Here is a 144,179-nt window from a genome sequence, read left to right as displayed (position 1 = left end):
TGTCAAAAGGGGACCTCTGTATAGCTGATTTATCATCAGAAGCAGTCTATAATTTTATATAGTTTGAAAAATTTTGAGGACACTTTGACCAGAAAAAAGTTCAAAAGGTCAGCTATGGACATCTATATGGCTTATGAAGCATCAGAAGGAGTCTATGAGTATGTATAGAAAGCCCAAAATCGAGGACTCTTTGGCCAGAAATATGTTCAGTAGGCCAAAAGGGGACCTCTGAATAGCTGATTTATCATCAGAAGCAGTCTATAATTTTATATAGTTTGAAAAATTTTGAGGACACTTTGACCAGAAAAAAGTTCAAAAGGTCAGCTATGGACATGAAGCATCAGAAGGAGTCTATGAGTATGTATAGAAAGCCCAAAATCAAGGACTCTTTGGCCAGAAATATGTTCAGTAGGCCAAAAGGGGACCTCTGAATAGCTGATTTATCATCAGAAAGAGTCAATAACTTTATATTGTTTAAAAATTTTGAGGACCCTTTGATCAGAAATAAGTTCAAAAGGTCAGATATGGACATCTATATGGCTTAAGAAGCATCAGAAGGAGTCTATGAGTATGTATAGAAAGCCCAAAATCGAGGATTCTTTGGCCAGAAAGATGTTCCTTGGGTCAAATATGGACTTCTGTATGGCTGACGTAACATCAGAAAGAGTCAACGAGTATATATGGAAAGGTCAAGTTTTGATTTCTCCTTGGCCAGAAAAAAATTCAGTATGTCAATTATGGACTTTTGTCAGGATGATAAAACATCGGAAGATATCAATCTGAATGTATAGCGTTAATCTTTGTGGACTCTTTGGCCAGAAATATGTTCAGGAGGTCAAAAGGGGACCTCTGAATAGCTGATTTATCATCAGAAGCAGTCTATAATTTTATATAGTTTGAAAATTTTTGAGGACCCTTTGGCCAGAAAAAAGTTCAAAAGGTCAGATATGGACATCTATATGGCTTATGAAGCATCAGAAGGAGTCTATGAGTATGTATAGAAAGTCCAAAATCGAGGACTCTTTGACCATAAATATATTCAGGATGTCAAAAGGGGACCTCTGTATAGCTGATTTATCATCAGAAGCAGTCTATAATTTTATATAGTTTGAAAAATTTTGAGGACACTTTGGCCAGAAAAAAGTTCAAAAGGTCAGATATGGACATCTATATGGCTTATGAAGCATCAGAAGGAGTCTATGAGTATGTATAGAAAGTCCAAAATCGAGGACTCAGTGGCCAGAAAAATGTTCAGTAGGCCAAAAGGGGACCTCTGAATAGCTGATATATCATCAGAAAGAATCAATAACTTTATATTGTTTAAAAATGTTGAGGACCCTTTGATCAGAAATAAGTTCAAAAGGTCAGATATGGACATCTATATGGCTTATGAAGCATCAGAAGGAGTCTATAAGAATGTATAGAAAGCCCAAAATCGAGGATTCTTTGGCCAGAAAGATGTTCCTTGGGTCAAATATGGACTTCTGTATGGCTGACGTAACATCAGAAAGAGTCAACGAGAATACATGGAAAGGTCAAGTTTTGATTTCTCCTTGGCCAGAAAAAAATTCAGTATGTCAAATATGGACTTTTGTCAGGATGATAAAACATCGGAAGATATCAATCTGAATGTATATAGCGTTAATCTTTGTGGACTCTTTGGCCAGAAATATGTTCAGGAGGTCAAAAGGGGACCTCTGAATAGCTGATTTATCATCAGAAGCAGTCTATAATTTTATATAGTTTGAAAAATTTGAGGACCCTTTGATCAGAAATAAGTTCAAAAGGTTAGATGTGGATATCTATATGGCATATGTATCATTTAGAAGGAGTCTATGAGTATGTATAGAAAGTCCAAGATCGAGGACTCTTTGACCATAAATATATTCAAGATGTCAAAAGGGGACCTCTGTATAACTGAGTTATCATCAGAAGCAGTCTATAATTTTATATAGTTTGAAAAATTTTGAGGACCCTTTGATCAGAAATAAGTTCAAAAGGTCAGATGTGGATATCTATATGGCTTATGAAGCATCAGAAGGAGTCTATGAGTATGTATAGAAGGTCCAAGATCGAGGACTCTTTGACCATAAATATGTTCAGGATGTCAAAAGGGGACCTCTGTATAGCTGATTTATCATCAGAAGCAGTCTATAATTTTATATAGTTTGAAAAATTTTGAGGACACTTTGACCAGAAAAAAGTTCAAAAGGTCAGCTATGGACATCTATATGGCTTATGAAGCATCAGAAGGAGTCTATGAGTATGTATAGAAAGCCCAAAATCGAGGACTCTTTGGCCAGAAATATGTTCAGTAGGCCAAAAGGGGACCTCTGAATAGCTGATTTATCATCAGAAAGAGTCAATAACTTTATATTGTTTAAAAATTTTGAGGACCCTTTGATCAGAAATAAGTTCAAAAGGTCAGATATGGACATCTATATGGCTTAAGAAGCATCAGAAGGAGTCTATGAGTATGTATAGAAAGCCCAAAATCGAGGATTCTTTGGCCAGAAAGATGTTCCTTGGGTCAAATATGGACTTCTGTATGGCTGACGTAACATCAGAAAGAGTCAACGAGTATATATGGAAAGGTCAAGTTTTGATTTCTCCTTGGCCAGAAAAAAATTCAGTATGTCAAATATGGACTTTTGTCAGGATGATAAAACATCGGAAGATATCAATCTGAATGTATAGCGTTAATCTTTGTGGACTCTTTGGCCAGAAATATGTTCAGGAGGTCAAAAGGGGACCTCTGAATAGCTGATTTATCATCAGAAGCAGTCTATAATTTTATATAGTTTGAAAAATTTTGAGGACCCTTTGATCCGAAATAAGTTCAAAAGGTCAGATATGTATATCTATATGGCTAATGTAGCATTAGAAGGAGTTTATGAGTATGTATAGAAAACATAGCAATGCTATGTATTGCAATGCAAAGCAACATGTTATATCTCTTTAATGAACATTTGAAGGAGATAATTGGTGTGCAATGCAATGCAAAAAGTGCATAGCTTATATGTTATTCTTCAATGCACAATGTTAGATCGTTTGTGCAATGCAATGCAACATGTTATCTCTTTAATGAAAATGGGAAGGAGTTAAATATTATGTGCAATGCAATGCAATGCAAAAAGTGCATGGTCTATGTTACTCTTCAATACACAACGTTCGATCGTTTGTGAAATGCAATGCAAAATGTTATCTCTTTAATCAAAATGGGAATGAGGTAGTTCTGGTGTGCAATGTTATTCTTCAGTGCACAACGTTAGATCGTTTGTGCAATGCAACAACACACAATACCATCTCTTTAATGAACATGGGAATGGTTAAGTTCTTAGTGTGCAATGTAATGCAATGCAATGCAAAAATGCTGTGTCATTATTCATTAATAAAGGAACAGTATTCTAAAGTGTTACCTGGGAATGAGTTACTACTGGTGTGTAATGCAATGCAAGAAGTGCATAGCCTATATGTTATTCTGCAATGCACAACGTTAGATCGTTAGTGCAATGCAATGCAACAGCACACGTTATATCTTTAATGAACATGGGATTGAGTTAGTTCTGGTGTGAAATGCAATGCAATGCGAAAAGTGCATAACCCATGTTATTCTTCATTGCACAACGTTAGATCGTTTGTGCAATGCAATGCAACAACACATATGTTATATCTTTAATGAACAGGGGAATGGTTAAGTTCTAGTGTGCAATGCAAAAAGTGCATAACATATATGTTATTCTTCAGTGCACAACGTTACATCGCTGGTGCAATGCAATGCAACAACACACATATCATCTCTTTAAAGAACATGGGAATGATTTAGTTCTGGTGTGCAATGCAATGCAATGCAAAAAGTGCATAACCTATATGTTATTCTTCAGTGCACAACGTTAGAGCGTTAGTGCAAAGCAATGCAATGCAGTTGCAAAGCAATGCAACAACACACGTTATGTCTTTAATCAACATGGGAATGAGGTAGTTCTGGTGTGCAATGCAATGCAATGCAAAAAGTGAATAACATATGTTATTCTTCAGTGCACAACGTTAGATCGTTAGTGCAATGCAATGCAATGCAATGAACCAACGCAAATCAATGCAATGCAATGCAATGCAACAACACACGTTATGTCTTTAATGAACATGGGAATGATTTTGTTCTGGTGTGCAATGCAATGCAATACGTGCACAACGTTAGATCGTTAGTGCAATGCAATGCAGTGCAAAGCAATGCAAATCAATGCAATGCAATACAATGCAATGCAACAACACACGTTTTGTCTTTAATGGACATGGGGATGATTTAGTTCTGGTTATGCAATGCAATGCAAAAAGTGCATAACCTATATATTATTCTTCAATGCACAACGTTAGAGCGTTAGTGTAATGCAATGCAATGCAATAAAATGCAATGCAATGCAGTGCAAAGCAATGCAGTGCAATGCAATGCAATGCAATGCAATGCAATGCAATGCAGTGCAAAGCAATGCAAATCAATATAGTGCAATACACTGCAATGCAAAAACACTTGTTATGTCCTTAATGAACATGGGAATGATTTAGTTCTGGTGTGCAATGCAATGCAATACGTGCACAATGTTAGATTGTTAGTGCAATGCAATGCAGTGCAAAGCAATGCAAATCAATGCAATGCAATACAAAGCAATGCAACAACACACGTTTTGTCTTTAATGAACACGGGAATGATTTTGTTCTAGTGTGCAATGCAGTGCGAAAAGAGCATAACCTATATGTTATTCTTCAGTGCACAACATTAGATCGTTAGTGCAATGCAATGCAATGCAATAAAATGCAATACAATCCAATGTAATGCAATGCAATGCAATGAACCAACGCAAATCAATGCAATGCAATGCAATGCAACAACACACGTTATGTCTTTAATGAACATGGGAATGATTTTGTTCTGGTGTGCAATGCAATGCAATACGTGCACAACGTTAGATCGTTAGTGCAATGCAATGCAGTGCAAAGCAATGCAAATCAATGCAATGCAATACAATGCAATGCAACAACACACGTTTTGTCTTTAATGGACATGGGGATGATTTAGTTCTGGTTGTGCAATGCAATGCAAAAAGTGCATAACCTATATATTATTCTTCAATGCACAACGTTAGAGCGTTAGTGTAATGCAATGCAATGCAATAAAATGCAATGCAATGCAATGCAGTGCAAAGCAATGCAGTGCAATGCAATGCAATGCAATGCAAATGCAATGCAATGCAATGCAATGCAATGCAATGCAATGCAATGCAATGCAATGCAATGCAATGCAATGAAATGCAATGCAATGCAATGCAATGCAATGCAATGCAGTGCAAAGCAATGCAAATCAATATAGTGCAATACACTGCAATGCAAAAACACTTGTTATGTCTTTAATGAACATGGGAATGATTTAGTTCTGGTGTGCAATGCAATGCAATACGTGCACAATGTTAGATTGTTAGTGCAATGCAATGCAGTGCAAAGCAATGCAAATCAATGCAATGCAATACAATGCAATGCAACAACACACGTTTTGTCTTTAATGAACACGGGAATGATTTTGTTCTAGTGTGCAATGCAGTGCGAAAAGAGCATAACCTATATGTTATTCTTCAGTGCACAACATTAGATCGTTAGTGCAATGCAATGCAATGCAAAAAGTGCATAACATATGTTATTCTTCAGTAAATCGTTAGTGCAATGCAATGCAAATTGAATGCAATGCAATGCAATGCAATGCAACAACACACATATCATCTCTATAATGAACTTGGGAATGATTTTGTTCTGGTGTGCAATGCAATGCGAAAAGAGCATAACTTATATGTTATTCTTCAGCGTTCGATCGTTAGTGCAATGCAATGCAGTGCAAAGCAAAGCAAAGCAAAGCAAAGCAAAGCAAAGCAATGCAATGCAATGCAATGCAATGCAATGCAATGCAATACAATGCAATGCAATGCAATGCAACAACGTACGTTATGTCTTTAATGAACATGGGAATGATTTAGTTCTGGTGTGCAATGCAATGCAATACGTGCACAACGTTAGATCGTTAGTGCAATGTAATGCAGTGCAAAGAAATGCAAATCAATAAATTGTGGTATGCAATGCAATGCAATGCAAAAGTTATTCTTCAGTGCACAACGTTAGATCGTTAGTGCAATGCAATGCAATGCAATGCAGTGCAAAGAAATGCAAAGCAATGCAAAGCAATGCAATGCAAAGCAATGTAAATGCAATACAATGCAATGCAATGCAACAACACACGTTAATGAACATGGGAATTATTTCGTTCTGGTGTGCAATGCAATGCAATGCAATGCAAAAAGTGCATAACCTATATGTTATTCTTCAGTGCACAACGTTAGATCGTTTGTGCAATGCAATGAAATGCAATGCACCAACAAACGTTATCTCTTTTAAGAACATGGGAAGGATTTAGTTTTGGTGTGCAATGCAATGCAGTGCAAAAAGTGCATAACCTATATGTTATTCTTCAGTGCACAACGTTAGATCGTTAGTGCAATGCAATTCAATGCAATGCAATGCAACGCATCAACACACATATCATCTCTATAATGAACATGCGAATGATTTAGTTCTGGTGTGCAATGCAATGCGAAATATGCATAACCTATAAGTTATTCTTCAGTTTACAACGTTAGATCGTTTGTGCAATGCAATTGCAACAACACATATGTTATCTCTTTAATAAACATGGGATCGAGTTAGTTCTGTTGTGCAATGCAATGCAAGTAGTGCACAGGCTGTATGTTATTCTTCAATGCACAACGATAGACAGTTTGTGCAAAGCAACAAAACATATTTTATCTCTCTAATGAACATTGAGTTAGTTTTGGTGTGCAATGCAATGCAATGCAATGCAATGCAATGCACGAAGTGCACGAAGGTTATGTTTGTTTAATGATGCTCAACGTTATATCGTTTGTGCAAAGCACATAATGTTATAACAATGAGCTTTACATAGGTACGCTTTTGACCTACTGAACATATTTCTGGCATAGAGTCCTTAAAGATGTTATATCATCCTGACAAAGGTACAAATTTGACATACAGAATTTTTTTCTGGCCAAGGAGTACTCGAAACTTGACTTTTCCATTTATAGTCGTTGACTTTTTCTGATGTTACGTCAGCCATACAGAAGTCCATATTTGACCCAAGGAACATATTTGGCCAAAGAGTCCTCGATCTTGGGCTTTCTATAAATACTCATAGACTCCTTCTGATGATTCATAAGCCATATAGATATGGACATTTTTCAAATTATGTAAAATTATAGACTGCTTCTGATGATAAATCAGCTATACAGAGATCCCCTTTTGACATCCTGAATATATTTATGGTCAAAGAGTCCTCAATCTTGGACTTTCTATACATATTCATAGACTCCTTCTGATACTTCATAAGCTATATCCATATCTGATCTTTTGAACTTATTTCTGATCAAAGGGTCCTCAAAAGATTTTAAACTATATAAAGTAATTGACTCTTTTTGATGATAATTCAGCTATTCAGAGGTCCCCTTTTGACATCCTGAATATATTTATGGTCAAAGAGTCCACAATCTTGTTTTTTCTATACATACTCATAGACTCCTTCTAATGCTACATAGCTGACCTTTTGAACTTATTTCTGGTCAAAGGGTCCTCAAAAGTTTTTAAACTATATAAAGTTATTGACTCTTTCTGATGATAAATCAGCTATACAGAGGTCCCCTTTTGGCCTACTGAACATATTTATGGCCAAAGAGTCCTCGATTTTGGGCTTTCTATACATACTCATAGACTCCTTCTGATGCTTCATTACCCTTATAGATATCCATTTCTGACCTTTTGAACTAATTTCTGGTCAAAGTGTCCTCAAAATTTTTCAAATTATGTAAAATTATAGACTGCTTCTGATGATAACTCAGTTATACAGAGGTCCCCTTTTGACATCCTGAATATATTTATGGTCAAAGAGTCCTCGATCTTGGACTTTCTATATATACTCATAGACTCCTTCTGATGCTTCATTAGCCATATAGATGTCCATATCTGACCTTTTGTACTTATTTCTGATCAAAGGGTCCTCAAAAGTTTTTAAACTATATAAAGCTATTGACTCTTTCTGATGATAAAATTCAGAGGTCCCCTTTTGACATCCTGAATATATTTATGGTCAAAGAGTCCTCGATCTTGGACTTTCTATACATACTCATAAACTCCTTCTAATGCTTCTTAAGCCATATAGTTATCCATAGCAGACCTTTTGAACTTATTTCTGATCAAAGGGTCCTCAAAATTGTTCAAACTATATAAAATTATAGACTGCTTCTGATGATAAATCAGCTATACAGAGGTCCCCTTTTGACATCCTGAATATATTTATGGTCAAAGAGTCCACAATCTTGTTTTTTCTATACATACTCATAGACTCCTTCTAATGCTACATAGCTGACCTTTTGAACTTATTTCTGATCAAAGGGTCCTCAAAAGTTTTTAAACTATATAAAGTTTTTGACTCTTTCTGATGATAAATCAGCTATTCAGAGGTCCCCTTTTGACCTACTGAACATATTTATGGCCAAAGAGTCCACAAAGATTAACACTATACATTCAGATTGATATCTTCGGATGTTTTATCATCCTGACAAAAGTCCATATTTGACATACTGAATTTTTTTCTGGCCAAGGAGTACTCAAAACTTGACCTTTCCATATATACTCGTTGACTCTTTCTGATGTTACGTCAGCCATACAGAAGTCCATATTTGACCCAAGGAACATCTTTCTGGCCAAAGAGTCCTCAATTTTGGGCGTTCTATACATACTCATAGACTCCTTCTGATGCTTCATAAGCTATATCCATATCTGATCTTTTGAACTTATTTCTGGTCAAAGGGTCCTCAAAAGTTTTTAAACTATATAAAGTTATTGACACTTTCTGATGATAAACAGAGGTCCCCTTTTGGCCTACTGAACATATTTATCGCCAAAGAGTCCTCGATTTTGGGCTTTCTATACATACTCATAGACTCCTTCTGATGCTTCATAACCCTTATAGATATCCATTTCTGACCTTTTGAACTAATTTCTGGTCAAAGTGTCCTCAAAATTTTTCTAATTATGTAAAATTATAGACTGCTTCTGATGATAAATCAGCTATACAGAGGTCCCCTTTTGACTTCCTGAATATATTTATGGTCAAAGAGTCCTCGATCTTTGACTTTCTATACATACTCATGCATACTCCTTCATATGCATACTCCTTCTACTGCTACATAAGCCATATAGATTTCTGATCAAAGGGTCACTTATTTCTGATCAAAGGGTCCTCAAAAGTTTTTAAACTATTTAAAGTTTTTGACTCTTTCTGATGATAAATCAGCTATTCAGAGGTCCCCTTTTGATCTACTGAACATATTTTTTTTTTGCCAAAGAGTATGTATAGAAAGCCCAAGATCGAGGACTCTTTGGCCAGAAATATGTTCAGTAGGTCAAAAGGGGACTTCTGAATAGCTGATTTATCATCAGAAGCAGTCTATAATTTTATATAGTTTGAAAAATTTTGAGGACACTTTGACCAGAAATCAGTTCAAAAGGTCAGATATGGATAACTATATGGCTTAAGAAGCATCAGAAGTAATCTATGAGTATGTATAGAAAGGCCAAAATCGAGGACTCTTTGGCCAGAAATTTGTTCAGTAGGCCAAAAGGGGACCTCTGAATAGCTGATTTATCATCAGAAAGAGTCAATAACTTTATGTAGTTTAAAAACTTTTGAGGACCCTTTGATCAGAAATAAGTTCAAAAGGTCAGATATGAATATCTATAGGGCTTATGAAGCATCAGAAGGAGTCTATGAGTATGTATAGAAAGTCCAAGATCGAGGACTCTTTGGCCAGAAATATGTTCCTTGGGTCAAATATGGACTTCTGTATGGCTGACGTATAAAAGAGTCAACGAGTATATATGGAAAGGTCAAGTTTTGAGTACTCCTTGGCTAGAAACATTTTTCAGTATGTCAAATATGGACTTTTGTCAGGATGAAAAAACATCGGAAGATGTATATCTGAATGTATAGCGTTAATCTTTGTGGACTCTTTGGCCAGAAATATGTTCAGGAGGTCAAAAGGGGACCTCTGAATAGCTGATTTATCATCAGAAGCAGTCTATAATTTTATATAGTTTGAAAAATTTTGAGGACACTTTGACCAGAAAAAAGTTCAAAAGGTCAGATATGGACATCTATATGGCTTATGAAGCATCAGAAGGAGTCTATAAGAATGTATAGAAAGCCCAAAATCGAGGATTCTTTGGCCAGAAAGATGTTCCTTGGGTCAAATATGGACTTCTGTATGGCTGACGTAACATCAGAAAGAGTCAACGAGTATACATGGAAAGGTCAAGTTTTGATTTCTCCTTGGCCAGAAAAAAATTCAGTATGTCAAATATGGACTTCTGTCAGGATGATAAAACATCGGAAGATATCAATCTGAATGTATAGCGTTAATCTTTGAGGACTCTTTGGCCAGAAATATGTTCAGGAGGTCAAAAGGGTACCTCTGAATAGCTGATTTATCATCAGAAAGAATCAATAACTTTATATTGTTTAAAAATGTTGAGGACCCTTTGATCAGAAATAAGTTCAAAAGGTCAGATGTGAATATCTATATGGCATATGTAGCATTAGAAGGAGTCTATGAGTATGTATAGAAAGTCCAAGATCGAGGACTCTTTGACCATAAATATATTCAGGATGTCAAAAGGGGACCTCTGAATAGCTGATTTATCATCAGAAGCAGTCTATAATTTTATATAGTTTGAAAAATTTTGATGACACTTTGACCAGAAAAAAGTTCAAAAGGTCAGATATGGACATCTATATGGCTTATGAAGCATCAGAAGGAGTCTATAAGAATGTATAGAAAGCCCAAAATCGAGGATTCTTTGGCCAGAAAGATGTTCCTTGGGTCAAATATGGACTTCTGTATGGCTGACGTAACATCAGAAAGAGTCAACGAGTATACATGGAAAGGTCAAGTTTTGATTTCTCCTTGGCCAGAAAAAAATTCAGTATGTCAAATATGGACTTCTGTCAGGATGATAAAACATCGGAAGATATCAATCTGAATGTATAGCGTTAATCTTTGTGGACTCTTTGGCCAGAAATATGTTCAGGAGGTCAAAAGGGGACCTCTGAATAGCTGATTTATCATCAGAAGCAGTCTATAATTTTATATAGTTTGAAAAATTTGAGGACCCTTTGATCAGAAATAAGTTCAAAAGGTCAGATGTGGATATCTACATGGCTTATGAAGCATCAGAAGGAGTCTATGAGTATGTATAGAAAGTCCAAGATCGAGGACTCTTTGGCCAGAAATATGTTCAGGATGTCAAAAGGGGACCTCTGAATAGCTGATTTATCATAAGAAGCAGTCTATAATTTTATATAGTTTGAAAAATTTTGAGGACCCTTTGATCAGAAATAAGTTCAAAAGGTCAGATGTGGATATCTATATAGCTTATGTAGCATTAGAAGGAGTCTATGAGTATGTATAGAAAGTCCAAGATCGAGGACTCTTTGACCATAAATATATTCAGGATGTCAAAAGGGGACCTCTGAATAGCTGATTTATCATCAGAAGCAGTCTATAATTTTATATAGTTTGAAAAATTTTGATGACACTTTGACCAGAAAAAAGTTCAAAAGGTCAGATATGGACATCTATATGGCTTATGAAGCATCAGAAGGAGTCTATAAGAATGTATAGAAAGCCCAAAATCGAGGATTCTTTGGCCAGAAAGATGTTCCTTGGGTCAAATATGGACTTCTGTATGGCTGACGTAACATCAGAAAGAGTCAACGAGTATACATGGAAAGGTCAAGTTTTGATTTCTCCTTGGCCAGAAAAAAATTCAGTATGTCAAATATGGACTTCTGTCAGGATGATAAAACATCGGAAGATATCAATCTGAATGTATAGCGTTAATCTTTGTGGACTCTTTGGCCAGAAATATGTTCAGGATGTCAAAAGGGGACCTCTGAATAGCTGATTTATCATCAGAAGCAGTCTATAATTTTATATAGTTTGAAAAATTTTGAGGACACTTTGACCAGAAAAAAGTTCAAAAGGTCAGCTATGGACATCTATATGGCTTATGAAGCATCAGAAGGAGTCTATGAGTATGTATAGAAAGCCCAAAATCGAGGACTCTTTGGCCAGAAATATGTTCAGTAGGCCAAAAGGGGACCTCTGAATAGCTGATTTATCATCAGAAGCAGTCTATAATTTTATATAGTTTGAAAAATTTTGAGGACACTTTGACCAGAAAAAAGTTCAAAAGGTCAGCTATGGACATCTATATGGCTTATGAAGCATCAGAAGGAGTCTATGAGTATGTATAGAAAGCCCAAAATCAAGGACTCTTTGGCCAGAAATATGTTCAGTAGGCCAAAAGGGGACCTCTGAATAGCTGATTTATCATCAGAAAGAGTCAATAACTTTATATTGTTTAAAAATTTTGAGGACCCTTTGATCAGAAATAAGTTCAAAAGGTCAGATATGGACATCTATATGGCTTAAGAAGCATCAGAAGGAGTCTATGAGTATGTATAGAAAGCCCAAAATCGAGGATTCTTTGGCCAGAAAGATGTTCCTTGGGTCAAATATGGACTTCTGTATGGCTGACGTAACATCAGAAAGAGTCAACGAGTATACATGGAAAGGTCAAGTTTTGATTTCTCCTTGGCCAGAAAAAAATTCAGTATGTCAAATATGGACTTTTGTCAGGATGATAAAACATCGGAAGATATCAATCTGAATGTATATAGCGTTAACCTTTGTGGACTCTTTGGCCAGAAATATGTTCAGGAGGTCAAAAGGGGACCTCTGAATAGCTGATTTATCATCAGAAGCAGTCTATAATTTTATATAGTTTGAAAAATTTGAGGACCCTTTGATCAGAAATAAGTTCAAAAGGTTAGATGTGGATATCTATATGGCATATGTATCATTTAGAAGGAGTCTATGAGTATGAATAGAAAGTCCAAGATCGAGGACTCTTTGACCATAAATATATTCAAGATGTCAAAAGGGGACCTCTGTATAGCTGATTTATCATCAGAAGCAGTCTATAATTTTATATAGTTTGAAAAATTTTGAGGACACTTTGACCAGAAAATAGTTCAAAAGGTCAGCTATGGACATCTATATGGCTTATGAAGCATCAGAAGGAGTCTATGAGTATGTATAGAAAGCCCAAAATCGAGGACTCTTTGGCCAGAAATATGTTCAGTAGGCCAAAAGGGGACCTCTGAATAGCTGATTTATCATCAGAAGCAGTCTATAATTTTATATAGTTTGAAAAATTTTGAGGACACTTTGACCAGAAAAAAGTTCAAAAGGTCAGCTATGGACATGAAGCATCAGAAGGAGTCTATGAGTATGTATAGAAAGCCCAAAATCAAGGACTCTTTGGCCAGAAATATGTTCAGTAGGCCAAAAGGGGACCTCTGAATAGCTGATTTATCATCAGAAAGAGTCAATAACTTTATATTGTTTAAAAATTTTGAGGACCCTTTGATCAGAAATAAGTTCAAAAGGTCAGATATGGACATCTATATGGCTTAAGAAGCATCAGAAGGAGTCTATGAGTATGTATAGAAAGCCCAAAATCGAGGATTCTTTGGCCAGAAAGATGTTCCTTGGGTCAAATATGGACTTCTGTATGGCTGACGTAACATCAGAAAGAGTCAACGAGTATATATGGAAAGGTCAAGTTTTGATTTCTCCTTGGCCAGAAAAAAATTCAGTATGTCAATTATGGACTTTTGTCAGGATGATAAAACATCGGAAGATATCAATCTGAATGTATAGCGTTAATCTTTGTGGACTCTTTGGCCAGAAATATGTTCAGGAGGTCAAAAGGGGACCTCTGAATAGCTGATTTATCATCAGAAGCAGTCTATAATTTTATATAGTTTGAAAATTTTTGAGGACCCTTTGGCCAGAAAAAAGTTCAAAAGGTCAGATATGGACATCTATATGGCTTATGAAGCATCAGAAGGAGTCTATGAGTATGTATAGAAAGTCCAAAATCGAGGACTCTTTGACCATAAATATATTCAGGATGTCAAAAGGGGACCTCTGTATAGCTGATTTATCATCAGAAGCAGTCTATAATTTTATATAGTTTGAAAAATTTTGAGGACACTTTGGCCAGAAAAAAGTTCAAAAGGTCAGATATGGACATCTATATGGCTTATGAAGCATCAGAAGGAGTCTATGAGTATGTATAGAAAGTCCAAAATCGAGGACTCATTGGCCAGAAAAATGTTCAGTAGGCCAAAAGGGGACCTCTGAATAGCTGATTTATCATCAGAAAGAATCAATAACTTTATATTGTTTAAAAATGTTGAGGACCCTTTGATCAGAAATAAGTTCAAAAGGTCAGATATGGACATCTATATGGCTTATGAAGCATCAGAAGGAGTCTATAAGAATGTATAGAAAGCCCAAAATCGAGGATTCTTTGGCCAGAAAGATGTTCCTTGGGTCAAATATGGACTTCTGTATGGCTGACGTAACATCAGAAAGAGTCAACGAGTATACATGGAAAGGTCAAGTTTTGATTTCTCCTTGGCCAGAAAAAAATTCAGTATGTCAAATATGGACTTTTGTCAGGATGATAAAACATCGGAAGATATCAATCTGAATGTATATAGCGTTAACCTTTGTGGACTCTTTGGCCAGAAATATGTTCAGGAGGTCAAAAGGGGACCTCTGAATAGCTGATTTATCATCAGAAGCAGTCTATAATTTTATATAGTTTGAAAAATTTGAGGACCCTTTGATCAGAAATAAGTTCAAAAGGTTAGATGTGGATATCTATATGGCATATGTATCATTTAGAAGGAGTCTATGAGTATGTATAGAAAGTCCAAGATCGAGGACTCTTTGACCATAAATATATTCAAGATGTCAAAAGGGGACCTCTGTATAGCTGATTTATCATCAGAAGCAGTCTATAATTTTATATAGTTTGAAAAATTTTGAGGACACTTTGACCAGAAAATAGTTCAAAAGGTCAGCTATGGACATCTATATGGCTTATGAAGCATCAGAAGGAGTCTATGAGTATGTATAGAAAGCCCAAAATCGAGGACTCTTTGGCCAGAAATATGTTCAGTAGGCCAAAAGGGGACCTCTGAATAGCTGATTTATCATCAGAAGCAGTCTATAATTTTATATAGTTTGAAAAATTTTGAGGACACTTTGACCAGAAAAAAGTTCAAAAGGTCAGCTATGGACATGAAGCATCAGAAGGAGTCTATGAGTATGTATAGAAAGCCCAAAATCAAGGACTCTTTGGCCAGAAATATGTTCAGTAGGCCAAAAGGGGACCTCTGAATAGCTGATTTATCATCAGAAAGAGTCAATAACTTTATATTGTTTAAAAATTTTGAGGACCCTTTGATCAGAAATAAGTTCAAAAGGTCAGATATGGACATCTATATGGCTTAAGAAGCATCAGAAGGAGTCTATGAGTATGTATAGAAAGCCCAAAATCGAGGATTCTTTGGCCAGAAAGATGTTCCTTGGGTCAAATATGGACTTCTGTATGGCTGACGTAACATCAGAAAGAGTCAACGAGTATATATGGAAAGGTCAAGTTTTGATTTCTCCTTGGCCAGAAAAAAATTCAGTATGTCAATTATGGACTTTTGTCAGGATGATAAAACATCGGAAGATATCAATCTGAATGTATAGCGTTAATCTTTGTGGACTCTTTGGCCAGAAATATGTTCAGGAGGTCAAAAGGGGACCTCTGAATAGCTGATTTATCATCAGAAGCAGTCTATAATTTTATATAGTTTGAAAATTTTTGAGGACCCTTTGGCCAGAAAAAAGTTCAAAAGGTCAGATATGGACATCTATATGGCTTATGAAGCATCAGAAGGAGTCTATGAGTATGTATAGAAAGTCCAAAATCGAGGACTCTTTGACCATAAATATATTCAGGATGTCAAAAGGGGACCTCTGTATAGCTGATTTATCATCAGAAGCAGTCTATAATTTTATATAGTTTGAAAAATTTTGAGGACACTTTGGCCAGAAAAAAGTTCAAAAGGTCAGATATGGACATCTATATGGCTTATGAAGCATCAGAAGGAGTCTATGAGTATGTATAGAAAGTCCAAAATCGAGGACTCATTGGCCAGAAAAATGTTCAGTAGGCCAAAAGGGGACCTCTGAATAGCTGATTTATCATCAGAAAGAATCAATAACTTTATATTGTTTAAAAATGTTGAGGACCCTTTGATCAGAAATAAGTTCAAAAGGTCAGATATGGACATCTATATGGCTTATGAAGCATCAGAAGGAGTCTATAAGAATGTATAGAAAGCCCAAAATCGAGGATTCTTTGGCCAGAAAGATGTTCCTTGGGTCAAATATGGACTTCTGTATGGCTGACGTAACATCAGAAAGAGTCAACGAGTATACATGGAAAGGTCAAGTTTTGATTTCTCCTTGGCCAGAAAAAAATTCAGTATGTCAAATATGGACTTTTGTCAGGATGATAAAACATCGGAAGATATCAATCTGAATGTATATAGCGTTAATCTTTGTGGACTCTTTGGCCAGAAATATGTTCAGGAGGTCAAAAGGGGACCTCTGAATAGCTGATTTATCATCAGAAGCAGTCTATAATTTTATATAGTTTGAAAAATTTTGAGGACCCTTTGATCAGAAATAAGTTCAAAAGGTCAGATGTGGATATCTATATGGCTTATGAAGCATCAGAAGGAGTCTATGAGTATGTATAGAAGGTCCAAGATCGAGGACTCTTTGACCATAAATATGTTCAGGATGTCAAAAGGGGACCTCTGTATAGCTGATTTATCATCAGAAGCAGTCTATAATTTTATATAGTTTGAAAAATTTTGAGGACACTTTGATCAGAAATAAGTTCAAAAGGTCAGATGTGGATATCTATATGGCTTATGAAGCATCAGAAGGAGTCTATGAGTATGTATAGAAGGTCCAAGATCGAGGACTCTTTGACCATAAATATGTTCAGGATGTCAAAAGGGGACCTCTGTATAGCTGATTTATCATCAGAAGCAGTCTATAATTTTATATAGTTTGAAAAATTTTGAGGACACTTTGACCAGAAAAAAGTTCAAAAGGTCAGCTATGGACATCTATATGGCTTATGAAGCATCAGAAGGAGTCTATGAGTATGTATAGAAAGCCCAAAATCGAGGACTCTTTGGCCAGAAATATGTTCAGTAGGCCAAAAGGGGACCTCTGAATAGCTGATTTATCATCAGAAAGAATCAATAACTTTATATTGTTTAAAAATGTTGAGGACCCTTTGATCAGAAATAAGTTCAAAAGGTCAGATATGGACATCTATATGGCTTATGAAGCATCAGAAGGAGTCTATAAGAATGTATAGAAAGCCCAAAATCGAGGATTCTTTGGCCAGAAAGATGTTCCTTGGGTCAAATATGGACTTCTGTATGGCTGACGTAACATCAGAAAGAGTCAACGAGTATACATGGAAAGGTCAAGTTTTGATTTCTCCTTGGCCAGAAAAAAATTCAATATGTCAAATATGGACTTTTGTCAGGATGATAAAACATCGGAAGATATCAATCTGAATGTATATAGCGTTAATCTTTGTGGACTCTTTGGCCAGAAATATGTTCAGGAGGTCAAAAGGGGACCTCTGAATAGCTGATTTATCATCAGAAGCAGTCTATAATTTTATATAGTTTGAAAAATTTGAGGACCCTTTGATCAGAAATAAGTTCAAAAGGTTAGATGTGGATATCTATATGGCATATGTATCATTTAGAAGGAGTCTATGAGTATGTATAGAAAGTCCAAGATCGAGGACTCTTTGACCATAAATATATTCAAGATGTCAAAAGGGGACCTCTGTATAACTGAGTTATCATCAGAAGCAGTCTATAATTTTATATAGTTTGAAAAATTTTGAGGACCCTTTGACCAGAAAAAAGTTCAAAAGGTCAGCTATGGACATCTATATGGCTTATGAAGCATCAGAAGGAGTCTATGAGTATGTATAGAAAGCCCAAAATCGAGGACTCTTTGGCCAGAAATATGTTCAGTAGGCCAAAAGGGGACCTCTGAATAGCTGATTTATCATCAGAAAGAGTCAATAACTTTATATTGTTTAAAAATTTTGAGGACCCTTTGATCAGAAATAAGTTCAAAAGGTCAGATGTGGATATCTATATGGCTTATGAAGCATCAGAAGGAGTCTATGAGTATGTATAGAAGGTCCAAGATCGAGGACTCTTTGACCATAAATATGTTCAGGATGTCAAAAGGGGACCTCTGTATAGCTGATTTATCATCAGAAGCAGTCTATAATTTTATATAGTTTGAAAAATTTTGAGGACACTTTGACCAGAAAAAAGTTCAAAAGGTCAGCTATGGACATCTATATGGCTTATGAAGCATCAGAAGGAGTCTATGAGTATGTATAGAAAGCCCAAAATCGAGGACTCTTTGGCCAGAAATATGTTCAGTAGGCCAAAAGGGGACCTCTGAATAGCTGATTTATCATCAGAAAGAGTCAATAACTTTATATTGTTTAAAAATTTTGAGGACCCTTTGATCAGAAATAAGTTCAAAAGGTCAGATATGGACATCTATATGGCTTAAGAAGCATCAGAAGGAGTCTATGAGTATGTATAGAAAGCCCAAAATCGAGGATTCTTTGGCCAGAAAGATGTTCCTTGGGTCAAATATGGACTTCTGTATGGCTGACGTAACATCAGAAAGAGTCAACGAGTATATATGGAAAGGTCAAGTTTTGATTTCTCCTTGGCCAGAAAAAAATTCAGTATGTCAATTATGGACTTTTGTCAGGATGATAAAACATCGGAAGATATCAATCTGAATGTATAGCGTTAATCTTTGTGGACTCTTTGGCCAGAAATATGTTCAGGAGGTCAAAAGGGGACCTCTGAATAGCTGATTTATCATCAGAAGCAGTCTATAATTTTATATAGTTTGAAAATTTTTGAGGACCCTTTGGCCAGAAAAAAGTTCAAAAGGTCAGATATGGACATCTATATGGCTTATGAAGCATCAGAAGGAGTCTATGAGTATGTATAGAAAGTCCAAAATCGAGGACTCTTTGACCATAAATATATTCAGGATGTCAAAAGGGGACCTCTGTATAGCTGATTTATCATCAGAAGCAGTCTATAATTTTATATAGTTTGAAAAATTTTGAGGACACTTTGGCCAGAAAAAAGTTCAAAAGGTCAGATATGGACATCTATATGGCTTATGAAGCATCAGAAGGAGTCTATGAGTATGTATAGAAAGTCCAAAATCGAGGACTCATTGGCCAGAAAAATGTTCAGTAGGCCAAAAGGGGACCTCTGAATAGCTGATTTATCATCAGAAAGAATCAATAACTTTATATTGTTTAAAAATGTTGAGGACCCTTTGATCAGAAATAAGTTCAAAAGGTCAGATATGGACATCTATATGGCTTATGAAGCATCAGAAGGAGTCTATAAGAATGTATAGAAAGCCCAAAATCGAGGATTCTTTGGCCAGAAAGATGTTCCTTGGGTCAAATATGGACTTCTGTATGGCTGACGTAACATCAGAAAGAGTCAACGAGTGTACATGGAAAGGTCAAGTTTTGATTTCTCCTTGGCCAGAAAAAAATTCAGTATGTCAAATATGGACTTTTGTCAGGATGATAAAACATCGGAAGATATCAATCTGAATGTATATAGCGTTAATCTTTGTGGACTCTTTGGCCAGAAATATGTTCAGGAGGTCAAAAGGGGACCTCTGAATAGCTGATTTATCATCAGAAGCAGTCTATAATTTTATATAGTTTGAAAAATTTTGAGGACCCTTTGATCAGAAATAAGTTCAAAAGGTCAGATGTGGATATCTATATGGCTTATGAAGCATCAGAAGGAGTCTATGAGTATGTATAGAAGGTCCAAGATCGAGGACTCTTTGACCATAAATATGTTCAGGATGTCAAAAGGGGACCTCTGTATAGCTGATTTATCATCAGAAGCAGTCTATAATTTTATATAGTTTGAAAAATTTTGAGGACACTTTGATCAGAAATAAGTTCAAAAGGTCAGATGTGGATATCTATATGGCTTATGAAGCATCAGAAGGAGTCTATGAGTATGTATAGAAGGTCCAAGATCGAGGACTCTTTGACCATAAATATGTTCAGGATGTCAAAAGGGGACCTCTGTATAGCTGATTTATCATCAGAAGCAGTCTATAATTTTATATAGTTTGAAAAATTTTGAGGACACTTTGACCAGAAAAAAGTTCAAAAGGTCAGCTATGGACATCTATATGGCTTATGAAGCATCAGAAGGAGTCTATGAGTATGTATAGAAAGCCCAAAATCGAGGACTCTTTGGCCAGAAATATGTTCAGTAGGCCAAAAGGGGACCTCTGAATAGCTGATTTATCATCAGAAAGAATCAATAACTTTATATTGTTTAAAAATGTTGAGGACCCTTTGATCAGAAATAAGTTCAAAAGGTCAGATATGGACATCTATATGGCTTATGAAGCATCAGAAGGAGTCTATAAGAATGTATAGAAAGCCCAAAATCGAGGATTCTTTGGCCAGAAAGATGTTCCTTGGGTCAAATATGGACTTCTGTATGGCTGACGTAACATCAGAAAGAGTCAACGAGTATACATGGAAAGGTCAAGTTTTGATTTCTCCTTGGCCAGAAAAAAATTCAATATGTCAAATATGGACTTTTGTCAGGATGATAAAACATCGGAAGATATCAATCTGAATGTATATAGCGTTAATCTTTGTGGACTCTTTGGCCAGAAATATGTTCAGGAGGTCAAAAGGGGACCTCTGAATAGCTGATTTATCATCAGAAAGAATCAATAACTTTATATTGTTTAAAAATGTTGAGGACCCTTTGATCAGAAATAAGTTCAAAAGGTCAGATATGGACATCTATATGGCTTATGAAGCATCAGAAGGAGTCTATAAGAATGTATAGAAAGCCCAAAATCGAGGATTCTTTGGCCAGAAAGATGTTCCTTGGGTCAAATATGGACTTCTGTATGGCTGACGTAACATCAGAAAGAGTCAACGAGTATACATGGAAAGGTCAAGTTTTGATTTCTCCTTGGCCAGAAAAAAATTCAGTATGTCAAATATGGACTTTTGTCAGGATGATAAAACATCGGAAGATATCAATCTGAATGTATATAGCGTTAATCTTTGTGGACTCTTTGGCCAGAAATATGTTCAGGAGGTCAAAAGGGGACCTCTGAATAGCTGATTTATCATCAGAAGCAGTCTATAATTTTATATAGTTTGAAAAATTTTGAGGACACTTTGACCAGAAAAAAGTTCAAAAGGTCAGCTATGGACATCTATATGGCTTATGAAGCATCAGAAGGAGTCTATGAGTATGTATAGAAAGCCCAAAATCGAGGACTCTTTGGTCAGAAATATGTTCAGTAGGCCAAAAGGTGACCTCTGAATAGCTGATTTATCATCAGAAGCAGTCTATAATTTTATATAGTTTGAAAAATTTTGAGGACACTTTGACCAGAAAAAAGTTCAAAAGGTCAGCTATGGACATCTATATGGCTTATGAAGCATCAGAAGGAGTCTATGAGTATGTATAGAAAGCCCAAAATCGAGGACTCTTTGGCCAGAAATATGTTCAGTAGGCCAAAAGGGGACCTCTGAATAGCTGATTTATCATCAGAAAGAGTCAATAACTTTATATTGTTTAAAAATTTTGAGGACCCTTTGATCAGAAATAAGTTCAAAAGGTCAGATATGGACATCTATATGGCTTAAGAAGCATCAGAAGGAGTCTATGAGTATGTATAGAAAGTCCAAAATCGAGGACTCATTGGCCAGAAAAATGTTCAGTAGGCCAAAAGGGGACCTCTGAATAGCTGATTTATCATCAGAAAGAATCAATAACTTTATATTGTTTAAAAATGTTGAGGACCCTTTGATCAGAAATAAGTTCAAAAGGTCAGATATGGACAGATATGGAATATGGCTTATGAAGCATCAGAAGGAGTCTATAAGAATGTATAGAAAGCCCAAAATCGAGGATTCTTTGGCCAGAAAGATGTTCCTTGGGTCAAATATGGACTTCTGTATGGCTGACGTAACATCAGAAAGAGTCAACGAGTATACATGGAAAGGTCAAGTTTTGATTTCTCCTTGGCCAGAAAAAAATTCAGTATGTCAAATATGGACTTTTGTCAGGATGATAAAACATCGGAAGATATCAATCTGAATGTATATAGCGTTAATCTTTGTGGACTCTTTGGCCAGAAATATGTTCAGGAGGTCAAAAGGGGACCTCTGAATAGCTGATTTATCATCAGAAGCAGTCTATAATTTTATATAGTTTGAAAAATTTTGAGGACCCTTTGATCAGAAATAAGTTCAAAAGGTCAGATGTGGATATCTATATGGCTTATGAAGCATCAGAAGGAGTCTATGAGTATGTATAGAAGGTCCAAGATCGAGGACTCTTTGACCATAAATATGTTCAGGATGTCAAAAGGGGACCTCTGTATAGCTGATTTATCATCAGAAGCAGTCTATAATTTTATATAGTTTGAAAAATTTTGAGGACACTTTGATCAGAAATAAGTTCAAAAGGTCAGATGTGGATATCTATATGGCTTATGAAGCATCAGAAGGAGTCTATGAGTATGTATAGAAGGTCCAAGATCGAGGACTCTTTGACCATAAATATGTTCAGGATGTCAAAAGGGGACCTCTGTATAGCTGATTTATCATCAGAAGCAGTCTATAATTTTATATAGTTTGAAAAATTTTGAGGACACTTTGACCAGAAAAAAGTTCAAAAGGTCAGCTATGGACATCTATATGGCTTATGAAGCATCAGAAGGAGTCTATGAGTATGTATAGAAAGCCCAAAATCGAGGACTCTTTGGCCAGAAATATGTTCAGTAGGCCAAAAGGGGACCTCTGAATAGCTGATTTATCATCAGAAAGAATCAATAACTTTATATTGTTTAAAAATGTTGAGGACCCTTTGATCAGAAATAAGTTCAAAAGGTCAGATATGGACATCTATATGGCTTATGAAGCATCAGAAGGAGTCTATAAGAATGTATAGAAAGCCCAAAATCGAGGATTCTTTGGCCAGAAAGATGTTCCTTGGGTCAAATATGGACTTCTGTATGGCTGACGTAACATCAGAAAGAGTCAACGAGTATACATGGAAAGGTCAAGTTTTGATTTCTCCTTGGCCAGAAAAAAATTCAATATGTCAAATATGGACTTTTGTCAGGATGATAAAACATCGGAAGATATCAATCTGAATGTATATAGCGTTAATCTTTGTGGACTCTTTGGCCAGAAATATGTTCAGGAGGTCAAAAGGGGACCTCTGAATAGCTGATTTATCATCAGAAAGAATCAATAACTTTATATTGTTTAAAAATGTTGAGGACCCTTTGATCAGAAATAAGTTCAAAAGGTCAGATATGGACATCTATATGGCTTATGAAGCATCAGAAGGAGTCTATAAGAATGTATAGAAAGCCCAAAATCGAGGATTCTTTGGCCAGAAAGATGTTCCTTGGGTCAAATATGGACTTCTGTATGGCTGACGTAACATCAGAAAGAGTCAACGAGTATACATGGAAAGGTCAAGTTTTGATTTCTCCTTGGCCAGAAAAAAATTCAGTATGTCAAATATGGACTTTTGTCAGGATGATAAAACATCGGAAGATATCAATCTGAATGTATATAGCGTTAATCTTTGTGGACTCTTTGGCCAGAAATATGTTCAGGAGGTCAAAAGGGGACCTCTGAATAGCTGATTTATCATCAGAAGCAGTCTATAATTTTATATAGTTTGAAAAATTTTGAGGACACTTTGACCAGAAAAAAGTTCAAAAGGTCAGCTATGGACATCTATATGGCTTATGAAGCATCAGAAGGAGTCTATGAGTATGTATAGAAAGCCCAAAATCGAGGACTCTTTGGTCAGAAATATGTTCAGTAGGCCAAAAGGTGACCTCTGAATAGCTGATTTATCATCAGAAGCAGTCTATAATTTTATATAGTTTGAAAAATTTTGAGGACACTTTGACCAGAAAAAAGTTCAAAAGGTCAGCTATGGACATCTATATGGCTTATGAAGCATCAGAAGGAGTCTATGAGTATGTATAGAAAGCCCAAAATCGAGGACTCTTTGGCCAGAAATATGTTCAGTAGGCCAAAAGGGGACCTCTGAATAGCTGATTTATCATCAGAAAGAGTCAATAACTTTATATTGTTTAAAAATTTTGAGGACCCTTTGATCAGAAATAAGTTCAAAAGGTCAGATATGGACATCTATATGGCTTAAGAAGCATCAGAAGGAGTCTATGAGTATGTATAGAAAGCCCAAAATCGAGGATTCTTTGGCCAGAAAGATGTTCCTTGGGTCAAATATGGACTTCTGTATGGCTGACGTAACATCAGAAAGAGTCAACGAGTATATATGGAAAGGTCAAGTTTTGATTTCTCCTTGGCCAGAAAAAAATTCAGTATGTCAAATATGGACTTTTGTCAGGATGATAAAACATCGGAAGATATCAATCTGAATGTATAGCGTTAATCTTTGTGGACTCTTTGGCCAGAAATATGTTCAGGAGGTCAAAAGGGGACCTCTGAATAGCTGATTTATCATCAGAAGCAGTCTATAATTTTACATAGTTTGAAAAATTTTGAGGACCCTTTGATCCGAAATAAGTTCAAAAGGTCAGATATGTATATCTATATGGCTAATGTAGCATTAGAAGGAGTCTATGAGTATGTATAGAAAACATAGCAATGCTATGTATTGCAATGCAAAGCAACATGTTATATCTCTTTAATGAACATTTGAAGGAGATAATTGGTGTGCAATGCAATGCAATGCAAAAAGTGCATAGCTTATATGTTATTCTTCAATGCACAATGTTAGATCGTTTGTGCAATGCAATGCAACATGTTATCTCTTTAATGAAAATGGGAAGGAGTTAAATATTATGTGCAATGCAATGCAATGCAAAAAGTGCATGGTCTATGTTACTCTTCAATACACAACGTTCGATCGTTTGTGAAATGCAATGCAAAATGTTATCTCTTTAATCAAAATGGGAATGAGGTAGTTCTGGTGTGCAATGTTATTCTTCAGTGCACAACGTTAGATCGTTTGTGCAATGCAACAACACACAATACCATCTCTTTAATGAACATGGGAATGGTTAAGTTCTTAGTGTGCAATGTAATGCAATGCAATGCAAAAATGCTGTGTCATTATTCATTAATAAAGGAACAGTATTCTAAAGTGTTACCTGGGAATGAGTTACTACTGGTGTGTAATGCAATGCAAGAAGTGCATAGCCTATATGTTATTCTGCAATGCACAACGTTAGATCGTTAGTGCAATGCAATGCAACAGCACACATGTTATATCTTTAATGAACATGGGATTGAGTTAGTTCTGGTGTGAAATGCAATGCAATGCAATGCGAAAAGTGCATAACCCATGTTATTCTTCATTGCACAACGTTAGATCGTTTGTGCAATGCAATGCAACAACACATATGTTATATCTTTAATGAACAGGGGAATGGTTAAGTTCTAGTGTGCAATGCAAAAAGTGCATAACATATATGTTATTCTTCAGTGCACAACGTTACATCGCTAGTGCAATGCAATGCAACAACACACATATCATCTCTTTAAAGAACATGGGAATGATTTAGTTCTGGTGTGCAATGCAATGCAATGCAAAAAGTGCATAACCTATATGTTATTCTTCAGTGCACAACGTTAGAGCGTCAGTGCAAAGCAATGCAATGCAGTTGCAAAGCAATGCAACAACACACGTTATGTCTTTAATCAACATGGGAATGAGGTAGTTCTGGTGTGCAATGCAATGCAATGCAAAAAGTGAATAACATATGTTATTCTTCAGTGCACAACGTTAGATCGTTAGTGCAATGCAATGCAATGCAATGCAATGCAATGCAATGCAATGAACCAACGCAAATCAATGCAATGCAATGCAATGCAACAACACACGTTATGTCTTTAATGAACATGGGAATGATTTTGTTCTGGTGTGCAATGCAATGCAATACGTGCACAACGTTAGATCGTTAGTGCAATGCAATGCAGTGCAAAGCAGTGCAAATCAATGCAATGCAATACAATGCAATGCAACAACACACGTTTTGTCTTTAATGGACATGGGGATGATTTAGTTCTGGTTGTGCAATGCAATGCAAAAAGTGCATAACCTATATATTATTCTTCAATGCACAACGTTAGAGCGTTAGTGTAATGCAATGCAATGCAATGCAATGCAATGCAGTGCAAAGCAATGCAGTGCAAAGCAGTGCAATGCAAATGCAATGCAATGCAATGCAATGCAATGCAATGCAATGCAATGCAGTGCAAAGCAATGCAAATCAATATAGTGCAATACACTGCAATTCAAAAACACTTGTTATGTCTTTAATGAACATAGGAATGATTTAGTTCTGGTGTGCAATGCAATGCAATACGTGCACAATGTTAGATTGTTAGTGCAATGCAATGCAGTGCAAAGCAATGCAAATCAATGCAATGCAATACAATGCAATGCAACAACACACGTTTTGTCTTTAATGAACACGGGAATGATTTTGTTCTAGTGTGCAATGCAGTGCGAAAAGAGCATAACCTATATGTTATTCTTCAGTGCACAACGTTAGATCGTTAGTGCAATGCAATGCAATGCAATAAAATGCAATACAATCCAATGCAATGCAATGCAATGCAATGCAATGCAATGCAATGCAATGCAATGCAATGCAATGCAATGCAACAACACACGTTATGTCTTTAATCAACATTTGAATGAGGTAGTTCTGGTGTGCAATGCAATGCAATGCAAAAAGTGCATAACATGTTATTCTTCAGTAAATCGTTAGTGCAATGCAATGCAAATTGAATGCAATGCAATGCAATGCAACAACACACATATCATCTCTATAATGAACTTGGGAATGATTTTGTTCTGGTGTGCAATGCAATGCGAAAAGAGCATAACTTATATGTTATTCTTCAGCGTTCGATCGTTAGTGCAATGCAATGCAGTGCAAAGCAAAGCAAAGCAAAGCAATGCAATACAATGCAATGCAATGCAATGCAATGCAACAACGTACGTTATGTCTTTAATGAACATGGGAATGATTTAGTTCTGGTGTGCAATGCAATGCAATACGTGCACAACGTTAGATCGTTAGTGCAATGTAATGCAGTGCAAAGAAATGCAAATCAATAAATTGTGGTATGCAATGCAATGCAATGCAAAAGTTATTCTTCAGTGCACAACGTTAGATCGTTAGTGCAATGCAATGCAATGCAGTGCAAAGCAATGCAAAGCAATGCAAAGCAATGCAAAGCAATGCAAAGCAATGCAAAGCAATGCAAAGCAATGCAAAGCAATGCAAAGCAATGCAAAGCAATGCAATGCAAAGCAATGTAAATGCAATACAATGCAATGCAATGCAACAACACGTTAATGAACATGGGAATTATTTCGTTCTGGTGTGCAATGCAATGCAATGCAATGCAAAAAGTGCATAACCTATATGTTATTCTTCAGTGCACAACGTTAGATCGTTTGTGCAATGCAATGCAATGCAATGCACCAACAAACGTTATCTCTTTTAAGAACATGGGAAGGATTTAGTTTTGGTGTGCAATGCAATGCAGTGCAAAAAGTGCATAACCTATATGTTATTCTTCAGTGCACAACGTTAGATCGTTAGTGCAATGCAATTCAATGCAATGCAATGCAACGCATCAACACACATATCATCTCTATAATGAACATGCGAATGATTTAGTTCTGGTGTGCAATGCAATGCGAAATATGCATAACCTATAAGTTATTCTTCAGTTTACAACGTTAGATCGTTTGTGCAATGCAATTGCAACAACACATATGTTATCTCTTTAATAAACATGGGATCGAGTTAGTTCTGTTGTGCAATGCAATGCAAGTAGTGCACAGGCTATATGTTATTCTTCAATGCACAACGATAGACAGTTTGTGCAAAGCAACAAAACATATTTTATCTCTCTAATGAACATTGAGTTAGTTTTGGTGTGCAATGCAATGCAATGCAATGCACGAAGTGCACGAAGTGCATAACCTATGTTTGTTTAATGATGCTCAACGTTATATCGTTTGTGCAAAGCACATAATGTTATAACAATGAGCTTTACATAGGTACGCTTTTGACCTACTGAACATATTTCTGGCATAGAGTCCTTAAAGATGTTATATCATCCTGACAAAGGTACAAATTTGACATACAGAATTTTTTTCTGGCCAAGGAGTACTCGAAACTTGACCTTTCCATTTATAGTCGTTGACTTTTTCTGATGCTACGTCAGCCATACAGAAGTCCATATTTGACCCAAGGAACATATTTGGCCAAAGAGTCCTCGATCTTGGGCTTTCTATAAATACTCATAGACTCCTTCTGATGATTCATAAGCCATATAGATATGGACATTTTTCAAATTATGTAAAATTATAGACTGCTTCTGATGATAAATCAGCAATACAGAGATCCCCTTTTGACATCCTGAATATATTTATGGTCAAAGAGTCCTCGATCTTAGACTTTCTATACATACTCATAGACTCCTTCTAATGCTACATAAGCCATATAGATATCCATAGCTGACCTTTTGAACTTATTTGTGGTCAAAGTGTCCTCAAAATTTTTAAACAATATAAAGTTATTGACTCTTTCTGATGATAAATCAGCTATTCAGAGGTCCCCTTTTGACATCCTGAATATATTTATGGTCAAAGAGTCCTCGATCTTGGACTTTCTATACATACTCATAGACTCCTTCTGATACTTCATAAGCTATATCCATATCTGATCTTTTGAACTTATTTCTGATCAAAGGGTCCTCAAAAGATTTTAAACTATATAAAGTAATTGACTCTTTTTGATGATAATTCAGCTATTCAGAGGTCCCCTTTTGACATCCTGAATATTTTTATGGTCAAAGAGTCCACAATCTTGTTTTTTCTATACATACTCATAGACTCCTTCTAATGCTACATAGCTGACCTTTTGAACTTATTTCTGGTCAAAGGGTCCTCAAAAGTTTTTAAACTATATAAAGTTATTGACTCTTTCTGAAGATAAATCAGCTATACAGAGGTCCCCTTTTGGCCTACTGAACATATTTATGGCCAAAGAGTCCTCGATTTTGGGCTTTCTATACATACTCATAGACTCCTTCTGATGCTTCATTACCCTTATAGATATCCATTTCTGACCTTTTGAACTAATTTCTGGTCAAAGTGTCCTCAAAATTTTTCAAATTATGTAAAATTATAGACTGCTTCTGATGATAACTCAGTTATACAGAGGTCCCCTTTTGACATCCTGAATATATTTATGGTCAAAGAGTCCTCGATCTTGGACTTTCTATATATACTCATAGACTCCTTCTAATGCTACATAAGCCACATAGATATCCATAGCTGACCTTTTGAGCTTATTTCTGATCAAAGGGTCCTCAAAAGTTTTTAAACTATATAAAGTTTTTGACTCTTTCTGATGATAAATCAGCTATTCAGAGGTCCCCTTTTGATCTACTGAACATATTTCTGGCCAAAGAGTCCTAAAAGATTAACGCTATACATTCAAATATATATCTTCCGATGTTTTATTATCCTGACAAAAGTCCATATTTTTTTCTGGACAAAAAGTACTCAAAACCTGACCTTTCCATATATACTCGTTGACTCTTTCTGATGTTACGTCAGCCATATAGAAGTCCATATTTGACCCAAGGAACATATTTCTGGCCAAAGAGTCCTCGATTTTGGGCTTTCTTTACATACTCATAGACTCCTTCTGATGCTTCATAAGCCATATAGATGTCCATATCTGACCTTTTGTACTTATTTCTGATCAAAGGGTCCTCAAAAGTTTTTAAACTATATAAAGCTATTGACTCTTTCTGATGATAAAATTCAGAGGTCCCCTTTTGACATCCTGAATATATTTATGGTCAAAGAGTCCTCGATCTTGGACTTTCTATACATACTCATAAACTCCTTCTAATGCTTCTTAAGCCATATAGTTATCCATAGCAGACCTTTTGAACTTATTTCTGATCAAAGGGTCCTCAAAAGTTTTTAAACTATATAAAGTTATTGACTCTTTCTGATGATAAATCAGCTATTCAGAGGTCCCCTTTTGGCCTACTGAACATATTTATGGCCAAAGAGTCCTCGATTTTTTTGTTCTTTCTATGCATACTCCTTCTGATGCTTCATAAGCCATATAGATGTCCACATCTGACCTTTTGAACTTATTTCTGGTCAAAGTGTCCTCAAAATTTTTCAAACTATATAGAAATTATAGACTGCTTCTGATGATAAATCAGCTATACAGAGGTCCCCTTTTGACATTCTGAATATATTTATGGCCAAAGAGTCCTAAAAGATTAACACTATACATTCAGATATACATCTTCCGATGTTTTATCATTATGACAAAAGTCCACATTTGACAAACTGAATTTTTTTCTGGCCAAGTATTCAAAACGTGACCTTTCCATATAGACTCGTTGACTCTTTCTGATGTTACGTCAGCCATACAGAAGTCCATATTTGACCCAAGGAACATATTTCTGGCCAAAGAGTCCACGATATTGGACTTTCTATACATACTCATAGACTCCTTCTAATGCTACATAAGCCATATAGATATCCATATCTGACCTTTTGAACTTATTTCTGATCAAAGGGTCCTCAAAATTTTTCAAACTATATAAAATTATAGACTGCTTCTGATGATAAATCAGCTATACAGAGGTCCCCTTTTGACAACCTGAATGTATTTATGGTCAAAGAGTCCTCGATCTTGGACTTTATATAGCCTACCAGTGGCGATTTCTTTAAGACTGCAAGGGAAGCTCGGCTTCCCCTATGTCAAAAAATGAATGGTCAAATATGTACTATTGTATTAACATTTTATTGACTAAAATGCGTTAGAAAACGTTCATCTCAAAGACGAGTTCGTTCAGAATCAGTTACAGGTCGGCTGACTCGATTTCCTTCTCATACATTCCCGTAGCGTCACAGTGCATTTCCCTGTTGAAGCCCAGCGTCCGTTGACTTCTATGGGGCTGCTTCGAACAGTTTTTTTCAGCGCTTCGAAACTAGACGTTCATTGGATAAATGCTGCGATTATGTCCCGCCCACGGACGCTCAGCGTCTCTGGGAGTGAATGGGGAGTGGGCTGGCCCGGACTCCGGGCTTCCGCGTGATGATTGGAGGGTCTGTCGAAAGGCTGCGTATCCTTTTGATTGACAGCGATTTCATACAATAAAAAGTCGCTGATATTGAAGCTGTTCGAGCTCAGTCCCATCGCGTATTTTTAAAAAGACAAACTGCTGCAACCTATTTCTTGGTATTTGCTTGTCGAAATTGCTAGCCAATTTTTATAATGCATTTCACACAATTATACATTTATACCTTTATTATATTATTACTTATTATATTTTTTATATTATTATTATTAGTAATAATTCAAAAATAATTATTAAAATAATTAAAAATATACATTATTAGTAGCATTATTATTATACTTTATTATATTATTATTTATACCTTTATTATATTATTACATACATTTTTCACAGAGCATTTTCTTGAAAAGGAATGTAGAATTTACGTATAAATAAATGAATTATTTTTATGATGTAGGCCAAAAATGAGCTTCCCCTCTTTGAAAGACCAGCAGCCGCCACTGTTATATACATACTCATAGACTCCTTCTGATGCTTCATAAGCTATATCCATATCTGATCTTTTGAACTTATTTCTGATCAAAGGGTCCTCAAAAGATTTTAAACTATAATTGACTCTTTCTAATGATAGATCAGCTATACAGAGGTCCCCTTTTGGCCTACTGAACATATTTATGGTCAAAGAGTCCTCGATCTTGAACTTTCTATACATACTCATAGACTCCTTCTAATGCTAAATAAGCCATATAGATATCCATAGCTGACCTTTTGAACTTATTTCTGATCAAAGGGTCCTCAAAAGTTTTTAAACTATATAAAGTTTTTGACTCTTTCTGATGATAAATCAGCTATTCAGAGGTCCCCTTTTGACCTACTGAACATATTTATGGCCAAAGAGTCCACAAAGATTAACACTATACATTCAGATTGATATCTTCGGATGTTTTATCATCCTGACAAAAGTCCATATTTGACATACTGAATTTTTTTCTGGCCAAGGAGTACTCAAAACTTGACCTTTCCATATATACTCGTTGACTCTTTCTGATGTTACGTCAGCCATACAGAAGTCCATATTTGACCCAAGGAACATCTTTCTGGCCAAAGAGTCCTCAATTTTGGGCGTTCTATACATACTCATAGACTCCTTCTGATGCTTCATAAGCTATATCCATATCTGATCTTTTGAACTTATTTCTGGTCAAAGGGTCCTCAAAAGTTTTTAAACTATATAAAGTTATTGACACTTTCTGATGATAAACAGAGGTCCCCTTTTGGCCTACTGAACATATTTATCGCCAAAGAGTCCTCGATTTTGGGCTTTCTATACATACTCATAGACTCCTTCTGATGCTTCATAACCCTTATAGATATCCATTTCTGACCTTTTGAACTAATTTCTGGTCAAAGTGTCCTCAAAATTTTTCTAATTATGTAAAATTATAGACTGCTTCTGATGATAAATCAGCTATACAGAGGTCCCCTTTTGACTTCCTGAATATATTTATGGTCAAAGAGTCCTCGATCTTTGACTTTCTATACATACTCATGCATACTCCTTCATATGCATACTCCTTCTACTGCTACATAAGCCATATAGATTTCTGATCAAAGGGTCACTTATTTCTGATCAAAGGGTCCTCAAAAGTTTTTAAACTATTTAAAGTTTTTGACTCTTTCTGATGATAAATCAGCTATTCAGAGGTCCCCTTTTGATCTACTAAACATATTTTTTTTTGCCAAGAGTATGTATAGAAAGCCCAAGATCGAGGACTCTTTGGCCAGAAATATGTTCAGTAGGTCAAAAGGGGACTTCTGAATAGCTGATTTATCATCAGAAGCAGTCTATAATTTTATATAGTTTGAAAAATTTTGAGGACACTTTGACCAGAAATCAGTTCAAAAGGTCAGATATGGATAACTATATGGCTTAAGAAGCATCAGAAGTAATCTATGAGTATGTATAGAAAGGCCAAAATCGAGGACTCTTTGGCCAGAAATTTGTTCAGTAGGCCAAAAGGGGACCTCTGAATAGCTGATTTATCATCAGAAAGAGTCAATAACTTTATGTAGTTTAAAAACTTTTGAGGACCCTTTGATCAGAAATAAGTTCAAAAGGTCAGATATGGATATCTATAGGGCTTATGAAGCATCAGAAGGAGTCTATGAGTATGTATAGAAAGTCCAAGATCGAGGACTCTTTGGCCAGAAATATGTTCCTTGGGTCAAATATGGACTTCTGTATGGCTGACGTATAAAAGAGTCAACGAGTATATATGGAAAGGTCAAGTTTTGAGTACTCCTTGGCTAGAAACATTTTTCAGTATGTCAAATATGGACTTTTGTCAGGATGAAAAAACATCGGAAGATGTATATCTGAATGTATAGCGTTAATCTTTGTGGACTCTTTGGCCAGAAATATGTTCAGGAGGTCAAAAGGGGACCTCTGAATAGCTGATTTATCATCAGAAGCAGTGTATAATTTTATATAGTTTGAAAAAATTTTTGAGGACACTTTGACCAGAAAAAAGTTCAAAAGGTCAGATATGGACATCTATATGGCTTATGAAGCATCAGAAGGAGTCTATGAGTATGTATAGAAAGCCCAAAATCGATGACTCTTTGGCCAGAAATTTGTTCAGTAGGCCAAAAGGGGACCTCTGAATAGCTGATTTGTCATCAGAAAGAGTCAATAACTTTATTTTGTTTAAAAATTTTGAGGACCCTTTGATCAGAAAAAAATTCAGTATGTCAAATATGGACTTTTGTCAGGATGATAAAACATCGGAAGATATCAATCTGAATGTATAGCGTTAATCTTTGTGGACTCTTTGGCCAGAAATATGTTCAGGAGGTCAAAAGGGGACCTCTGTATAGCTGAGTTATCATCAGAAGCAGTCTATAATTTTATATAGTTTGAAAAATTTTGTGGACCCTTTGATCAGAAATAAGTTCAAAAGGTCAGATGTGGATATCTATATGGCATATGTAGCATTAGAAGGAGTCTATGAGTATGTATAGAAAGTCCAAGATTGAGGACTCTTTGACCATAAATATATTCAGGATGTCAAAAGGGGACCTCTGAATAGCTGATTTATCATCAGAAGCAGTCTATAATTTTATATAGTTTGAAAAATTTTGAGGACACTTTGGCCAGAAAAAAGTTCAAAAGGTCAGATATGGACATCTATATGGCTTATGAAGCATCAGAAGGAGTCTATGAGTATGTATAGAAAGTCCAAGATCGAGGACTCATTGGCCAGAAATGTGTTCAGAAGGCCAAAAGGGGACCTCTGAATAGCTGATTTATCATCAGAAAGAATCAATAACTTTATATTGTTTAAAAATGTTGAGGACCCTTTGATCAGAAATAAGTTCAAAAGGTCAGATGTGAATATCTATATGGCATATGTAGCATTAGAAGGAGTCTATGAGTATGTATAGAAAGTCCAAGATCGAGGACTCTTTGACCATAAATATATTCAGGATGTCAAAAGGGGACCTCTGTATAGCTGAGTTATCATCAGAAGCATTCTATAATTTTATATAGTTTGAAGAATTTTGAGGACACTTTGACCAGAAAAAAGTTCAAAAGGTCAGATATGGACATCTATATGGCTTATGAAGCATCAGAAGGAGTCTATGAGTATGTATAGAAAGTCCAAGATCGAGGACTCTTTGGCCAGAAATATGTTCAGGAGGTCAAAAGGGGACCTCTGAATAGCTGATTTATCATAAGAAGCAGTCTATAATTTTATATAGTTTGAAAAATTTTGAGGACCCTTTGATCAGAAATAAGTTCAAAAGGTCAGATGTGGATATCTATATAGCTTATGTAGCATTAGAAGGAGTCTATGAGTATGTATAGAAAGTCCAAGATCGAGGACTCTTTGACCATAAATATATTCAGGATGTCAAAAGGGGACCTCTGAATAGCTGATTTATCATCAGAAGCAGTCTATAATTTTATATAGTTTGAAAAATTTTGAGGACACTTTGACCAGAAAAAAGTTCAAAAGGTCAGATATGGACATCTATATGGCTTATGAAGCATCAGAAGGAGTCTATAAGAATGTATAGAAAGCCCAAAATCGAGGATTCTTTGGCCAGAAAGATGTTCCTTGGGTCAAATATGGACTTCTGTATGGCTGACGTAACATCAGAAAGAGTCAACGAGTATACATGGAAAGGTCAAGTTTTGATTTCTCCTTGGCCAGAAAAAAATTCAATATGTCAAATATGGACTTTTGTCAGGATGATAAAACATCGGAAGATATCAATCTGAATGTATATAGCGTTAATCTTTGTGGACTCTTTGGCCAGAAATATGTTCAGGAGGTCAAAAGGGGACCTCTGAATAGCTGATTTATCATCAGAAGCAGTCTATAATTTTATATAGTTTGAAAAATTTGAGGACCCTTTGATCAGAAATAAGTTCAAAAGGTTAGATGTGGATATCTATATGGCATATGTATCATTTAGAAGGAGTCTATGAGTATGTATAGAAAGTCCAAGATCGAGGACTCTTTGACCATAAATATATTCAAGATGTCAAAAGGGGACCTCTGTATAACTGAGTTATCATCAGAAGCAGTCTATAATTTTATATAGTTTGAAAAATTTTGAGGACCCTTTGATCAGAAATAAGTTCAAAAGGTCAGATGTGGATATCTATATGGCTTATGAAGCATCAGAAGGAGTCTATGAGTATGTATAGAAGGTCCAAGATCGAGGACTCTTTGACCATAAATATGTTCAGGATGTCAAAAGGGGACCTCTGTATAGCTGATTTATCATCAGAAGCAGTCTATAATTTTATATAGTTTGAAAAATTTTGAGGACACTTTGACCAGAAAAAAGTTCAAAAGGTCAGCTATGGACATCTATATGGCTTATGAAGCATCAGAAGGAGTCTATGAGTATGTATAGAAAGCCCAAAATCGAGGACTCTTTGGTCAGAAATATGTTCAGTAGGCCAAAAGGGGACCTCTGAATAGCTGATTTATCATCAGAAGCAGTCTATAATTTTATATAGTTTGAAAAATTTTGAGGACACTTTGACCAGAAAAAAGTTCAAAAGGTCAGCTATGGACATCTATATGGCTTATGAAGCATCAGAAGGAGTCTATGAGTATGTATAGAAAGCCCAAAATCGAGGACTCTTTGGCCAGAAATATGTTCAGTAGGCCAAAAGGGGACCTCTGAATAGCTGATTTATCATCAGAAAGAGTCAATAACTTTATATTGTTTAAAAATTTTGAGGACCCTTTGATCAGAAATAAGTTCAAAAGGTCAGATATGGACATCTATATGGCTTAAGAAGCATCAGAAGGAGTCTATGAGTATGTATAGAAAGCCCAAAATCGAGGATTCTTTGGCCAGAAAGATGTTCCTTGGGTCAAATATGGACTTCTGTATGGCTGACGTAACATCAGAAAGAGTCAACGAGTATATATGGAAAGGTCAAGTTTTGATTTCTCCTTGGCCAGAAAAAAATTCAGTATGTCAAATATGGACTTTTGTCAGGATGATAAAACATCGGAAGATATCAATCTGAATGTATAGCGTTAATCTTTGTGGACTCTTTGGCCAGAAATATGTTCAGGAGGTCAAAAGGGGACCTCTGAATAGCTGATTTATCATCAGAAGCAGTCTATAATTTTACATAGTTTGAAAAATTTTGAGGACCCTTTGATCCGAAATAAGTTCAAAAGGTCAGATATATGATATCTATATGGCTAATGTAGCATTAGAAGGAGTCTATGAGTATGTATAGAAAACATAGCAATGCTATGTATTGCAATGCAAAGCAACATGTTATATCTCTTTAATGAACATTTGAAGGAGATAATTGGTGTGCAATATAATGCAATGCAATGCAAAAAGTGCATAGCTTATATGTTATTCTTCAATGCACAATGTTAGATCGTTTGTGCAATGCAATGCAACATGTTATCTCTTTAATGAAAATGGGAAGGAGTTAAATATTATGTGCAATGCAATGCAATGCAAAAAGTGCATGGTCTATGTTACTCTTCAATACACAACGTTCGATCGTTTGTGAAATGCAATGCAAAATGTTATCTCTTTAATCAAAATGGGAATGAGGTAGGTCTGGTGTGCAATGTTATTCTTCAGTGCACAACGTTAGATCGTTTGTGCAATGCAACAACACACAATACCATCTCTTTAATGAACATGGGAATGGTTAAGTTCTTAGTGTGCAATGTAATGCAATGCAATGCAAAAATGCTGTGTCATTATTCATTAATAAAGGAACAGTATTCTAAAGTGTTACCTGGGGATGAGTTACTACTGGTGTGTAATGCAATGCAAGAAGTGCATAGCCTATATGTTATTCTGCAATGCACAACGTTAGATCGTTAGTGCAATGCAATGCAACAGCACACATGTTATATCTTTAATGAACATGGGATTGAGTTAGTTCTGGTGTGAAATGCAATGCAATGCAATGCGAAAAGTGCATAACCCATGTTATTCTTCATTGCACAACGTTAGATCGTTTGTGCAATGCAATGCAACAACACATATGTTATATCTTTAATGAACAGGGGAATGGTTAAGTTCTAGTGTGCAATGCAAAAAGTGCATAACATATATGTTATTCTTCAGTGCACAACGTTACATCGCTAGTGCAATGCAATGCAACAACACACATATCATCTCTTTAAAGAACATGGAAATGATTTAGTTCTGGTGTGCAATGCAATGCAATGCAAAAAGTGCATAACCTATATGTTATTCTTCAGTGCACAACGTTAGAGCGTTAGTGCAAAGCAATGCAATGCAGTTGCAAAGCAATGCAACAACACACGTTATGTCTTTAATCAACATGGGAATGAGGTAGTTCTGGTGTGCAATGCAATGCAATGCAAAAAGTGAATAACATGTTATTCTTCAGTGCACAACGTTAGATCGTTAGTGCAATGCAATGCAATGCAATGCAATGCAATGCAATGAACCAACGCAAATCAATGCAATGCAATGCAATGCAACAACACACGTTATGTCTTTAATGAACATGGGAATGATTTTGTTCTGGTGTGCAATGCAATGCAATACGTGCACAACGTTAGATCGTTAGTGCAATGCAATGCAGTGCAAAGCAGTGCAAATCAATGCAATGCAATACAATGCAATGCAACAACACACGTTTTGTCTTTAATGGACATGGGGATGATTTAGTTCTGGTTGTGCAATGCAATGCAAAAAGTGCATAACCTATATATTATTCTTCAATGCACAACGTTAGAGCGTTAGTGTAATGCAATGCAATGCAATAAAATGCAATGCAATGCAGTGCAAAGCAATGCAGTGCAAAGCAATGCAGTGCAAAGCAATGCAATGCAAATGCAATGCAATGCAATGCAATGCAATGCAATGCAATGCAATGCAATGCAATGCAATGCAATGCAGTGCAAAGCAATGCAAATCAATATAGTGCAATACACTGCAATTCAAAAACACTTGTTATGCCTTTAATGAACATAGGAATGATTTAGTTCTGGTGTGCAATGCAATGCAATACGTGCACAATGTTAGATTGTTAGTGCAATGCAATGCAGTGCAAAGCAATGCAAATCAATGCAATGCAATACAATGCAATGCAACAACACACGTTTTGTCTTTAATGAACACGGGAATGATTTTGTTCTAGTGTGCAATGCAGTGCGAAAAGAGCATAACCTATATGTTATTCTTCAGTGCACAACGTTAGATCGTTAGTGCAATGCAATGCAATGCAATAAAATGCAATACAATCCAATGTAATGCAATGCAATGCAATGCAATGCAATGCAACAACACACGTTATGTCTTTAATCAACATTTGAATGAGGTAGTTCTGGTGTGCAATGCAATGCAATGCAAAAAGTGCATAACATGTTATTCTTCAGTAAATCGTTAGTGCAATGCAATGCAAATTGAATGCAATGCAATGCAATGCAACAACACACATATCATCTCTATAATGAACTTGGGAATGATTTTGTTCTGGTGTGCAATGCAATGCGAAAAGAGCATAACTTATATGTTATTCTTCAGCGTTCGATCGTTAGTGCAATGCAATGCAGTGCAAAGCAAAGCAAAGCAAAGCAATGCAATGCAATGCAATGCAATGCAATACAATGCAATGCAATGCAATGCAATGCAACAACGTACGTTATGTCTTTAATGAACATGGGAATGATTTAGTTCTGGTGTGCAATGCAATGCAATACGTGCACAACGTTAGATCGTTAGTGCAATGTAATGCAGTGCAAAGAAATGCAAATCAATAAATTGTGGTATGCAATGCAATGCAATGCAAAAGTTATTCTTCAGTGCACAACGTTAGATCGTTAGTGCAATGCAATGCAATGCAATGCAGTGCAAAGCAATGAAAAGCAATGCAAAGCAATGCAAAGCAATGCAAAGCAATGCAAAGCAATGCAATGCAAAGCAATGTAAATGCAATACAATGCAATGCAATGCAACAACACACGTTAATAAACATGGGAATTATTTCGTTCTGGTGTGCAATGCAATGCAATGCAATGCAAAAAGTGCATAACCTATATGTTATTCTTCAGTGCACAACGTTAGATCGTTTGTGCAATGCAATGCAATGCAATGCACCAACAAACGTTATCTCTTTTAAGAACATGGGAAGGATTTAGTTTTGGTGTGCAATGCAATGCAGTGCAAAAAGTGCATAACCTATATGTTATTCTTCAGTGCACAACGTTAGATCGTTAGTGCAATGCAATTCAATGCAATGCAATGCAACGCATCAACACACATATCATCTCTATAATGAACATGCGAATGATTTAGTTCTGGTGTGCAATGCAATGCGAAATATGCATAACCTATAAGTTATTCTTCAGTTTACAACGTTAGATCGTTTGTGCAATGCAATTGCAACAACACATATGTTATCTCTTTAATAAACATGGGATCGAGTTAGTTCTGTTGTGCAATGCAATGCAAGTAGTGCACAGGCTATATGTTATTCTTCAATGCACAACGATAGACAGTTTGTGCAAAGCAACAAAACATATTTTATCTCTCTAATGAACATTGAGTTAGTTTTGGTGTGCAATGCAATGCAATGCAATGCACGAAGTGCACGAAGTGCATAACCTATGTTTGTTTAATGATGCTCAACGTTATATCGTTTGTGCAAAGCACATAATGTTATAACAATGAGCTTTACATAGGTACGCTTTTGACCTACTGAACATATTTCTGGCATAGAGTCCTTAAAGATGTTATATCATCCTGACAAAGGTACAAATTTGACATACAGAATTTTTTTCTGGCCAAGGAGTACTCGAAACTTGACCTTTCCATTTATAGTCGTTGACTTTTTCTGATGTTACGTCAGCCATACAGAAGTCCATATTTGACCCAAGGAACATATTTGGCCAAAGAGTCCTCGATCTTGGGCTTTCTATAAATACTCATAGACTCCTTCTGATGATTCATAAGCCATATAGATATGGACATTTTTCAAATTATGTAAAATTATAGACTGCTTCTGATGATAAATCAGCTATACAGAGATCCCCTTTTGACATCCTGAATATATTTATGGTCAAAGAGTCCTCGATCTTAGACTTTCTATACATACTCATAGACTCCTTCTAATGCTACATAAGCCATATAGATATCCATAGCTGACCTTTTGAACTTATTTGTGGTCAAAGTGTCCTCAAAATTTTTAAACAATATAAAGTTATTGACTCTTTCTGATGATAAATCAGCTATTCAGAGGTCCCCTTTTGACATCCTGAATATATTTATGGTCAAAGAGTCCTCGATCTTGGACTTTCTATACATACTCATAGACTCCTTCTGATACTTCATAAGCTATATCCATATCTGATCTTTTGAACTTATTTCTGATCAAAGGGTCCTCAAAAGATTTTAAACTATATAAAGTAATTGACTCTTTTTGATGATAATTCAGCTATTCAGAGGTCCCCTTTTGACATCCTGAATATATTTATGGTCAAAGAGTCCACAATCTTGTTTTTTCTATACATACTCATAGACTCCTTCTAATGCTACATAGCTGACCTTTTGAACTTATTTCTGGTCAAAGGGTCCTCAAAAGTTTTTAAACTATATAAAGTTATTGACTCTTTCTGATGATAAATCAGCTATACAGAGGTCCCCTTTTGGCCTACTGAACATATTTATGGCCAAAGAGTCCTCGATTTTGGGCTTTCTATACATACTCATAGACTCCTTCTGATGCTTCATTACCCTTATAGATATCCATTTCTGACCTTTTGAACTAATTTCTGGTCAAAGTGTCCTCAAAATTTTTCAAATTATGTAAAATTATAGACTGCTTCTGATGATAACTCAGTTATACAGAGGTCCCCTTTTGACATCCTGAATATATTTATGGTCAAAGAGTCCTCGATCTTGGACTTTCTATATATACTCATAGACTCCTTCTAATGCTACATAAGCCACATAGATATCCATAGCTGACCTTTTGAGCTTATTTCTGATCAAAGGGTCCTCAAAAGTTTTTAAACTATATAAAGTTTTTGACTCTTTCTGATGATAAATCAGCTATTCAGAGGTCCCCTTTTGATCTACTGAACATATTTCTGGCCAAAGAGTCCTAAAAGATTAAGGCTATACATTCAAATATATATCTTCCGATGTTTTATTATCCTGACAAAAGTCCATATTTTTCTCTGGACAAAAAGTACTCAAAACCTGACCTTTCCATATATACTCGTTGACTCTTTCTGATGTTACGTCAGCCATATAGAAGTCCATATTTGACCCAAGGAACATATTTCTGGCCAAAGAGTCCTCGATTTTGGGCTTTCTTTACATACTCATAGACTCCTTCTGATGCTTCATAAGCCATATAGATGTCCATATCTGACCTTTTGTACTTATTTCTGATCAAAGGGTCCTCAAAAGTTTTTAAACTATATAAAGCTATTGACTCTTTCTGATGATAAAATTCAGAGGTCCCCTTTTGACATCCTGAATATATTTATGGTCAAAGAGTCCTCGATCTTGGACTTTCTATACATACTCATAAACTCCTTCTAATGCTTCTTAAGCCATATAGTTATCCATAGCAGACCTTTTGAACTTATTTCTGATCAAAGGGTCCTCAAAAGTTTTTAAACTATATAAAGTTATTGACTCTTTCTGATGATAAATCAGCTATTCAGAGGTCCCCTTTTGGCCTACTGAACATATTTATGGCCAAAGAGTCCTCGATTTTTTTGTTCTTTCTATGCATACTCCTTCTGATGCTTCATAAGCCATATAGATGTCCACATCTGACCTTTTGAACTTATTTCTGGTCAAAGTGTCCTCAAAATTTTTCAAACTATATAGAAATTATAGACTGCTTCTGATGATAAATCAGCTATACAGAGGTCCCCTTTTGATATTCTAAATATATATTTATGGCCAAAGAGTCCTAAAAGATTAACACTATACATTCAGATATACATCTTCCGATGTTTTATCATTATGACAAAAGTCCACATTTGACAAACTGAATTTTTTTCTGGCCAAGTATTCAAAACGTGACCTTTCCATATAGACTCGTTGACTCTTTCTGATGTTACGTCAGCCATACAGAAGTCCATATTTGACCCAAGGAACATATTTCTGGCCAAAGAGTCCACGATATTGGACTTTCTATACATACTCATAGACTCCTTCTAATGCTACATAAGCCATATAGATATCCATATCTGACCTTTTGAACTTATTTCTGATCAAAGGGTCCTCAAAATTTTTCAAACTATATAAAATTATAGACTGCTTCTGATGATAAATCAGCTATACAGAGGTCCCCTTTTGACAACCTGAATGTATTTATGGTCAAAGAGTCCTCGATCTTGGACTTTATATAGCCTACCAGTGGCGATTTCTTTAAGACTGCAAGGGAAGCTCGGCTTCCCCTATGTCAAAAAATGAATGGTCAAATATGTACTATTGTATTAACATTTTATTGACTAAAATGAGTTAGAAAACGTTCATCTCAAAGACGAGTTCGTTCAGAATCAGTTACAGGTCGGCTGACTCGATTTCCTTCTCATACATTCCCGTAGCGTCACAGTGCATTTCCCTGTTGAAGCCCAGCGTCCGTTGACTTCTATGGGGCTGCTTCGAACAGTTTTTTTCAGCGCTTCGAAACTAGACGTTCATTGGATAAATGCTGCGATTATGTCCCGCCCACGGACGCTCAGCGTCTCTGGGAGTGAATGGGGAGTGGGCTGGCCCGGACTCCGGGCTTCCGCGTGATGATTGGAGGGTCTGTCGAAAGGCTGCGTATCCTTTTGATTGACAGCGATTTCATACAATAAAAAGTCGCTGATATTGAAGCTGTTCGAGCTCAGTCCCATCGCGTATTTTTAAAAAGACAAACTGCTGCAACCTATTTCTTGGTATTTGCTTGTCGAAATTGCTAGCCAATTTTTATAATGCATTTCACACAATTATACATTTATACCTTTATTATATTATTACTTATTATATTTTTTATATTATTATTATTAGTAATAATTCAAAAATAATTATTAAAATAATTAAAAATATACATTATTAGTAGCATTATTATTATACTTTATTATATTATTATTTATACCTTTATTATATTATTACATACATTTTTCAAAGAGCATTTTCTTGAAAAGGAATGTAGAATTTACATATAAATAAATGAATTATTTTTATGATGTAGGCCAAAAATGAGCTTCCCCTCTTTGAAAGACCAGCAGCCGCCACTGTTATATACATACTCATAGACTCCTTCTGATGCTTCATAAGCTATATCCATATCTGATCTTTTGAACTTATTTCTGATCAAAGGGTCCTCAAAAGATTTTAAACTATAAAAAGTAATTGACTCTTTCTAATGATAGATCAGCTATTCAGAGGTCCCCTTTTGGCCTACTGAACATATTTATGGTCAAAGAGTCCTCGATCTTGAACTTTCTATACATACTCATAGACTCCTTCTAATGCTAAATAAGCCATATAGATATCCATAGCTGACCTTTTGAACTTATTTCTGATCAAAGGGTCCTCAAAAGTTTTTAAACTATATAAAGTTTTTGACTCTTTCTGATGATAAATCAGCTATTCAGAGGTCCCCTTTTGACCTACTGAACATATTTATGGCCAAAGAGTCCACAAAGATTAACACTATACATTCAGATTGATATCTTCGGATGTTTTATCATCCTGACAAAAGTCCATATTTGACATACTGAATTTTTTTCTGGCCAAGGAGTACTCAAAACTTGACCTTTCCATATATACTCGTTGACTCTTTCTGATGTTACGTCAGCCATACAGAAGTCCATATTTGACCCAAGGAACATCTTTCTGGCCAAAGAGTCCTCAATTTTGGGCGTTCTATACATACTCATAGACTCCTTCTGATGCTTCATAAGCTATATCCATATCTGATCTTTTGAACTTATTTCTGGTCAAAGGGTCCTCAAAAGTTTTTAAACTATATAAAGTTATTGACACTTTCTGATGATAAACAGAGGTCCCCTTTTGGCCTACTGAACATATTTATCGCCAAAGAGTCCTCGATTTTGGGCTTTCTATACATACTCATAGACTCCTTCTGATGCTTCATAACCCTTATAGATATCCATTTCTGACCTTTTGAACTAATTTCTGGTCAAAGTGTCCTCAAAATTTTTCTAATTATGTAAAATTATAGACTGCTTCTGATGATAAATCAGCTATACAGAGGTCCCCTTTTGACTTCCTGAATATATTTATGGTCAAAGAGTCCTCGATCTTTGACTTTCTATACATACTCATGCATACTCCTTCATATGCATACTCCTTCTACTGCTACATAAGCCATATAGATTTCTGATCAAAGGGTCACTTATTTCTGATCAAAGGGTCCTCAAAAGTTTTTAAACTATTTAAAGTTTTTGACTCTTTCTGATGATAAATCAGCTATTCAGAGGTCCCCTTTTGATCTACTGAACATATTTTTTTTTGCCAAAGAGTATATGGCCAGAAATATGTTCAGTAGGTCAAAAGGGGACTTCTGAATAGCTGATTTATCATCAGAAGCAGTCTATAATTTTATATAGTTTGAAAAATTTTGAGGACACTTTGACCAGAAATCAGTTCAAAAGGTCAGATATGGATAACTATATGGCTTAAGAAGCATCAGAAGTAATCTATGAGTATGTATAGAAAGGCCAAAATCGAGGACTCTTTGGCCAGAAATTTGTTCAGTAGGCCAAAAGGGGACCTCTGAATAGCTGATTTATCATCAGAAAGAGTCAATAACTTTATGTAGTTTAAAAACTTTTGAGGACCCTTTGATCAGAAATAAGTTCAAAAGGTCAGATATGGATATCTATAGGGCTTATGAAGCATCAGAAGGAGTCTATGAGTATGTATAGAAAGTCCAAGATCGAGGACTCTTTGGCCAGAAATATGTTCCTTGGGTCAAATATGGACTTCTGTATGGCTGACGTATAAAAGAGTCAACGAGTATATATGGAAAGGTCAAGTTTTGAGTACTCCTTGGCTAGAAACATTTTTCAGTATGTCAAATATGGACTTTTGTCAGGATGAAAAAACATCGGAAGATGTATATCTGAATGTATAGCGTTAATCTTTGTGGACTCTTTGGCCAGAAATATGTTCAGGAGGTCAAAAGGGGACCTCTGAATAGCTGATTTATCATCAGAAGCAGTCTATAATTTTACATAGTTTGAAAAATTTTGAGGACCCTTTGATCAGAAATAAGTTCAAAAGGTCAGATGTGGATATCTATATAGCTTATGTAGCATTAGAAGGAGTCTATGAGTATGTATAGAAAGTCCAAGATCGAGGACTCTTTGACCATAAATATATTCTGGATGTCAAAAGGGGACCTCTGAATAGCTGATTTATCATCAGAAGCAGTGTATAATTTTATATAGTTTGAAAAATTTTGAGGACACTTTGACCAGAAAAAAGTTCAAAAGGTCAGATATGGACATCTATATGGCTTATGAAGCATCATAAGGAGTCTATGAGTATGTATAGAAAGCCCAAAATCGATGACTCTTTGGCCAGAAATTTGTTCAGTAGGCCAAAAGGGGACCTCTGAATAGCTGATTTGTCATCAGAAAGAGTCAATAACTTTATTTTGTTTAAAAATTTTGAGGACCCGTTGATCAGAAAAAAATTCAGTATGTCAAATATGGACTTTTGTCAGGATGATAAAACATCGGAAGATATCAATCTGAATGTATAGCGTTAATCTTTGTGGACTCTTTGGCCAGAAATATGTTCAGGAGGTCAAAAGGGGACCTCTGTATAGCTGAGTTATCATCAGAAGCAGTCTATAATTTTATATAGTTTGAAAAATTTTGTGGACCCTTTGATCAGAAATAAGTTCAAAAGGTCAGATGTGGATATCTATATGGCATATGTAGCATTAGAAGGAGTCTATGAGTATGTATAGAAAGTCCAAGACTGAGGACTCTTTGACCATAAATATATTCAGGATGTCAAAAGGGGACCTCTGTATAGCTGATTTATCATCAGAAGCAGTCTATAATTTTATATAGTTTGAAAAATTTTGAGGACACTTTGGCCAGAAAAAAGTTCAAAAGGTCAGATATGGACATCTATATGGCTTATGAAGCATCAGAAGGAGTCTATGAGTATGTATAGAAAGTCCAAGATCGAGGACTCATTGGCCAGAAATGTGTTCAGTAGGCCAAAAGGGGACCTCTGAATAGCTGATTTATCATCAGAAAGAATCAATAACTTTATATTGTTTAAAAATGTTGAGGACCCTTTGATCAGAAATAAGTTCAAAAGGTCAGATGTGAATATCTATATGGCATATGTAGCATTAGAAGGAGTCTATGAGTATGTATAGAAAGTCCAAGATCGAGGACTCTTTGACCATAAATATATTCAGGATGTCAAAAGGGGACCTCTGTATAGCTGAGTTATCATCAGAAGCAGTCTATAATTTTATATAGTTTGAAAAATTTTGAGGACACTTTGACCAGAAAAAAGTTCAAAAGGTCAGATATGGACATCTATATGGCTAATGAAGCCTCAGAAGGAGTCTATGAGTATGTATAGAAAGTCCAAGATCGAGGACTCTTTGACCATAAATATATTCAGGATGTCAAAAGGGGACCTCTGTATAGCTGAGTTATCATCAGAAGCAGTCTATAATTTTATATAGTTTGAAGAATTTTGAGGACACTTTGACCAGAAAAAAGTTCAAAAGGTCAGATATGAACATCTATATGGCTTATGAAGCATCAGAAGGAGTCTATGAGTATGTATAGAAAGTCCAAGATCGAGGACTCTTTGGCCAGAAATATGTTCAGGAGGTCAAAAGGGGACCTCTGAATAGCTGATTTATCATAAGAAGCAGTCTATAATTTTATATAGTTTGAAAAATTTTGAGGACCCTTTGATCAGAAATAAGTTCAAAAGGTCAGATGTGGATATCTATATAGCTTATGAAGCATCAGAAGGAGTCTATAAGAATGTATAGAAAGCCCAAAATCGAGGATTCTTTGGCCAGAAAGATGTTCCTTGGGTCAAATATGGACTTCTGTATGGCTGACGTAACATCAGAAAGAGTCAACGAGTATACATGGAAAGGTCAAGTTTTGATTTCTCCTTGGCCAGAAAAAAATTCAGTATGTCAAATATGGACTTCTGTCAGGATGATAAAACATCGGAAGATATCAATCTGAATGTATAGCGTTAATCTTTGTGGACTCTTTGGCCAGAAATATGTTCAGGAGGTCAAAAGGGGACCTCTGAATAGCTGATTTATCATCAGAAGCAGTCTATAATTTTATATAGTTTGAAAAATTTGAGGACCCTTTGATCAGAAATAAGTTCAAAAGGTCAGATGTGGATATCTATATGGCTTATGAAGCATCAGAAGGAGTCTATGAGTATGTATAGAAGGTCCAAGATCGAGGACTCTTTGACCATAAATATGTTCAGGATGTCAAAAGGGGACCTCTGTATAGCTGATTTATCATCAGAAGCAGTCTATAATTTTATATAGTTTGAAAAATTTTGAGGACACTTTGACCAGAAAAAAGTTCAAAAGGTCAGCTATGGACATCTATATGGCTTATGAAGCATCAGAAGGAGTCTATGAGTATGTATAGAAAGCCCAAAATCGAGGACTCTTTGGCCAGAAATATGTTCAGTAGGCCAAAAGGGGACCTCTGAATAGCTGATTTATCATCAGAAGCAGTCTATAATTTTATATAGTTTGAAAAATTTTGAGGACACTTTGACCAGAAAAAAGTTCAAAAGGTCAGCTATGGACATCTATATGGCTTATGAAGCATCAGAAGGAGTCTATGAGTATGTATAGAAAGTCCAAAATCAAGGACTCTTTGGCCAGAAATATGTTCAGTAGGCCAAAAGGGGACCTCTGAATAGCTGATTTATCATCAGAAAGAGTCAATAACTTTATATTGTTTAAAAATTTTGAGGACCCTTTGATCAGAAATAAGTTCAAAAGGTCAGATATGGACATCTATATGGCTTAAGAAGCATCAGAAGGAGTCTATGAGTATGTATAGAAAGCCCAAAATCGAGGATTCTTTGGCCAGAAAGATGTTCCTTGGGTCAAATATGGACTTCTGTATGGCTGACGTAACATCAGAAAGAGTCAACGAGTATATATGGAAAGGTCAAGTTTTGATTTCTCCTTGGCCAGAAAAAAATTCAGTATGTCAATTATGGACTTTTGTCAGGATGATAAAACATCGGAAGATATCAATCTGAATGTATAGCGTTAATCTTTGTGGACTCTTTGGCCAGAAATATGTTCAGGAGGTCAAAAGGGGACCTCTGAATAGCTGATTTATCATCAGAAGCAGTCTATAATTTTATATAGTTTGAAAATTTTTGAGGACCCTTTGGCCAGAAAAAAGTTCAAAAGGTCAGATATGGACATCTATATGGCTTATGAAGCATCAGAAGGAGTCTATGAGTATGTATAGAAAGTCCAAAATCGAGGACTCTTTGACCATAAATATATTCAGGATGTCAAAAGGGGACCTCTGTATAGCTGATTTATCATCAGAAGCAGTCTATAATTTTATATAGTTTGAAAAATTTTGAGGACACTTTGGCCAGAAAAAAGTTCAAAAGGTCAGATATGGACATCTATATGGCTTATGAAGCATCAGGAGTCTATGAGTATGTATAGAAAGTCCAAAATCGAGGACTCATGTGCCAGAAAAATGTTCAGTAGGCCAAAAGGGGACCTCTGAATAGCTGATTTATCATCAGAAAGAATCAATAACTTTATATTGTTTAAAAATGTTGAGGACCCTTTGATCAGAAAAAAGTTCAAAAGGTCAGATATGGACATCTATATGGCTTATGAAGCATCAGGAGTCTATGAGTATGTATAGAAAGCCCAAAATCGAGGATTCTTTGGCCAGAAAGATGTTCCTTGGGTCAAATATGGACTTCTGTATGGCTGACGTAACATCAGAAAGAGTCAACGAGTATACATGGAAAGGTCAAGTTTTGATTTCTCCTTGGCCAGAAAAAAATTCAGTATGTCAAATATGGACTTTTGTCAGGATGATAAAACATCGGAAGATATCAATCTGAATGTATATAGCGTTAATCTTTGTGGACTCTTTGGCCAGAAATATGTTCAGGAGGTCAAAAGGGGACCTCTGAATAGCTGATTTATCATCAGAAGCAGTCTATAATTTTATATAGTTTGAAAAATTTGAGGACCCTTTGATCAGAAATAAGTTCAAAAGGTTAGATGTGGATATCTATATGGCATATGTATCATTTAGAAGGAGTCTATGAGTATGTATAGAAAATCCAAGATCGAGGACTCTTTGACCATAAATATATTCAAGATGTCAAAAGGGGACCTCTGTATAGCTGATTTATCATCAGAAGCAGTCTATAATTTTATATAGTTTGAAAAATTTTGAGGACACTTTGACCAGAAAAAAGTTCAAAAGGTCAGCTATGGACATCTATATGGCTTATGAAGCATCAGAAGGAGTCTATGAGTATGTATAGAAAGCCCAAAATCGAGGACTCTTTGGCCAGAAATATGTTCAGTAGGCCAAAAGGGGACCTCTGAATAGCTGATTTATCATCAGAAGCAGTCTATAATTTTATATAGTTTGAAAAATTTTGAGGACACTTTGACCAGAAAAAAGTTCAAAAGGTCAGCTATGGACATCTATATGGCTTATGAAGCATCAGAAGGAGTCTATGAGTATGTATAGAAAGCCCAAAATCAAGGACTCTTTGGCCAGAAATATGTTCAGTAGGCCAAAAGGGGACCTCTGAATAGCTGATTTATCATCAGAAAGAGTCAATAACTTTATATTGTTTAAAAATTTTGAGGACCCTTTGATCAGAAATAAGTTCAAAAGGTCAGATATGGACATCTATATGGCTTAAGAAGCATCAGAAGGAGTCTATGAGTATGTATAGAAAGCCCAAAATCGAGGATTCTTTGGCCAGAAAGATGTTCCTTGGGTCAAATATGGACTTCTGTATGGCTGACGTAACATCAGAAAGAGTCAACGAGTATATATGGAAAGGTCAAGTTTTGATTTCTCCTTGGCCAGAAAAAAATTCAGTATGTCAATTATGGACTTTTGTCAGGATGATAAAACATCGGAAGATATCAATCTGAATGTATAGCGTTAATCTTTGTGGACTCTTTGGCCAGAAATATGTTCAGGAGGTCAAAAGGGGACCTCTGAATAGCTGATTTATCATCAGAAGCAGTCTATAATTTTATATAGTTTGAAAAATTTGAGGACCCTTTGATCAGAAATAAGTTCAAAAGGTCAGATGTGGATATCTATATGGCTTATGAAGCATCAGAAGGAGTCTATGAGTATGTATAGAAGGTCCAAGATCGAGGACTCTTTGACCATAAATATGTTCAGGATGTCAAAAGGGGACCTCTGTATAGCTGATTTATCATCAGAAGCAGTCTATAATTTTATATAGTTTGAAAAATTTTGAGGACACTTTGACCAGAAAAAAGTTCAAAAGGTCAGCTATGGACATCTATATGGCTTATGAAGCATCAGAAGGAGTCTATGAGTATGTATAGAAAGCCCAAAATCGAGGACTCTTTGGCCAGAAATATGTTCAGTAGGCCAAAAGGGGACCTCTGAATAGCTGATTTATCATCAGAAGCAGTCTATAATTTTATATAGTTTGAAAAATTTTGAGGACACTTTGACCAGAAAAAAGTTCAAAAGGTCAGCTATGGACATCTATATGGCTTATGAAGCATCAGAAGGAGTCTATGAGTATGTATAGAAAGTCCAAAATCAAGGACTCTTTGGCCAGAAATATGTTCAGTAGGCCAAAAGGGGACCTCTGAATAGCTGATTTATCATCAGAAAGAGTCAATAACTTTATATTGTTTAAAAATTTTGAGGACCCTTTGATCAGAAATAAGTTCAAAAGGTCAGATATGGACATCTATATGGCTTAAGAAGCATCAGAAGGAGTCTATGAGTATGTATAGAAAGCCCAAAATCGAGGATTCTTTGGCCAGAAAGATGTTCCTTGGGTCAAATATTGGACTTCTGTATGGCTGACGTAACATCAGAAAGAGTCAACGAGTATATATGGAAAGGTCAAGTTTTGATTTCTCCTTGGCCAGAAAAAAATTCAGTATGTCAATTATGGACTTTTGTCAGGATGATAAAACATCGGAAGATATCAATCTGAATGTATAGCGTTAATCTTTGTGGACTCTTTGGCCAGAAATATGTTCAGGAGGTCAAAAGGGGACCTCTGAATAGCTGATTTATCATCAGAAGCAGTCTATAATTTTATATAGTTTGAAAATTTTTGAGGACCCTTTGGCCAGAAAAAAGTTCAAAAGGTCAGATATGGACATCTATATGGCTTATGAAGCATCAGAAGGAGTCTATGAGTATGTATAGAAAGTCCAAAATCGAGGACTCTTTGACCATAAATATATTCAGGATGTCAAAAGGGGACCTCTGTATAGCTGATTTATCATCAGAAGCAGTCTATAATTTTATATAGTTTGAAAAATTTTGAGGACACTTTGGCCAGAAAAAAGTTCAAAAGGTCAGATATGGACATCTATATGGCTTATGAAGCATCAGGAGTCTATGAGTATGTATAGAAAGTCCAAAATCGAGGACTCATGTGCCAGAAAAATGTTCAGTAGGCCAAAAGGGGACCTCTGAATAGCTGATTTATCATCAGAAAGAATCAATAACTTTATATTGTTTAAAAATGTTGAGGACCCTTTGATCAGAAATAAGTTCAAAAGGTCAGATATGGACATCTATATGGCTTATGAAGCATCAGAAGGAGTCTATAAGAATGTATATAAAGCCCAAAATCGAGGATTCTTTGGCCAGAAAGATGTTCCTTGGGTCAAATATGGACTTCTGTATGGCTGACGTAACATCAGAAAGAGTCAACGAGTATACATGGAAAGGTCAAGTTTTGATTTCTCCTTGGCCAGAAAAAAATTCAGTATGTCAAATATGGACTTTTGTCAGGATGATAAAACATCGGAAGATATCAATCTGAATGTATATAGCGTTAATCTTTGTGGACTCTTTGGCCAGAAATATGTTCAGGAGGTCAAAAGGGGACCTCTGAATAGCTGATTTATCATCAGAAGCAGTCTATAATTTTATATAGTTTGAAAAATTTGAGGACCCTTTGATCAGAAATAAGTTCAAAAGGTTAGATGTGGATATCTATATGGCATATGTATCATTTAGAAGGAGTCTATGAGTATGTATAGAAAATCCAAGATCGAGGACTCTTTGACCATAAATATATTCAAGATGTCAAAAGGGGACCTCTGTATAGCTGATTTATCATCAGAAGCAGTCTATAATTTTATATAGTTTGAAAAATTTTGAGGACACTTTGACCAGAAAAAAGTTCAAAAGGTCAGCTATGGACATCTATATGGCTTATGAAGCATCAGAAGGAGTCTATGAGTATGTATAGAAAGCCCAAAATCGAGGACTCTTTGGCCAGAAATATGTTCAGTAGGCCAAAAGGGGACCTCTGAATAGCTGATTTATCATCAGAAGCAGTCTATAATTTTATATAGTTTGAAAAATTTTGAGGACACTTTGACCAGAAAAAAGTTCAAAAGGTCAGCTATGGACATCTATATGGCTTATGAAGCATCAGAAGGAGTCTATGAGTATGTATAGAAAGCCCAAAATCAAGGACTCTTTGGCCAGAAATATGTTCAGTAGGCCAAAAGGGGACCTCTGAATAGGTGATTTATCATCAGAAAGAGTCAATAACTTTATATTGTTTAAAAATTTTGAGGACCCTTTGATCAGAAATAAGTTCAAAAGGTCAGATATGGACATCTATATGGCTTAAGAAGCATCAGAAGGAGTCTATGAGTATGTATAGAAAGTCCAAAATCGAGGACTCTTTGACCATAAATATATTCAGGATGTCAAAAGGGGACCTCTGTATAGCTGATTTATCATCAGAAGCAGTCTATAATTTTATATAGTTTGAAAAATTTTGAGGACACTTTGGCCAGAAAAAAGTTCAAAAGGTCAGATATGGACATCTATATGGCTTATGAAGCATCAGAAGGAGTCTATGAGTATGTATAGAAAGTCCAAAATCAAAAACTCATTGGCCAGAAAAATGTTCAGTAGGCCAAAAGGGGACCTCTGAATAGCTGATTTATCATCAGAAAGAATCAATAACTTTATATTGTTTAAAAATGTTGAGGACCCTTTGATCAGAAATAAGTTCAAAAGGTCAGATATGGACATCTATATGGCTTATGAAGCATCAGAAGGAGTCTATAAGAATGTATAGAAAGCCCAAAATCGAGGATTCTTTGGCCAGAAAGATGTTCCTTGGGTCAAATATGGACTTCTGTATGGCTGACGTAACATCAGAAAGAGTCAACGAGTATACATGGAAAGGTCAAGTTTTGATTTCTCCTTGGCCAGAAAAAAATTCAGTATGTCAAATATGGACTTTTGTCAGGATGATAAAACATCGGAAGATATCAATCTGAATGTATATAGCGTTAATCTTTGTGGACTCTTTGGCCAGAAATATGTTCAGGAGGTCAAAAGGGGACCTCTGAATAGCTGATTTATCATCAGAAGCAGTCTATAATTTTATATAGTTTGAAAAATTTGAGGACCCTTTGATCAGAAATAAGTTCAAAAGGTTAGATGTGGATATCTATATGGCATATGTATCATTTAGAAGGAGTCTATGAGTATGTATAGAAAGTCCAAGATCGAGGACTCTTTGACCATAAATATATTCAAGATGTCAAAAGGGGACCTCTGTATAACTGAGTTATCATCAGAAGCAGTCTATAATTTTATATAGTTTGAAAAATTTTGAGGACCCTTTGATCAGAAATAAGTTCAAAAGGTCAGATGTGGATATCTATATGGCTTATGAAGCATCAGAAGGAGTCTATGAGTATGTATAGAAGGTCCAAGATCGAGGACTCTTTGACCATAAATATGTTCAGGATGTCAAAAGGGGACCTCTGTATAGCTGATTTATCATCAGAAGCAGTCTATAATTTTATATAGTTTGAAAAATTTTGAGGACACTTTGACCAGAAAAAAGTTCAAAAGGTCAGCTATGGACATCTATATGGCTTATGAAGCATCAGAAGGAGTCTATGAGTATGTATAGAAAGCCCAAAATCGAGGACTCTTTGGTCAGAAATATGTTCAGTAGGCCAAAAGGGGACCTCTGAATAGCTGATTTATCATCAGAAGCAGTCTATAATTTTATATAGTTTGAAAAATTTTGAGGACACTTTGACCAGAAAAAAGTTCAAAAGGTCAGCTATGGACATCTATATGGCTTATGAAGCATCAGAAGGAGTCTATGAGTATGTATAGAAAGCCCAAAATCGAGGACTCTTTGGCCAGAAATATGTTCAGTAGGCCAAAAGGGGACCTCTGAATAGCTGATTTATCATCAGAAAGAGTCAATAACTTTATATTGTTTAAAAATTTTGAGGACCCTTTGATCAGAAATAAGTTCAAAAGGTCAGATATGGACATCTATATGGCTTAAGAAGCATCAGAAGGAGTCTATGAGTATGTATAGAAAGCCCAAAATCGAGGATTCTTTGGCCAGAAAGATGTTCCTTGGGTCAAATATGGACTTCTGTATGGCTGACGTAACATCAGAAAGAGTCAACGAGTATATATGGAAAGGTCAAGTTTTGATTTCTCCTTGGCCAGAAAAAAATTCAGTATGTCAAATATGGACTTTTGTCAGGATGATAAAACATCGGAAGATATCAATCTGAATGTATAGCGTTAATCTTTGTGGACTCTTTGGCCAGAAATATGTTCAGGAGGTCAAAAGGGGACCTCTGAATAGCTGATTTATCATCAGAAGCAGTCTATAATTTTACATAGTTTGAAAAATTTTGAGGACCCTTTGATCCGAAATAAGTTCAAAAGGTCAGATATATGATATCTATATGGCTAATGTAGCATTAGAAGGAGTCTATGAGTATGTATAGAAAACATAGCAATGCTATGTATTGCAATGCAAAGCAACATGTTATATCTCTTTAATGAACATTTGAAGGAGATAATTGGTGTGCAATATAATGCAATGCAATGCAAAAAGTGCATAGCTTATATGTTATTCTTCAATGCACAATGTTAGATCGTTTGTGCAATGCAATGCAACATGTTATCTCTTTAATGAAAATGGGAAGGAGTTAAATATTATGTGCAATGCAATGCAATGCAAAAAGTGCATGGTCTATGTTACTCTTCAATACACAACGTTCGATCGTTTGTGAAATGCAATGCAAAATGTTATCTCTTTAATCAAAATGGGAATGAGGTAGTTCTGGTGTGCAATGTTATTCTTCAGTGCACAACGTTAGATCGTTTGTGCAATGCAACAACACACAATACCATCTCTTTAATGAACATGGGAATGGTTAAGTTCTTAGTGTGCAATGTAATGCAATGCAATGCAAAAATGCTGTGTCATTATTCATTAATAAAGGAACAGTATTCTAAAGTGTTACCTGGGAATGAGTTACTACTGGTGTGTAATGCAATGCAAGAAGTGCATAGCCTATATGTTATTCTGCAATGCACAACGTTAGATCGTTAGTGCAATGCAATGCAACAGCACACATGTTATATCTTTAATGAACATGGGATTGAGTTAGTTCTGGTGTGAAATGCAATGCAATGCAATGCGAAAAGTGCATAACCCATGTTATTCTTCATTGCACAACGTTAGATCGTTTGTGCAATGCAATGCAACAACACATATGTTATATCTTTAATGAACAGGGGAATGGTTAAGTTCTAGTGTGCAATGCAAAAAGTGCATAACATATATGTTATTCTTCAGTGCACAACGTTACATCGCTAGTGCAATGCAATGCAACAACACACATATCATCTCTTTAAAGAACATGGGAATGATTTAGTTCTGGTGTGCAATGCAATGCAATGCAAAAAGTGCATAACCTATATGTTATTCTTCAGTGCACAACGTTAGAGCGTTAGTGCAAAGCAATGCAATGCAGTTGCAAAGCAATGCAACAACACACGTTATGTCTTTAATCAACATGGGAATGAGGTAGTTCTGGTGTGCAATGCAATGCAATGCAAAAAGTGAATAACATATGTTATTCTTCAGTGCACAACGTTAGATCGTTAGTGCAATGCAATGCAATGCAATGCAATGCAATGAACCAACGCAAATCAATGCAATGCAATGCAATGCAACAACACACGTTATGTCTTTAATGAACATGGGAATGATTTTGTTCTGGTGTGCAATGCAATGCAATACGTGCACAACGTTAGATCGTTAGTGCAATGCAATGCAGTGCAAAGCAGTGCAAATCAATGCAATGCAATACAATGCAATGCAACAACACACGTTTTGTCTTTAATGGACATGGGGATGATTTAGTTCTGGTTGTGCAATGCAATGCAAAAAGTGCATAACCTATATATTATTCTTCAATGCACAACGTTAGAGCGTTAGTGTAATGCAATGCAATGCAATAAAATGCAATGCAATGCAGTGCAAAGCAATGCAATGCAAATGCAATGCAATGCAATGCAATGCAATGCAATGCAATGCAATGCAATGAAATGCAATGCAATGCAATGCAATGCAATGCAGTGCAAAGCAATGCAAAGCAATGCAAATCAATATAGTGCAATACACTGCAATTCAAAAACACTTGTTATGTCTTTAATGAACATAGGAATGATTTAGTTCTGGTGTGCAATGCAATGCAATACGTGCACAATGTTAGATTGTTAGTGCAATGCAATGCAGTGCAAAGCAATGCAAATCAATGCAATGCAATACAATGCAATGCAACAACACACGTTTTGTCTTTAATGAACACGGGAATGATTTTGTTCTAGTGTGCAATGCAGTGCGAAAAGAGCATAACCTATATGTTATTCTTCAGTGCACAACGTTAGATCGTTAGTGCAATGTAATGCAATGCAATGCAATAAAATGCAATACAATCCAATGTAATGCAATGCAATGCAATGCAATGCAATGCAATGCAATGCAATGCAACAACACACGTTATGTCTTTAATCAACATTTGAATGAGGTAGTTCTGGTGTGCAATGCAATGCAATGCAAAAAGTGCATAACATGTTATTCTTCAGTAAATCGTTAGTGCAATGCAATGCAAATTGAATGCAATGCAATGCAATGCAACAACACACATATCATCTCTATAATGAACTTGGGAATGATTTTGTTCTGGTGTGCAATGCAATGCGAAAAGAGCATAACCTATATGTTATTCTTCAGCGTTCGATCGTTAGTGCAATGCAATGCAGTGCAAAGCAAAGCAAAGCAATGCAATGCAATGCAATGCAATGCAATGCAATACAATGAACATGTCTTTAATGAACATGGCAATGATTTAGTTCTGGTGTGCAATGCAATGCAATACGTGCACAACGTTAGATCGTTAGTGCAATGTAATGCAGTGCAAAGAAATGCAAATCAATAAATTGTGGTATGCAATGCAATGCAATGCAAAAGTTATTCTTCAGTGCACAACGTTAGATCGTTAGTGCAATGCAATGCAATGCAATGCAATGCAGTGCAAAGCAATGCAAAGCAATGCAAAGCAATGCAAAGCAATGCAAAGCAATGCAAAGCAATGCAAAGCAATGCAAAGCAATGCAAAGCAATGCAAAGCAATGCAAAGCAATGCAATGCAAAGCAATGTAAATGCAATACAATGCAATGCAATGCAACAACACACGTTAATGAACATGGGAATTATTTCGTTCTGGTGTGCAATGCAATGCAATGCAATGCAAAAAGTGCATAACCTATATGTTATTCTTCAGTGCACAACGTTAGATCGTTTGTGCAATGCAATGCCATGCAATGCACCAACAAACGTTATCTCTTTTAAGAACATGGGAAGGATTTAGTTTTGGTGTGCAATGCAATGCAGTGCAAAAAGTGCATAACCTATATGTTATTCTTCAGTGCACAACGTTAGATCGTTAGTGCAATGCAATTCAATGCAATGCAATGCAACGCATCAACACACATATCATCTCTATAATGAACATGCGAATGATTTAGTTCTGGTGTGCAATGCAATGCGAAATATGCATAACCTATAAGTTATTCTTCAGTTTACAACGTTAGATCGTTTGTGCAATGCAATTGCAACAACACATATGTTATCTCTTTAATAAACATGGGATCGAGTTAGTTCTGTTGTGCAATGCAATGCAAGTAGTGCACAGGCTATATGTTATTCTTCAATGCACAACGATAGACAGTTTGTGCAAAGCAACAAAACATATTTTATCTCTCTAATGAACATTGAGTTAGTTTTGGTGTGCAATGCAATGCAATGCAATGCACGAAGTGCACGAAGTGCATAACCTATGTTTGTTTAATGATGCTCAACGTTATATCGTTTGTGCAAAGCACATAATGTTATAACAATGAGCTTTACATAGGTACGCTTTTGACCTACTGAACATATTTCTGGCATAGAGTCCTTAAAGATGTTATATCATCCTGACAAAGGTACAAATTTGACATACAGAATTTTTTTCTGGCCAAGGAGTACTCGAAACTTGACCTTTCCATTTATAGTCGTTGACTTTTTCTGATGTTACGTCAGCCATACAGAAGTCCATATTTGACCCAAGGAACATATTTGGCCAAAGAGTCCTCGATCTTGGGCTTTCTATAAATACTCATAGACTCCTTCTGATGATTCATAAGCCATATAGATATGGACATTTTTCAAATTATGTAAAATTATAGACTGCTTCTGATGATAAATCAGCTATACAGAGATCCCCTTTTGACATCCTGAATATATTTATGGTCAAAGAGTCCTCGATCTTAGACTTTCTATACATACTCATAGACTCCTTCTAATGCTACATAAGCCATATAGATATCCATAGCTGACCTTTTGAACTTATTTGTGGTCAAAGTGTCCTCAAAATTTTTAAACAATATAAAGTTATTGACTCTTTCTGATGATAAATCAGCTATTCAGAGGTCCCCTTTTGACATCCTGAATATATTTATGGTCAAAGAGTCCTCAATCTTGGACTTTCTATACATACTCATAGACTCCTTCTGATACTTCATAAGCTATATCCATATCTGATCTTTTGAACTTATTTCTGATCAAAGGGTCCTCAAAAGATTTTAAACTATATAAAGTAATTGACTCTTTTTGATGATAATTCAGCTATTCAGAGGTCCCCTTTTGACATCCTGAATATATTTATGGTCAAAGAGTCCACAATCTTGTTTTTTCTATACATACTCATAGACTCCTTCTAATGCTACATAGCTGACCTTTTGAACTTATTTCTGGTCAAAGGGTCCTCAAAAGTTTTTAAACTATATAAAGTTATTGACTCTTTCTGATGATAAATCAGCTATACAGAGGTCCCCTTTTGGCCTACTGAACATATTTATGGCCAAAGAGTCCTCGATTTTGGGCTTTCTATACATACTCATAGACTCCTTCTGATGCTTCATTACCCTTATAGATATCCATTTCTGACCTTTTGAACTAATTTCTGGTCAAAGTGTCCTCAAAATTTTTCAAATTATGTAAAATTATAGACTGCTTCTGATGATAACTCAGTTATACAGAGGTCCCCTTTTGACATCCTGAATATATTTATGGTCAAAGAGTCCTCGATCTTGGACTTTCTATATATACTCATAGACTCCTTCTAATGCTACATAAGCCACATAGATATCCATAGCTGACCTTTTGAGCTTATTTCTGATCAAAGGGTCCTCAAAAGTTTTTAAACTATATAAAGTTTTTGACTCTTTCTGATGATAAATCAGCTATTCAGAGGTCCCCTTTTGATCTACTGAACATATTTCTGGCCAAAGAGTCCTAAAAGATTAACGCTATACATTCAAATATATATCTTCCGATGTTTTATTATCCTGACAAAAGTCCATATTTTTTTCTGGACAAAAAGTACTCAAAACCTGACCTTTCCATATATACTCGTTGACTCTTTCTGATGTTACGTCAGCCATATAGAAGTCCATATTTGACCCAAGGAACATATTTCTGGCCAAAGAGTCCTCGATTTTGGGCTTTCTTTACATACTCATAGACTCCTTCTGATGCTTCATAAGCCATATAGATGTCCATATCTGACCTTTTGTACTTATTTCTGATCAAAGGGTCCTCAAAAGTTTTTAAACTATATAAAGCTATTGACTCTTTCTGATGATAAAATTCAGAGGTCCCCTTTTGACATCCTGAATATATTTATGGTCAAAGAGTCCTCGATCTTGGACTTTCTATACATACTCATAAACTCCTTCTAATGCTTCTTAAGCCATATAGTTATCCATAGCAGACCTTTTGAACTTATTTCTGATCAAAGGGTCCTCAAAAGTTTTTAAACTATATAAAGTTATTGACTCTTTCTGATGATAAATCAGCTATTCAGAGGTCCCCTTTTGGCCTACTGAACATATTTATGGCCAAAGAGTCCTCGATTTTTTTGTTCTTTCTATGCATACTCCTTCTGATGCTTCATAAGCCATATAGATGTCCACATCTGACCTTTTGAACTTATTTCCCAGCAAACACAGAACGTTCCCCTAACGTTCCCGTTTGGTTCCCATTTGGTTATTTTTTTGGGAACCAAACAAGAACGTTCTGGGAACGTTCCCTGTAGGTTATTTTTAGGATCTTTGTTTATAACATTAAGGGAACGTTCCCAGAACGTTCCCTGTAGGTTATTTTTAGGTTTAAATTTATAACCTAAAGAGAACGTTCTGGGAACATTCCCTTTAGGTTATTTTTTGGATATATTTTTATAACTTTAAGGGAACGTTCCCAGAACGTTCCCTGTAGGTTAGTTTTAGGTTTAAATTTATAACCTAAAGAGAACGTTCTGGGAACATTCCCTGTAGGTTATTTTTAGGATCTATTTTTATAACTTTAAGGGAACGTTCCCAGAACGTTCCCTGTAGGTTATTTTTAGGTTTAAATTTATAACCTAAAGAGAACGTTCTGGGAACGTTCCCTGCAGGTTGTTATTTAATAACCTAAAGAGAACCTTCCCAGAACGTTCCCTGCAGGTTATTTTTAGGTTTAATTTTTATAACCTAAAGAGAACCTTCCCAGAACGTTTCCTTGCAGGTTTTAGGTTTTATTTGTATAACCTAAAGAGAACGTTCTGGGAACGTTCTCTGCAGGTTATTATTTTAATATCACTTAGCCTACTATTAACAGGCAGATTACCAACTGACAACGTCGTCAGTACGGTCCCCTAAGGTTATAAGATAACCAACAACGTTCAGATCTATTCGCAATAACTTTTTATTAATGATATTTTAAATTATGTTATATTTTAATTCTATATGTTTATTTAAATGCTGCATGACTTTGAAGTGTTTTAATGCGCATGCGCGTGATCAAACACTGGAGCACGTGCGCTGCTCGAGAGCAGATGGAAACGTCATCGACAACTGACAAACAACAAAACTCCCGTCTCTCGCTGTTGGTTTCACTGCTTTCAGGTAAGTTTAGACAACAAAATCTCACAAATAATACACACAAACGCCCCTGACACATTTCTTACGTGTAATTGACACGCTTCTGTTAAATATTTATTTTAAAGAAATGGTTTTATGTCTTTGAAAAAGTCCGTTAGCATCTACGCTAGCTAACCGGTTTCAAAAGACAACGTTAGGCCTAAGTTACGTTAAGTTGAGGTCTTATTTATGAAAGTTTGGGTTTTTAAACACATATTTAGTGTAGATAACAGTTTTTGATAGTTTTGCTGGTAATTTGTCAATGGGAAGTAAGCTAATTTATTTAGGCTAACCAAAAAGAATGCACTGTATTGTTAACTTAATCAGTGACGTTACTTACCAATATTGCTAAAATGTGATTTCAGAATAGCGAGAGAAAAAATAAAACTCTACAACAAGGGGTGAGTTATTGTTTAATCATGATGATAATTCCATATGCATTTATTTCACAATATATTATCTTAAGATTTGTATATATTTATCTTTTCTGCATTTCACCTCTGTTCTAGCTTGGTTCCTTGTAATAAACCTATCACATGTAATATTTTTGGCTCTGTGACAAACAGCATGTTATGTTCCTAGATCATCATGCTGTGATGGCCTGCTGCACTCCCTGTCCAAGAAAATCTCTATGAACCATATGACTAGTAAGCAAAACCACCTCAAACATGCAGTGCACTGCTGTCCAAAGGTTTGGGGTCTGTAAGATTTATGCTTTTGAAATAAGTCTCACATTTTAAAATCATTAACCCCAAGTTTTTTCAGTGAGATTGTCCTTGAGAAGCCTGTAAGCTAAATAATCAGCTAAATAATAGGCGACTAATACAATATTATAATGGTCATAGTTATAATAATTCATTTAACTATTATGATAACATGATATCCTGATGATTACTATATTTTATTTTATTTCTTTAGGTCTGTTTTGAATTATGTTGGCCAATGAGACTGACAACATACTGTCCAACTCAAAGGTATTTATGTATTTTTTTATTTTTTTTTATTGATCAATACTGAAATTCTTTGTACTTTTAAATGCGGTTCAGGGGGTCGACAACTTTAGGCAGTTATTTTTCACAGATTTATTTATTTAATGTTTATTTGACAGGGACAAATGCATAGAACATTGCTTTATAAAAAATACAAAGTAGATGCCATGCATACAGGTTTATAGCCATGACTAATTTGCAACCCCTAGATATCTTGGGCAGCTGTGGCTCATACTCTTAGCCTTTAAAAATGTTTGAATTGATATCCCCAATGCAATATCAGGGGGTAAATATATCATTAGAGTTCTTAAAGTTATGGCTTTGCTCTTGTTACCAGATGAGATAAAATCCCTATTGTTTGGCCCTGTATTCTTCAGGACAAGACCTTGATGCCATCCACAGTCAGTAGATGAAGAAGGTGAGTTTAGCCGAATTCAGTTCTCTTTCACTTTTTTTTTTTAGCTTAAACAGACACGTGCACGCAAAATGAAGTCAAAATGGCGAGTTTCCTCTTGTCTTGTGTTTTAAACAGAAAGAAAACGGATGCGTGTCATTTATATTAGTTCTGCGCATTCGTCTTAAAGGGACAGCAGCCTAACGTACCCGCAGCTGCTTGTGTCGCCAATGGTGATCAAACATCAAAAGAGAGAATGACTTGTAGCTTTAGCAAAGATACATTAATTTTATAGTTATTTTATTTTTACACTGAAGACTTATTTTACATTTTGATAAATCAATTTCTGTACCTGATAAGTTAGATTTAACTGAAAAACATAATGCACTGCTTATTTCAACTGTGTTTTTCTTCTATTGTATTTATCTATGCTTGTTATCTATTGTAATTTTCTATGCAGGTTCACTCTACAAAATCCCCCCAATAGAGGTTATGCGGAGCGCCCAGCGGTTGAACCGGAAAGAGGTCTAAGCATTTCCGCTTTTCACTTCCGTACACATCTGCAGCGGTAGGTGATCTCTGAGTTTACTGTTAATTTTTGCTTATTACACTAAAATTCTTACTTCTGTTTTAATTAAAATGTCACGAAGGCTAAAATATCAGAAAAGGGAACATCCGAACAGCAGTTTTTGTTGTGTGCCGGTCTGCTCTATGTCGGGGAAAATGAGTAGTACAAATAGGTTCTGTACTCATAAAGTGACGTCAACATCAGCAGTAGCATTCGCCGTCAGGCAAGTGTTATTTAAATAAACTCCTGATGTACTTACAAACTTTCCAATGCCTCGTTTAATGAGTACAGAACCTATTTGTACTACTGTAGTAGTTTGGTACCATTCTGGGCATTATTAGTGGGGTAATTTACCAGATACAAACCTGGAGCCGTTAGCGCATGCACTAAACCATACGGCTGATATCTCTAAATAAACTCTAAATTTTTCAATATTGTGCAGCACTAATATTGAGCATATCTTAAAGTGAACCTGGAATGATAATTTGTGATACCAGATGAGATGTATGTATGATAGATTTTGAACTGTACTATTTTTTTATTTCAGGTTTTCTGGGATCCCAGCGGAAGGCATCAAGGCATCAGATGTTGGCCTGGACAGATGCACCTGTAAACTACACCGACCTTTGCTTTTGCATGGATGGCTGATTATTACCATGTTCTGTGAGGGTTTCATTATAGCAAAACTGAGCACCTGTGACAGTGGAATTTGTAGGTGTAAAGTCACAGAGATTAAAAAAAAAAAATTGATAGCAGTTTCAAACTTTTTTTCACTTTCTTTCTCATAAACAACACAGCAGTTACAGGTTTTCAAATTCTTCATTGGAGGTGAGACTTATACATAAAAGGTAGAGCGAATTCGCAGGTCAGAGTTCACTAGACTTAAATATTATTTTCTCTGTTTTTTATTTGACTTCAGAGAGAGAGGCTTAATATGGGTATCCTTACCCCTATATAAAACATTCCTTTTTTGATTTGTAGTCTGAAATAATAAATAGTGCAATATAAATAAATGCAATGTAGTGTTTTGAAATATATAAATTTTTCTATACACATTGATGCTGAAATATCTGAATAAATACATGATACCAGCAGCGCTCGTGCTCATATCTCCTACAGCTTGTGATCCCAATTGTGATCCACAATCCCACCTCACTCTTTTCATTTGCTCCAGATGAATATTAATGCCATTACAGGGCTTGAATTTTGGCATGGGATTGTGTGTCCATGTAACGCGTTGTCTTTTAATTTTCTTGTTAAATTTGCAGATGGTGTTGGGAGTTTAAATGTTTTGAGCGGAGTGAAGATTGGCACATTCATGTATATTGTATATAAATGAATACTTTTTCAACTTTATAGCCAAAGTTATAGGCTACAGTTTGCAAAAAGATCGTTTTAATTAAAATGTTTGTGCAGTTTTATTTGAAATATTTTCATGTTTGAAATATTAAATGTAAATTACTGTTCCTGAATACATTTTGCTAACGCTGTTTTTAATGACTTATTTTAGGTTGATAATTAAACAATGAATAAACAAAAACATGGATTGTGTGCTGATTTATTTATTTAATACAAACTGATTGATTTACTTATTAGTGATAGTTTCTGTAAATTCAATTTATTGTAATAATATATTCATAGGATTCTTAAGTGTTTGAACAATAAACAATGTAGAATATGTTGTTTGTAGACCTACAATTTGTGTACAGGCATATCAGGATGTGTAGACGTTAGGAGAACGTTCCGGGAACGTTCTGGGAACCTTTCGGCAACGTTCCGGGAACGTTCCCCTAACCTTCCGGGAACGTTACGAGAACCTTGCGGGAACCTTTCGGGAACGTTCTGGGAACCTTTCGGGAACGTTCCGGGAACGTTCCCCTAACCTATAGGGAACGTTCTATTAACGTAAAGAAAACTTTCCTGGCTAACCAATAGGGAACGTTCTTGGGAACGTTCTGGGAACGTTCTGGGAACCAAAAACTAACGTTCCCAGAACGTTCCCAGAACGTTAAATTGTTAGCTGGGTTCTGGTCAAAGTGTCCTCAAAATTTTTCAAACTATATAGAAATTATAGACTGCTTCTGATGATAAATCAGCTATACAGAGGTCCCCTTTTGACATTCTGAATATATTTATGGCCAAAGAGTCCTAAAAGATTAACACTATACATTCAGATATACATCTTCCGATGTTTTATCATTATGACAAAAGTCCACATTTGACAAACTGAATTTTTTTCTGGCCAAGTATTCAAAACGTGACCTTTCCATATAGACTCGTTGACTCTTTCTGATGTTACGTCAGCCATACAGAAGTCCATATTTGACCCAAGGAACATATTTCTGGCCAAAGAGTCCACGATATTGGACTTTCTATACATACTCATAGACTCCTTCTAATGCTACATAAGCCATATAGATATCCATATCTGACCTTTTGAACTTATTTCTGATCAAAGGGTCCTCAAAATTTTTCAAACTATATAAAATTATAGACTGCTTCTGATGATAAATCAGCTATACAGAGGTCCCCTTTTGACAACCTGAATGTATTTATGGTCAAAGAGTCCTCGATCTTGGACTTTATATAGCCTATATACATACTCATAGACTCCTTCTGATGCTTCATAAGCTATATCCATATCTGATCTTTTGAACTTATTTCTGATCAAAGGGTCCTCAAAAGATTTTAAACTATAATTGACTCTTTCTAATGATAGATCAGCTATTCAGAGGTCCCCTTTTGGCCTACTGAACATATTTATGGTCAAAGAGTCCTCGATCTTGAACTTTCTATACATACTCATAGACTCCTTCTAATGCTAAATAAGCCATATAGATATCCATAGCTGACCTTTTGAACTTATTTCTGATCAAAGGGTCCTCAAAAGTTTTTAAACTATATAAAGTTTTTGACTCTTTCTGATGATAAATCAGCTATTCAGAGGTCCCCTTTTGACCTACTGAACATATTTATGGCCAAAGAGTCCACAAAGATTAACACTATACATTCAGATTGATATCTTCGGATGTTTTATCATCCTGACAAAAGTCCATATTTGACATACTGAATTTTTTTCTGGCCAAGGAGTACTCAAAACTTGACCTTTCCATATATACTCGTTGACTCTTTCTGATGTTACGTCAGCCATACAGAAGTCCATATTTGACCCAAGGAACATCTTTCTGGCCAAAGAGTCCTCAATTTTGGGCGTTCTATACATACTCATAGACTCCTTCTGATGCTTCATAAGCTATATCCATATCTGATCTTTTGAACTTATTTCTGGTCAAAGGGTCCTCAAAAGTTTTTAAACTATATAAAGTTATTGACACTTTCTGATGATAAACAGAGGTCCCCTTTTGGCCTACTGAACATATTTATCGCCAAAGAGTCCTCGATTTTGGGCTTTCTATACATACTCATAGACTCCTTCTGATGCTTCATAACCCTTATAGATATCCATTTCTGACCTTTTGAACTAATTTCTGGTCAAAGTGTCCTCAAAATTTTTCTAATTATGTAAAATTATAGACTGCTTCTGATGATAAATCAGCTATACAGAGGTCCCCTTTTGACTTCCTGAATATATTTATGGTCAAAGAGTCCTCGATCTTTGACTTTCTATACATACTCATGCATACTCCTTCATATGCATACTCCTTCTACTGCTACATAAGCCATATAGATTTCTGATCAAAGGGTCACTTATTTCTGATCAAAGGGTCCTCAAAAGTTTTTAAACTATTTAAAGTTTTTGACTCTTTCTGATGATAAATCAGCTATTCAGAGGTCCCCTTTTGATCTACTAAACATATTTTTTTTTGCCAAGAGTATGTATAGAAAGCCCAAGATCGAGGACTCTTTGGCCAGAAATATGTTCAGTAGGTCAAAAGGGGACTTCTGAATAGCTGATTTATCATCAGAAGCAGTCTATAATTTTATATAGTTTGAAAAATTTTGAGGACACTTTGACCAGAAATCAGTTCAAAAGGTCAGATATGGATAACTATATGGCTTAAGAAGCATCAGAAGTAATCTATGAGTATGTATAGAAAGGCCAAAATCGAGGACTCTTTGGCCAGAAATTTGTTCAGTAGGCCAAAAGGGGACCTCTGAATAGCTGATTTATCATCAGAAAGAGTCAATAACTTTATGTAGTTTAAAAACTTTTGAGGACCCTTTGATCAGAAATAAGTTCAAAAGGTCAGATATGGATATCTATAGGGCTTATGAAGCATCAGAAGGAGTCTATGAGTATGTATAGAAAGTCCAAGATCGAGGACTCTTTGGCCAGAAATATGTTCCTTGGGTCAAATATGGACTTCTGTATGGCTGACGTATAAAAGAGTCAACGAGTATATATGGAAAGGTCAAGTTTTGAGTACTCCTTGGCTAGAAACATTTTTCAGTATGTCAAATATGGACTTTTGTCAGGATGAAAAAACATCGGAAGATGTATATCTGAATGTATAGCGTTAATCTTTGTGGACTCTTTGGCCAGAAATATGTTCAGGAGGTCAAAAGGGGACCTCTGAATAGCTGATTTATCATCAGAAGCAGTGTATAATTTTATATAGTTTGAAAAATTTTGAGGACACTTTGACCAGAAAAAAGTTCAAAAGGTCAGATATGGACATCTATATGGCTTATGAAGCATCAGAAGGAGTCTATGAGTATGTATAGAAAGCCCAAAATCGATGACTCTTTGGCCAGAAATTTGTTCAGTAGGCCAAAAGGGGACCTCTGAATAGCTGATTTGTCATCAGAAAGAGTCAATAACTTTATTTTGTTTAAAAATTTTGAGGACCCTTTGATCAGAAAAAAATTCAGTATGTCAAATATGGACTTTTGTCAGGATGATAAAACATCGGAAGATATCAATCTGAATGTATAGCGTTAATCTTTGTGGACTCTTTGGCCAGAAATATGTTCAGGAGGTCAAAAGGGGACCTCTGTATAGCTGAGTTATCATCAGAAGCAGTCTATAATTTTATATAGTTTGAAAAATTTTGTGGACCCTTTGATCAGAAATAAGTTCAAAAGGTCAGATGTGGATATCTATATGGCATATGTAGCATTAGAAGGAGTCTATGAGTATGTATAGAAAGTCCAAGATTGAGGACTCTTTGACCATAAATATATTCAGGATGTCAAAAGGGGACCTCTGAATAGCTGATTTATCATCAGAAGCAGTCTATAATTTTATATAGTTTGAAAAATTTTGAGGACACTTTGGCCAGAAAAAAGTTCAAAAGGTCAGATATGGACATCTATATGGCTTATGAAGCATCAGAAGGAGTCTATGAGTATGTATAGAAAGTCCAAGATCGAGGACTCATTGGCCAGAAATGTGTTCAGAAGGCCAAAAGGGGACCTCTGAATAGCTGATTTATCATCAGAAAGAATCAATAACTTTATATTGTTTAAAAATGTTGAGGACCCTTTGATCAGAAATAAGTTCAAAAGGTCAGATGTGAATATCTATATGGCATATGTAGCATTAGAAGGAGTCTATGAGTATGTATAGAAAGTCCAAGATCGAGGACTCTTTGGCCAGAAATATGTTCCTTGGGTCAAATATGGACTTCTGTATGGCTGACGTATAAAAGAGTCAACGAGTATATATGGAAAGGTCAAGTTTTGAGTACTCCTTGGCTAGAAACATTTTTCAGTATGTCAAATATGGACTTTTGTCAGGATGAAAAAACATCGGAAGATGTATATCTGAATGTATAGCGTTAATCTTTGTGGACTCTTTGGCCAGAAATATGTTCAGGAGGTCAAAAGGGGACCTCTGAATAGCTGATTTATCATCAGAAGCAGTCTATAATTTTACATAGTTTGAAAAATTTTGAGGACCCTTTGATCAGAAATAAGTTCAAAAGGTCAGATGTGGATATCTATATAGCTTATGTAGCATTAGAAGGAGTCTATGAGTATGTATAGAAAGTCCAAGATCGAGGACTCTTTGACCATAAATATATTCTGGATGTCAAAAGGGGACCTCTGTATAGCTGATTTATCATCAGAAGCAGTGTATAATTTTATATAGTTTGAAAAATTTTGAGGACACTTTGACCAGAAAAAAGTTCAAAAGGTCAGATATGGACATCTATATGGCTTATGAAGCATCAGAAGGAGTCTATGAGTATGTATAGAAAGCCCAAAATCGATGACTCTTTGGCCAGAAATTTGTTCAGTAGGCCAAAAGGGGACCTCTGAATAGCTGATTTGTCATCAGAAAGAGTCAATAACTTTATTTTGTTTAAAAATTTTGAGGACCCTTTGATCAGAAAAAAATTCAGTATGTCAAATATGGACTTTTGTCAGGATGATAAAACATCGGAAGATATCAATCTGAATGTATAGCGTTAATCTTTGTGGACTCTTTGGCCAGAAATATGTTCAGGAGGTCAAAAGGGGACCTCTGTATAGCTGAGTTATCATCAGAAGCAGTCTATAATTTTATATAGTTTGAAAAATTTTGTGGACCCTTTGATCAGAAATAAGTTCAAAAGGTCAGATGTGGATATCTATATGGCATATGTAGCATTAGAAGGAGTCTATGAGTATGTATAGAAAGTCCAAGATTGAGGACTCTTTGACCATAAATATATTCAGGATGTCAAAAGGGGACCTCTGAATAGCTGATTTATCATCAGAAGCAGTCTATAATTTTATATAGTTTGAAAAATTTTGAGGACACTTTGGCCAGAAAAAAGTTCAAAAGGTCAGATATGGACATCTATATGGCTTATGAAGCATCAGAAGGAGTCTATGAGTATGTATAGAAAGTCCAAGATCGAGGACTCATTGGCCAGAAATGTGTTCAGTAGGCCAAAAGGGGACCTCTGAATAGCTGATTTATCATCAGAAAGAATCAATAACTTTATATTGTTTAAAAATGTTGAGGACCCTTTGATCAGAAATAAGCTCAAAAGGTCAGATGTGAATATCTATATGGCATATGTAGCATTAGAAGGAGTCTATGAGTATGTATAGAAAGTCCAAGATCGAGGACTCTTTGACCATAAATATATTCAGGATGTCAAAAGGGGACCTCTGTATAACTGAGTTATCATCAGAAGCAGTCTATAATTTTACATAATTTGAAAAATTTTGAGGACACTTTGACCAGAAATTAGTTCAAAAGGTCAGAAATGGATATCTATAAGGGTAATGAAGCATCAGAAGGAGTCTATGAGTATGTATAGAAAGTCCAAGATCGAGGACTCTTTGACCATAAATATATTCAGGATGTCAAAAGGGGACCTCTGAATAGCTGATTTATCATCAGAAAGAGTCAATAACTTTATATTGTTTAAAAATTTTGAGGACACTTTGACCACAAATAAGTTCAAAAGGTCAGCTATGGATATCTATATGGCTTATGTAGCATTAGAAGGAGTCTATGAGTATGTATAGAAAGTCTAAGATCGAGGACTCTTTGACCATAAATATATTCAGGATGTCAAAAGGGGATCTCTGTATAGCTGATTTATCATCAGAAGCAGTCTATAATTTTACATAATTTGAAAAATGTCCATATCTATATGGCTTATGAATCATCAGAAGGAGTCTATGAGTATTTATAGAAAGCCCAAGATCGAGGACTCTTTGGCCAAATATGTTCCTTGGGTCAAATATGGACTTCTGTATGGCTGACGTAGCATCAGAAAAAGTCAACGACTATAAATGGAAAGGTCAAGTTTCGAGTACTCCTTGGCCAGAAAAAAATTCTGTATGTCAAATTTGTACCTTTGTCAGGATGATATAACATCTTTAAGGACTCTATGCCAGAAATATGTTCAGTAGGTCAAAAGCGTACCTATGTAAAGCTCATTGTTATAACATTATGTGCTTTGCACAAACGATATAACGTTGAGCATCATTAAACAAACATAGGTTATGCACTTCGTGCACTTCGTGCATTGCATTGCATTGCATTGCACACCAAAACTAACTCAATGTTCATTAGAGAGATAAAATATGTTTTGTTGCTTTGCACAAACTGTCTATCGTTGTGCATTGAAGAATAACATATAGCCTGTGCACTACTTGCATTGCATTGCACAACAGAACTAACTCGATCCCATGTTTATTAAAGAGATAACATATGTGTTGTTGCAATTGCATTGCACAAACGATCTAACGTTGTAAACTGAAGAATAACTTATAGGTTATGCATATTTCGCATTGCATTGCACACCAGAACTAAATCATTCGCATGTTCATTATAGAGATGATATGTGTGTTGATGCGTTGCATTGCATTGCATTGAATTGCATTGCACTAACGATCTAACGTTGTGCACTGAAGAATAACATATAGGTTATGCACTTATTGCACTGCATTGCATTGCACACCAAAACTAAATCCTTCCCATGTTCTTAAAAGAGATAACGTTTGTTGGTGCATTGCATTGCATTGCATTGCACAAACGATCTAACGTTGTGCACTGAAGAATAACATATAGGTTATGCACACCACCAGAACGAAATAATTCCCATGTTCATTAACGTGTGTTGTTGCATTGCATTGCATTGTATTGCATTTACATTGCTTTGCATTGCATTGCTTTGCATTGCTTTGCATTGCTTTGCATTGCTTTGCATTGCTTTGCATTGCTTTGCATTGCTTTGCATTGCTTTGCATTGCTTTGCACTGCATTGCATTGCATTGCACTAACGATCTAACGTTGTGCACTGAAGAATAACTTTTGCATTGCATTGCATTGCATACCACAATTTATTGATTTGCATTTCTTTGCACTGCATTACATTGCACTAACGATCTAACGTTGTGCACGTATTGCATTGCATTGCACACCAGAACTAAATCATTCCCATGTTCATTAAAGACATAACGTACGTTGTTGCATTGCATTGCATTGCATTGCATTGTATTGCATTGCATTGCATTGCATTGCATTGCATTGCTTTGCTTTGCTTTGCACTGCATTGCATTGCACTAACGATCGAACGCTGAAGAATAACATATAAGTTATGCTCTTTTCGCATTGCATTGCACACCAGAACAAAATCATTCCCAAGTTCATTATAGAGATGATATGTGTGTTGTTGCATTGCATTGCATTGCATTCAATTTGCATTGCATTGCACTAACGATTTACTGAAGAATAACATGTTATGCACTTTTTGCATTGCATTGCATTGCACACCAGAACTACCTCATTCAAATGTTGATTAAAGACATAACGTGTGTTGTTGCATTGCATTGCATTGCATTGCATTGCATTGCATTACATTGGATTGTATTGCATTTTATTGCATTGCATTGCATTGCACTAACGATCTAACGTTGTGCACTGAAGAATAACATATAGGTTATGCTCTTTTCGCACTGCATTGCACACTAGAACAAAATCATTCCCGTGTTCATTAAAGACAAAACGTGTGTTGTTGCATTGCATTGTATTGCATTGCATTGATTTGCATTGCTTTGCACTGCATTGCATTGCACTAACAATCTAACATTGTGCACGTATTGCATTGCATTGCACACCAGAACTAAATCATTCCTATGTTCATTAAAGACATAACAAGTGTTTTTGAATTGCAGTGTATTGCACTATATTGATTTGCATTGCTTTGCACTGCATTGCATTGCATTGCATTGCATTGCATTGCATTGCATTTCATTGCATTGCATTGCATTGCATTGCATTGCATTGCATTGCATTGCATTTGCATTGCATTGCTTTGCACTGCATTGCATTGCATTTTATTGCATTGCATTGCATTACACTAACGCTCTAACGTTGTGCATTGAAGAATAATATATAGGTTATGCACTTTTTGCATTGCATTGCACAACCAGAACTAAATCATCCCCATGTCCATTAAAGACAAAACGTGTGTTGTTGCATTGCATTGTATTGCATTGCATTGATTTGCACTGCTTTGCACTGCATTGCATTGCACTAACGATCTAACGTTGTGCACGTATTGCATTGCATTGCACACCAGAACAAAATCATTCCCATGTTCATTAAAGACATAACGTGTGTTGTTGCATTGCATTGCATTGCATTGCATTGATTTGCGTTGGTTCATTGCATTGCATTGCATTGCATTGCATTGCATTGCATTGCACTAACGATCTAACGTTGTGCACTGAAGAATAACATATGTTATTCACTTTTTGCATTGCATTGCATTGCACACCAGAACTACCTCATTCCCATGTTGATTAAAGACATAACGTGTGTTGTTGCATTGCTTTGCAACTGCATTGCATTGCTTTGCACTAACGCTCTAACGTTGTGCACTGAAGAATAACATATAGGTTATGCACTTTTTGCATTGCATTGCATTGCACACCAGAACTAAATCATTCCCATGTTCATTAAAGATATAACATATGTGTTGTTGCATTGCATTGCACTAGCGATGTAACGTTGTGCACTGAAGAATAACATATATGTTATGCACTTTTTGCATTGCACACTAGAACTTAACCATTCCCCTGTTCATTAAAGATATAACATATGTGTTGTTGCATTGCATTGCACAAACGATCTAACGTTGTGCAATGAAGAATAACATGGGTTATGCACTTTTCGCATTGCATTGCATTGCATTTCACACCAGAACTAACTCAATCCCATGTTCATTAAAGATATAACATGTGTGCTGTTGCATTGCATTGCACTAACGATCTAACGTTGTGCATTGCAGAATAACATATAGGCTATGCACTTCTTGCATTGCATTACACACCAGTAGTAACTCATTCCCAGGTAACACTTTAGAATACTGTTCCTTTATTAATGAATAATGACACAGCATTTTTGCATTGCATTGCATTACATTGCACACTAAGAACTTAACCATTCCCATGTTCATTAAAGAGATGGTATTGTGTGTTGTTGCATTGCACAAACGATCTAACGTTGTGCACTGAAGAATAACATTGCACACCAGAACTACCTCATTCCCATTTTGATTAAAGAGATAACATTTTGCATTGCATTTCACAAACGATCGAACGTTGTGTATTGAAGAGTAACATAGACCATGCACTTTTTGCATTGCATTGCATTGCACATAATATTTAACTCCTTCCCATTTTCATTAAAGAGATAACATGTTGCATTGCATTGCACAAACGATCTAACATTGTGCATTGAAGAATAACATAAGCTATGCACTTTTTGCATTGCATTGCATTATATTGCACACCAATTATCTCCTTCAAATGTTCATTAAAGAGATATAACATGTTGCTTTGCATTGCAATACATAGCATTGCTATGTTTTCTATACATACTCATAGACTCCTTCTAATGCTACATTAGCCATATAGATATCATATATCTGACCTTTTGAACTTATTTCGGATCAAAGGGTCCTCAAAAATTTTCAAACTATGTAAAATTATAGACTGCTTCTGATGATAAATCAGCTATTCAGAGGTCCCCTTTTGACCTCCTGAACATATTTCTGGCCAAAGAGTCCACAAAGATTAACGCTATACATTCAGATTGATATCTTCCGATGTTTTATCATCCTGACAAAAGTCCATATTTGACATACTGAATTTTTTTCTGGCCAAGGAGAAATCAAAACTTGACCTTTCCATATATACTCGTTGACTCTTTCTGATGTTACGTCAGCCATACAGAAGTCCATATTTGACCCAAGGAACATCTTTCTGGCCAAAGAATCCTCGATTTTGGGCGTTCTATACATACTCATAGACTCCTTCTGATGCTTCATAAGCTATATCCATATCTGATCTTTTGAACTTATTTCTGGTCAAAGGGTCCTCAAAAGTTTTTAAACTATATAAAGTTATTGACACTTTCTGATGATAAACAGAGGTCCCCTTTTGGCCTACTGAACATATTTATCGCCAAAGAGTCCTCGATTTTGGGCTTTCTATACATACTCATAGACTCCTTCTGATGCTTCATAACCCTTATAGATATCCATTTCTGACCTTTTGAACTAATTTCTGGTCAAAGTGTCCTCAAAATTTTTCTAATTATGTAAAATTATAGACTGCTTCTGATGATAAATCAGCTATACAGAGGTCCCCTTTTGACTTCCTGAATATATTTATGGTCAAAGAGTCCTCGATCTTTGACTTTCTATACATACTCATGCATACTCCTTCATATGCATACTCCTTCTACTGCTACATAAGCCATATAGATTTCTGATCAAAGGGTCACTTATTTCTGATCAAAGGGTCCTCAAAAGTTTTTAAACTATTTAAAGTTTTTGACTCTTTCTGATGATAAATCAGCTATTCAGAGGTCCCCTTTTGATCTACTGAACATATTTTTTTTTGCCAAAGAGTATGTATAGAAAGCCCAAGATCGAGGACTCTTTGGCCAGAAATATGTTCAGTAGGTCAAAAGGGGACTTCTGAATAGCTGATTTATCATCAGAAGCAGTCTATAATTTTATATAGTTTGAAAAATTTTGAGGACACTTTGACCAGAAATCAGTTCAAAAGGTCAGATATGGATAACTATATGGCTTAAGAAGCATCAGAAGTAATCTATGAGTATGTATAGAAAGGCCAAAATCGAGGACTCTTTGGCCAGAAATTTGTTCAGTAGGCCAAAAGGGGACCTCTGAATAGCTGATTTATCATCAGAAAGAGTCAATAACTTTATGTAGTTTAAAAACTTTTGAGGACCCTTTGATCAGAAATAAGTTCAAAAGGTCAGATATGGATATCTATAGGGCTTATGAAGCATCAGAAGGAGTCTATGAGTATGTATAGAAAGTCCAAGATCGAGGACTCTTTGGCCAGAAATATGTTCCTTGGGTCAAATATGGACTTCTGTATGGCTGACGTATAAAAGAGTCAACGAGTATATATGGAAAGGTCAAGTTTTGAGTACTCCTTGGCTAGAAACATTTTTCAGTATGTCAAATATGGACTTTTGTCAGGATGAAAAAACATCGGAAGATGTATATCTGAATGTATAGCGTTAATCTTTGTGGACTCTTTGGCCAGAAATATGTTCAGGAGGTCAAAAGGGGACCTCTGAATAGCTGATTTATCATCAGAAGCAGTCTATAATTTTACATAGTTTGAAAAATTTTGAGGACCCTTTGATCAGAAATAAGTTCAAAAGGTCAGATGTGGATATCTATATAGCTTATGTAGCATTAGAAGGAGTCTATGAGTATGTATAGAAAGTCCAAGATCGAGGACTCTTTGACCATAAATATATTCTGGATGTCAAAAGGGGACCTCTGTATAGCTGATTTATCATCAGAAGCAGTGTATAATTTTATATAGTTTGAAAAATTTTGAGGACACTTTGACCAGAAAAAAGTTCAAAAGGTCAGATATGGACATCTATATGGCTTATGAAGCATCAGAAGGAGTCTATGAGTATGTATAGAAAGCCCAAAATCGATGACTCTTTGGCCAGAAATTTGTTCAGTAGGCCAAAAGGGGACCTCTGAATAGCTGATTTGTCATCAGAAAGAGTCAATAACTTTATTTTGTTTAAAAATTTTGAGGACCCTTTGATCAGAAAAAAATTCAGTATGTCAAATATGGACTTTTGTCAGGATGATAAAACATCGGAAGATATCAATCTGAATGTATAGCGTTAATCTTTGTGGACTCTTTGGCCAGAAATATGTTCAGGAGGTCAAAAGGGGACCTCTGTATAGCTGAGTTATCATCAGAAGAAGTCTATAATTTTATATAGTTTGAAAAATTTTGTGGACCCTTTGATCAGAAATAAGTTCAAAAGGTCAGATGTGGATATCTATATGGCATATGTAGCATTAGAAGGAGTCTATGAGTATGTATAGAAAGTCCAAGATTGAGGACTCTTTGACCATAAATATATTCAGGATGTCAAAAGGGGACCTCTGAATAGCTGATTTATCATCAGAAGCAGTCTATAATTTTATATAGTTTGAAAAATTTTGAGGACACTTTGGCCAGAAAAAAGTTCAAAAGGTCAGATATGGACATCTATATGGCTTATGAAGCATCAGAAGGAGTCTATGAGTATGTATAGAAAGTCCAAGATCGAGGACTCATTGGCCAGAAATGTGTTCAGTAGGCCAAAAGGGGACCTCTGAATAGCTGATTTATCATCAGAAAGAATCAATAACTTTATATTGTTTAAAAATGTTGAGGACCCTTTGATCAGAAATAAGTTCAAAAGGTCAGATGTGAATATCTATATGACATATGTAGCATTAGAAGGAGTCTATGAGTATGTATAGAAAGTCCAAGATCAAGGACTCTTTGACCATAAATATATTCAGGATGTCAAAAGGGGACCTCTGTATAGCTGTGTTATCATCAGAAGCAGTCTATAATTTTATATAGTTTGAAGAATTTTGAGGACACTTTGACCAGAAAAAAGTTCAAAAGGTCAGATATGGACATCTATATGGCTTATGAAGCATCAGAAGGAGTCTATGAGTATGTATAGAAAGTCCAAGATCAAGGACTCTTTGGCCAGAAATATGTTCAGGAGGTCAAAAGGGGACCTCTGAATAGCTGATTTATCATCAGAAGCAGTCTATAATTTTATATAGTTTGAAAAATTTGAGGACCCTTTGATCAGAAATAAGTTCAAAAGGTTAGATGTGGATATCTATATGGCATATGTATCATTTAGAAGGAGTCTATGAGTATGTATAGAAAGTCCAAGATCGAGGACTCTTTGACCATAAATATATTCAAGATGTCAAAAGGGGACCTCTGTATAGCTGATTTATCATCAGAAGCAGTCTATAATTTTATATAGTTTGAAAAATTTTGAGGACACTTTGGCCAGAAAAAAGTTCAAAAGGTCAGATATGGACATCTATATGGCTTATGAAGCATCAGAAGGAGTCTATGAGTATGTATAGAAAGTCCAAGATCGAGGACTCATTGGCCAGAAATGTGTTCAGTAGGCCAAAAGGGGACCTCTGAATAGCTGATTTATCATCAGAAAGAATCAATAACTTTATATTGTTTAAAAATGTTGAGGACCCTTTGATCAGAAATAAGTTCAAAAGGTCAGATGTGAATATCTATATGACATATGTAGCATTAGAAGGAGTCTATGAGTATGTATAGAAAGTCCAAGATCAAGGACTCTTTGACCATAAATATATTCAGGATGTCAAAAGGGGACCTCTGTATAGCTGTGTTATCATCAGAAGCAGTCTATAATTTTATATAGTTTGAAGAATTTTGAGGACACTTTGACCAGAAAAAAGTTCAAAAGGTCAGATATGGACATCTATATGGCTTATGAAGCATCAGAAGGAGTCTATGAGTATGTATAGAAAGTCCAAGATCGAGGACTCTTTGGCCAGAAATATGTTCAGGAGGTCAAAAGGGGACCTCTGAATAGCTGATTTATCATCAGAAGCAGTCTATAATTTTATATAGTTTGAAAAATTTGAGGACCCTTTGATCAGAAATAAGTTCAAAAGGTTAGATGTGGATATCTATATGGCATATGTATCATTTAGAAGGAGTCTATGAGTATGTATAGAAAGTCCAAGATCGAGGACTCTTTGACCATAAATATATTCAAGATGTCAAAAGGGGACCTCTGTATAGCTGATTTATCATCAGAAGCAGTCTATAATTTTATATAGTTTGAAAAATTTTGAGGACACTTTGACCAGAAAAAAGTTCAAAAGGTCAGCTATGGACATCTATATGGCTTATGAAGCATCAGAAGGAGTCTATGAGTATGTATAGAAAGCCCAAAATCGAGGACTCTTTGGCCAGAAATATGTTCAGTAGGCCAAAAGGGGACCTCTGAATAGCTGATTTATCATCAGAAGCAGTCTATAATTTTATATAGTTTGAAAAATTTTAAGGACACTTTGACCAGAAAAAAGTTCAAAAGGTCAGCTATGGACATCTATATGGCTTATGAAGCATCAGAAGGAGTCTATGAGTATGTATAGAAAGTCCAAAATCGAGGACTCATTGGCCAGAAAAATGTTCAGTAGGCCAAAAGGGGACCTCTGAATAGCTGATTTATCATCAGAAAGAATCAATAACTTTATATTGTTTAAAAATGTTGAGGACCCTTTGATCAGAAATAAGTTCAAAAGGTCAGATATGGACATCTATATGGCTTATGAAGCATCAGAAGGAGTCTATAAGAATGTATAGAAAGCCCAAAATCGAGGATTCTTTGGCCAGAAAGATGTTCCTTGGGTCAAATATGGACTTCTGTATGGCTGACGTAACATCAGAAAGAGTCAACGAGTATACATGGAAAGGTCAAGTTTTGATTTCTCCTTGGCCAGAAAAAAATTCAGTATGTCAAATATGGACTTTTGTCAGGATGATAAAACATCGGAAGATATCAATCTGAATGTATATAGCGTTAATCTTTGTGGACTCTTTGGCCAGAAATATGTTCAGGAGGTCAAAAGGGGACCTCTGATTTGTCATCAGAAGCAGTCTATAATTTTATATAGTTTGAAAAATTTGAGGACCCTTTGATCAGAAATAAGTTCAAAAGGTTAGATGTGGATATCTATATGGCATATGTATCATTTAGAAGGAGTCTATGAGTATGTATAGAAAGTCCAAGATCGAGGACTCTTTGACCATAAATATATTCAAGTTGTCAAAAGGTGACCTCTGTATAGCTGATTTATCATCAGAAGCAGTCTATAATTTTATATAGTTTGAAAAATTTTGAGGACACTTTGACCAGAAAAAAGTTCAAAAGGTCAGCTATGGACATCTATATGGCTTATGAAGCATCAGAAGGAGTCTATGAGTATGTATAGAAAGTCCAAGATCGAGGACTCATTGGCCAGAAATGTGTTCAGTAGGCCAAAAGGGGACCTCTGAATAGCTGATTTATCATCAGAAAGAATCAATAACTTTATATTGTTTAAAAATGTTGAGGACCCTTTGATCAGAAATAAGTTCAAAAGGTCAGATGTGAATATCTATATGACATATGTAGCATTAGAAGGAGTCTATGAGTATGTATAGAAAGTCCAAGATCAAGGACTCTTTGACCATAAATATATTCAGGATGTCAAAAGGGGACCTCTGTATAGCTGTGTTATCATCAGAAGCAGTCTATAATTTTATATAGTTTGAAGAATTTTGAGGACACTTTGACCAGAAAAAAGTTCAAAAGGTCAGATATGGACATCTATATGGCTTATGAAGCATCAGAAGGAGTCTATGAGTATGTATAGAAAGTCCAAAATCGAGGACTCTTTGACCATAAATATATTCAGGATGTTAAAAGGGGACCTCTGTATAGCTGATTTATCATCAGAAGCAGTCTATAATTTTATATAGTTTGAAAAATTTTGAGGACACTTTGGCCAGAAAAAAGTTCAAAAGGTCAGATATGGACATCTATATGGCTTATGAAGCATCAGAAGGAGTCTATGAGTATGTATAGAAAGTCCAAGATCGAGGACTCTTTGGCCAGAAATATGTTCAGGAGGTCAAAAGGGGACCTCTGAATAGCTGATTTATCATCAGAAGCAGTCTATAATTTTATATAGTTTGAAAAATTTGAGGACCCTTTGATCAGAAATAAGTTCAAAAGGTTAGATGTGGATATCTATATGGCATATGTATCATTTAGAAGGAGTCTATGAGTATGTATAGAAAGTCCAAGATCGAGGACTCTTTGACCATAAATATATTCAAGATGTCAAAAGGGGACCTCTGTATAGCTGATTTATCATCAGAAGCAGTCTATAATTTTATATAGTTTGAAAAATTTTGAGGACACTTTGACCAGAAAAAAGTTCAAAAGGTCAGCTATGGACATCTATATGGCTTATGAAGCATCAGAAGGAGTCTATGAGTATGTATAGAAAGCCCAAAATCGAGGACTCTTTGGCCAGAAATATGTTCAGTAGGCCAAAAGGGGACCTCTGAATAGCTGATTTATCATCAGAAGCAGTCTATAATTTTATATAGTTTGAAAAATTTTAAGGACACTTTGACCAGAAAAAAGTTCAAAAGGTCAGCTATGGACATCTATATGGCTTATGAAGCATCAGAAGGAGTCTATGAGTATGTATAGAAAGTCCAAAATCGAGGACTCATTGGCCAGAAAAATGTTCAGTAGGCCAAAAGGGGACCTCTGAATAGCTGATTTATCATCAGAAAGAATCAATAACTTTATATTGTTTAAAAATGTTGAGGACCCTTTGATCAGAAATAAGTTCAAAAGGTCAGATATGGACATCTATATGGCTTATGAAGCATCAGAAGGAGTCTATAAGAATGTATAGAAAGCCCAAAATCGAGGATTCTTTGGCCAGAAAGATGTTCCTTGGGTCAAATATGGACTTCTGTATGGCTGACGTAACATCAGAAAGAGTCAACGAGTATACATGGAAAGGTCAAGTTTTGATTTCTCCTTGGCCAGAAAAAAATTCAGTATGTCAAATATGGACTTTTGTCAGGATGATAAAACATCGGAAGATATCAATCTGAATGTATATAGCGTTAATCTTTGTGGACTCTTTGGCCAGAAATATGTTCAGGAGGTCAAAAGGGGACCTCTGATTTGTCATCAGAAGCAGTCTATAATTTTATATAGTTTGAAAAATTTGAGGACCCTTTGATCAGAAATAAGTTCAAAAGGTTAGATGTGGATATCTATATGGCATATGTATCATTTAGAAGGAGTCTATGAGTATGTATAGAAAGTCCAAGATCGAGGACTCTTTGACCATAAATATATTCAAGTTGTCAAAAGGTGACCTCTGTATAGCTGATTTATCATCAGAAGCAGTCTATAATTTTATATAGTTTGAAAAATTTTGAGGACACTTTGACCAGAAAAAAGTTCAAAAGGTCAGCTATGGACATCTATATGGCTTATGAAGCATCAGAAGGAGTCTATGAGTATGTATAGAAAGCCCAAAATCGAGGACTCTTTGGCCAGAAATATGTTCAGTAGGCCAAAAGGGGACCTCTGAATAGCTGATTTATCATCAGAAAGAGTCAATAACTTTATATTGTTTAAAAATTTTGAGGACCCTTTGATCAGAAATAAGTTCAAAAGGTCAGATATGGACATCTATATGGCTTAAGAAGCATCAGAAGGAGTCTATGAGTATGTATAGAAAGCCCCAAATCGAGGATTCTTTGGCCAGAAAGATGTTCCTTGGGTCAAATATGGACTTCTGTATGGCTAACGTAACATCAGAAAGAGTCAACGAGTATATATGGAAAGGTCAAGTTTTGATTTCTCCTTGGCCAGAAAAAAATTCAGTATGTCAATTATGGACTTTTGTCAGGATGATAAAACATCGGAAGATATCAATCTGAATGTATAGCGTTAATCTTTGTGGACTCTTTGGCCAGAAATATGTTCAGGAGGTCAAAAGGGGACCTCTGAATAGCTGATTTATCATCAGAAGCAGTCTATAATTTTATATAGTTTGAAAATTTTTGAGGACCCTTTGGCCAGAAAAAAGTTCAAAAGGTCAGATATGGACATCTATATGGCTTATGAAGCATCAGAAGGAGTCTATAAGTATGTATAGAAAGTCCAAAATCGAGGACTCTTTGACCATAAATATATTCAGGATGTTAAAAGGGGACCTCTGTATAGCTGATTTATCATCAGAAGCAGTCTATAATTTTATATAGTTTGAAAAATTTTGAGGACACTTTGGCCAGAAAAAAGTTCAAAAGGTCAGATATGGACATCTATATGGCTTATGAAGCATCAGAAGGAGTCTATGAGTATGTATAGAAAGTCCAAAATCGAGGACTCATTGGCCAGAAAAATGTTCAGTAGGCCAAAAGGGGACCTCTGAATAGCTGATTTATCATCAGAAAGAATCAATAACTTTATATTGTTTAAAAATGTTGAGGACCCTTTGATCAGAAATAAGTTCAAAAGGTCAGATATGGACATCTATATGGCTTATGAAGCATCAGAAGGAGTCTATAAGAATGTATAGAAAGCCCAAAATCGAGGATTCTTTGGCCAGAAAGATGTTCCTTGGGTCAAATATGGACTTCTGTATGGCTGACGTAACATCAGAAAGAGTCAACGAGTATACATGGAAAGGTCAAGTTTTGATTTCTCCTTGGCCAGAAAAAAATTCAGTATGTCAAATATGGACTTTTGTCAGGATGATAAAACATCGGAAGATATCAATCTGAATGTATATAGCGTTAATCTTTGTGGACTCTTTGGCCAGAAATATGTTCAGGAGGTCAAAAGGGGACCTCTGAATAGCTGATTTATCATCAGAAGCAGTCTATAATTTTATATAGTTTGAAAAATTTGAGGACCCTTTGATCAGAAATAAGTTCAAAAGGTTAGATGTGGATATCTATATGGCATATGTATCATTTAGAAGGAGTCTATGAGTATGTATAGAAAGTCCAAGATCGAGGACTCTTTGACCATAAATATATTCAAGATGTCAAAAGGGGACCTCTGTATAACTGAGTTATCATCAGAAGCAGTCTATAATTTTATATAGTTTGAAAAATTTTGAGGACCCTTTGATCAGAAATAAGTTCAAAAGGTCAGATGTGGATATCTATATGGCTTATGAAGCATCAGAAGGAGTCTATGAGTATGTATAGAAGGTCCAAGATCGAGGACTCTTTGACCATAAATATGTTCAGGATGTCAAAAGGGGACCTCTGTATAGCTGATTTATCATCAGAAGCAGTCTATAATTTTATATAGTTTGAAAAATTTTGAGGACACTTTGGCCAGAAAAAAGTTCAAAAGGTCAGATATGGACATCTATATGGCTTATGAAGCATCAGAAGGAGTCTATGAGTATGTATAGAAAGTCCAAAATCGAGGACTCATTGGCCAGAAAAATGTTCAGTAGGCCAAAAGGGGACCTCTGAATAGTTGATTTATCATCAGAAAGAATCAATAACTTTATATTGTTTAAAAATGTTGAGGACCCTTTGATCAGAAATAAGTTCAAAAGGTCAGATATGGACATCTATATGGCTTATGAAGCATCAGAAGGAGTCTATAAGAATGTATAGAAAGCCCAAAATCGAGGATTCTTTGGCCAGAAAGATGTTCCTTGGGTCAAATATGGACTTCTGTATGGCTGACGTAACATCAGAAAGAGTCAACGAGTATACATGGAAAGGTCAAGTTTTGATTTCTCCTTGGCCAGAAAAAAATTCAGTATGTCAAATATGGACTTTTGTCAGGATGATAAAACATCGGAAGATATCAATCTGAATGTATATAGCGTTAATCTTTGTGGACTCTTTGGCCAGAAATATGTTCAGGAGGTCAAAAGGGGACCTCTGAATAGCTGATTTATCATCAGAAGCAGTCTATAATTTTATATAGTTTGAAAAATTTGAGGACCCTTTGATCAGAAATAAGTTCAAAAGGTTAGATGTGGATATCTATATGGCATATGTATCATTTAGAAGGAGTCTATGAGTATGTATAGAAAGTCCAAGATCGAGGACTCTTTGACCATAAATATATTCAAGATGTCAAAAGGGGACCTCTGTATAACTGAGTTATCATCAGAAGCAGTCTATAATTTTATATAGTTTGAAAAATTTTGAGGACCCTTTGATCAGAAATAAGTTCAAAAGGTCAGATGTGGATATCTATATGGCTTATGAAGCATCAGAAGGAGTCTATGAGTATGTATAGAAGGTCCAAGATCGAGGACTCTTTGACCATAAATATGTTCAGGATGTCAAAAGGGGACCTCTGTATAGCTGATTTATCATCAGAAGCAGTCTATAATTTTATATAGTTTGAAAAATTTTGAGGACACTTTGACCAGAAAAAAGTTCAAAAGGTCAGCTATGGACATCTATATGGCTTATGAAGCATCAGAAGGAGTCTATGAGTATGTATAGAAAGCCCAAAATCGAGGACTCTTTGGCCAGAAATATGTTCAGTAGGCCAAAAGGGGACCTCTGAATAGCTGATTTATCATCAGAAAGAGTCAATAACTTTATATTGTTTAAAAATTTTGAGGACCCTTTGATCAGAAATAAGTTCAAAAGGTCAGATATGGACATCTATATGGCTTAAGAAGCATCAGAAGGAGTCTATGAGTATGTATAGAAAGCCCAAAATCGAGGATTCTTTGGCCAGAAAGATGTTCCTTGGGTCAAATATGGACTTCTGTATGGCTGACGTAACATCAGAAAGAGTCAACGAGTATATATGGAAAGGTCAAGTTTTGATTTCTCCTTGGCCAGAAAAAAATTCAGTATGTCAAATATGGACTTCTGTCAGGATGATAAAACATCGGAAGATATCAATCTGAATGTATAGCGTTAATCTTTGTGGACTCTTTGGCCAGAAATATGTTCAGGAGGTCAAAAGGGGACCTCTGAATAGCTGATTTATCATCAGAAGCAGTCTATAATTTTACATAGTTTGAAAAATTTTGAGGACCCTTTGATCCGAAATAAGTTCAAAAGGTCAGATATGTATATCTATATGGCTAATGTAGCATTAGAAGGAGTCTATGAGTATGTATAGAAAACATAGCAATGCTATGTATTGCAATGCAAAGCAACATGTTATATCTCTTTAATGAACATTTGAAGGAGATAATTGGTGTGCAATGCAATGCAATGCAATGCAATGCAAAAAGTGCATAGCTTATATGTTATTCTTCAATGCACAATGTTAGATCGTTTGTGCAATGCAATGCAACATGTTATCTCTTTAATGAAAATGGGAAGGAGTTAAATATTATGTGCAATGCAATGCAATGCAAAAAGTGCATGGTCTATGTTACTCTTCAATACACAACGTTCGATCGTTTGTGAAATGCAATGCAAAATGTTATCTCTTTAATCAAAATGGGAATGAGGTAGTTCTGGTGTGCAATGTTATTCTTCAGTGCACAACGTTAGATCGTTTGTGCAATGCAACAACACACAATACCATCTCTTTAATGAACATGGGAATGGTTAAGTTCTTAGTGTGCAATGTAATGCAATGCAATGCAAAAATGCTGTGTCATTATTCATTAATAAAGGAACAGTATTCTAAAGTGTTACCTGGGAATGAGTTACTACTGGTGTGTAATGCAATGCAAGAAGTGCATAGCCTATATGTTATTCTGCAATGCACAACGTTAGATCGTTAGTGCAATGCAATGCAACAGCACACATGTTATATCTTTAATGAACATGGGATTGAGTTAGTTCTGGTGTGAAATGCAATGCAATGCAATGCGAAAAGTGCATAACCCATGTTATTCTTCATTGCACAACGTTAGATCGTTTGTGCAATGCAATGCAACAACACATATGTTATATCTTTAATGAACAGGGGAATGGTTAAGTTCTAGTGTGCAATGCAAAAAGTGCATAACATATATGTTATTCTTCAGTGCACAACGTTACATCGCTAGTGCAATGCAATGCAACAACACACATATCATCTCTTTAAAGAACATGGGAATGATTTAGTTCTGGTGTGCAATGCAATGCAATGCAAAAAGTGCATAACCTATATGTTATTCTTCAGTGCACAACGTTAGAGCGTTAGTGCAAAGCAATGCAATGCAGTTGCAAAGCAATGCAACAACACACGTTATGTCTTTAATCAACATGGGAATGAGGTAGTTCTGGTGTGCAATGCAATGCAATGCAAAAAGTGAATAACATATGTTATTCTTCAGTGCACAACGTTAGATCGTTAGTGCAATGCAATGCAATGCAATGCAATGCAATGAACCAACGCAAATCAATGCAATGCAATGCAATGCAACAACACACGTTATGTCTTTAATGAACATGGGAATGATTTTGTTCTGGTGTGCAATGCAATGCAATACGTGCACAACGTTAGATCGTTAGTGCAATGCAATGCAGTGCAAAGCAGTGCAAATCAATGCAATGCAATACAATGCAATGCAACAACACACGTTTTGTCTTTAATGGACATGGGGATGATTTAGTTCTGGTTGTGCAATGCAATGCAAAAAGTGCATAACCTATATATTATTCTTCAATGCACAACGTTAGAGCGTTAGTGTAATGCAATGCAATGCAATAAAATGCAATGCAATGCAGTGCAAAGCAATGCAATGCAAATGCAATGCAATGCAATGCAATGCAATGCAATGCAATGCAATGAAATGAAATGCAATGCAATGCAATGCAATGCAGTGCAAAGCAATGCAAATCAATATAGTGCAATACACTGCAATTCAAAAACACTTGTTATGTCTTTAATGAACATAGGAATGATTTAGTTCTGGTGTGCAATGCAATGCAATACGTGCACAATGTTAGATTGTTAGTGCAATGCAATGCAGTGCAAAGCAATGCAAATCAATGCAATGCAATACAATGCAATGCAACAACACACGTTTTGTCTTTAATGAACACGGGAATGATTTTGTTCTAGTGTGCAATGCAGTGCGAAAAGAGCATAACCTATATGTTATTCTTCAGTGCACAACGTTAGATCGTTAGTGCAATGTAATGCAATGCAATGCAATAAAATGCAATACAATCCAATGTAATGCAATGCAATGCAATGCAATGCAATGCAATGCAATGCAATGCAATGCAATGCAACAACACACGTTATGTCTTTAATCAACATTTGAATGAGGTAGTTCTGGTGTGCAATGCAATGCAATGCAAAAAGTGCATAACATGTTATTCTTCAGTAAATCGTTAGTGCAATGCAATGCAAATTGAATGCAATGCAATGCAATGCAACAACACACATATCATCTCTATAATGAACTTGGGAATGATTTTGTTCTGGTGTGCAATGCAATGCGAAAAGAGCATAACCTATATGTTATTCTTCAGCGTTCGATCGTTAGTGCAATGCAATGCAGTGCAAAGCAAAGCAAAGCAATGCAATGCAATGCAATGCAATGCAATACAATGAACATGTCTTTAATGAACATGGCAATGATTTAGTTCTGGTGTGCAATGCAATGCAATACGTGCACAACGTTAGATCGTTAGTGCAATGTAATGCAGTGCAAAGAAATGCAAATCAATAAATTGTGGTATGCAATGCAATGCAATGCAAAAGTTATTCTTCAGTGCACAACGTTAGATCGTTAGTGCAATGCAATGCAATGCAATGCAATGCAGTGCAAAGCAATGCAAAGCAATGCAAAGCAATGCAAAGCAATGCAAAGCAATGCAAAGCAATGCAAAGCAATGCAAAGCAATGCAAAGCAATGCAAAGCAATGCAAAGCAATGCAAAGCAATGCAAAGCAAAGCAATGTAAATGCAATACAATGCAATGCAATGCAACAACACACGTTAATGAACATGGGAATTATTTCGTTCTGGTGTGCAATGCAATGCAATGCAATGCAAAAAGTGCATAACCTATATGTTATTCTTCAGTGCACAACGTTAGATCGTTTGTGCAATGCAATGCCATGCAATGCACCAACAAACGTTATCTCTTTTAAGAACATGGGAAGGATTTAGTTTTGGTGTGCAATGCAATGCAGTGCAAAAAGTGCATAACCTATATGTTATTCTTCAGTGCACAACGTTAGATCGTTAGTGCAATGCAATTCAATGCAATGCAATGCAACGCATCAACACACATATCATCTCTATAATGAACATGCGAATGATTTAGTTCTGGTGTGCAATGCAATGCGAAATATGCATAACCTATAAGTTATTCTTCAGTTTACAACGTTAGATCGTTTGTGCAATGCAATTGCAACAACACATATGTTATCTCTTTAATAAACATGGGATCGAGTTAGTTCTGTTGTGCAATGCAATGCAAGTAGTGCACAGGCTATATGTTATTCTTCAATGCACAACGATAGACAGTTTGTGCAAAGCAACAAAACATATTTTATCTCTCTAATGAACATTGAGTTAGTTTTGGTGTGCAATGCAATGCAATGCAATGCAATGCACGAAGTGCACGAAGTGCATAACCTATGTTTGTTTAATGATGCTCAACGTTATATCGTTTGTGCAAAGCACATAATGTTATAACAATGAGCTTTACATAGGTACGCTTTTGACCTACTGAACATATTTCTGGCATAGAGTCCTTAAAGATGTTATATCATCCTGACAAAGGTACAAATTTGACATACAGAATTTTTTTCTGGCCAAGGAGTACTCGAAACTTGACCTTTCCATTTATAGTCGTTGACTTTTTCTGATGTTACGTCAGCCATACAGAAGTCCATATTTGACCCAAGGAACATATTTGGCCAAAGAGTCCTCGATCTTGGGCTTTCTATAAATACTCATAGACTCCTTCTGATGATTCATAAGCCATATAGATATGGACATTTTTCAAATTATGTAAAATTATAGACTGCTTCTGATGATAAATCAGCTATACAGAGATCCCCTTTTGACATCCTGAATATATTTATGGTCAAAGAGTCCTCGATCTTAGACTTTCTATACATACTCATAGACTCCTTCTAATGCTACATAAGCCATATAGATATCCATAGCTGACCTTTTGAACTTATTTGTGGTCAAAGTGTCCTCAAAATTTTTAAACAATATAAAGTTATTGACTCTTTCTGATGATAAATCAGCTATTCAGAGGTCCCCTTTTGACATCCTGAATATATTTATGGTCAAAGAGTCCTCAATCTTGGACTTTCTATACATACTCATAGACTCCTTCTGATACTTCATAAGCTATATCCATATCTGATCTTTTGAACTTATTTCTGATCAAAGGGTCCTCAAAAGATTTTAAACTATATAAAGTAATTGACTCTTTTTGATGATAATTCAGCTATTCAGAGGTCCCCTTTTGACATCCTGAATATATTTATGGTCAAAGAGTCCACAATCTTGTTTTTTCTATACATACTCATAGACTCCTTCTAATGCTACATAGCTGACCTTTTGAACTTATTTCTGGTCAAAGGGTCCTCAAAAGTTTTTAAACTATATAAAGTTATTGACTCTTTCTGATGATAAATCAGCTATACAGAGGTCCCCTTTTGGCCTACTGAACATATTTATGGCCAAAGAGTCCTCGATTTTGGGCTTTCTATACATACTCATAGACTCCTTCTGATGCTTCATTACCCTTATAGATATCCATTTCTGACCTTTTGAACTAATTTCTGGTCAAAGTGTCCTCAAAATTTTTCAAATTATGTAAAATTATAGACTGCTTCTGATGATAACTCAGTTATACAGAGGTCCCCTTTTGACATCCTGAATATATTTATGGTCAAAGAGTCCTCGATCTTGGACTTTCTATATATACTCATAGACTCCTTCTAATGCTACATAAGCCACATAGATATCCATAGCTGACCTTTTGAGCTTATTTCTGATCAAAGGGTCCTCAAAAGTTTTTAAACTATATAAAGTTTTTGACTCTTTCTGATGATAAATCAGCTATTCAGAGGTCCCCTTTTGATCTACTGAACATATTTCTGGCCAAAGAGTCCTAAAAGATTAACGCTATACATTCAAATATATATCTTCCGATGTTTTATTATCCTGACAAAAGTCCATATTTTTTTCTGGACAAAAAGTACTCAAAACCTGACCTTTCCATATATACTCGTTGACTCTTTCTGATGTTACGTCAGCCATATAGAAGTCCATATTTGACCCAAGGAACATATTTCTGGCCAAAGAGTCCTCGATTTTGGGCTTTCTTTACATACTCATAGACTCCTTCTGATGCTTCATAAGCCATATAGATGTCCATATCTGACCTTTTGTACTTATTTCTGATCAAAGGGTCCTCAAAAGTTTTTAAACTATATAAAGCTATTGACTCTTTCTGATGATAAAATTCAGAGGTCCCCTTTTGACATCCTGAATATATTTATGGTCAAAGAGTCCTCGATCTTGGACTTTCTATACATACTCATAAACTCCTTCTAATGCTTCTTAAGCCATATAGTTATCCATAGCAGACCTTTTGAACTTATTTCTGATCAAAGGGTCCTCAAAAGTTTTTAAACTATATAAAGTTATTGACTCTTTCTGATGATAAATCAGCTATTCAGAGGTCCCCTTTTGGCCTACTGAACATATTTATGGCCAAAGAGTCCTCGATTTTTTTGTTCTTTCTATGCATACTCCTTCTGATGCTTCATAAGCCATATAGATGTCCACATCTGACCTTTTGAACTTATTTCTGGTCAAAGTGTCCTCAAAATTTTTCAAACTATATAGAAATTATAGACTGCTTCTGATGATAAATCAGCTATACAGAGGTCCCCTTTTGACATTCTGAATATATTTATGGCCAAAGAGTCCTAAAAGATTAACACTATACATTCAGATATACATCTTCCGATGTTTTATCATTATGACAAAAGTCCACATTTGACAAACTGAATTTTTTTCTGGCCAAGTATTCAAAACGTGACCTTTCCATATAGACTCGTTGACTCTTTCTGATGTTACGTCAGCCATACAGAAGTCCATATTTGACCCAAGGAACATATTTCTGGCCAAAGAGTCCACGATATTGGACTTTCTATACATACTCATAGACTCCTTCTAATGCTACATAAGCCATATAGATATCCATATCTGACCTTTTGAACTTATTTCTGATCAAAGGGTCCTCAAAATTTTTCAAACTATATAAAATTATAGACTGCTTCTGATGATAAATCAGCTATACAGAGGTCCCCTTTTGACAACCTGAATGTATTTATGGTCAAAGAGTCCTCGATCTTGGACTTTATATAGCCTACCAGTGGCGATTTCTTTAAGACTGCAAGGGAAGCTCGGCTTCCCCTATGTCAAAAAATGAATGGTCAAATATGTACTATTGTATTAACATTTTATTGACTAAAATGCGTTAGAAAACGTTCATCTCAAAGACGAGTTCGTTCAGAATCAGTTACAGGTCGGCTGACTCGATTTCCTTCTCATACATTCCCGTAGCGTCACAGTGCATTTCCCTGTTGAAGCCCAGCGTCCGTTGACTTCTATGGGGCTGCTTCGAACAGTTTTTTTCAGCGCTTCGAAACTAGACGTTCATTGGATAAATGCTGCGATTATGTCCCGCCCACGGACGCTCAGCGTCTCTGGGAGTGAATGGGGAGTGGGCTGGCCCGGACTCCGGGCTTCCGCGTGATGATTGGAGGGTCTGTCGAAAGGCTGCGTATCCTTTTGATTGACAGCGATTTCATACAATAAAAATTCGCTGATATTGAAGCTGTTCGAGCTCAGTCCCATCGCGTATTTTTAAAAAGACAAACTGCTGCAACCTATTTCTTGGTATTTGCTTGTCGAAATTGCTAGCCAATTTTTATAATGCATTTCACACAATTATACATTTATACCTTTATTATATTATTACTTATTATATTTTTTATATTATTATTATTAGTAATAATTCAAAAATAATTATTAAAATAATTAAAAATATACATTATTAGTAGCATTATTATTATACTTTATTATATTATTATTTATACCTTTATTATATTATTACATACATTTTTCACAGAGCATTTTCTTGAAAAGGAATGTAGAATTTACGTATAAATAAATGAATTATTTTTATGATGTAGGCCAAAAATGAGCTTCCCCTCTTTGAAAGACCAGCAGCCGCCACTGTTATATACATACTCATAGACTCCTTCTGATGCTTCATAAGCTATATCCATATCTGATCTTTTGAACTTATTTCTGATCAAAGGGTCCTCAAAAGATTTTAAACTATAATTGACTCTTTCTAATGATAGATCAGCTATTCAGAGGTCCCCTTTTGGCCTACTGAACATATTTATGGTCAAAGAGTCCTCGATCTTGAACTTTCTATACATACTCATAGACTCCTTCTAATGCTAAATAAGCCATATAGATATCCATAGCTGACCTTTTGAACTTATTTCTGATCAAAGGGTCCTCAAAAGTTTTTAAACTATATAAAGTTTTTGACTCTTTCTGATGATAAATCAGCTATTCAGAGGTCCCCTTTTGACCTACTGAACATATTTATGGCCAAAGAGTCCACAAAGATTAACACTATACATTCAGATTGATATCTTCGGATGTTTTATCATCCTGACAAAAGTCCATATTTGACATACTGAATTTTTTTCTGGCCAAGGAGTACTCAAAACTTGACCTTTCCATATATACTCGTTGACTCTTTCTGATGTTACGTCAGCCATACAGAAGTCCATATTTGACCCAAGGAACATCTTTCTGGCCAAAGAGTCCTCAATTTTGGGCGTTCTATACATACTCATAGACTCCTTCTGATGCTTCATAAGCTATATCCATATCTGATCTTTTGAACTTATTTCTGGTCAAAGGGTCCTCAAAAGTTTTTAAACTATATAAAGTTATTGACACTTTCTGATGATAAACAGAGGTCCCCTTTTGGCCTACTGAACATATTTATCGCCAAAGAGTCCTCGATTTTGGGCTTTCTATACATACTCATAGACTCCTTCTGATGCTTCATAACCCTTATAGATATCCATTTCTGACCTTTTGAACTAATTTCTGGTCAAAGTGTCCTCAAAATTTTTCTAATTATGTAAAATTATAGACTGCTTCTGCTATAGACTGCTTAAATCAGCTATACAGAGGTCCCCTTTTGACTTCCTGAATATATTTATGGTCAAAGAGTCCTCGATCTTTGACTTTCTATACATACTCATGCATACTCCTTCATATGCATACTCCTTCTACTGCTACATAAGCCATATAGATTTCTGATCAAAGGGTCACTTATTTCTGATCAAAGGGTCCTCAAAAGTTTTTAAACTATTTAAAGTTTTTGACTCTTTCTGATGATAAATCAGCTATTCAGAGGTCCCCTTTTGATCTACTAAACATATTTTTTTTTGCCAAGAGTATGTATAGAAAGCCCAAGATCGAGGACTCTTTGGCCAGAAATATGTTCAGTAGGTCAAAAGGGGACTTCTGAATAGCTGATTTATCATCAGAAGCAGTCTATAATTTTATATAGTTTGAAAAATTTTGAGGACACTTTGACCAGAAATCAGTTCAAAAGGTCAGATATGGATAACTATATGGCTTAAGAAGCATCAGAAGTAATCTATGAGTATGTATAGAAAGGCCAAAATCGAGGACTCTTTGGCCAGAAATTTGTTCAGTAGGCCAAAAGGGGACCTCTGAATAGCTGATTTATCATCAGAAAGAGTCAATAACTTTATGTAGTTTAAAAACTTTTGAGGACCCTTTGATCAGAAATAAGTTCAAAAGGTCAGATATGGATATCTATAGGGCTTATGAAGCATCAGAAGGAGTCTATGAGTATGTATAGAAAGTCCAAGATCGAGGACTCTTTGGCCAGAAATATGTTCCTTGGGTCAAATATGGACTTCTGTATGGCTGACGTATAAAAGAGTCAACGAGTATATATGGAAAGGTCAAGTTTTGAGTACTCCTTGGCTAGAAACATTTTTCAGTATGTCAAATATGGACTTTTGTCAGGATGAAAAAACATCGGAAGATGTATATCTGAATGTATAGCGTTAATCTTTGTGGACTCTTTGGCCAGAAATATGTTCAGGAGGTCAAAAGGGGACCTCTGAATAGCTGATTTATCATCAGAAGCAGTGTATAATTTTATATAGTTTGAAAAATTTTGAGGACACTTTGACCAGAAAAAAGTTCAAAAGGTCAGATATGGACAATTATATGGCTTATGAAGCATCAGAAGGAGTCTATGAGTATGTATAGAAAGCCCAAAATCGATGACTCTTTGGCCAGAAATTTGTTCAGTAGGCCAAAAGGGGACCTCTGAATAGCTGATTTGTCATCAGAAAGAGTCAATAACTTTATTTTGTTTAAAAATTTTGAGGACCCTTTGATCAGAAAAAAATTCAGTATGTCAAATATGGACTTTTGTCAGGATGATAAAACATCGGAAGATATCAATCTGAATGTATAGCGTTAATCTTTGTGGACTCTTTGGCCAGAAATATGTTCAGGAGGTCAAAAGGGGACCTCTGTATAGCTGAGTTATCATCAGAAGCAGTCTATAATTTTATATAGTTTGAAAAATTTTGTGGACCCTTTGATCAGAAATAAGTTCAAAAGGTCAGATGTGGATATCTATATGGCATATGTAGCATTAGAAGGAGTCTATGAGTATGTATAGAAAGTCCAAGATTGAGGACTCTTTGACCATAAATATATTCAGGATGTCAAAAGGGGACCTCTGAATAGCTGATTTATCATCAGAAGCAGTCTATAATTTTATATAGTTTGAAAAATTTTGAGGACACTTTGGCCAGAAAAAAGTTCAAAAGGTCAGATATGGACATCTATATGGCTTATGAAGCATCAGAAGGAGTCTATGAGTATGTATAGAAAGTCCAAGATCGAGGACTCATTGGCCAGAAATGTGTTCAGAAGGCCAAAAGGGGACCTCTGAATAGCTGATTTATCATCAGAAAGAATCAATAACTTTATATTGTTTAAAAATGTTGAGGACCCTTTGATCAGAAATAAGTTCAAAAGGTCAGATGTGAATATCTATATGGCATATGTAGCATTAGAAGGAGTCTATGAGTATGTATAGAAAGTCCAAGATCGAGGACTCTATGGCCAGAAATATGTTCCTTGGGTCAAATATGGACTTCTGTATGGCTGACGTATAAAAGAGTCAACGAGTATATATGGAAAGGTCAAGTTTTGAGTACTCCTTGGCTAGAAACATTTTTCAGTATGTCAAATATGGACTTTTGTCAGGATGAAAAAACATCGGAAGATGTATATCTGAATGTATAGCGTTAATCTTTGTGGACTCTTTGGCCAGAAATATGTTCAGGAGGTCAAAAGGGGACCTCTGAATAGCTGATTTATCATCAGAAGCAGTGTATAATTTTATATAGTTTGAAAAATTTTGAGGACACTTTGACCAGAAAAAAGTTCAAAAGGTCAGATATGGACAATTATATGGCTTATGAAGCATCAGAAGGAGTCTATGAGTATGTATAGAAAGCCCAAAATCGATGACTCTTTGGCCAGAAATTTGTTCAGTAGGCCAAAAGGGGACCTCTGAATAGCTGATTTGTCATCAGAAAGAGTCAATAACTTTATTTTGTTTAAAAATTTTGAGGACCCTTTGATCAGAAAAAAATTCAGTATGTCAAATATGGACTTTTGTCAGGATGATAAAACATCGGAAGATATCAATCTGAATGTATAGCTTTGTGGACTCTTTGGCCAGAAATATGTTCAGGAGGTCAAAAGGGGACCTCTGTATAGCTGAGTTATCATCAGAAGCAGTCTATAATTTTATATAGTTTGAAAAATTTTGTGGACCCTTTGATCAGAAATAAGTTCAAAAGGTCAGATGTGGATATCTATATGGCATATGTAGCATTAGAAGGAGTCTATGAGTATGTATAGAAAGTCCAAGATTGAGGACTCTTTGACCATAAATATATTCAGGATGTCAAAAGGGGACCTCTGAATAGCTGATTTATCATCAGAAGCAGTCTATAATTTTATATAGTTTGAAAAATTTTGAGGACACTTTGGCCAGAAAAAAGTTCAAAAGGTCAGATATGGACATCTATATGGCTTATGAAGCATCAGAAGGAGTCTATGAGTATGTATAGAAAGTCCAAGATCGAGGACTCATTGGCCAGAAATGTGTTCAGAAGGCCAAAAGGGGACCTCTGAATAGCTGATTTATCATCAGAAAGAATCAATAACTTTATATTGTTTAAAAATGTTGAGGACCCTTTGATCAGAAATAAGTTCAAAAGGTCAGATGTGAATATCTATATGTCATATGTAGCATTAGAAGGAGTCTATGAGTATGTATAGAAAGTCCAAGATCGAGGACTCTTTGGCCAGAAATATGTTCCTTGGGTCAAATATGGACTTCTGTATGGCTGACGTATAAAAGAGTCAACGAGTATATATGGAAAGGTCAAGTTTTGAGTACTCCTTGGCTAGAAACATTTTTCAGTATGTCAAATATGGACTTTTGTCAGGATGAAAAAACATCGGAAGATGTATATCTGAATGTATAGCGTTAATCTTTGTGGACTCTTTGGCCAGAAATATGTTCAGGAGGTCAAAAGGGGACCTCTGAATAGCTGATTTATCATCAGAAGCAGTCTATAATTTTACATAGTTTGAAAAATTTTGAGGACCCTTTGATCAGAAATAAGTTCAAAAGGTCAGATGTGGATATCTATATAGCTTATGTAGCATTAGAAGGAGTCTATGAGTATGTATAGAAAGTCCAAGATCGAGGACTCTTTGACCATAAATATATTCTGGATGTCAAAAGGGGACCTCTGTATAGCTGATTTATCATCAGAAGCAGTGTATAATTTTATATAGTTTGAAAAATTTTGAGGACACTTTGACCAGAAAAAAGTTCAAAAGGTCAGATATGGACATCTATATGGCTTATGAAGCATCAGAAGGAGTCTATGAGTATGTATAGAAAGCCCAAAATCGATGACTCTTTGGCCAGAAATTTGTTCAGTAGGCCAAAAGGGGACCTCTGAATAGCTGATTTGTCATCAGAAAGAGTCAATAACTTTATTTTGTTTAAAAATTTTGAGGACCCTTTGATCAGAAAAAAATTCAGTATGTCAAATATGGACTTTTGTCAGGATGATAAAACATCGGAAGATATCAATCTGAATGTATAGCGTTAATCTTTGTGGACTCTTTGGCCAGAAATATGTTCAGGAGGTCAAAAGGGGACCTCTGTATAGCTGAGTTATCATCAGAAGCAGTCTATAATTTTATATAGTTTGAAAAATTTTGTGGACCCTTTGATCAGAAATAAGTTCAAAAGGTCAGATGTGGATATCTATATGGCATATGTAGCATTAGAAGGAGTCTATGAGTATGTATAGAAAGTCCAAGATTGAGGACTCTTTGACCATAAATATATTCAGGATGTCAAAAGGGGACCTCTGAATAGCTGATTTATCATCAGAAGCAGTCTATAATTTTATATAGTTTGAAAAATTTTGAGGACACTTTGGCCAGAAAAAAGTTCAAAAGGTCAGATATGGACATCTATATGGCTTATGAAGCATCAGAAGGAGTCTATGAGTATGTATAGAAAGTCCAAGATCGAGGACTCATTGGCCAGAAATGTGTTCAGTAGGCCAAAAGGGGACCTCTGAATAGCTGATTTATCATCAGAAAGAATCAATAACTTTATATTGTTTAAAAATGTTGAGGACCCTTTGATCAGAAATAAGTTCAAAAGGTCAGATGTGAATATCTATATGGCATATGTAGCATTAGAAGGAGTCTATGAGTATGTATAGAAAGTCCAAGATCGAGGACTCTTTGACCATAAATATATTCAGGATGTCAAAAGGGGACCTCTGTATAGCTGAGTTATCATCAGAAGCATTCTATAATTTTATATAGTTTGAAGAATTTTGAGGACACTTTGACCAGAAAAAAGTTCAAAAGGTCAGATATGGACATCTATATGGCTTATGAAGCATCAGAAGGAGTCTATGAGTATGTATAGAAAGTCCAAGATCGAGGACTCTTTGGCCAGAAATATGTTCAGGAGGTCAAAAGGGGACCTCTGAATAGCTGATTTATCATAAGAAGCAGTCTATAATTTTATATAGTTTGAAAAATTTTGAGGACCCTTTGATCAGAAATAAGTTCAAAAGGTCAGATGTGGATATCTATATAGCTTATGTAGCATTAGAAGGAGTCTATGAGTATGTATAGAAAGTCCAAGATCGAGGACTCTTTGACCATAAATATATTCAGGATGTCAAAAGGGGACCTCTGAATAGCTGATTTATCATCAGAAGCAGTCTATAATTTTATATAGTTTGAAAAATTTTGAGGACACTTTGACCAGAAAAAAGTTCAAAAGGTCAGATATGGACATCTATATGGCTTATGAAGCATCAGAAGGAGTCTATAAGAATGTATAGAAAGCCCAAAATCGAGGATTCTTTGGCCAGAAAGATGTTCCTTGGGTCAAATATGGACTTCTGTATGGCTGACGTAACATCAGAAAGAGTCAACAAGTATACATGGAAAGGTCAAGTTTTGATTTCTCCTTGGCCAGAAAAAAATTCAGTATGTCAAATATGGACTTTTGTCAGGATGATAAAACATCGGAAGATATCAATCTGAATGTATATAGCGTTAATCTTTGTGGACTCTTTGGCCAGAAATATGTTCAGGAGGTCAAAAGGGGACCTCTGAATAGCTGATTTATCATCAGAAGCAGTCTATAATTTTATATAGTTTGAAAAATTTGAGGACCCTTTGATCAGAAATAAGTTCAAAAGGTTAGATGTGGATATCTATATGGCATATGTATCATTTAGAAGGAGTCTATGAGTATGTATAGAAAGTCCAAGATCGAGGACTCTTTGACCATAAATATATTCAAGATGTCAAAAGGTGACCTCTGTATAGCTGATTTATCATCAGAAGCAGTCTATAATTTTATATAGTTTGAAAAATTTTGAGGACACTTTGACCAGAAAAAAGTTCAAAAGGTCAGCTATGGACATCTATATGGCTTATGAAGCATCAGAAGGAGTCTATGAGTATGTATAGAAAGCCCAAAATCGAGGACTCTTTGGCCAGAAATATGTTCAGTAGGCCAAAAGGGGACCTCTGAATAGCTGATTTATCATCAGAAGCAGTCTATAATTTTATATAGTTTGAAAAATTTTGAGGACACTTTGACCAGAAAAAAGTTCAAAAGGTCAGCTATGGACATCTATATGGCTTATGAAGCATCAGAAGGAGTCTATGAGTATGTATAGAAAGCCCAAAATCGAGGACTCTTTGGCCAGAAATTTGTTCAGTAGGCCAAAAGGGGACCTCTGAATAGCTGATTTGTCATCAGAAAGAGTCAATAACTTTATTTTGTTTAAAAATTTTGAGGACCCTTTGATCAGAAAAAAATTCAGTATGTCAAATATGGACTTTTGTCAGGATGATAAAACATCGGAAGATATCAATCTGAATGTATAGCTTTGTGGACTCTTTGGCCAGAAATATGTTCAGGAGGTCAAAAGGGGACCTCTGTATAGCTGAGTTATCATCAGAAGCAGTCTATAATTTTATATAGTTTGAAAAATTTTGTGGACCCTTTGATCAGAAATAAGTTCAAAAGGTCAGATGTGGATATCTATATGGCATATGTAGCATTAGAAGGAGTCTATGAGTATGTATAGAAAGTCCAAGATTGAGGACTCTTTGACCATAAATATATTCAGGATGTCAAAAGGGGACCTCTGAATAGCTGATTTATCATCAGAAGCAGTCTATAATTTTATATAGTTTGAAAAATTTTGAGGACACTTTGGCCAGAAAAAAGTTCAAAAGGTCAGATATGGACATCTATATGGCTTATGAAGCATCAGAAGGAGTCTATGAGTATGTATAGAAAGTCCAAGATCGAGGACTCATTGGCCAGAAATGTGTTCAGAAGGCCAAAAGGGGACCTCTGAATAGCTGATTTATCATCAGAAAGAATCAATAACTTTATATTGTTTAAAAATGTTGAGGACCCTTTGATCAGAAATAAGTTCAAAAGGTCAGATGTGAATATCTATATGTCATATGTAGCATTAGAAGGAGTCTATGAGTATGTATAGAAAGTCCAAGATCGAGGACTCTTTGGCCAGAAATATGTTCCTTGGGTCAAATATGGACTTCTGTATGGCTGACGTATAAAAGAGTCAACGAGTATATATGGAAAGGTCAAGTTTTGAGTACTCCTTGGCTAGAAACATTTTTCAGTATGTCAAATATGGACTTTTGTCAGGATGAAAAAACATCGGAAGATGTATATCTGAATGTATAGCGTTAATCTTTGTGGACTCTTTGGCCAGAAATATGTTCAGGAGGTCAAAAGGGGACCTCTGAATAGCTGATTTATCATCAGAAGCAGTCTATAATTTTACATAGTTTGAAAAATTTTGAGGACCCTTTGATCAGAAATAAGTTCAAAAGGTCAGATGTGGATATCTATATAGCTTATGTAGCATTAGAAGGAGTCTATGAGTATGTATAGAAAGTCCAAGATCGAGGACTCTTTGACCATAAATATATTCTGGATGTCAAAAGGGGACCTCTGTATAGCTGATTTATCATCAGAAGCAGTGTATAATTTTATATAGTTTGAAAAATTTTGAGGACACTTTGACCAGAAAAAAGTTCAAAAGGTCAGATATGGACATCTATATGGCTTATGAAGCATCAGAAGGAGTCTATGAGTATGTATAGAAAGCCCAAAATCGATGACTCTTTGGCCAGAAATTTGTTCAGTAGGCCAAAAGGGGACCTCTGAATAGCTGATTTGTCATCAGAAAGAGTCAATAACTTTATTTTGTTTAAAAATTTTGAGGACCCTTTGATCAGAAAAAAATTCAGTATGTCAAATATGGACTTTTGTCAGGATGATAAAACATCGGAAGATATCAATCTGAATGTATAGCGTTAATCTTTGTGGACTCTTTGGCCAGAAATATGTTCAGGAGGTCAAAAGGGGACCTCTGTATAGCTGAGTTATCATCAGAAGCAGTCTATAATTTTATATAGTTTGAAAAATTTTGTGGACCCTTTGATCAGAAATAAGTTCAAAAGGTCAGATGTGGATATCTATATGGCTAATGTAGCATTAGAAGGAGTCTATGAGTATGTATAGAAAACATAGCAATGCTATGTATTGCAATGCAAAGCAACATGTTATATCTCTTTAATGAACATTTGAAGGAGATAATTGGTGTGCAATGCAATGCAATGCAATGCAATGCAAAAAGTGCATAGCTTATATGTTATTCTTCAATGCACAATGTTAGATCGTTTGTGCAATGCAATGCAACATGTTATCTCTTTAATGAAAATGGGAAGGAGTTAAATATTATGTGCAATGCAATGCAATGCAAAAAGTGCATGGTCTATGTTACTCTTCAATACACAACGTTCGATCGTTTGTGAAATGCAATGCAAAATGTTATCTCTTTAATCAAAATGGGAATGAGGTAGTTCTGGTGTGCAATGTTATTCTTCAGTGCACAACGTTAGATCGTTTGTGCAATGCAACAACACACAATACCATCTCTTTAATGAACATGGGAATGGTTAAGTTCTTAGTGTGCAATGTAATGCAATGCAATGCAAAAATGCTGTGTCATTATTCATTAATAAAGGAACAGTATTCTAAAGTGTTACCTGGGAATGAGTTACTACTGGTGTGTAATGCAATGCAAGAAGTGCATAGCCTATATGTTATTCTGCAATGCACAATGTTAGATCGTTAGTGCAATGCAATGCAACAGCACACATGTTATATCTTTAATGAACATGGGATTGAGTTAGTTCTGGTGTGAAATGCAATGCAATGCAATGCGAAAAGTGCATAACCCATGTTATTCTTCAGTGCACAACGTTAGAGCGTTAGTGCAAAGCAATGCAATGCAGTTGCAAAGCAATGCAACAACACACGTTATGTCTTTAATCAACATGGGAATGAGGTAGTTCTGGTGTGCAATGCAATGCAATGCAAAAAGTGAATAACATATGTTATTCTTCAGTGCACAACGTTAGATCGTTAGTGCAATGCAATGCAATGCAATGCAATGCAATGAACCAACGCAAATCAATGCAATGCAATGCAATGCAACAACACACGTTATGTCTTTAATGAACATGGGAATGATTTTGTTCTGGTGTGCAATGCAATGCAATACGTGCACAACGTTAGATCGTTAGTGCAATGCAATGCAGTGCAAAGCAGTGCAAATCAATGCAATGCAATACAATGCAATGCAACAACACACGTTTTGTCTTTAATGGACATGGGGATGATTTAGTTCTGGTTGTGCAATGCAATGCAAAAAGTGCATAACCTATATATTATTCTTCAATGCACAACGTTAGAGCGTTAGTGTAATGCAATGCAATGCAATAAAATGCAATGCAATGCAGTGCAAAGCAATGCAATGCAAATGCAATGCAATGCAATGCAATGCAATGCAATGCAATGCAATGAAATGAAATGCAATGCAATGCAATGCAATGCAATGCAGTGCAAAGCAATGCAAATCAATATAGTGCAATACACTGCAATTCAAAAACACTTGTTATGTCTTTAATGAACATAGGAATGATTTAGTTCTGGTGTGCAATGCAATGCAATACGTGCACAATGTTAGATTGTTAGTGCAATGCAATGCAGTGCAAAGCAATGCAAATCAATGCAATGCAATACAATGCAATGCAACAACACACGTTTTGTCTTTAATGAACACGGGAATGATTTTGTTCTAGTGTGCAATGCAGTGCGAAAAGAGCATAACCTATATGTTATTCTTCAGTGCACAACGTTAGATCGTTAGTGCAATGTAATGCAATGCAATGCAATAAAATGCAATACAATCCAATGTAATGCAATGCAATGCAATGCAATGCAATGCAATGCAATGCAATGCAATGCAACAACACACGTTATGTCTTTAATCAACATTTGAATGAGGTAGTTCTGGTGTGCAATGCAATGCAATGCAAAAAGTGCATAACATGTTATTCTTCAGTAAATCGTTAGTGCAATGCAATGCAAATTGAATGCAATGCAATGCAATGCAACAACACACATATCATCTCTATAATGAACTTGGGAATGATTTTGTTCTGGTGTGCAATGCAATGCGAAAAGAGCATAACCTATATGTTATTCTTCAGCGTTCGATCGTTAGTGCAATGCAATGCAGTGCAAAGCAAAGCAAAGCAATGCAATGCAATGCAATGCAATGCAATACAATGAACATGTCTTTAATGAACATGGCAATGATTTAGTTCTGGTGTGCAATGCAATGCAATACGTGCACAACGTTAGATCGTTAGTGCAATGTAATGCAGTGCAAAGAAATGCAAATCAATAAATTGTGGTATGCAATGCAATGCAATGCAAAAGTTATTCTTCAGTGCACAACGTTAGATCGTTAGTGCAATGCAATGCAATGCAATGCAGTGCAAAGCAATGCAAAGCAATGCAAAGCAATGCAAAGCAATGCAAAGCAATGCAAAGCAATGCAAAGCAATGCAAAGCAATGCAAAGCAATGCAAAGCAATGCAAAGCAATGCAAAGCAATGCAAAGCAAAGCAATGTAAATGCAATACAATGCAATGCAATGCAACAACACACGTTAATGAACATGGGAATTATTTCGTTCTGGTGTGCAATGCAATGCAATGCAATGCAAAAAGTGCATAACCTATATGTTATTCTTCAGTGCACAACGTTAGATCGTTTGTGCAATGCAATGCCATGCAATGCACCAACAAACGTTATCTCTTTTAAGAACATGGGAAGGATTTAGTTTTGGTGTGCAATGCAATGCAGTGCAAAAAGTGCATAACCTATATGTTATTCTTCAGTGCACAACGTTAGATCGTTAGTGCAATGCAATTCAATGCAATGCAATGCAACGCATCAACACACATATCATCTCTATAATGAACATGCGAATGATTTAGTTCTGGTGTGCAATGCAATGCGAAATATGCATAACCTATAAGTTATTCTTCAGTTTACAACGTTAGATCGTTTGTGCAATGCAATTGCAACAACACATATGTTATCTCTTTAATAAACATGGGATCGAGTTAGTTCTGTTGTGCAATGCAATGCAAGTAGTGCACAGGCTATATGTTATTCTTCAATGCACAACGATAGACAGTTTGTGCAAAGCAACAAAACATATTTTATCTCTCTAATGAACATTGAGTTAGTTTTGGTGTGCAATGCAATGCAATGCAATGCAATGCACGAAGTGCACGAAGTGCATAACCTATGTTTGTTTAATGATGCTCAACGTTATATCGTTTGTGCAAAGCACATAATGTTATAACAATGAGCTTTACATAGGTACGCTTTTGACCTACTGAACATATTTCTGGCATAGAGTCCTTAAAGATGTTATATCATCCTGACAAAGGTACAAATTTGACATACAGAATTTTTTTCTGGCCAAGGAGTACTCGAAACTTGACCTTTCCATTTATAGTCGTTGACTTTTTCTGATGTTACGTCAGCCATACAGAAGTCCATATTTGACCCAAGGAACATATTTGGCCAAAGAGTCCTCGATCTTGGGCTTTCTATAAATACTCATAGACTCCTTCTGATGATTCATAAGCCATATAGATATGGACATTTTTCAAATTATGTAAAATTATAGACTGCTTCTGATGATAAATCAGCTATACAGAGATCCCCTTTTGACATCCTGAATATATTTATGGTCAAAGAGTCCTCGATCTTAGACTTTCTATACATACTCATAGACTCCTTCTAATGCTACATAAGCCATATAGATATCCATAGCTGACCTTTTGAACTTATTTGTGGTCAAAGTGTCCTCAAAATTTTTAAACAATATAAAGTTATTGACTCTTTCTGATGATAAATCAACAGGTCCCCTTTTGACATCCTGAATATATTTATGGTCAAAGAGTCCTCAATCTTGGACTTTCTATACATACTCATAGACTCCTTCTGATACTTCATAAGCTATATCCATATCTGATCTTTTGAACTTATTTCTGATCAAAGGGTCCTCAAAAGATTTTAAACTATATAAAGTAATTGACTCTTTTTGATGATAATTCAGCTATTCAGAGGTCCCCTTTTGACATCCTGAATATATTTATGGTCAAAGAGTCCACAATCTTGTTTTTTCTATACATACTCATAGACTCCTTCTAATGCTACATAGCTGACCTTTTGAACTTATTTCTGGTCAAAGGGTCCTCAAAAGTTTTTAAACTATATAAAGTTATTGACTCTTTCTGATGATAAATCAGCTATACAGAGGTCCCCTTTTGGCCTACTGAACATATTTATGGCCAAAGAGTCCTCGATTTTGGGCTTTCTATACATACTCATAGACTCCTTCTGATGCTTCATTACCCTTATAGATATCCATTTCTGACCTTTTGAACTAATTTCTGGTCAAAGTGTCCTCAAAATTTTTCAAATTATGTAAAATTATAGACTGCTTCTGATGATAACTCAGTTATACAGAGGTCCCCTTTTGACATCCTGAATATATTTATGGTCAAAGAGTCCTCGATCTTGGACTTTCTATATATACTCATAGACTCCTTCTAATGCCACATAAGCCACATAGATATCCATAGCTGACCTTTTGAGCTTATTTCTGATCAAAGGGTCCTCAAAAGTTTTTAAACTATATAAAGTTTTTGACTCTTTCTGATGATAAATCAGCTATTCAGAGGTCCCCTTTTGATCTACTGAACATATTTCTGGCCAAAGAGTCCTAAAAGATTAACGCTATACATTCAAATATATATCTTCCGATGTTTTATTATCCTGACAAAAGTCCATATTTTTTTCTGGACAAAAAGTACTCAAAACCTGACCTTTCCATATATACTCGTTGACTCTTTCTGATGTTACGTCAGCCATATAGAAGTCCATATTTGACCCAAGGAACATATTTCTGGCCAAAGAGTCCTCGATTTTGGGCTTTCTTTACATACTCATAGACTCCTTCTGATGCTTCATAAGCCATATAGATGTCCATATCTGACCTTTTGTACTTATTTCTGATCAAAGGGTCCTCAAAAGTTTTTAAACTATATAAAGCTATTGACTCTTTCTGATGATAAAATTCAGAGGTCCCCTTTTGACATCCTGAATATATTTATGGTCAAAGAGTCCTCGATCTTGGACTTTCTATACATACTCATAAACTCCTTCTAATGCTTCTTAAGCCATATAGTTATCCATAGCAGACCTTTTGAACTTATTTCTGATCAAAGGGTCCTCAAAAGTTTTTAAACTATATAAAGTTATTGACTCTTTCTGATGATAAATCAGCTATTCAGAGGTCCCCTTTTGGCCTACTGAACATATTTATGGCCAAAGAGTCCTCGATTTTTTTGTTCTTTCTATGCATACTCCTTCTGATGCTTCATAAGCCATATAGATGTCCACATCTGACCTTTTGAACTTATTTCTGGTCAAAGTGTCCTCAAAATTTTTCAAACTATATAGAAATTATAGACTGCTTCTGATGATAAATCAGCTATACAGAGGTCCCCTTTTGACATTCTGAATATATTTATGGCCAAAGAGTCCTAAAAGATTAACACTATACATTCAGATATACATCTTCCGATGTTTTATCATTATGACAAAAGTCCACATTTGACAAACTGAATTTTTTTCTGGCCAAGTATTCAAAACGTGACCTTTCCATATAGACTCGTTGACTCTTTCTGATGTTACGTCAGCCATACAGAAGTCCATATTTGACCCAAGGAACATATTTCTGGCCAAAGAGTCCACGATCTTGGACTTTCTATATATACTCATAGACTCCTTCTAATGCCACATAAGCCACATAGATATCCATAGCTGACCTTTTGAGCTTATTTCTGATCAAAGGGTCCTCAAAAGTTTTTAAACTATATAAAGTTTTTGACTCTTTCTGATGATAAATCAGCTATTCAGAGGTCCCCTTTTGATCTACTGAACATATTTCTGGCCAAAGAGTCCTAAAAGATTAACGCTATACATTCAAATATATATCTTCCGATGTTTTATTATCCTGACAAAAGTCCATATTTTTTTCTGGACAAAAAGTACTCAAAACCTGACCTTTCCATATATACTCGTTGACTCTTTCTGATGTTACGTCAGCCATATAGAAGTCCATATTTGACCCAAGGAACATATTTCTGGCCAAAGAGTCCTCGATTTTGGGCTTTCTTTACATACTCATAGACTCCTTCTGATGCTTCATAAGCCATATAGATGTCCATATCTGACCTTTTGTACTTATTTCTGATCAAAGGGTCCTCAAAAGTTTTTAAACTATATAAAGCTATTGACTCTTTCTGATGATAAAATTCAGAGGTCCCCTTTTGACATCCTGAATATATTTATGGTCAAAGAGTCCTCGATCTTGGACTTTCTATACATACTCATAAACTCCTTCTAATGCTTCTTAAGCCATATAGTTATCCATAGCAGACCTTTTGAACTTATTTCTGATCAAAGGGTCCTCAAAAGTTTTTAAACTATATAAAGTTATTGACTCTTTCTGATGATAAATCAGCTATTCAGAGGTCCCCTTTTGGCCTACTGAACATATTTATGGCCAAAGAGTCCTCGATTTTTTTGTTCTTTCTATGCATACTCCTTCTGATGCTTCATAAGCCATATAGATGTCCACATCTGACCTTTTGAACTTATTTCTGGTCAAAGTGTCCTCAAAATTTTTCAAACTATATAGAAATTATAGACTGCTTCTGATGATAAATCAGCTATACAGAGGTCCCCTTTTGACATTCTGAATATATTTATGGCCAAAGAGTCCTAAAAGATTAACACTATACATTCAGATATACATCTTCCGATGTTTTATCATTATGACAAAAGTCCACATTTGACAAACTGAATTTTTTTCTGGCCAAGTATTCAAAACGTGACCTTTCCATATAGACTCGTTGACTCTTTCTGATGTTACGTCAGCCATACAGAAGTCCATATTTGACCCAAGGAACATATTTCTGGCCAAAGAGTCCACGATATTGGACTTTCTATACATACTCATAGACTCCTTCTAATGCTACATAAGCCATATAGATATCCATATCTGACCTTTTGAACTTATTTCTGATCAAAGGGTCCTCAAAATTTTTCAAACTATATAAAATTATAGACTGCTTCTGATGATAAATCAGCTATACAGAGGTCCCCTTTTGACAACCTGAATGTATTTATGGTCAAAGAGTCCTCGATCTTGGACTTTATATAGCCTACCAGTGGCGATTTCTTTAAGACTGCAAGGGAAGCTCGGCTTCCCCTATGTCAAAAAATGAATGGTCAAATATGTACTATTGTATTAACATTTTATTGACTAAAATGCGTTAGAAAACGTTCATCTCAAAGACGAGTTCGTTCAGAATCAGTTACAGGTCGGCTGACTCGATTTCCTTCTCATACATTCCCGTAGCGTCACAGTGCATTTCCCTGTTGAAGCCCAGCGTCCGTTGACTTCTATGGGGCTGCTTCGAACAGTTTTTTTCAGCGCTTCGAAACTAGACGTTCATTGGATAAATGCTGCGATTATGTCCCGCCCACGGACGCTCAGCGTCTCTGGGAGTGAATGGGGAGTGGGCTGGCCCGGACTCCGGGCTTCCGCGTGATGATTGGAGGGTCTGTCGAAAGGCTGCGTATCCTTTTGATTGACAGCGATTTCATACAATAAAAATTCGCTGATATTGAAGCTGTTCGAGCTCAGTCCCATCGCGTATTTTTAAAAAGACAAACTGCTGCAACCTATTTCTTGGTATTTGCTTGTCGAAATTGCTAGCCAATTTTTATAATGCATTTCACACAATTATACATTTATACCTTTATTATATTATTACTTATTATATTTTTTATATTATTATTATTAGTAATAATTCAAAAATAATTATTAAAATAATTAAAAATATACATTATTAGTAGCATTATTATTATACTTTATTATATTATTATTTATACCTTTATTATATTATTACATACATTTTTCACAGAGCATTTTCTTGAAAAGGAATGTAGAATTTACGTATAAATAAATGAATTATTTTTATGATGTAGGCCAAAAATGAGCTTCCCCTCTTTGAAAGACCAGCAGCCGCCACTGTTATATACATACTCATAGACTCCTTCTGATGCTTCATAAGCTATATCCATATCTGATCTTTTGAACTTATTTCTGATCAAAGGGTCCTCAAAAGATTTTAAACTATAATTGACTCTTTCTAATGATAGATCAGCTATTCAGAGGTCCCCTTTTGGCCTACTGAACATATTTATGGTCAAAGAGTCCTCGATCTTGAACTTTCTATACATACTCATAGACTCCTTCTAATGCTAAATAAGCCATATAGATATCCATAGCTGACCTTTTGAACTTATTTCTGATCAAAGGGTCCTCAAAAGTTTTTAAACTATATAAAGTTTTTGACTCTTTCTGATGATAAATCAGCTATTCAGAGGTCCCCTTTTGACCTACTGAACATATTTATGGCCAAAGAGTCCACAAAGATTAACACTATACATTCAGATTGATATCTTCGGATGTTTTATCATCCTGACAAAAGTCCATATTTGACATACTGAATTTTTTTCTGGCCAAGGAGTACTCAAAACTTGACCTTTCCATATATACTCGTTGACTCTTTCTGATGTTACGTCAGCCATACAGAAGTCCATATTTGACCCAAGGAACATCTTTCTGGCCAAAGAGTCCTCAATTTTGGGCGTTCTATACATACTCATAGACTCCTTCTGATGCTTCATAAGCTATATCCATATCTGATCTTTTGAACTTATTTCTGGTCAAAGGGTCCTCAAAAGTTTTTAAACTATATAAAGTTATTGACACTTTCTGATGATAAACAGAGGTCCCCTTTTGGCCTACTGAACATATTTATCGCCAAAGAGTCCTCGATTTTGGGCTTTCTATACATACTCATAGACTCCTTCTGATGCTTCATAACCCTTATAGATATCCATTTCTGACCTTTTGAACTAATTTCTGGTCAAAGTGTCCTCAAAATTTTTCTAATTATGTAAAATTATAGACTGCTTCTGATGATAAATCAGCTATACAGAGGTCCCCTTTTGACTTCCTGAATATATTTATGGTCAAAGAGTCCTCGATCTTTGACTTTCTATACATACTCATGCATACTCCTTCATATGCATACTCCTTCTACTGCTACATAAGCCATATAGATTTCTGATCAAAGGGTCACTTATTTCTGATCAAAGGGTCCTCAAAAGTTTTTAAACTATTTAAAGTTTTTGACTCTTTCTGATGATAAATCAGCTATTCAGAGGTCCCCTTTTGATCTACTAAACATATTTTTTTTTGCCAAGAGTATGTATAGAAAGCCCAAGATCGAGGACTCTTTGGCCAGAAATATGTTCAGTAGGTCAAAAGGGGACTTCTGAATAGCTGATTTATCATCAGAAGCAGTCTATAATTTTATATAGTTTGAAAAATTTTGAGGACACTTTGACCAGAAATCAGTTCAAAAGGTCAGATATGGATAACTATATGGCTTAAGAAGCATCAGAAGTAATCTATGAGTATGTATAGAAAGGCCAAAATCGAGGACTCTTTGGCCAGAAATTTGTTCAGTAGGCCAAAAGGGGACCTCTGAATAGCTGATTTATCATCAGAAAGAGTCAATAACTTTATGTAGTTTAAAAACTTTTGAGGACCCTTTGATCAGAAATAAGTTCAAAAGGTCAGATATGGATATCTATAGGGCTTATGAAGCATCAGAAGGAGTCTATGAGTATGTATAGAAAGTCCAAGATCGAGGACTCTTTGGCCAGAAATATGTTCCTTGGGTCAAATATGGACTTCTGTATGGCTGACGTATAAAAGAGTCAACGAGTATATATGGAAAGGTCAAGTTTTGAGTACTCCTTGGCTAGAAACATTTTTCAGTATGTCAAATATGGACTTTTGTCAGGATGAAAAAACATCGGAAGATGTATATCTGAATGTATAGCGTTAATCTTTGTGGACTCTTTGGCCAGAAATATGTTCAGGAGGTCAAAAGGGGACCTCTGAATAGCTGATTTATCATCAGAAGCTAGTTTGAAAAATTTTGAGGACACTTTGACCAGAAAAAAGTTCAAAAGGTCAGATATGGACAATTATATGGCTTATGAAGCATCAGAAGGAGTCTATGAGTATGTATAGAAAGCCCAAAATCGATGACTCTTTGGCCAGAAATTTGTTCAGTAGGCCAAAAGGGGACCTCTGAATAGCTGATTTGTCATCAGAAAGAGTCAATAACTTTATTTTGTTTAAAAATTTTGAGGACCCTTTGATCAGAAAAAAATTCAGTATGTCAAATATGGACTTTTGTCAGGATGATAAAACATCGGAAGATATCAATCTGAATGTATAGCGTTAATCTTTGTGGACTCTTTGGCCAGAAATATGTTCAGGAGGTCAAAAGGGGACCTCTGTATAGCTGAGTTATCATCAGAAGCAGTCTATAATTTTATATAGTTTGAAAAATTTTGTGGACCCTTTGATCAGAAATAAGTTCAAAAGGTCAGATGTGGATATCTATATGGCATATGTAGCATTAGAAGGAGTCTATGAGTATGTATAGAAAGTCCAAGATTGAGGACTCTTTGACCATAAATATATTCAGGATGTCAAAAGGGGACCTCTGAATAGCTGATTTATCATCAGAAGCAGTCTATAATTTTATATAGTTTGAAAAATTTTGAGGACACTTTGGCCAGAAAAAAGTTCAAAAGGTCAGATATGGACATCTATATGGCTTATGAAGCATCAGAAGGAGTCTATGAGTATGTATAGAAAGTCCAAGATCGAGGACTCATTGGCCAGAAATGTGTTCAGAAGGCCAAAAGGGGACCTCTGAATAGCTGATTTATCATCAGAAAGAATCAATAACTTTATATTGTTTAAAAATGTTGAGGACCCTTTGATCAGAAATAAGTTCAAAAGGTCAGATGTGAATATCTATATGGCATATGTAGCATTAGAAGGAGTCTATGAGTATGTATAGAAAGTCCAAGATCGAGGACTCTTTGGCCAGAAATATGTTCCTTGGGTCAAATATGGACTTCTGTATGGCTGACGTATAAAAGAGTCAACGAGTATATATGGAAAGGTCAAGTTTTGAGTACTCCTTGGCTAGAAACATTTTTCAGTATGTCAAATATGGACTTTTGTCAGGATGAAAAAACATCGGAAGATGTATATCTGAATGTATAGCGTTAATCTTTGTGGACTCTTTGGCCAGAAATATGTTCAGGAGGTCAAAAGGGGACCTCTGAATAGCTGATTTATCATCAGAAGCAGTGTATAATTTTATATAGTTTGAAAAATTTTGAGGACACTTTGACCAGAAAAAAGTTCAAAAGGTCAGATATGGACAATTATATGGCTTATGAAGCATCAGAAGGAGTCTATGAGTATGTATAGAAAGCCCAAAATCGATGACTCTTTGGCCAGAAATTTGTTCAGTAGGCCAAAAGGGGACCTCTGAATAGCTGATTTGTCATCAGAAAGAGTCAATAACTTTATTTTGTTTAAAAATTTTGAGGACCCTTTGATCAGAAAAAAATTCAGTATGTCAAATATGGACTTTTGTCAGGATGATAAAACATCGGAAGATATCAATCTGAATGTATAGCGTTAATCTTTGTGGACTCTTTGGCCAGAAATATGTTCAGGAGGTCAAAAGGGGACCTCTGTATAGCTGAGTTATCATCAGAAGCAGTCTATAATTTTATATAGTTTGAAAAATTTTGTGGACCCTTTGATCAGAAATAAGTTCAAAAGGTCAGATGTGGATATCTATATGGCATATGTAGCATTAGAAGGAGTCTATGAGTATGTATAGAAAGTCCAAGATTGAGGACTCTTTGACCATAAATATATTCAGGATGTCAAAAGGGGACCTCTGAATAGCTGATTTATCATCAGAAGCAGTCTATAATTTTATATAGTTTGAAAAATTTTGAGGACACTTTGGCCAGAAAAAAGTTCAAAAGGTCAGATATGGACATCTATATGGCTTATGAAGCATCAGAAGGAGTCTATGAGTATGTATAGAAAGTCCAAGATCGAGGACTCATTGGCCAGAAATGTGTTCAGAAGGCCAAAAGGGGACCTCTGAATAGCTGATTTATCATCAGAAAGAATCAATAACTTTATATTGTTTAAAAATGTTGAGGACCCTTTGATCAGAAATAAGTTCAAAAGGTCAGATGTGAATATCTATATGGCATATGTAGCATTAGAAGGAGTCTATGAGTATGTATAGAAAGTCCAAGATCGAGGACTCTTTGGCCAGAAATATGTTCCTTGGGTCAAATATGGACTTCTGTATGGCTGACGTATAAAAGAGTCAACGAGTATATATGGAAAGGTCAAGTTTTGAGTACTCCTTGGCTAGAAACATTTTTCAGTATGTCAAATATGGACTTTTGTCAGGATGAAAAAACATCGGAAGATGTATATCTGAATGTATAGCGTTAATCTTTGTGGACTCTTTGGCCAGAAATATGTTCAGGAGGTCAAAAGGGGACCTCTGAATAGCTGATTTATCATCAGAAGCAGTCTATAATTTTACATAGTTTGAAAAATTTTGAGGACCCTTTGATCAGAAATAAGTTCAAAAGGTCAGATGTGGATATCTATATAGCTTATGTAGCATTAGAAGGAGTCTATGAGTATGTATAGAAAGTCCAAGATCGAGGACTCTTTGACCATAAATATATTCTGGATGTCAAAAGGGGACCTCTGTATAGCTGATTTATCATCAGAAGCAGTGTATAATTTTATATAGTTTGAAAAATTTTGAGGACACTTTGACCAGAAAAAAGTTCAAAAGGTCAGATATGGACATCTATATGGCTTATGAAGCATCAGAAGGAGTCTATGAGTATGTATAGAAAGCCCAAAATCGATGACTCTTTGGCCAGAAATTTGTTCAGTAGGCCAAAAGGGGACCTCTGAATAGCTGATTTGTCATCAGAAAGAGTCAATAACTTTATTTTGTTTAAAAATTTTGAAGACCCTTTGATCAGAAAAAAATTCAGTATGTCAAATATGGACTTTTGTCAGGATGATAAAACATCGGAAGATATCAATCTGAATGTATAGCGTTAATCTTTGTGGACTCTTTGGCCAGAAATATGTTCAGGAGGTCAAAAGGGGACCTCTGTATAGCTGAGTTATCATCAGAAGCAGTCTATAATTTTATATAGTTTGAAAAATTTTGTGGACCCTTTGATCAGAAATAAGTTCAAAAGGTCAGATGTGGATATCTATATGGCATATGTAGCATTAGAAGGAGTCTATGAGTATGTATAGAAAGTCCAAGATTGAGGACTCTTTGACCATAAATATATTCAGGATGTCAAAAGGGGACCTCTGAATAGCTGATTTATCATCAGAAGCAGTCTATAATTTTATATAGTTTGAAAAATTTTGAGGACACTTTGGCCAGAAAAAAGTTCAAAAGGTCAGATATGGACATCTATATGGCTTATGAAGCATCAGAAGGAGTCTATGAGTATGTATAGAAAGTCCAAGATCGAGGACTCATTGGCCAGAAATGTGTTCAGTAGGCCAAAAGGGGACCTCTGAATAGCTGATTTATCATCAGAAAGAATCAATAACTTTATATTGTTTAAAAATGTTGAGGACCCTTTGATCAGAAATAAGTTCAAAAGGTCAGATGTGAATATCTATATGGCATATGTAGCATTAGAAGGAGTCTATGAGTATGTATAGAAAGTCCAAGATCGAGGACTCTTTGGCCAGAAATATGTTCCTTGGGTCAAATATGGACTTCTGTATGGCTGACGTATAAAAGAGTCAACGAGTATATATGGAAAGGTCAAGTTTTGAGTACTCCTTGGCTAGAAACATTTTTCAGTATGTCAAATATGGACTTTTGTCAGGATGAAAAAACATCGGAAGATGTATATCTGAATGTATAGCGTTAATCTTTGTGGACTCTTTGGCCAGAAATATGTTCAGGAGGTCAAAAGGGGACCTCTGAATAGCTGATTTATCATCAGAAGCAGTGTATAATTTTATATAGTTTGAAAAATTTTGAGGACACTTTGACCAGAAAAAAGTTCAAAAGGTCAGATATGGACAATTATATGGCTTATGAAGCATCAGAAGGAGTCTATGAGTATGTATAGAAAGCCCAAAATCGATGACTCTTTGGCCAGAAATTTGTTCAGTAGGCCAAAAGGGGACCTCTGAATAGCTGATTTGTCATCAGAAAGAGTCAATAACTTTATTTTGTTTAAAAATTTTGAGGACCCTTTGATCAGAAAAAAATTCAGTATGTCAAATATGGACTTTTGTCAGGATGATAAAACATCGGAAGATATCAATCTGAATGTATAGCGTTAATCTTTGTGGACTCTTTGGCCAGAAATATGTTCAGGAGGTCAAAAGGGGACCTCTGTATAGCTGAGTTATCATCAGAAGCAGTCTATAATTTTATATAGTTTGAAAAATTTTGTGGACCCTTTGATCAGAAATAAGTTCAAAAGGTCAGATGTGGATATCTATATGGCATATGTAGCATTAGAAGGAGTCTATGAGTATGTATAGAAAGTCCAAGATTGAGGACTCTTTGACCATAAATATATTCAGGATGTCAAAAGGGGACCTCTGAATAGCTGATTTATCATCAGAAGCAGTCTATAATTTTATATAGTTTGAAAAATTTTGAGGACACTTTGGCCAGAAAAAAGTTCAAAAGGTCAGATATGGACATCTATATGGCTTATGAAGCATCAGAAGGAGTCTATGAGTATGTATAGAAAGTCCAAGATCGAGGACTCATTGGCCAGAAATGTGTTCAGAAGGCCAAAAGGGGACCTCTGAATAGCTGATTTATCATCAGAAAGAATCAATAACTTTATATTGTTTAAAAATGTTGAGGACCCTTTGATCAGAAATAAGTTCAAAAGGTCAGATGTGAATATCTATATGGCATATGTAGCATTAGAAGGAGTCTATGAGTATGTATAGAAAGTCCAAGATCGAGGACTCTTTGGCCAGAAATATGTTCCTTGGGTCAAATATGGACTTCTGTATGGCTGACGTATAAAAGAGTCAACGAGTATATATGGAAAGGTCAAGTTTTGAGTACTCCTTGGCTAGAAACATTTTTCAGTATGTCAAATATGGACTTTTGTCAGGATGAAAAAACATCGGAAGATGTATATCTGAATGTATAGCGTTAATCTTTGTGGACTCTTTGGCCAGAAATATGTTCAGGAGGTCAAAAGGGGACCTCTGAATAGCTGATTTATCATCAGAAGCAGTCTATAATTTTACATAGTTTGAAAAATTTTGAGGACCCTTTGATCAGAAATAAGTTCAAAAGGTCAGATGTGGATATCTATATAGCTTATGTAGCATTAGAAGGAGTCTATGAGTATGTATAGAAAGTCCAAGATCGAGGACTCTTTGACCATAAATATATTCTGGATGTCAAAAGGGGACCTCTGTATAGCTGATTTATCATCAGAAGCAGTGTATAATTTTATATAGTTTGAAAAATTTTGAGGACACTTTGACCAGAAAAAAGTTCAAAAGGTCAGATATGGACATCTATATGGCTTATGAAGCATCAGAAGGAGTCTATGAGTATGTATAGAAAGCCCAAAATCGATGACTCTTTGGCCAGAAATTTGTTCAGTAGGCCAAAAGGGGACCTCTGAATAGCTGATTTGTCATCAGAAAGAGTCAATAACTTTATTTTGTTTAAAAATTTTGAAGACCCTTTGATCAGAAAAAAATTCAGTATGTCAAATATGGACTTTTGTCAGGATGATAAAACATCGGAAGATATCAATCTGAATGTATAGCGTTAATCTTTGTGGACTCTTTGGCCAGAAATATGTTCAGGAGGTCAAAAGGGGACCTCTGTATAGCTGAGTTATCATCAGAAGCAGTCTATAATTTTATATAGTTTGAAAAATTTTGTGGACCCTTTGATCAGAAATAAGTTCAAAAGGTCAGATGTGGATATCTATATGGCATATGTAGCATTAGAAGGAGTCTATGAGTATGTATAGAAAGTCCAAGATTGAGGACTCTTTGACCATAAATATATTCAGGATGTCAAAAGGGGACCTCTGAATAGCTGATTTATCATCAGAAGCAGTCTATAATTTTATATAGTTTGAAAAATTTTGAGGACACTTTGGCCAGAAAAAAGTTCAAAAGGTCAGATATGGACATCTATATGGCTTATGAAGCATCAGAAGGAGTCTATGAGTATGTATAGAAAGTCCAAGATCGAGGACTCATTGGCCAGAAATGTGTTCAGTAGGCCAAAAGGGGACCTCTGAATAGCTGATTTATCATCAGAAAGAATCAATAACTTTATATTGTTTAAAAATGTTGAGGACCCTTTGATCAGAAATAAGTTCAAAAGGTCAGATGTGAATATCTATATGGCATATGTAGCATTAGAAGGAGTCTATGAGTATGTATAGAAAGTCCAAGATCGAGGACTCTTTGGCCAGAAATATGTTCCTTGGGTCAAATATGGACTTCTGTATGGCTGACGTATAAAAGAGTCAACGAGTATATATGGAAAGGTCAAGTTTTGAGTACTCCTTGGCTAGAAACATTTTTCAGTATGTCAAATATGGACTTTTGTCAGGATGAAAAAACATCGGAAGATGTATATCTGAATGTATAGCGTTAATCTTTGTGGACTCTTTGGCCAGAAATATGTTCAGGAGGTCAAAAGGGGACCTCTGAATAGCTGATTTATCATCAGAAGCAGTGTATAATTTTATATAGTTTGAAAAATTTTGAGGACAATTTGACCAGAAAAAAGTTCAAAAGGTCAGATATGGACAATTATATGGCTTATGAAGCATCAGAAGGAGTCTATGAGTATGTATAGAAAGCCCAAAATCGATGACTCTTTGGCCAGAAATTTGTTCAGTAGGCCAAAAGGGGACCTCTGAATAGCTGATTTGTCATCAGAAAGAGTCAATAACTTTATTTTGTTTAAAAATTTTGAGGACCCTTTGATCAGAAAAAAATTCAGTATGTCAAATATGGACTTTTGTCAGGATGATAAAACATCGGAAGATATCAATCTGAATGTATAGCGTTAATCTTTGTGGACTCTTTGGCCAGAAATATGTTCAGGAGGTCAAAAGGGGACCTCTGTATAGCTGAGTTATCATCAGAAGCAGTCTATAATTTTATATAGTTTGAAAAATTTTGTGGACCCTTTGATCAGAAATAAGTTCAAAAGGTCAGATGTGGATATCTATATGGCATATGTAGCATTAGAAGGAGTCTATGAGTATGTATAGAAAGTCCAAGATTGAGGACTCTTTGACCATAAATATATTCAGGATGTCAAAAGGGGACCTCTGAATAGCTGATTTATCATCAGAAGCAGTCTATAATTTTATATAGTTTGAAAAATTTTGAGGACACTTTGGCCAGAAAAAAGTTCAAAAGGTCAGATATGGACATCTATATGGCTTATGAAGCATCAGAAGGAGTCTATGAGTATGTATAGAAAGTCCAAGATCGAGGACTCATTGGCCAGAAATGTGTTCAGAAGGCCAAAAGGGGACCTCTGAATAGCTGATTTATCATCAGAAAGAATCAATAACTTTATATTGTTTAAAAATGTTGAGGACCCTTTGATCAGAAATAAGTTCAAAAGGTCAGATGTGAATATCTATATGGCATTAGAAGGAGTCTATGAGTATGTATAGAAAGTCCAAGATCGAGGACTCTTTGGCCAGAAATATGTTCCTTGGGTCAAATATGGACTTCTGTATGGCTGACGTATAAAAGAGTCAACGAGTATATATGGAAAGGTCAAGTTTTGAGTACTCCTTGGCTAGAAACATTTTTCAGTATGTCAAATATGGACTTTTGTCAGGATGAAAAAACATCGGAAGATGTATATCTGAATGTATAGCGTTAATCTTTGTGGACTCTTTGGCCAGAAATATGTTCAGGAGGTCAAAAGGGGACCTCTGAATAGCTGATTTATCATCAGAAGCAGTCTATAATTTTACATAGTTTGAAAAATTTTGAGGACCCTTTGATCAGAAATAAGTTCAAAAGGTCAGATGTGGATATCTATATAGCTTATGTAGCATTAGAAGGAGTCTATGAGTATGTATAGAAAGTCCAAGATCGAGGACTCTTTGACCATAAATATATTCTGGATGTCAAAAGGGGACCTCTGTATAGCTGATTTATCATCAGAAGCAGTGTATAATTTTATATAGTTTGAAAAATTTTGAGGACACTTTGACCAGAAAAAAGTTCAAAAGGTCAGATATGGACATCTATATGGCTTATGAAGCATCAGAAGGAGTCTATGAGTATGTATAGAAAGCCCAAAATCGATGACTCTTTGGCCAGAAATTTGTTCAGTAGGCCAAAAGGGGACCTCTGAATAGCTGATTTGTCATCAGAAAGAGTCAATAACTTTATTTTGTTTAAAAATTTTGAGGACCCTTTGATCAGAAAAAAATTCAGTATGTCAAATATGGACTTTTGTCAGGATGATAAAACATCGGAAGATATCAATCTGAATGTATAGCGTTAATCTTTGTGGACTCTTTGGCCAGAAATATGTTCAGGAGGTCAAAAGGGGACCTCTGTATAGCTGAGTTATCATCAGAAGCAGTCTATAATTTTATATAGTTTGAAAAATTTTGTGGACCCTTTGATCAGAAATAAGTTCAAAAGGTCAGATGTGGATATCTATATGGCATATGTAGCATTAGAAGGAGTCTATGAGTATGTATAGAAAGTCCAAGATTGAGGACTCTTTGACCATAAATATATTCAGGATGTCAAAAGGGGACCTCTGAATAGCTGATTTATCATCAGAAGCAGTCTATAATTTTATATAGTTTGAAAAATTTTGAGGACACTTTGGCCAGAAAAAAGTTCAAAAGGTCAGATATGGACATCTATATGGCTTATGAAGCATCAGAAGGAGTCTATGAGTATGTATAGAAAGTCCAAGATCGAGGACTCATTGGCCAGAAATGTGTTCAGTAGGCCAAAAGGGGACCTCTGAATAGCTGATTTATCATCAGAAAGAATCAATAACTTTATATTGTTTAAAAATGTTGAGGACCCTTTGATCAGAAATAAGTTCAAAAGGTCAGATGTGAATATCTATATGGCATATGTAGCATTAGAAGGAGTCTATGAGTATGTATAGAAAGTCCAAGATCGAGGACTCTTTGACCATAAATATATTCAGGATGTCAAAAGGGGACCTCTGTATAGCTGAGTTATCATCAGAAGCATTCTATAATTTTATATAGTTTGAAGAATTTTGAGGACACTTTGACCAGAAAAAAGTTCAAAAGGTCAGATATGGACATCTATATGGCTTATGAAGCATCAGAAGGAGTCTATGAGTATGTATAGAAAGTCCAAGATCGAGGACTCTTTGGCCAGAAATATGTTCAGGAGGTCAAAAGGGGACCTCTGAATAGCTGATTTATCATAAGAAGCAGTCTATAATTTTATATAGTTTGAAAAATTTTGAGGACCCTTTGATCAGAAATAAGTTCAAAAGGTCAGATGTGGATATCTATATAGCTTATGTAGCATTAGAAGGAGTCTATGAGTATGTATAGAAAGTCCAAGATCGAGGACTCTTTGACCATAAATATATTCAGGATGTCAAAAGGGGACCTCTGAATAGCTGATTTATCATCAGAAGCAGTCTATAATTTTATATAGTTTGAAAAATTTTGAGGACACTTTGACCAGAAAAAAGTTCAAAAGGTCAGATATGGACATCTATATGGCTTATGAAGCATCAGAAGGAGTCTAAAAGAATGTATAGAAAGCCCAAAATCGAGGATTCTTTGGCCAGAAAGATGTTCCTTGGGTCAAATATGGACTTCTGTATGGCTGACGTAACATCAGAAAGAGTCAACAAGTATACATGGAAAGGTCAAGTTTTGATTTCTCCTTGGCCAGAAAAAAATTCAGTATGTCAAATATGGACTTTTGTCAGGATGATAAAACATCGGAAGATATCAATCTGAATGTATATAGCGTTAATCTTTGTGGACTCTTTGGCCAGAAATATGTTCAGGAGGTCAAAAGGGGACCTCTGAATAGCTGATTTATCATCAGAAGCAGTCTATAATTTTATATAGTTTGAAAAATTTGAGGACCCTTTGATCAGAAATAAGTTCAAAAGGTTAGATGTGGATATCTATATGGCATATGTATCATTTAGAAGGAGTCTATGAGTATGTATAGAAAGTCCAAGATCGAGGACTCTTTGACCATAAATATATTCAAGATGTCAAAAGGTGACCTCTGTATAGCTGATTTATCATCAGAAGCAGTCTATAATTTTATATAGTTTGAAAAATTTTGAGGACACTTTGACCAGAAAAAAGTTCAAAAGGTCAGCTATGGACATCTATATGGCTTATGAAGCATCAGAAGGAGTCTATGAGTATGTATAGAAAGCCCAAAATCGAGGACTCTTTGGCCAGAAATATGTTCAGTAGGCCAAAAGGGGACCTCTGAATAGCTGATTTATCATCAGAAGCAGTCTATAATTTTATATAGTTTGAAAAATTTTGAGGACACTTTGACCAGAAAAAAGTTCAAAAGGTCAGCTATGGACATCTATATGGCTTATGAAGCATCAGAAGGAGTCTATGAGTATGTATAGAAAGCCCAAAATCAAGGACTCTTTGGCCAGAAATATGTTCAGTAGGCCAAAAGGGGACCTCTGAATAGCTGATTTATCATCAGAAAGAGTCAATAACTTTATATTGTTTAAAAATTTTGAGGACCCTTTGATCAGAAATAAGTTCAAAAGGTCAGATATGGACATCTATATGGCTTAAGAAGCATCAGAAGGAGTCTATGAGTATGTATAGAAAGCCCAAAATCGAGGATTCTTTGGCCAGAAAGATGTTCCTTGGGTCAAATATGGACTTCTGTATGGCTGACGTAACATCAGAAAGAGTCAACGAGTATATATGGAAAGGTCAAGTTTTGATTTCTCCTTGGCCAGAAAAAAATTCAGTATGTCAATTATGGACTTTTGTCAGGATGATAAAACATCGGAAGATATCAATCTGAATGTATAGCGTTAATCTTTGTGGACTCTTTGGCCAGAAATATGTTCAGGAGGTCAAAAGGGGACCTCTGAATAGCTGATTTATCATCAGAAGCAGTCTATAATTTTATATAGTTTGAAAATTTTTGAGGACCCTTTGGCCAGAAAAAAGTTCAAAAGGTCAGATATGGACATCTATATGGCTTATGAAGCATCAGAAGGAGTCTATGAGTATGTATAGAAAGTCCAAAATCGAGGACTCTTTGACCATAAATATATTCAGGATGTCAAAAGGGGACCTCTGTATAGCTGATTTATCATCAGAAGCAGTCTATAATTTTATATAGTTTGAAAAATTTTGAGGACACTTTGGCCAGAAAAAAGTTCAAAAGGTCAGATATGGACATCTATATGGCTTATGAAGCATCAGAAGGAGTCTATGAGTATGTATAGAAAGCCCAAAATCAAGGACTCTTTGGCCAGAAATATGTTCAGTAGGCCAAAAGGGGACCTCTGAATAGCTGATTTATCATCAGAAAGAGTCAATAACTTTATATTGTTTAAAAATTTTGAGGACCCTTTGATCAGAAATAAGTTCAAAAGGTCAGATATGGACATCTATATGGCTTCAGAAGCATCAGAAGGAGTCTATGAGTATGTATAGAAAGCCCAAAATCGAGGATTCTTTGGCCAGAAAGATGTTCCTTGGGTCAAATATGGACTTCTGTATGGCTGACGTAACATCAGAAAGAGTCAACGAGTATATATGGAAAGGTCAAGTTTTGATTTCTCCTTGGCCAGAAAAAAATTCAGTATGTCAATTATGGACTTTTGTCAGGATGATAAAACATGGGAAGATATCAATCTGAATGTATAGCGTTAATCTTTGTGGACTCTTTGGCCAGAAATATGTTCAGGAGGTCAAAAGGGGACCTCTGAATAGCTGATTTATCATCAGAAGCAGTCTATAATTTTATATAGTTTGAAAATTTTTGAGGACCCTTTGGCCAGAAAAAAGTTCAAAAGGTCAGATATGGACATCTATATGGCTTATGAAGCATCAGAAGGAGTCTATGAGTATGTATAGAAAGTCCAAAATCGAGGACTCTTTGACCATAAATATATTCAGGATGTCAAAAGGGGACCTCTGTATAGCTGATTTATCATCAGAAGCAGTCTATAATTTTATATAGTTTGAAAAATTTTGAGGACACTTTGGCCAGAAAAAAGTTCAAAAGGTCAGATATGGACATCTATATGGCTTATGAAGCATCAGAAGGAGTCTATGAGTATGTATAGAAAGTCCAAGATCGAGGACTCATTGGCCAGAAATGTGTTCAGAAGGCCAAAAGGGGACCTCTGAATAGCTGATTTATCATCAGAAAGAATCAATAACTTTATATTGTTTAAAAATGTTGAGGACCCTTTGATCAGAAATAAGTTCAAAAGGTCAGATGTGAATATCTATATGGCATATGTAGCATTAGAAGGAGTCTATGAGTATGTATAGAAAGTCCAAGATCGAGGACTCTTTGGCCAGAAATATGTTCCTTGGGTCAAATATGGACTTCTGTATGGCTGACGTATAAAAGAGTCAACGAGTATATATGGAAAGGTCAAGTTTTGAGTACTCCTTGGCTAGAAACATTTTTCAGTATGTCAAATATGGACTTTTGTCAGGATGAAAAAACATCGGAAGATGTATATCTGAATGTATAGCGTTAATCTTTGTGGACTCTTTGGCCAGAAATATGTTCAGGAGGTCAAAAGGGGACCTCTGAATAGCTGATTTATCATCAGAAGCAGTCTATAATTTTACATAGTTTGAAAAATTTTGAGGACCCTTTGATCAGAAATAAGTTCAAAAGGTCAGATGTGGATATCTATATAGCTTATGTAGCATTAGAAGGAGTCTATGAGTATGTATAGAAAGTCCAAGATCGAGGACTCTTTGACCATAAATATATTCTGGATGTCAAAAGGGGACCTCTGTATAGCTGATTTATCATCAGAAGCAGTGTATAATTTTATATAGTTTGAAAAATTTTGAGGACACTTTGACCAGAAAAAAGTTCAAAAGGTCAGATATGGACATCTATATGGCTTATGAAGCATCAGAAGGAGTCTATGAGTATGTATAGAAAGCCCAAAATCGATGACTCTTTGGCCAGAAATTTGTTCAGTAGGCCAAAAGGGGACCTCTGAATAGCTGATTTGTCATCAGAAAGAGTCAATAACTTTATTTTGTTTAAAAATTTTGAGGACCCTTTGATCAGAAAAAAATTCAGTATGTCAAATATGGACTTTTGTCAGGATGATAAAACATCGGAAGATATCAATCTGAATGTATAGCGTTAATCTTTGTGGACTCTTTGGCCAGAAATATGTTCAGGAGGTCAAAAGGGGACCTCTGTATAGCTGAGTTATCATCAGAAGCAGTCTATAATTTTATATAGTTTGAAAAATTTTGTGGACCCTTTGATCAGAAATAAGTTCAAAAGGTCAGATGTGGATATCTATATGGCATATGTAGCATTAGAAGGAGTCTATGAGTATGTATAGAAAGTCCAAGATTGAGGACTCTTTGACCATAAATATATTCAGGATGTCAAAAGGGGACCTCTGAATAGCTGATTTATCATCAGAAGCAGTCTATAATTTTATATAGTTTGAAAAATTTTGAGGACACTTTGGCCAGAAAAAAGTTCAAAAGGTCAGATATGGACATCTATATGGCTTATGAAGCATCAGAAGGAGTCTATGAGTATGTATAGAAAGTCCAAGATCGAGGACTCATTGGCCAGAAATGTGTTCAGTAGGCCAAAAGGGGACCTCTGAATAGCTGATTTATCATCAGAAAGAATCAATAACTTTATATTGTTTAAAAATGTTGAGGACCCTTTGATCAGAAATAAGTTCAAAAGGTCAGATGTGAATATCTATATGGCATATGTAGCATTAGAAGGAGTCTATGAGTATGTATAGAAAGTCCAAGATCGAGGACTCTTTGACCATAAATATATTCAGGATGTCAAAAGGGGACCTCTGTATAGCTGAGTTATCATCAGAAGCATTCTATAATTTTATATAGTTTGAAGAATTTTGAGGACACTTTGACCAGAAAAAAGTTCAAAAGGTCAGATATGGACATCTATATGGCTTATGAAGCATCAGAAGGAGTCTATGAGTATGTATAGAAAGTCCAAGATCGAGGACTCTTTGGCCAGAAATATGTTCAGGAGGTCAAAAGGGGACCTCTGAATAGCTGATTTATCATAAGAAGCAGTCTATAATTTTATATAGTTTGAAAAATTTTGAGGACCCTTTGATCAGAAATAAGTTCAAAAGGTCAGATGTGGATATCTATATAGCTTATGTAGCATTAGAAGGAGTCTATGAGTATGTATAGAAAGTCCAAGATCGAGGACTCTTTGACCATAAATATATTCAGGATGTCAAAAGGGGACCTCTGAATAGCTGATTTATCATCAGAAGCAGTCTATAATTTTATATAGTTTGAAAAATTTTGAGGACACTTTGACCAGAAAAAAGTTCAAAAGGTCAGATATGGACATCTATATGGCTTATGAAGCATCAGAAGGAGTCTAAAAGAATGTATAGAAAGCCCAAAATCGAGGATTCTTTGGCCAGAAAGATGTTCCTTGGGTCAAATATGGACTTCTGTATGGCTGACGTAACATCAGAAAGAGTCAACAAGTATACATGGAAAGGTCAAGTTTTGATTTCTCCTTGGCCAGAAAAAAATTCAGTATGTCAAATATGGACTTTTGTCAGGATGATAAAACATCGGAAGATATCAATCTGAATGTATATAGCGTTAATCTTTGTGGACTCTTTGGCCAGAAATATGTTCAGGAGGTCAAAAGGGGACCTCTGAATAGCTGATTTATCATCAGAAGCAGTCTATAATTTTATATAGTTTGAAAAATTTGAGGACCCTTTGATCAGAAATAAGTTCAAAAGGTTAGATGTGGATATCTATATGGCATATGTATCATTTAGAAGGAGTCTATGAGTATGTATAGAAAGTCCAAGATCGAGGACTCTTTGACCATAAATATATTCAAGATGTCAAAAGGTGACCTCTGTATAGCTGATTTATCATCAGAAGCAGTCTATAATTTTATATAGTTTGAAAAATTTTGAGGACACTTTGACCAGAAAAAAGTTCAAAAGGTCAGCTATGGACATCTATATGGCTTATGAAGCATCAGAAGGAGTCTATGAGTATGTATAGAAAGCCCAAAATCGAGGACTCTTTGGCCAGAAATATGTTCAGTAGGCCAAAAGGGGACCTCTGAATAGCTGATTTATCATCAGAAGCAGTCTATAATTTTATATAGTTTGAAAAATTTTGAGGACACTTTGACCAGAAAAAAGTTCAAAAGGTCAGCTATGGACATCTATATGGCTTATGAAGCATCAGAAGGAGTCTATGAGTATGTATAGAAAGCCCAAAATCAAGGACTCTTTGGCCAGAAATATGTTCAGTAGGCCAAAAGGGGACCTCTGAATAGCTGATTTATCATCAGAAAGAGTCAATAACTTTATATTGTTTAAAAATTTTGAGGACCCTTTGATCAGAAATAAGTTCAAAAGGTCAGATATGGACATCTATATGGCTTAAGAAGCATCAGAAGGAGTCTATGAGTATGTATAGAAAGCCCAAAATCGAGGATTCTTTGGCCAGAAAGATGTTCCTTGGGTCAAATATGGACTTCTGTATGGCTGACGTAACATCAGAAAGAGTCAACGAGTATATATGGAAAGGTCAAGTTTTGATTTCTCCTTGGCCAGAAAAAAATTCAGTATGTCAATTATGGACTTTTGTCAGGATGATAAAACATCGGAAGATATCAATCTGAATGTATAGCGTTAATCTTTGTGGACTCTTTGGCCAGAAATATGTTCAGGAGGTCAAAAGGGGACCTCTGAATAGCTGATTTATCATCAGAAGCAGTCTATAATTTTATATAGTTTGAAAATTTTTGAGGACCCTTTGGCCAGAAAAAAGTTCAAAAGGTCAGATATGGACATCTATATGGCTTATGAAGCATCAGAAGGAGTCTATGAGTATGTATAGAAAGTCCAAAATCGAGGACTCTTTGACCATAAATATATTCAGGATGTCAAAAGGGGACCTCTGTATAGCTGATTTATCATCAGAAGCAGTCTATAATTTTATATAGTTTGAAAAATTTTGAGGACACTTTGGCCAGAAAAAAGTTCAAAAGGTCAGATATGGACATCTATATGGCTTATGAAGCATCAGAAGGAGTCTATGAGTATGTATAGAAAGCCCAAAATCAAGGACTCTTTGGCCAGAAATATGTTCAGTAGGCCAAAAGGGGACCTCTGAATAGCTGATTTATCATCAGAAAGAGTCAATAACTTTATATTGTTTAAAAATTTTGAGGACCCTTTGATCAGAAATAAGTTCAAAAGGTCAGATATGGACATCTATATGGCTTCAGAAGCATCAGAAGGAGTCTATGAGTATGTATAGAAAGCCCAAAATCGAGGATTCTTTGGCCAGAAAGATGTTCCTTGGGTCAAATATGGACTTCTGTATGGCTGACGTAACATCAGAAAGAGTCAACGAGTATATATGGAAAGGTCAAGTTTTGATTTCTCCTTGGCCAGAAAAAAATTCAGTATGTCAATTATGGACTTTTGTCAGGATGATAAAACATGGGAAGATATCAATCTGAATGTATAGCGTTAATCTTTGTGGACTCTTTGGCCAGAAATATGTTCAGGAGGTCAAAAGGGGACCTCTGAATAGCTGATTTATCATCAGAAGCAGTCTATAATTTTATATAGTTTGAAAATTTTTGAGGACCCTTTGGCCAGAAAAAAGTTCAAAAGGTCAGATATGGACATCTATATGGCTTATGAAGCATCAGAAGGAGTCTATGAGTATGTATAGAAAGTCCAAAATCGAGGACTCTTTGACCATAAATATATTCAGGATGTCAAAAGGGGACCTCTGTATAGCTGATTTATCATCAGAAGCAGTCTATAATTTTATATAGTTTGAAAAATTTTGAGGACACTTTGGCCAGAAAAAAGTTCAAAAGGTCAGATATGGACATCTATATGGCTTATGAAGCATCAGAAGGAGTCTATGAGTATGTATAGAAAGTCCAAAATCGAGGACTCATTGGCCAGAAAAATGTTCAGTAGGCCAAAAGGGGACCTCTGAATAGCTGATTTATCATCAGAAAGAATCAATAACTTTATATTGTTTAAAAATGTTGAGGACCCTTTGATCAGAAATAAGTTCAAAAGGTCAGATATGGACATCTATATGGCTTATGAAGCATCAGAAGGAGTCTATAAGAATGTATAGAAAGCCCAAAATCGAGGATTCTTTGGCCAGAAAGATGTTCCTTGGGTCAAATATGGACTTCTGTATGGCTGACGTAACATCAGAAAAAGTCAACGAGTATACATGGAAAGGTCAAGTTTTGATTTCTCCTTGGCCAGAAAAAAATTCAGTATGTCAAATATGGACTTTTGTCAGGATGATAAAACATCGGAAGATATCAATCTGAATGTATATAGCGTTAATCTTTGTGGACTCTTTGGCCAGAAATATGTTCAGGAGGTCAAAAGGGGACCTCTGAATAGCTGATTTATCATCAGAAGCAGTCTATAATTTTATATAGTTTGAAAAATTTGAGGACCCTTTGATCAGAAATAAGTTCAAAAGGTTAGATGTGGATATCTATATGGCATATGTATCATTTAGAAGGAGTCTATGAGTATGTATAGAAAGTCCAAGATCGAGGACTCTTTGACCATAAATATATTCAAGATGTCAAAAGGGGACCTCTGTATAACTGAGTTATCATCAGAAGCAGTCTATAATTTTATATAGTTTGAAAAATTTTGAGGACCCTTTGATCAGAAATAAGTTCAAAAGGTCAGATGTGGATATCTATATGGCTTATGAAGCATCAGAAGGAGTCTATGAGTATGTATAGAAGGTCCAAGATCGAGGACTCTTTGACCATAAATATGTTCAGGATGTCAAAAGGGGACCTCTGTATAGCTGATTTATCATCAGAAGCAGTCTATAATTTTATATAGTTTGAAAAATTTTGAGGACACTTTGACCAGAAAAAAGTTCAAAAGGTCAGCTATGGACATCTATATGGCTTATGAAGCATCAGAAGGAGTCTATGAGTATGTATAGAAAGCCCAAAATCGAGGACTCTTTGGTCAGAAATATGTTCAGTAGGCCAAAAGGGGACCTCTGAATAGCTGATTTATCATCAGAAGCAGTCTATAATTTTATATAGTTTGAAAAATTTTGAGGACACTTTGACCAGAAAAAAGTTCAAAAGGTCAGCTATGGACATCTATATGGCTTATGAAGCATCAGAAGGAGTCTATGAGTATGTATAGAAAGCCCAAAATCGAGGACTCTTTGGCCAGAAATATGTTCAGTAGGCCAAAAGGGGACCTCTGAATAGCTGATATATCATCAGAAAGAGTCAATAACTTTATATTGTTTAAAAATTTTGAGGACCCTTTGATCAGAAATAAGTTCAAAAGGTCAGATATGGACATCTATATGGCTTAAGAAGCATCAGAAGGAGTCTATGAGTATGTATAGAAAGCCCAAAATCGAGGATTCTTTGGCCAGAAAGATGTTCCTTGGGTCAAATATGGACTTCTGTATGGCTGACGTAACATCAGAAAGAGTCAACGAGTATATATGGAAAGGTCAAGTTTTGATTTCTCCTTGGCCAGAAAAAAATTCAGTATGTCAAATATGGACTTTTGTCAGGATGATAAAACATCGGAAGATATCAATCTGAATGTATATAGCGTTAATCTTTGTGGACTCTTTGGCCAGAAATATGTTCAGGAGGTCAAAAGGGGACCTCTGAATAGCTGATTTATCATCAGAAGCAGTCTATAATTTTATATAGTTTGAAAATTTTTGAGGACCCTTTGGCCAGAAAAAAGTTCAAAAGGTCAGATATGGACATCTATATGGCTTATGAAGCATCAGAAGGAGTCTATGAGTATGTATAGAAGGTCCAAGATCGAGGACTCTTTGACCATAAATATGTTCAGGATGTCAAAAGGGGACCTCTGTATAGCTGATTTATCATCAGAAGCAGTCTATAATTTTATATAGTTTGAAAAATTTTGAGGACACTTTGACCAGAAAAAAGTTCAAAAGGTCAGCTATGGACATCTATATGGCTTATGAAGCATCAGAAGGAGTCTATGAGTATGTATAGAAAGCCCAAAATCGAGGACTCTTTGGTCAGAAATATGTTCAGTAGGCCAAAAGGGGACCTCTGAATAGCTGATTTATCATCAGAAGCATTCTATAATTTTATATAGTTTGAAAAATTTTGAGGACACTTTGACCAGAAAAAAGTTCAAAAGGTCAGATATGGACATCTATATGGCTTATGAAGCATCAGAAGGAGTCTATGAGTATGTATAGAAAGCCCAAAATCGAGGACTCTTTGGCCAGAAATATGTTCAGTAGGCCAAAAGGGGACCTCTGAATAGCTGATTTATCATCAGAAAGAGTCAATAACTTTATATTGTTTAAAAATTTTGAGGACCCTTTGATCAGAAATAAGTTCAAAAGGTCAGATATGGACATCTATATGGCTTAAGAAGCATCAGAAGGAGTCTATGAGTATGTATAGAAAGCCCAAAATCGAGGATTCTTTGGCCAGAAAGATGTTCCTTGGGTCAAATATGGACTTCTGTATGGCTGACGTAACATCAGAAAGAGTCAACGAGTATATATGGAAAGGTCAAGTTTTGATTTCTCCTTGGCCAGAAAAAAATTCAGTATGTCAAATATGGACTTTTGTCAGGATGATAAAACATCGGAAGATATCAATCTGAATGTATAGCGTTAATCTTTGTGGACTCTTTGGCCAGAAATATGTTCAGGAGGTCAAAAGGGGACCTCTGAATAGCTGATTTATCATCAGAAGCAGTCTATAATTTTACATAGTTTGAAAAATTTTGAGGACCCTTTGATCCGAAATAAGTTCAAAAGGTCAGATATGTATATCTATATGGCTAATGTAGCATTAGAAGGAGTCTATGAGTATGTATAGAAAACATAGCAATGCTATGTATTGCAATGCAAAGCAACATGTTATATCACTTTAATGAACATTTGAAGGAGATAATTGGTGTGCAATGCAATGCAATGCAAAAAGTGCATAGCTTATATGTTATTCTTCAATGCACAATGTTAGATCGTTTGTGCAATGCAATGCAACATGTTATCTCTTTAATGAAAATGGGAAGGAGTTAAATATTATGTGCAATGCAATGCAATGCAAAAAGTGCATGGTCTATGTTACTCTTCAATACACAACGTTCGATCGTTTGTGAAATGCAATGCAAAATGTTATCTCTTTAATCAAAATGGGAATGAGGTAGTTCTGGTGTGCAATGTTATTCTTCAGTGCACAACGTTAGATCGTTTGTGCAATGCAACAACACACAATACCATCTCTTTAATGAACATGGGAATGGTTAAGTTCTTAGTGTGCAATGTAATGCAATGCAATGCAAAAATGCTGTGTCATTATTCATTAATAAAGGAACAGTATTCTAAAGTGTTACCTGGGAATGAGTTACTACTGGTGTGTAATGCAATGCAAGAAGTGCATAGCCTATATGTTATTCTGCAATGCACAACGTTAGATCGTTAGTGCAATGCAATGCAACAGCACACATGTTATATCTTTAATGAACATGGGATTGAGTTAGTTCTGGTGTGAAATGCAATGCAATGCAATGCGAAAAGTGCATAACCCATGTTATTCTTCATTGCACAACGTTAGATCGTTTGTGCAATGCAATGCAACAACACATATGTTATATCTTTAATGAACAGGGGAATGGTTAAGTTCTAGTGTGCAATGCAAAAAGTGCATAACATATATGTTATTCTTCAGTGCACAACGTTACATCGCTAGTGCAATGCAATGCAACAACACACATATCATCTCTTTAAAGAACATGGGAATGATTTAGTTCTGGTGTGCAATGCAATGCAATGCAAAAAGTGCATAACCTATATGTTATTCTTCAGTGCACAACGTTAGAGCGTTAGTGCAAAGCAATGCAATGCAGTTGCAAAGCAATGCAACAACACACGTTATGTCTTTAATCAACATGGGAATGAGGTAGTTCTGGTGTGCAATGCAATGCAATGCAAAAAGTGAATAACATATGTTATTCTTCAGTGCACAACGTTAGATCGTTAGTGCAATGCAATGCAATGCAATGCAATGCAATGCAATGCAATGAACCAACGCAAATCAATGCAATGCAATGCAATGCAACAACACACGTTATGTTTTTAATGAACATGGGAATGATTTTGTTCTGGTGTGCAATGCAATGCAATACGTGCACAACGTTAGATCGTTAGTGCAATGCAATGCAGTGCAAAGCAGTGCAAATCAATGCAATGCAATACAATGCAATGCAACAACACACGTTTTGTCTTTAATGGACATGGGGATGATTTAGTTCTGGTTGTGCAATGCAATGCAAAAAGTGCATAACCTATATATTATTCTTCAATGCACAACGTTAGAGCGTTAGTGTAATGCAATGCAATGCAATAAAATGCAATGCAATGCAGTGCAAAGCAATGCAGTGCAAAGCAATGCAAATCAATATAGTGCAATACACTGCAATTCAAAAACACTTGTTATGTCTTTAATGAACATAGGAATGATTTAGTTCTGGTGTGCAATGCAATGCAATACGTGCACAATGTTAGATTGTTAGTGCAATGCAATGCAGTGCAAAGCAATGCAAATCAATGCAATGCAATACAATGCAATGCAACAACACACGTTTTGTCTTTAATGAACACGGGAATGATTTTGTTCTAGTGTGCAATGCAGTGCGAAAAGAGCATAACCTATATGTTATTCTTCAGTGCAAAACGTTAGATCGTTAGTGCAATGCAATGCAATGCAATAAAATGCAATACAATCCAATGTAATGCAATGCAATGCAATGCAATGCAATGCAATGCAATGCAACAACACACGTTATGTCTTTAATCAACATTTGAATGAGGTAGTTCTGGTGTGCAATGCAATGCAATGCAAAAAGTGCATAACATGTTATTCTTCAGTAAATCGTTAGTGCAATGCAATGCAAATTGAATGCAATGCAATGCAATGCAACAACACACATATCATCTCTATAATGAACTTGGGAATGATTTTGTTCTGGTGTGCAATGCACTGCGAAAAGAGCATAACTTATATGTTATTCTTCAGCGTTCGATCGTTAGTGCAATGCAATGCAGTGCAAAGCAAAGCAAAGCAATGCAATGCAATGCAATGCAATGCAATACAATGCAATGCAATGCAATGCAATGCAACAACGTACGTTATGTCTTTAATGAACATGGGAATGATTTAAATCTGGTGTGCAATGCAATGCAATACGTGCACAACGTTAGATCGTTAGTGCAATGTAATGCAGTGCAAAGAAATGCAAATCAATAAATTGTGGTATGCAATGCAATGCAATGCAAAAGTTATTCTTCAGTGCACAACGTTAGATCGTTAGTGCAATGCAATGCAATGCAATGCAGTGCAAAGCAATGCAAAGCAATGCAATGCAAAGCAATGTAAATGCAATACAATGCAATGCAATGCGTTAATGAACATGGTTAATGAACATGGGAATTATTTCGTTCTGGTGTGCAATGCAATGCAATGCAAAAAGTGCATAACCTATATGTTATTCTTCAGTGCACAACGTTAGATCGTTTGTGCAATGCAATGCAATGCAATGCACCAACAAACGTTATCTCTTTTAAGAACATGGGAAGGATTTAGTTTTGGTGTGCAATGCAATGCAGTGCAAAAAGTGCATAACCTATATGTTATTCTTCAGTGCACAACGTTAGATCGTTAGTGCAATGCAATTCAATGCAATGCAATGCAACGCATCAACACACATATCATCTCTATAATGAACATGCGAATGATTTAGTTCTGGTGTGCAATGCAATGCGAAATATGCATAACCTATAAGTTATTCTTCAGTTTACAACGTTAGATCGTTTGTGCAATGCAATTGCAACAACACATATGTTATCTCTTTAATAAACATGGGATCGAGTTAGTTCTGTTGTGCAATGCAATGCAAGTAGTGCACAGGCTATATGTTATTCTTCAATGCACAACGATAGACAGTTTGTGCAAAGCAACAAAACATATTTTATCTCTCTAATGAACATTGAGTTAGTTTTGGTGTGCAATGCAATGCAATGCAATGCACGAAGTGCACGAAGTGCATAACCTATGTTTGTTTAATGATGCTCAACGTTATATCGTTTGTGCAAAGCACATAATGTTATAACAATGAGCTTTACATAGGTACGCTTTTGACCTACTGAACATATTTCTGGCATAGAGTCCTTAAAGATGTTATATCATCCTGACAAAGGTACAAATTTGACATACAGAATTTTTTTCTGGCCAAGGAGTACTCGAAACTTGACCTTTCCATTTATAGTCGTTGACTTTTTCTGATGTTACGTCAGCCATACAGAAGTCCATATTTGACCCAAGGAACATATTTGGCCAAAGAGTCCTCGATCTTGGGCTTTCTATAAATACTCATAGACTCCTTCTGATGATTCATAAGCCATATAGATATGGACATTTTTCAAATTATGTAAAATTATAGACTGCTTCTGATGATAAATCAGCTATACAGAGATCCCCTTTTGACATCCTGAATATATTTATGGTCAAAGAGTCCTCGATCTTAGACTTTCTATACATACTCATAGACTCCTTCTAATGCTACATAAGCCATATAGATATCCATAGCTGACCTTTTGAACTTATTTGTGGTCAAAGTGTCCTCAAAATTTTTAAACAATATAAAGTTATTGACTCTTTCTGATGATAAATCAGCTATTCAGAGGTCCCCTTTTGACATCCTGAATATATTTATGGTCAAAGAGTCCTCGATCTTGGACTTTCTATACATACTCATAGACTCCTTCTGATACTTCATAAGCTATATCCATATCTGATCTTTTGAACTTATTTCTGATCAAAGGGTCCTCAAAAGATTTTAAACTATATAAAGTAATTGACTCTTTTTGATGATAATTCAGCTATTCAGAGGTCCCCTTTTGACATCCTGAATATATTTATGGTCAAAGAGTCCACAATCTTGTTTTTTCTATACATACTCATAGACTCCTTCTAATGCTACATAGCTGACCTTTTGAACTTATTTCTGGTCAAAGGGTCCTCAAAAGTTTTTAAACTATATAAAGTTATTGACTCTTTCTGATGATAAATCAGCTATACAGAGGTCCCCTTTTGGCCTACTGAACATATTTATGGCCAAAGAGTCCTCGATTTTGGGCTTTCTATACATACTCATAGACTCCTTCTGATGCTTCATTACCCTTATAGATATCCATTTCTGACCTTTTGAACTAATTTCTGGTCAAAGTGTCCTCAAAATTTTTCAAATTATGTAAAATTATAGACTGCTTCTGATGATAACTCAGTTATACAGAGGTCCCCTTTTGACATCCTGAATATATTTATGGTCAAAGAGTCCTCGATCTTGGACTTTCTATATATACTCATAGACTCCTTCTAATGCTACATAAGCCACATAGATATCCATAGCTGACCTTTTGAGCTTATTTCTGATCAAAGGGTCCTCAAAAGTTTTTAAACTATATAAAGTTTTTGACTCTTTCTGATGATAAATCAGCTATTCAGAGGTCCCCTTTTGATCTACTGAACATATTTCTGGCCAAAGAGTCTTAAAAGATTAACGCTATACATTCAAATATATATCTTCCGATGTTTTATTATCCTGACAAAAGTCCATATTTTTCTCTGGACAAAAAGTACTCAAAACCTGACCTTTCCATATAGACTCGTTGACTCTTTCTGATGTTACGTCAGCCATATAGAAGTCCATATTTGACCCAAGGAACATATTTCTGGCCAAAGAGTCCTCGATTTTGGGCTTTCTTTACATACTCATAGACTCCTTCTGATGCTTCATAAGCCATATAGATGTCCATATCTGACCTTTTGTACTTATTTCTGATCAAAGGGTCCTCAAAAGTTTTTAAACTATATAAAGCTATTGACTCTTTCTGATGATAAAATTCAGAGGTCCCCTTTTGACATCCTGAATATATTTATGGTCAAAGAGTCCTCGATCTTGGACTTTCTATACATACTCATAAACTCCTTCTAATGCTTCTTAAGCCATATAGTTATCCATAGCAGACCTTTTGAACTTATTTCTGATCAAAGGGTCCTCAAAAGTTTTTAAACTATATAAAGTTATTGACTCTTTCTGATGATAAATCAGCTATTCAGAGGTCCCCTTTTGGCCTACTGAACATATTTATGGCCAAAGAGTCCTCGATTTTTTTGTTCTTTCTATGCATACTCCTTCTGATGCTTCATAAGCCATATAGATGTCCACATCTGACCTTTTGAACTTATTTCTGGTCAAAGTGTCCTCAAAATTTTTCAAACTATATAGAAATTATAGACTGCTTCTGATGATAAATCAGCTATACAGAGGTCCCCTTTTGACATTCTGAATATATTTATGGCCAAAGAGTCCTAAAAGATTAACACTATACATTCAGATATACATCTTCCAATGTTTTATCATTATGACAAAAGTCCACATTTGACAAACTGAATTTTTTTCTGGCCAAGTATTCAAAACGTGACCTTTCCATATAGACTCGTTGACTCTTTCTGATGTTACGTCAGCCATACAGAAGTCCATATTTGACCCAAGGAACATATTTCTGGCCAAAGAGTCCACGATATTGGACTTTCTATACATACTCATAGACTCCTCCTACATAAGCCATATAGATATCCATAGCTGACCTTTTGAACTTATTTGTGGTCAAAGTGTCCTCAAAATTTTTAAACAATATAAAGTTATTGACTCTTTCTGATGATAAATCAGCTATTCAGAGGTCCCCTTTTGACATCCTGAATATATTTATGGTCAAAGAGTCCTCGATCTTGGACTTTCTATACATACTCATAGACTGCTTCTGATACTTCATAAGCTATATCCATATCTGATCTTTTGAACTTATTTCTGATCAAAGGGTCCTCAAAAGATTTTAAACTATATAAAGTTATTGACTCTTTCTGATGATAAATCAGCTATACAGAGGTCCCCTTTTGGCCTACTGAACATATTTATGGCCAAAGAGTCCTCGATTTTGGGCTTTCTATACATACTCATAGACTCCTTCTGATGCTTCATTACCCTTATAGATATCCATTTCTGACCTTTTGAACTAATTTCTGGTCAAAGTGTCCTCAAAATTTTTCAAATTATGTAAAATTATAGACTGCTTCTGATGATAACTCAGTTATACAGAGGTCCCCTTTTGACATCCTGAATATATTTATGGTCAAAGAGTCCTCGATCTTGGACTTTCTATATATACTCATAGACTCCTTCTAATGCTACATAAGCCACATAGATATCCATAGCTGACCTTTTGAGCTTATTTCTGATCAAAGGGTCCTCAAAAGTTTTTAAACTATATAAAGTTTTTGACTCTTTCTGATGATAAATCAGCTATTCAGAGGTCCCCTTTTGATCTACTGAACATATTTCTGGCCAAAGAGTCCTAAAAGATTAACGCTATACATTCAAATATATATCTTCCGATGTTTTATTATCCTGACAAAAGTCCATATTTTTTTCTGGACAAAAAGTACTCAAAACCTGACCTTTCCATATATACTCGTTGACTCTTTCTGATGTTACGTCAGCCATATAGAAGTCCATATTTGACCCAAGGAACATATTTCTGGCCAAAGAGTCCACGATATTGGACTTTCTATACATACTCATAAACTCCTTCTAATGCTTCTTAAGCCATATAGTTATCCATAGCAGACCTTTTGAACTTATTTCTGATCAAAGGGTCCTCAAAAGTTTTTAAACTATATAAAGTTATTGACTCTTTCTGATGATAAATCAGCTATTCAGAGGTCCCCTTTTGGCCTACTGAACATATTTATGGCCAAAGAGTCCTCGATTTTTTTGTTCTTTCTATGCATACTCCTTCTGATGCTTCATAAGCCATATAGATGTCCACATCTGACCTTTTGAACTTATTTCTGGTCAAAGTGTCCTCAAAATTTTTCAAACTATATAGAAATTATAGACTGCTTCTGATGATAAATCAGCTATACAGAGGTCCCCTTTTGACATTCTAAATATATATTTATGGCCAAAGAGTCCTAAAAGATTAACACTATACATTCAGATATACATCTTCCGATGTTTTATCATTATGACAAAAGTCCACATTTGACAAACTGAATTTTTTTCTGGCCAAGTATTCAAAACGTGACCTTTCCATATAGACTCGTTGACTCTTTCTGATGTTACGTCAGCCATACAGAAGTCCATATTTGACCCAAGGAACATATTTCTGGCCAAAGAGTCCACGATATTGGACTTTCTATACATACTCATAGACTCCTTCTAATGCTACATAAGCCATATAGATATCCATATCTGACCTTTTGAACTTATTTCTGATCAAAGGGTCCTCAAAATTTTTCAAACTATATAAAATTATAGACTGCTTCTGATGATAAATCAGCTATACAGAGGTCCCCTTTTGACAACCTGAATGTATTTATGGTCAAAGAGTCCTCGATCTTGGACTTTATATAGCCTACCAGTGGCGATTTCTTTAAGACTGCAAGGGAAGCTCGGCTTCCCCTATGTCAAAAAATGAATGGTCAAATATGTACTATTGTATTAACATTTTATTGACTAAAATGCGTTAGAAAACGTTCATCTCAAAGACGAGTTCGTTCAGAATCAGTTACAGGTCGGCTGACTCGATTTCCTTCTCATACATTCCCGTAGCGTCACAGTGCATTTCCCTGTTGAAGCCCAGCGTCCGTTGACTTCTATGGGGCTGCTTCGAACAGTTTTTTTCAGCGCTTCGAAACTAGACGTTCATTGGATAAATGCTGCGATTATGTCCCGCCCACGGACGCTCAGCGTCTCTGGGAGTGAATGGGGAGTGGGCTGGCCCGGACTCCGGGCTTCCGCGTGATGATTGGAGGGTCTGTCGAAAGGTTGCGTATCCTTTTGATTGACAGCGATTTCATACAATAAAAAGTCGCTGATATTGAAGCTGTTCGAGCTCAGTCCCATCGCGTATTTTTAAAAAGACAAACTGCTGCAACCTATTTCTTGGTATTTGCTTGTCGAAATTGCTAGCCAATTTTTATAATGCATTTCACACAATTATACATTTATACCTTTATTATATTATTACTTATTATATTTTTTATATTATTATTATTAGTAATAATTCAAAAATTATTATTAAAATAATTAAAAATATACATTATTAGTAGCATTATTATTATACTTTATTATATTATTATTTATACCTTTATTATATTATTACATACATTTTTCACAGAGCATTTTCTTGAAAAGGAATGTAGAATTTACGTATAAATAAATGAATTATTTTTATGATGTAGGCCAAAAATGAGCTTCCCCTCTTTGAAAGACCAGCAGCCGCCACTGTTATATACATACTCATAGACTCCTTCTGATGCTTCATAAGCTATATCCATATCTGATCTTTTGAACTTATTTCTGATCAAAGGGTCCTCAAAAGATTTTAAACTATAAAAAGTAATTGACTCTTTCTAATGATAGATCAGCTATTCAGAGGTCCCCTTTTGGCCTACTGAACATATTTATGGTCAAAGAGTCCTCGATCTTGAACTTTCTATACATACTCATAGACTCCTTCTAATGCTAAATAAGCCATATAGATATCCATAGCTGACCTTTTGAACTTATTTCTGATCAAAGGGTCCTCAAAAGTTTTTAAACTATATAAAGTTTTTGACTCTTTCTGATGATAAATCAGCTATTCAGAGGTCCCCTTTTGACCTACTGAACATATTTATGGCCAAAGAGTCCACAAAGATTAACACTATACATTCAGATTGATATCTTCGGATGTTTTATCATCCTGACAAAAGTCCATATTTGACATACTGAATTTTTTTCTGGCCAAGGAGTACTCAAAACTTGACCTTTCCATATATACTCGTTGACTCTTTCTGATGTTACGTCAGCCATACAGAAGTCCATATTTGACCCAAGGAACATCTTTCTGGCCAAAGAGTCCTCAATTTTGGGCGTTCTATACATACTCATAGACTCCTTCTGATGCTTCATAAGCTATATCCATATCTGATCTTTTGAACTTATTTCTGGTCAAAGGGTCCTCAAAAGTTTTTAAACTATATAAAGTTATTGACACTTTCTGATGATAAACAGAGGTCCCCTTTTGGCCTACTGAACATATTTATCGCCAAAGAGTCCTCGATTTTGGGCTTTCTATACATACTCATAGACTCCTTCTGATACTTCATAACCCTTATAGATATCCATTTCTGACCTTTTGAACTAATTTCTGGTCAAAGTGTCCTCAAAATTTTTCTAATTATGTAAAATTATAGACTGCTTCTGATGATAAATCAGCTATACAGAGGTCCCCTTTTGACTTCCTGAATATATTTATGGTCAAAGAGTCCTCGATCTTTGACTTTCTATACATACTCATGCATACTCCTTCATATGCATACTCCTTCTACTGCTACATAAGCCATATAGATTTCTGATCAAAGGGTCACTTATTTCTGATCAAAGGGTCCTCAAAAGTTTTTAAACTATTTAAAGTTTTTGACTCTTTCTGATGATAAATCAGCTATTCAGAGGTCCCCTTTTGATCTACTGAACATATTTTTTTTTGCCAAAGAGTATATGGCCAGAAATATGTTCAGTAGGTCAAAAGGGGACTTCTGAATAGCTGATTTATCATCAGAAGCAGTCTATAATTTTATATAGTTTGAAAAATTTTGAGGACACTTTGACCAGAAATCAGTTCAAAAGGTCAGATATGGATAACTATATGGCTTAAGAAGCATCAGAAGTAATCTATGAGTATGTATAGAAAGGCCAAAATCGAGGACTCTTTGGCCAGAAATTTGTTCAGTAGGCCAAAAGGGGACCTCTGAATAGCTGATTTATCATCAGAAAGAGTCAATAACTTTATGTAGTTTAAAAACTTTTGAGGACCCTTTGATCAGAAATAAGTTCAAAAGGTCAGATATGGATATCTATAGGGCTTATGAAGCATCAGAAGGAGTCTATGAGTATGTATAGAAAGTCCAAGATCGAGGACTCTTTGGCCAGAAATATGTTCCTTGGGTCAAATATGGACTTCTGTATGGCTGACGTATAAAAGAGTCAACGAGTATATATGGAAAGGTCAAGTTTTGAGTACTCCTTGGCTAGAAACATTTTTCAGTATGTCAAATATGGACTTTTGTCAGGATGAAAAAACATCGGAAGATGTATATCTGAATGTATAGCGTTAATCTTTGTGGACTCTTTGGCCAGAAATATGTTCAGGAGGTCAAAAGGGGACCTCTGAATAGCTGATTTATCATCAGAAGCAGTCTATAATTTTACATAGTTTGAAAAATTTTGAGGACCCTTTGATCAGAAATAAGTTCAAAAGGTCAGATGTGGATATCTATATAGCTTATGTAGCATTAGAAGGAGTCTATGAGTATGTATAGAAAGTCCAAGATCGAGGACTCTTTGACCATAAATATATTCTGGATGTCAAAAGGGGACCTCTGAATAGCTGATTTATCATCAGAAGCAGTGTATAATTTTATATAGTTTGAAAAATTTTGAGGACACTTTGACCAGAAAAAAGTTCAAAAGGTCAGATATGGACATCTATATGGCTTATGAAGCATCAGAAGGAGTCTATGAGTATGTATAGAAAGCCCAAAATCGATGACTCTTTGGCCAGAAATTTGTTCAGTAGGCCAAAAGGGGACCTCTGAATAGCTGATTTGTCATCAGAAAGAGTCAATAACTTTA

The 144,179-nt window shown here is 35.6% G+C and overlaps 1 long non-coding RNA gene across 2 annotated transcripts; it reads left to right on the top strand.

The window, feature by feature from the left end:
* Positions 1-62,832: 62,832 nt before the first annotated feature.
* Positions 62,833-65,610, top strand: LOC308704912. 2 transcript variants are annotated; one of them, XR_014031849.1, is made up of 6 exons: positions 62,833-62,966; positions 63,148-63,212; positions 63,484-63,539; positions 63,932-63,972; positions 64,409-64,516; positions 65,064-65,610. It is a non-coding gene; the product is annotated as an uncharacterized lncRNA (long non-coding RNA). The 2 variants fall into 2 exon arrangements; XR_014031850.1 differs by having other exon boundaries at positions 63,892-63,972; positions 65,064-65,201.
* Positions 65,611-144,179: the final 78,569 nt, after the last annotated feature.

Source organism: Scardinius erythrophthalmus (genome assembly GCF_964197995.2).
Source record: "Scardinius erythrophthalmus genome assembly, chromosome: 1".
Lineage (NCBI taxonomy): Eukaryota > Metazoa > Chordata > Actinopteri > Cypriniformes > Leuciscidae > Scardinius > Scardinius erythrophthalmus.
Note: the sequence above shows the minus strand (reverse complement) of the source record. Positions and strands in the feature narration are given on the sequence as shown.